The sequence below is a fragment of the Oryza glaberrima genome, chromosome 1 (genome assembly GCF_000147395.1).
Source record: "Oryza glaberrima chromosome 1, OglaRS2, whole genome shotgun sequence".
Taxonomy (NCBI): Eukaryota; Viridiplantae; Streptophyta; class Magnoliopsida; order Poales; family Poaceae; genus Oryza; species Oryza glaberrima.
This window is the reverse complement of record NC_068326.1, coordinates 13,831,506-13,975,684: the sequence shown is the minus strand read 5'-3', so window position 1 is coordinate 13,975,684 and position 144,179 is coordinate 13,831,506. Positions and strand designations below refer to the sequence as shown.

At 42.5% G+C, this 144,179-nt stretch overlaps 7 protein-coding genes, 1 long non-coding RNA gene, 1 other non-coding gene and 3 pseudogenes across 11 annotated transcripts; 8 read left to right on the top strand and 4 right to left on the bottom strand.

Moving 5' to 3' along the window:
• Positions 1-4,908: 4,908 nt before the first annotated feature.
• LOC127779751 (probable serine/threonine-protein kinase At1g54610) lies at positions 4,909-12,130 on the bottom strand. Of its 2 annotated transcripts, none has more exons than XM_052306658.1 (7): positions 11,674-12,130; positions 11,264-11,548; positions 10,860-11,177; positions 8,243-8,470; positions 7,268-7,368; positions 6,350-6,467; positions 4,909-5,566 (listed from the first exon to the last, which is right to left on the bottom strand). In XM_052306658.1, exons 1-7 carry the CDS (start codon positions 11,980-11,982, stop codon positions 5,255-5,257), a joined length of 1,671 nt encoding a protein of 556 aa, XP_052162618.1. In that variant the 5' UTR covers positions 11,983-12,130; the 3' UTR covers positions 4,909-5,254. The 2 variants fall into 2 exon arrangements, with proteins under 2 accessions (XP_052162618.1, XP_052162609.1); XM_052306649.1 differs by having other exon boundaries at positions 4,909-5,569; positions 11,674-12,127.
• Positions 12,131-28,430: 16,300 nt separating this feature from the next.
• LOC127763279 (uncharacterized) lies at positions 28,431-32,926 on the top strand (annotated as a pseudogene).
• A 4,631-nt stretch (positions 32,927-37,557) lies between these two features.
• Positions 37,558-43,807, top strand: LOC127769262 (uncharacterized). Of its 2 annotated transcripts, none has more exons than XM_052294807.1 (4): positions 37,558-37,936; positions 39,350-41,016; positions 41,193-41,408; positions 43,020-43,807. In XM_052294807.1, the coding sequence occupies exons 2-4, from the start codon at positions 39,350-39,352 to the stop codon at positions 43,156-43,158; spliced, it is 2,022 nt and encodes a 673-aa protein (XP_052150767.1). In that variant the 5' UTR covers positions 37,558-37,936; the 3' UTR covers positions 43,159-43,807. The 2 variants fall into 2 exon arrangements, with proteins under 2 accessions (XP_052150767.1, XP_052150761.1); XM_052294801.1 differs by having other exon boundaries at positions 37,560-37,936; positions 41,190-41,408.
• A 3,386-nt stretch (positions 43,808-47,193) lies between these two features.
• On the top strand, positions 47,194-52,035 carry LOC127769279 (uncharacterized). The gene is made up of 9 exons (XM_052294816.1): positions 47,194-47,466; positions 47,621-47,736; positions 48,007-48,179; positions 48,630-48,723; positions 48,928-49,036; positions 49,149-49,240; positions 51,340-51,425; positions 51,551-51,615; positions 51,705-52,035. The coding sequence occupies exons 1-9, from the start codon at positions 47,295-47,297 to the stop codon at positions 51,812-51,814; spliced, it is 1,017 nt and encodes a 338-aa protein (XP_052150776.1). The 5' UTR covers positions 47,194-47,294; the 3' UTR covers positions 51,815-52,035.
• Positions 52,036-64,896: 12,861 nt separating this feature from the next.
• Positions 64,897-76,306, top strand: LOC127759261 (wall-associated receptor kinase 3-like; annotated as a pseudogene).
• Positions 76,307-83,358: 7,052 nt separating this feature from the next.
• On the top strand, positions 83,359-87,583 carry LOC127772202 (uncharacterized; annotated as a pseudogene).
• Positions 87,584-99,899: 12,316 nt separating this feature from the next.
• LOC127784433 (uncharacterized) lies at positions 99,900-106,094 on the top strand. Its single transcript, XR_008019487.1, has 4 exons — positions 99,900-100,285; positions 100,387-100,517; positions 104,996-105,504; positions 105,612-106,094. It is a non-coding gene; the product is annotated as an uncharacterized LOC127784433 (long non-coding RNA).
• On the bottom strand, positions 100,762-106,307 carry LOC127784423 (putative wall-associated receptor kinase-like 16). The gene is made up of 4 exons (XM_052311731.1): positions 106,139-106,307; positions 103,140-103,992; positions 102,640-102,789; positions 100,762-102,041 (listed from the first exon to the last, which is right to left on the bottom strand). Exons 2-4 carry the CDS (start codon positions 103,981-103,983, stop codon positions 100,858-100,860), a joined length of 2,178 nt encoding a protein of 725 aa, XP_052167691.1. The 5' UTR covers positions 103,984-103,992; positions 106,139-106,307; the 3' UTR covers positions 100,762-100,857.
• A 717-nt stretch (positions 106,308-107,024) lies between these two features.
• On the bottom strand, positions 107,025-121,408 carry LOC127760290 (protein HASTY 1). The gene is made up of 22 exons (XM_052284530.1): positions 121,017-121,408; positions 120,200-120,301; positions 119,123-119,266; positions 118,937-119,017; positions 118,777-118,846; positions 118,587-118,657; positions 118,335-118,498; positions 118,185-118,256; positions 117,851-118,088; positions 117,412-117,474; positions 117,054-117,329; positions 116,001-116,114; positions 115,742-115,868; positions 115,484-115,653; positions 115,126-115,224; positions 110,177-110,280; positions 109,773-110,070; positions 109,415-109,647; positions 108,683-109,183; positions 108,313-108,607; positions 107,856-108,039; positions 107,025-107,449 (listed from the first exon to the last, which is right to left on the bottom strand). Exons 1-22 carry the CDS (start codon positions 121,122-121,124, stop codon positions 107,367-107,369), a joined length of 3,597 nt encoding a protein of 1,198 aa, XP_052140490.1. The 5' UTR covers positions 121,125-121,408; the 3' UTR covers positions 107,025-107,366.
• Positions 121,409-131,290: 9,882 nt separating this feature from the next.
• LOC127760291 (hydroxyethylthiazole kinase) lies at positions 131,291-133,105 on the top strand. The gene is made up of 2 exons (XM_052284532.1): positions 131,291-132,038; positions 132,557-133,105. Exons 1-2 carry the CDS (start codon positions 131,571-131,573, stop codon positions 132,956-132,958), a joined length of 870 nt encoding a protein of 289 aa, XP_052140492.1. The 5' UTR covers positions 131,291-131,570; the 3' UTR covers positions 132,959-133,105.
• A 138-nt stretch (positions 133,106-133,243) lies between these two features.
• LOC127760292 (CASP-like protein 1E1) lies at positions 133,244-137,941 on the bottom strand. The gene is made up of 2 exons (XM_052284533.1): positions 137,453-137,941; positions 133,244-134,235 (listed from the first exon to the last, which is right to left on the bottom strand). The coding sequence occupies exons 1-2, from the start codon at positions 137,767-137,769 to the stop codon at positions 133,905-133,907; spliced, it is 648 nt and encodes a 215-aa protein (XP_052140493.1). The 5' UTR covers positions 137,770-137,941; the 3' UTR covers positions 133,244-133,904.
• On the top strand, positions 133,407-133,487 carry TRNAL-AAG (transfer RNA leucine (anticodon AAG)). Its single transcript has one exon. It is a non-coding gene; the product is annotated as a tRNA-Leu (tRNA).
• Positions 137,942-144,179: the final 6,238 nt, after the last annotated feature.

Below are 144,179 nucleotides of genomic sequence, written 5' to 3'. Positions count from 1 at the left end.
CGCGCCCGATGATGAGGATGTTAGGTCCCGATCTTCTGATAGGTATTGATAAACAGTCGATTTGGGCGGAGTCGCGACACAACTCGATCCGGCTTCTGAACAAACACGCTATTGAGCCCCGCAACCGCAGCACCACATCTCCTCTGGTTATTAACCGTGCCGAAACCTGGTTGACCTCGCTGAGAAGGCTAATCCCTACATGCGAATCGAAGAACGCAAGCAAGAACAAGATAGATTGCAACACAATTGCATATGAATGATTAAGCACTCAAATTTGGGGTTTCACAAACCGATCTAGCGATGAAACTGTTCTTGGTAAATTAATCTATACAAAACCCCACTCTAAACGATATGGCTACTAAATAAATATGATTAAGTACGTCCTAGGGTTGCCCTAGGGCCCACGACACAATTAAAAGGCTCAAAACCCAAATCAGATTCGGACTGGATGAGATATGTGGCTTGTTTTGCAGATTCCCGGAAGCTCGGTAGGAATTTTGACATGGAACCAAAACCATCTAAGAGTAGACTTCATAAGCTTTCCAACTAGTACTCATGGGCCCTGAAATTCCTTCTAGATCAGCGGCTAGGTCCATTTGAAGTTGGTGCTGTCAGGAGGTTCAAATCCGAATCCAAAACATGTAGAACTTCATCTCTTGTGAGATAGAAGTAGACTTGGAGAAGGTCTTGGTTTGGTCCCCAATCAACTTCTTTGATCATCCATGCATTCGTTACGCTCGATCTCTTTTCCTTCGCCCAAGTAAGTACCTCTGCAAACAAAAACACACAAAACTCATTATGTAGCAACGTTTGTTCAAATATATAACATGTAAATCTAATAGAACATATGCACCTTTGTTTGATTAATACATAAGGCAGTCATGGTTATATCCGAGCTAGTTGTGTCCTCATCACCTGACCCATGCTTTTAAAAACAGAAGTATAAATGCAAAAGTTGCACAACAAAGCCACATGCACACAGAATTTCTCTGTTCAACATTTAAAAACATCCACATCATGACATCAACATAATCACTTAATTAGGGCAGCCATAAGTTGCACAACAAAGCCAACAATATCTCTGTTCAACACTTAAAACATAACCAGGGCAGCCATCTAGGCTCTAGCATCAACACAAGTCACAACTCACAAACACTCAAAGATTAGATACATATTACAGTGATCCAAACAAAAATAATTCATTACATTCAAGTGATTCAATATATCAAGCTTGTGAATATCAATTGGCCATCTTGTTGCAGTTCTCAAGCAAGCAACCTCTTTGCTAACCTCAAGCTTGAGTCACAGTTGATTCACAATTATCCTAAAAAGACAAGGAAAATTTTGGATCTAACATGCATCTAGAAATTTCAGATTAAAGCATCTAGAAATTGCAATACCGATTCATCTTCATTTTCAAGGACAGTCATCAAAGCATTGAGAGTGGTCACTGTAGGTCCTATTAGAACAAAATATCCAAAAGTTAGTGCTATGTAAGGAAGGAAAACATGTGCATTTAAATTCTAAACTACTTACCTAGCATATCAACTCTAGACCAACCTTGCATGCACATAAGTGCTTTTGCCATTTTTGGTGTAAGTCTACTACGATGTGGACTAATCGTCCTTCCACTAGTACTAAATGTTGACTTTGAAGCCACGGTTGTCACTAGAATTGTCATGATATCCCTTGCAATCTTTTGCATAGTTGGATACTTGATCCATGCAAATTTCCACCAATTGATAGTCCAATTCTTGTCTAGGAGGTAGGTTTGGCTCTTCCGTACAAATCCAATTCTGTGTGTACATGGGAAGATGAAACATTTCCAACTATGGCCATGTATTCATGTTCACCATAAATAGGTTTGTAAAGAGCATACAAGAACTAAAGCTTATATCTAGGATCCAAAACATCTGACCAATACTTTAAAACTTAGCCTTCATCTCCTCTGATATGTTTTCTACCAAGGGATCTTTAGTAGCTTTCCATTTTCTAATAGCCAAATAAATGCCACAGATTTTTAGAAAGAAAAGATTAGATGTGACATAATTTCTTCCAGATAGTAGCACTGTTATATCATAAAACATCTTTAACATATCACAAAGCTCTCTAGCAAACTTCTAATCTAATGCAGTAGGACACATATCTTCAAACAAGGGGTCACATCTAGAAAGAGTTTCAAAGACAAGTTCATACTCTTCTGCAACGGAAAGCATAAGGTAAGTGGAATTCTATCTAGTTTTACAATCAATAGCCATTCTTCTAACATATGGAATGTTCATGTTAGATGCATTTTTTTTTCAAATTTTCTCATGTCTTTTTGGTGTGGCTGTCCAAAACCCTACACTAGCACGAATTCTTTCAATGCCTTGCTCCATAACAGCCATGCCATCCTTAACAATCAAGTTTAAACTATATGTTGCACAACGCATATGAAGCAAAGAACCTTCCAACATAAGAAAGTTAAGAGGCAACTTTCCTTGTATTTTCTCCATCAAATTGTCATTGGTGGAGCAATTGTCAAGTGTGATAGTTGATAACTTCCTCTCAATGTGATATTCCAACAGAACTTCATGAAGTACCTCACTTATAGCAATACCGGCATGTGGGGCGGGCACATAAATGAACTTACAAAAGAGAAATGGACTCAGTCATCAGTTTGTCACTAGTAAATTACTCTATACAACAAAATAAGATTCAATACATCATTAGTTAGCTACCTCAAAAGAAAACTTTTTAGCTTCCAATCATCATCTATGTAGTGTGTCGTGACAGCCATATATCCCTTCTTTTGATGATCAGCTGTCCACATATCGGTTGTGATGGCAATTCGGACATGCGATTGTTGAAAATACTTGATCAATGCAAGCCTTTACACCTCATACATACCCAAAATATCCTTCCTAATAGTATTCCTTGACATTAACTTGAGCAACGGTTGCAATACATCACAGAACTTGTGAAATCCAGCATGATCAACAATGGAAAGTGGGTACTCATGAAGACATATCATCAGTGCAAGTTTTTTCCTCACAAGATTTTGATCAAAGACATATGTTTCCAGCCTAACTGAATCACCTGCTGAGTTATTTGTAAATGTGAGGATGGATTGTTTAAGGCCTTGTCTAGCTTGTCGAGACTGACAACTTTTGAGGTGATTTTTTAAGTGTGTTGTCCCATTTCTTTGTCTCACCAGAGAGCAATTTTTGCCACCAACTACATTTAGCTTTCCACACATTTCCGACCTATACTTGTCCAAATTCTTGCCAAACAACATATTTTAGTTTTCCTTTTGTTCCCTACTGCAACAGCATCATCTATCTCCATCACAGTAGTACCTTTAGAGTTAGTGTTGGGTGTTGTGACTGGTGCTAGGGAAGGAGAGGGTGAAGGAGTAGGAGAGGTCACAGCAATAGCACCTCCAGCAGTTGATGAGCTAGTTCCCCGTAAGAAATATGCATACACATACTAAGAACACCAATATTTCAGATCTAGCATAAGATCGACATGCTACAAGGATGGAGACACAGAGTGGATAGGCTTACACTTGCTGATCCGAGGACGTAGTGGGCGGGCTTGCTTTCCCATGCACCGGCGTGCTGCTGCCTATGCGCCGCCGCTCGTGGTCCCTGTACCTACTCCCTCTCTTGCGCGGCCGCATGTTCTCTCCCTTGCACTGCCGCGTCGTCGCCCGTTGTCCCTCCGTCTGCTTCCTCCCTCCCTTGCGCCGCTGCTTGTGAGCTGCCACCCGCGCTCCCTTCCGTGCGCCTCCACCGAGAGCCCAAGAGAGAGAGAGAGAGAGAGAGAGAGAGAGAGAGAGGTGGCGCGATGGCGCCACCCATGGTGGTGAGGAAGGATAGGGTTAAGCAGTCGGCTAGGGTTTGAGACTTTGAGATGTTAATATATATCGCCCCATATAAATGGGCTATTGGGCCATTAGGGGGGAGGTTAAACTATTGAAGGCCTGATGGATATATATGGGCTAAACGATATTCGGGTCGGGCATGGATTATCCGTAGGCAAAATATAAAACCTATCTGCGCCCACTAAGTTCGCTGGTATCTGATCAGGCGTGCCCACAGACCAAAAAAAGGTGCCCATGGCCATGCCCATCGGGTCGGATATCCGTGGATACCCGAACCCGTGGGCATTACTGCCAATCATAGGAGTTAGATGTGTTCTGACTAATATTTTGTCAGTATTGATCATAGCAATGTTGATATGACTAGTAAGGTAATATGGGGGCCTAGCCAAGAAATTGTAGTGTGGGGATTAGACTTTGATAGTGGCTCTGAATGGAAGGTAACCGGTAACTAAGAATTTGAGAAGTTGATTTAGTCTGGATGGAAAGAGAGGGTAGCACCGTTTAGGATGGGTGTACGATTTTTTTCACATAAATCAGACGTCCGATTCGTAGTTATCTCGAAAGAAGATTTAAGATTTGAAGTAGACCAAACACATCGCTCAACTCTCGTCTAACCAAACACCGGATAGTTCAACGCACAGTCGGACTGTGTAACACATGTTTTAATTAGACAATTCTTTCACTTGATGGTTTGACACAAAATCAAATTATCCAGCTCGTACACATGGTATTGTCAAAACGGACGAAAAAAAATTGTCCAACTCGAAGAAACATCGCTATTTTGCCACGTCAATAGCGTGGCAAAAAGTTTCACATGTAAGTTATCGGAGTGTTCTATCTTAAATTATTTGAAACGCAACTTTTTAAAAGAGATTGTATTGGAATTGATGGGCCAAATGAAGAGTGAGAAAATACAGATACGAAAAATGAAGATGGCTAGTGACTTCAATATCAATAACAATGGTACTAATCGCACCTCCCAAATCATATTAACCAGCGACATTCAAATAAGCAATATCACGCAACATACGGAACCAGTCCGATGCACCAAAAAGACAAGACAGTAATTCCACTGAGATGCATGAACCATCCGTTTATTTACAGAAGAAAGAATACTCCATATATACACAAGGGCAACCGAATTGTCACGTTGAGCTCAAATACCTTTGGTTCCGGACACCAATTTGTTCAGAAGCACCTGAGATGAACAGAAAACACTACCACATATACATAAGCTGGATGAATTTCTTCCTACTAAAGCACTACCGCTTTCTTTCCGCACGAAAGGAACAAAACAGAAGGAAATAATTCATCTACAGACTGACCATTCTAAAAACTTCCCCTTAAACTCGATGAAAAACATGTAAAAGAAACTGTATTGAGTTCCTCTTATCGTGCTCTTGTTCCGCCCTTGTCCTTCTGGAGCTGCTTTGAATAAGCTGCAGCCTTCGCATCTAGGGCAGTTTGCTTCTTCCGCCTCGATTGCCCTAGAGCTGCTGGATCAACCAATGGTCCAGACCATGTTTGTGAGGACCCCTTCTGGATGGGGACTACTGTGCTGAAGGAAGCATCCTGGTGCTCATACATAGGCTCCATATGACGACTGGATCCCAATGGGTTACCCATAGCTCCATCCTGATGAGGTGGGGGGAACTTCTCACTTTTGCTCTTGGCATTGGCATGCGTTATCATGCGTCGCCTCTGCTGTTAATGAAAATTTGAAAAGTTCAACGTACATGTTTGTCTTGAATGGTTAAAGATAGTGAAGTGAGATCAGAGAGAACACAGAACAACGCTAGTTTACTTCTACTGCATTATCTTCTGCAATCCCTACCAATTCCATGGACGCAAATTAATAGTTCTACAGTGAAGTCTACTTTTATTTCCACACCCACAGAAATATTGTGTAAGAATTTTGTATACAAAGGACTTTTGTAAACATGCTTGAAATTGAAAGACCTTGTAATAAATGAGGATTATGGAGCGCGACTGATTCTATTGATGTCAGAGGTGCTACAATTCTGGCCCAAAAATCAGAGGGAAACAAGGTTTCCACAAAAAAGTCAACCAGGTTTTCTAGTTCTTTTTATATAATTTTCAAATTTAAAGCAGTATAAATTAGATGCAATTTTTAAAGGCTGATAAATTGAATTTAATAATAGGGGTTTGGGAGCTTAGTACGTTGAACCAGCTGAACTCCAAAATCCAAAATCTGACCAGTGGGTATTGTTGTTTTTGCAGAAAACTAACTGACATTATTAGGTTTATCACATGATACCACGTTAGCACACATTACCATCAGAAAAATAATGATTGTTTTAATTGGACTTATATTTCTTCCCAAAGAAATACAAATGGTTTGGGATATATCATTAGTACTAAATATCACTCGTAGCCAACCCAGTTGGTGTATGTGTAACAAATCTACAGTGGATAAGGCAGCAAATTAAACAGGAAATCTTCAAATATAAATAGCTGGCTTACATCTAGGTTTGCTTGAAGCTCTGCATTAGCCTCTGGAGCTGGTCCTGCCCTTTGAGATCGATCCCGCGTTCGAGTCCTTTTTACCCCCTCTCCTTTGGCCTTTGCAGCTGCTCGTAGCCTGGAATAAGAGTATACAGCAAAGGCATATGACACCATGTATGATACAGTAGAAACAATTAGACAGATTAGTGAAAGACAGTTCGGGCTCATTTGGATGGGTTGGGCTTTGGCCCATCCAAAGTGGGCTTTAGAAAAGTGAGAAAATCAGCTACATATTGCATGTGCCCGTGAGGTAGAATGGATGGACAGTTGGACACATGCCAATGGATGTAGCGAAAGAATTCCAAACTTTCTAGCTAGCATTCTTAGCAAAAGAAGATTACTGTCCCTGAACGTAGTCCCAAATAAAGAATGGCAGTAGAGAATATCAATATAGTATTAGTTTGCCTTTAAAACACTCTGACTTAAACACTCCTCCTTTTTTTCAATAAAAGAACTACAGAACGATTCATCATTACTTAGGCTGCGTTCGGTATAGGAAGTTCCCAACCCCTCAGCCTCGTTTTCTGCGTGCACGCTTTTCAAACTACTAAACGGTATTTTTTTGCAAAAAGTTTCTATACGAAAGTTGCTTAAAAAATCATATTGATCCATTTTTGAAAAAAAAATAGCTAATACTTAATTAATCACGTGTTAAACGCTGCTCCGTTTTGCGTGCCAGGGAGTGAGGGTTCCCAACCCTCACTCCCGAACACAGCCTTAGTTTAGAGAGAAAGAGATGCAAAAACTAAAGTGGAGTTCAAATGCACAGTGAACCATTCATTACTTAGTCTAGATGGCCCAAGTTGATAATCAATGCAAAACAAATGTAAAAGGATCATAACATGATTTATATAATTATGTGTAAGCCCAACAAACCTTCTAGCTTCCTCATCTCTCATCTTAGCATCCATCTCCTTACTTGGTGGATATGTCGGCAAGCTTGATGGATCACATGCATAAGGCTCAGTTGCAAAGAACTGCAATACTCACAGCATAAAACCTTACTACATAGTGATAGCCTGATAGCTCTTGTCAAAATAAAAAAAAAAACACTGAAAGACATATGGGACTGTATACCAAGGGTGGAGCTATATTATTAATTAAATAAATAAGAGATTTCCTATGTACTGAACATTAGGGAGAGTCATACCAAGCGCAGCACTAAATATTGAAGCAGAAAACATAATGTAACCCATTAAATCATGTGGTCTAGAAAATTGCAATGGTGCTAATAAGTGGGCATAGATCTCCAGATATCACATGTGCATGAAATGCAGATATTAAATCAACAATTCTAAAACAGAAAACCTTTTGGAACCTATACTGGAAGTCAAAGTAGCCATTTAGACCTTCATAAAGATGAGGTCCTTGGTACAAACCAAATCTAAAGATTTAAAAACATAGCAGATCTTTTCCATTTATAGTTACAGTACATTACACATCTGAATACCATCCATTTCTTGGTATTTGAGTGTGCAAAACGTCATTTTATTGGTGTTGCTCCTTGCATTTTATGTCATAGCACTACTCATGTAGGATATCTATGCTCAGATTATTAGGAGAAAAGGAACTAGATTAATCTAAAGATGCCACATTGTCAAACCAGCAGTTTAGTATCTATAAAAGCTTCTGAAAGACTGAAACAATAACAAAGATGGGTTGTTGTTTAAAAAGATTCTTGAACACTTGCTCATACTGCAGGATTTTTTTCTCTTCTGTTCTCAAGAGTATAGAAGTGATTCCACATAGAGGTGATATGTATCAAAGGACCACATAAATCACAGGTCAATTATGTTACTTCACACTAACATTCTCTGTTACAATGCTAAGGAGGAAAAGATATGGACATACTTCACTTTGCAAGGCAGATGTAGCAGTTTGGCGCTCAGCTGGATCAATTGCAAGCAGAGTTTCAACCAATGGCAAGGAAGACGGAGGAAAATCTTTAAATGCTTCTCTGATACAACGCTTATAGGGCTGCTGAGGTTTGAATATTGTAGCATGTGGCAGCTTGGACTTTTTCCAATACTCCTCTGAGGGGGAGCCACATAGCTTGAAAATCTTGTGCAACTGTTCTACCTGATCAGTTCATATTGCACATATTAAAATTAGAAAATGGCAATCAATTTTATGTAAGCAACTAAAGCATATATAGCAACACAAGATAAAAACAATAAATTAATGAACATCACGAGTTCACCCTAGATGCATGGATTCAACCAGATAGATTAGAAGAACTGAATATTTATGGTGGTTTGATCACCTGATGAAACAAAATCCTACTCGTTGTGTCACGATCAAAAAGATATATAAGAAGTTAACAAATGTACGAATTCCAAATAATCCTCATCAAGCAGGTCCATATTCATGTTATCTTAAAGAAACTTCAAATGATTAAATTCAGGTTTGTCTATCCCATTAATAGCATATATTGCTGGCAAACAGCACAGAGTTTTGCTCAGATTGAGTGGTTTGTGGTAGTATAGGAGTTTTAATCATAGACCATGCCTAAATATTTAGCTTAGCGATCATTTCATTTTCTGGACATATTTAATAAGCCTATGTGTACCTTCCAGTGAAAATATCATGGCAGGACAAGTTATACATAGCCTATATGTTTGAAAGTTTTGAAAGGCCTTATAAATTGGCTTTTGCATTTTATGAGCTATAAGCAGAACCAATCAGCTTATGAATCACTGCTAAATAAGGTTCAGCTAATCACTCTATATTGCCAGTGGCAGCGTCGATCTGAAATACAGGACTTCTCTTTTCACAGAACCAGAACAAGATGATTATGTTTTACATTTGCAGAATTCCAAATTTACTAATATATGGCGATGCCTGAAATGCTCTCGAGAAAAGGAAAACCATCCACCAATTATATATAAATTGGTACATCGACCACTTGTTACTTACATAGCAGTATGATTTTATAAGATGTAAACTGTTATACATAATGTAACCACCAATAAAACAGAGATACTAATCAAAGTGGCAGCTTATCTGATTTCCAACAGGAGTTTGCCCTGCATATGCACAGAGCAAAGGAAACCGACAAACCTCTATGGCAATCATGGATTGACAACTTTCTTTAATTTTCTCCTGTATTTATTTGTAACTATTGTAAACTATATATTTATATATTAATATATCGCAGTAGGAGCCTCTCCTGCTGTTTTCCGTCAAAAAAAAAGTGGCAGCTTATATTTGTCTTGTGTTTACTCCCGACAAGTATGGACTTTAACCTTCATGAAATTGGGTTTGGTTTCAGCTGCACCTCAGTCCTCTACAACACGTTTTTCAGGTTGGTGGAGCAAAGTTGTTAAGGGTGTTCCCAAAGAGCCACGGAAGGGATTGAATTCTTTGATTATTTAGTAACTTGGGAGATTTGGAAACACTGAAACAATTGTGTTTCCAATGGACTAATCCTAATGTGGTGGTGGTGTTGCAAGCTGTGGCTAATTAGGGTTGGTGTTTAGTGGGAGCCCATGAGCTCCATGAGTTTCTTTGTAAGTTGCTTACCCCGGCAGTGAGTTAGTCTCAGTGGGTTTGTTGGTTGGGCCTCACTTATGTGCGAGGCTTGTTGGGACGTGTTCTTGGTGGGAGGTGTTCCTTGACCCTTCCTTTGTACTCCTAAATATTTCTCTCTTCTTAACAAAATGAAGTTCTCTTGCGTTTTCAAGAAAAAAATTGGAAATGGAGAAAGTGATACTTATGTGACTAAGAACATCTACTACCTCAGTTCACAAACATATGCTGTTTTGGATATCCATGCAGCCAAACTTTCAACATATGTGTACATTGAATACATGAAAAATCATACGTGCAGAGTTGCCTACGAAAACTACTTCCATAATAAAGGATTTTTTTTCGTGTTTAATAAATTAATTGCAATAAAAATTAAGTGGCAGATAAGTGTTTGGAGGTCTGCATTGAGGTCCAAAAGACCAAAACAACATGTATTAATGACAGTTAAGAGTACTATACTGACGAATTTTAAATAACAGGAATAATGGCATGGACAACATATTTTAATTCCAAAAGACATGTATGCTTTTCAAGGAAGCTTCAACTGAAGCCATGTGGGTAACCAGTTAACCACTGATGGCAGTACCCTATACAAAAATAATAGTCATGACATATACAACGAAGTCAGCATATCATTCAACCCCTTCAATAAATGACAATGGCGTGGCCATCAATCACTATCACCAAAACATTAAAAAAAGAACAAAGTAGAAGATTAATCAACCTAGAGATACTACAATCCATTGGAGCAAACCTAGTATAAAAAGTCAACATTTTCAATACACAACAGCCACCATGGAGTTTTTTTTATATAAATAGTACAAGTTGACTTTTGGTACCAAATGAGATTTCGATATTGGATTGATAGAACAAGTATGGTCCCCAGGATTACCAAAGGAATAGCATATAATGAAGAGTCAGAAATTGTCCTATGACTCACCTCAGTACGCCCAGGCATGATGGGCTTCCCATGCAAGAGCTCTGCCAGAATGCACCCGGCACTCCACAAATCCACACCAACACCATAGTCTGTCGCCCCCAACAACAATTCAGGTGGTCGGTACCACAACGTGACCACGCGGCTCGTCATTGGTCGTTTATGTCGTGGGTCAAAGAATGTTGCCAGGCCAAAGTCGGCGATCTTAAGAATCCCATTGTTATCCAACAATAAGTTAGATCCCTTGATATCCCGATGCAATACATTATTATTGTGGCAATGCTCAAGCCCTGACAATAGCTGCTGCACATAGCATTTTATCTGCGAGAAGTACATCATCATCAAATTTAACATATTCCCAGCAAGTATTCGCCTATAAAACGAGATAGCACGGGATCCTTAAACACCTGCGGCAGAGTAAACTTGACGTCCGGGCTCGCTGCCAGGCCAGCAAGGTCATGCTCCATATACTCGAACACCAGGTACAGGCTGCATGACATCCTCGACGTGACCAACCCCTCCAGCTTGATAACATTGGGATGGTCGAGTTTCCTCAGGATCAGGATCTCCCTGGCCATGAACTTGACGCTCTCGGGCTCGAGATTGTCGAACCGGACCTTCTTCAGCGCCACGATGCGGCCGGAGACGGTGTCCCTCGCGCGGTACACGTTGCTATAGGTGCCCGACCCTATCTACGAGTCAATTGCCGGACAGGGAAGGCCACCACCACGAAACGGCAAAATCAGTACCCGTATGGTAGGTAACAAGTGGCGGATCGAAATTTGCGGATTTCGGGGGGGTGCTTTCCGCATAATACCTTGTTGAGCTTCTCGAAGGTGTCGGCGCGGCGGGGCGTCCACCCGCGGAGGGCCTCCCCGGCGACGGCGACGAGCCACGGCGGCCACCCCGCGGCGAGCTGCTCGGCGGCGGCCGGCGCGGGGACGCACCCCTGCCTGGGCCCCGGCTTGCGCCCCAGCCTCCGGCGCGGCCTCCCCCTCCCCGGGGACTGGTCCGCCGCGGGAGAGTCCGTGGAGGGCGCCGGCAGCGGGGACGACCTCTTCTTCCTCCTCCCCTTCCTCGCCGCCGCCGGTGGCGACGACGACGGGCGCCCGAAGACGCACCCCATATCCTCCCCTCTACTCTACCAACCCACCTACTACTGCAACCCTACAAGCAGCACCCGTCGGCGGCGGGCGGCGGCGGCGAGGGGGGAGTGAGGCGAGGCGAGGGAATCGGACTAGCGAGAAGGGGGGGAAGCAAAGCAATCAATGAATCGGCTGCGGCGGAGGCGGATGAGCATTGAATACCTCACCGCCCCCTCGTCATCACGTGGCGGTGAGGGGGAGGTGGCTGACAGGTGGGGCCCAACAGCTTGGCTGGCGACGCATACTGTACCGTAGGCCGTAGCAGCTCGGTGGGGGCGGAATTATTAGCGTGGGTGGGGCCCACCGGTCATGGAGCGAGGACCACGGTGGATTGGGTAAAGGTGGTTTTTAGTCGTCTTGCGGTTTGGCTCTGGGGGCTCGTCGCGTCGCGATGCCCGAGCCGAGCCGTAAAGGTAGAGAGAGCCAGAGAGGCGTATCCGGTCCGGCACCGCTGTTGCTGCCTGTGTTGGCTGGGTCGGTCCGTCCGCGGGGTTGGTTGGTCCTTGGTTGGACAGGTGGGATTTGGTGGTGCACCGTAAGGCACGGCGAGGCACGCTGGACTGCTGGTGGTAACGTGGCGTGGAGGAGGAAGGAAGGAGTATCTTTTCATGCTCGTATTTACCGGTTACCACATCTATGGTAAAAGAGAGAATTAGATCTGTAGCACAGTAAAAAAAAACCGATATAAAAAACAGCACACAAATTCATCTCTTTTAGCAAGAAGCGCATGCCACTATTTTTTTTCTTCGATCTCACTACTAGAAAAACGATGTTTAGCAACATTGGCTTTTTATTTTTTCAAGCGGATATGACCCTCAGAGTCAAATGTCCGCCTAAAAAATATTAATCGGGTGGATTTTCGTCATCCACCTGAAAAATCAATTTAATCATTTTTTTCAGGCGAACCACTTCGCCTGAAAAAATATGATTTTTCCAGGAGGATACTTATATAGTCCGCCTACAAAAACATCTAAAAAAATATTCATCTTATCTCTCCTACACCTCATCCTTATCTTCTCATCCACCCCTCCCCACCACTCATTTCCCCATCTCCTCACTCTCCCTCTCCTCTCTCTCTCTCACGCGCGGGTGAGCAGCGGCCGGCGTCGGCGCCGAGTAGGAGTGGCAGCGTAGGGCGGCCATGGTGGCCGCTCCACTCCTCGTCGCCTTCGAGCGGCGGCGGCGGCTCCGACGAGCTAGCGGCGACACCGGCGGCTCCCCTCCTCGGGCACCGGATCCGCCGCCGGCTCCCCTCCTCGCCTCCTCGGGCGCCGGATCCACCGCTGGCTCCCCTCCTCGCTGCCGGCTGCCAGCAACTAGCAATGACGGGTAAATGGGCGAAGCGGGCATGGGTAGTGACTACCCATGCCCGTGCCCATTTACCCATCGGGCACAATGGTTGACCCAGCTAGATACCCATGGGTATAAAAGTAGAAACATACCCAACCCTAATAGAGTTTTTACCCACGGGTAAACGGGCAATCGGGCACAATCGGGCTGACAGGAAATTTTTTTTTGGTGCTGTGAATATTTTCGCAGGCGGGGCTACTGTAGCGCCTGGAAAGATCTCAACCGCCGCCTACAAAAACGATTTTCACACGCGGTGCTTTGGTCAGCCGGTAAAAATTATGGATTTTTACAGTCGTTTAGGTATACGCGGAACGCTAGCCCGCCCGGGAAGACATTTTTGGCCCGCCTGCAAATACCTTTTTTCTAAGTAGTGTCTGTACCACTCATGTCGATTGTTTAGCCATAATTATGAGGCGTGAAATAACAATTTTTGCTCTTCTTTTTTACCAAACATGAACTTGAAGTACTCGCCTATTTGGCTCAGCTCAATCCCGATGGATGGCGAGAGTTAGAGGGTGTGGGTGCAGTGACCAAGTGGGGACTAGCTGGCGTTGGCGACAAATAGAGGTCGTGCTCCGAAAGAAAGAGCAATAACGATGGTTGCTTTACGTGACCATCAAGTATATGCATACAACCAAGCATGAGAAATATAAGACATTGTCAAAAAATACATCGGATGAATGGAGGAACTACAAGATATTAAAGTCTAATAAATTTTGGAATCCAGTTCGGTCTCTGGAGATAGCACTGACTTCAAACGGATCTAGCTCCTGCCAACTTCGATTTGAGTGATCTTGGACTTGGTGGAAAGCTTATCTCGCTACCTTTCAAACGCATCAGGTCTTATATCCAAATTCATTCAGAGTCAATGGAAATTGTCAAAACAAGATAATGTTGTTGTTGAAACAGAACTTGGGTCTTAGGGCCTTGTAATAGACTAGGTGTTGATGTGAAAACACGAGGCCTGAGATATCTGCTTAACTCCAGTGCAGGTCCAAAAGCTTGCCTTTAGGTGTATGAGCGTGCCAGTTGATTTGATCCTACAATCAACAAGAACAAAGACAAAGAAACTGCGGTTAAATCCATAAACGATAGCCGATCGGCTAATTGCCGATGACATATCATTTATCTTTAAGCCGATGTCATATTTGCATCGATCGGCAATCATTCAGAAGTAAGAAAGAACTAAATCTACTCGATCGGCTGTAGATATTAACAACATATAATCCTTATATCGATATGTACTTAAATCAAGTGATTGGGATAGATAGGTCGCCATACCGAGACAGTATAAATCACTTAGATCTAAATATATACTAATAATGAGACTATATGTGTTCATAGCATAGCCGATCAGATAGATCTAGCATGTATCGGCTAATACTCCGATACCACTCTATATTAAGATATTAAAGCAAGTAGAATATACCAAACAAAAAGCTTAATATACTTAGATGCAACAAGATCTTGATATAAAGGGCAGATTTAACGTGTCAATCGAGCATATAAGATAAATATAGTTAAATCAGGTAAGATCAGCTGAAACCCCGATACTACCCTAATCGGCAACCAAAGACAGGCTAGAGATTGATATTCTAATCACGACTCATAAGATCAAACTCAACTGATGTAACTATAAGTATGAAAAAGAAGGGCAATATCTAGACAATCAAGCCGTTGGATGTGTCATAGAGTGGTAGATATCCTATATAATCTAAGTCAACATTGGTATTTAACCTAATCGGTTGCCTTCTAGTAACAAATGTTAGCCGATTAATTGTAGGTTAGATAGCGATATTGCCGGAGATTATATAAGATATATGATAACTCAACAAATTACATAAACAAGATTAGAGTGTCATGAAGATGGAAGCACTAATCCCGAGAACGCAAGCCGTCATAACAAGTTTTACCTCTTGTTGAAGATCAAAACCGATGTAGCTCAACCCGAAAGCAAGAACTCATCAAAACAAAACGAAAGTAAAAAGGGTGGCGATGCGCCGAGATTGTATTGAACGTGTGTTCCTTTGATTACATGGGGTTCGGGTCTATTTATACCCGAGAATTACAAAATATGTCCATATCGGATACGACTCTTATCTCTAACAAACTCTAAGATATCAGAAGTCTTTGCGGCAGACTTTTACCCAAACATATCTCTAAGGAAATTACATAAAATATCCTAATTAATAGATATAATTGTCTTCTCAGGACTCTATCCACGCATGGCAATCATCATGAAGCACGTCAACCTAACCCGACAACATATGCCATGTCATATTGTCGAATCCGGCTCAATCGGCTAACCCTATCCGACTCGAACTCTGCCAATCTTAGTCGTAGCCGATTCGGACTTCAGCCGATCCTCACTCTGTTTCCGGGACAATCTCTATCTCGAACTCTGTCTCGATTCCTCCTTCACATCCGATCCTTGGATTACCAAATTTGGTCGTTAACACTAGGCCTATCTCGGAAGTGTCTCCCTCTGCCTCCACGAATTTTCACTTAACCCTAGATCTATTTTGCTCTATAAATGTCTATGTACATCCTCTAGAACAATTGGGTTTTGTTTAGTTGAATTTTACCAAGTGCCATTCACCTTGTCTCTAGTCCTCACTCGATTAGTCGATGACTATAGATTCAGAGCCCCAATAGTTGGTGTGTTGATTTGCTGGGTCGATTAGATCTACTACTTCAATCGCAACTTTTCCTTTGTGCTTTATCAGCTATTTGCAATATTTAGATTGCATCTTATCTTGTTCTTGCAGTGTTCTCTCGTTTGCATTGCAGGGATCATCAACCGCGCGTCACGGTTGGTACGACATCGTTTGTGGTGTAGTAATTGCACGGCGTCCTGGACTTGTTCTAGTTGGTAGCCACATCATAAACGTCGCACTCGATCAAAGCAAGAGTTATCCCCTCACCAGAAGATCAGGCAATGAGACAGAGCATCATCACTGCTTCCGAGGCACAAGTCACACACCACGGAAAAGGGCAACAATGGTGACTACTTGTGAGGCATGGTAGGGCGACGACAGTGGCTGCTTGTGGGTTGTTCGATCACGCGCGGGGTTGCGAGGTGCAATGAATTTTTGACGACGCCCGGGCCGGTGTATGATAGAGATCGACCTTAACGGATGAGGTGTGCACCGATGAACTAGCCGGAGCCACCATGGCCAACAAAGGCACGTCGTGAACGAGTGCTAGGGTTTAGGGAAGTGAATGCGAGATGTGGAACGGGAAAGAACGAAGAGGCGACCTATTCATGTACGTGGAAAACAAAGGGTAAATTAGTCAAAGGAAAACAAAGGGTAAATTAGTCAAAGGATAAATTTATCTGCTCCAAACTAATATCGCTTTACTTAGAATGCGATGGAAGTGGTACATATCAAAGAAAAATCAGCAGCATGTGCTTATGGTCATAGAGGAAAAAATGCTTTTTTTTTACCGGGTTATTTCTACACTATGGATCGAATTTTCTCTATAACAAACGTTGGCTGAAAGTGTACAGTGGTAAGCCCGCGCTTAAATGAGTGCACGTGGCTTATACTCACGTCTCACTCACATCGTTTGTTTTTTCACTAGTAGGTTGACGCTAAAATTTAAATTTTTAAACTTAATTTTGAAGGTGATTTTTGAGTTTTTTCATCGTAATTTATTTTTTACATTGATTTTTAAATCGCTAAGGACACAAGTTTTATACACAATATATTAATTATAGTTGTAAATAAATTGTACGATTTGTAATCAGCGTTAGGCCAACCAATGGCTCAGTTTGATTTATGCAGAGCCTCCGACAGTATATAGTCAAGAAAGTGATAGTTTCTCCACTTGGTCAATTGAGCGGCAGACGTATAGAAATAGGATAACGTAATGGCGAGGATTTATATAGTTTGTTATGCTTCCAAGCTTTTTCTAATTAAGGAGAATGAGCTGATGTGATAATCAACAATATTACAATCTTAAGCAATAACTGCTTAACATCCAGGGGAATTTCTGCTATATCAAAGCAATCTTCTCGCCTTCTTTTTCTTTTCAAAATAAAAAAAACATTAAGAGAACTTAGGGCCTGTTCACTTTGCTAACATTTTCAACCTTACCAAGTTTTGGCATTACCAAATTTTAGTAAGGTTGTCAAAATTTTGGCAAGGTTGCCAAATTTTGGCAAGATTTTATATGTGCTTACTAAATTTTGGCAACAAACTAAATGTAGCCATTTTTTGGTAACTTTGCCAAAACTTGATAAGGTTGAAAATGGTAGCAAACTGAACCAGCCCTTAATTTGTTCCGCCAAACGACAAAATGTTTTAGCTAACTAATGGGCAACACAATGTGCTCCCTTTTAACCTTTCGAAAATGAATTTGGGGACGTAGCAGTTTACTTTTCCCTCAATAATGAAGCAAATTCTGGAGTGATTTTGTAGTAATATGTATAAGTTGATGCTAGGGACTAGGGAGTTTACCATTATTGACAATCTAACTGAAGAATCGAGCGCTGGCATATCCAGTCCATAGCAAGCAAAAGACCTCCCTACATGCCAAAGCCTCAATCTCCATGAGCCTCAACAACACTCCAGATAAGGGTCTCTTCTATTTCAAAACATAACAAGTTTTAGGCTTTAGAATTGATATCAAAATATATCAACTTCTTCGTCAACATTCTCTTCAGAACTAATCATAATCTTCTACCATTTAATTTTGTTTCCACTTACCTTCACTTCTCATTCAATCACAACCTTTTCCTATTTAATTTTAACTATTTTTTAATTACTGTGTCCACCCCTAAAATTTATTATATTCTCGGATATAGTTAGTAGAAAATAGCCATGATGATAGTTGGTATAATTCCAGCTTCGCCGTGCACCACAATGCATATACTAAAATGTGGCGTACAAAAAAAATATGTGTTTAAGGATTTAAGCATATAAACAGTAGACAATAAGAAAGAACTTGGTGTCAAATAATGGAAAAGAAAGAACGAGTACACGATCATGGGATTAAAACCATATACCTATACCACTACACTAGCAAGCATGTCTCATAATTCAAAGAAAATTCGATTCTTAAATCACTGGAATTTGTCTCTCTACATATCCAGCTTGGACAACGACTATTCCCTCCATCTCAAAATAAACCAACCTCGTACGTATCCAGATTCATCGTACTAGAGTATAGTGGTGTTTGAATCTCCTGAAGATAGAGATGAAGATAAAGATTAAGTGTTTCACGCGAAACGAGGTGGTAATAATGTGTGATTAATTGAGTTTTAATTATTACAAACTTAAAAAATGGATTAATCTTATATTTTAGAAAATTTTCGCACGAAACACACTGTTTAACAGTTTGAAAAACGTACCATGAGTATCTAAAAGTTTATCCAACTTTTGTTGGAGAAAAGAACATGGCCATATGTCACATCGGGTATGATGTTGGTTTATTTTGGGACAGAGGGAGTAGATTTGAGCGCTGATGTGGAAGTAATGCTCACCAGTACTTCTTCCTGCAAGGAAGTAGCCATGCCCGAATGTAAGCATGATCAAATGGACAATGGAATTTGGGGGACCCGGAATTTTAATCAAGTATTCATACTACTATGACATGAAAGCCTATGGATTGGCAATGATAACCCTTGAAAATGATGTTTTGGAGAAAATTAATTATGAAGCCATATGTATACTCCCTTCGATTCAATAATTCATGATATTTTGGATGATGCTGAGATCAACAGTTAAAACTTTGACTATCAATAACTTTATATTTAATTTGAATATGCTAGAACACAATGTATAGATTAACTTTACAAGTAATTTAATAATTTTAAATATTTCTTTATTTTTTTATATATTGTAATAGAAAATGTTTTGGAGATCATGTCATTATTCAAAATATCAAGAATTATGGAACAAGGGAGAGTATTGTATAAGAATTCATTTCAAGTGATATTAGGCGGATAACACTTTCGAATATAAATTAAGAAGATACCAACAAAGTGTTTCCGGACTCTACTATTTCAGCATGAATACCTAATGTACTAGTAATGCATAGTACAAATGTTTCAGGAATGTAATTAAAGAAAATGTTTTGGTCATTTGAATTTTCAAATATAGGGTGTTATTTGTGTTTAACAGTGGGGCTGTGTTTAGTTCCACACTAAAATTAGAAGTTCGAAGAAATTGGAACGATATGACGGAAAAATTGGAAGTTTGTATGTGTAGAAAAGTTCGATGTGACGAAAAAGTTAAAAGTTTGAAGAAAAAAGTTAGAATCTAGGCATGGGCCTATAATTATGTTGTACGGCTCTGAAAGTAGGGAAGGTCCATATAGGTACTTAGATTAGGTAGAAGGCAGGGTCAACCGCACCCTACCCTCCTAGCCAAGGAACTGCATTTGTTGTGTACTATCAAATCCCCTTGCTTTGAGGCCTTGAGACAAGCTGCCCAATCAATCCCAAGCATTATAGCAGATGGCACTATCACTGAGCTCTCTCATAATTAACCCATCCATGCCAACCACCAAGCCCCCACCAAGCAAATTAAGGGGAAATTTATTCTTGAGTCATATTTGTACAGTACTACAAAGGAATGTGTTGACTACTCCGGCAAGCACGCAGGTGACGGCCGGCTGCAACCAAGAGCTAGGTCTCCATCAGCTCTAATTGGAGATTGGGATGTCATTGTCCATATGAGCATCAAGCAAGCATGAACATAGGTTCGTGTGTCGAGCTGAACTCTAATGAAAATCGGTGTGGATTTTCATGATTTTATTGGAACAGAAATATGAGTTCCTGTGTTACAATATGGCTAAATAATAGAAATATATTTATTAACCATAAGGAACTCCTATGGTGGAAGAAGATCAGTTAGTGTGGTGAACATGTTATATTTGCTTTCACTACAAAAATGATTTTTCCAAACGTTACGATTTTATTTTTCTAGGTGGATTATAAAACCACCGTTTGTAAAAATAGCTCAAGAAAGCAGGACTTTAAGTCCACCGCTTGCAAAAATCCACCACCCACGCCCTACCCACTCTTCCTTCACCCACTAAGTCCTCACCCATCCACTCATTCCCCTACCTCTCCCTTCACTCCCTCACCTTCCTCCCTTCCCCTCCCCTCGACCCCTCCCCCTTTACTCCCTTACCCCTCCCTCCTAGATCCAGCCGGCGGCACGGAAGGCAGAGGTGGTGGCCACAACAACCGGTGGCACGGAGGCGCGCGGTGACCAGGAGAAGAGCTGGCAACGCGGAGGATGGCACAGCAGCCGGTGGCGCGGAGGACGGCACAGCAGCCAACGGCGCTCTCCTCCCCTCCCTCCCATATCCGGCCGAAGGAGGGGAGACAGCGGTGGGCGGAGGAGGAGCCCCCTAGATCTGGCGGTCCCGAGCACCGCCGTTGTCTGATCTAGAGGTCTTGAGTCCTACCGCCGGTCGTCTTCCCGCTCCAGCTCATCTTCGAGCCGTCCACCGTCTCCGGCCAGTTAGATCGACCAGCGGAGAGCCCGGGGTCACTAGATTCAGCCGATGGCCTCGGGCTCGCCGTTGGCCGATGCGGCGGTGGTCCTCAATGACGACAACTTGGTCGTGGAGGGAGGCGATGACAATGGTACCGGAGAGAGGGCTGAAGAGAATGGCGGTGATTAAGGGAGAAGAAGAGATAGCGTGGGGGCAGGGTGGGGAGAAGAAGTGAGGTGGGGACTGGAGATTTCAGGAGTCATCAATGGGCAGTGCCTTTTAATATGGCGGATTCTTCTTTACACTAGCGGTCGCTTAAGAGGTCCGCCGGCAAAAATAGGGTTATTTTTGCAAGCGTACTTCCTACGCAACCGCAAGCAAAAATGGATTTTTCACTGGCTGTCAGGGTTATGAATACCACATACCTAATAGTAGTTGACTAAACTCGGCAGGGCCCACCACATACCATGTCTTATACGGAAACAAACCTCGTATATAGAAGGAGTTCTGGATAAGGAAGGATAAATAGAGTTCTATATGGAAACGACAAGGACTACTCATATTGTATCCATATTTATCTCCCTAGTCTTACTTGGACAAGGGGGCAACTATGGATATAAATACAAGCCCCCCTAGGAGGAGAGGGGACACGCCACAAAGCCACAAGACACAACATACACATAAGCCAATACGCCGTCAGATCTCGATATCAGAGATTAGCCTAGCCATACCTCATCCGGTGCCTATGGAGGCCGGTAAGAGGGATCTAGCGCCATCTCTGATCTCGACAAGTTCATATTCGAGGAGGAAGACTGCCCTGTCGTCGACTACGAGTTGGTTATCTAGCCGCCAAGACGACGACAGCTAGATAGGTTATCCCAAATATTGTATTTGTGTGATTCAGATGAATAAAGGAGCAACACCGGCTTCAACCAACAGGATGTAGGGCTATTACCTGTCAGATAAGGGGCCCGAACCTGTATAAAAATCCTTGTCTCCATCTCTTTTATCTCAATCTCGCATATACCCTGGTACCAATGATCCCCATATCATCCAAATACTGTAGTCACGATACCAAACGTCGATAGTGGCGCACCAGGTAGGCGATTTTTGGTGCTTTAAGGTTTCGACGAGATGGGTTCATGAGATAGATTCTCCAACAAAAAGCTACTCAACGATTTCGGCTATGGGGAGATCTAACCCGACCGGAGTATGTCCCTCGACGAGATCGAAACATCGTTGTCAACAGTTTGAGTTATCAGGATCTACTTCTTGCTCGTCAAAGATGTCGAGCAGCCGAATACTACTCGGCATGCCCCAGTACATCGCGAGTGTAAAAAATTATTCGGATCGGAGTACGCGAGGCTTCTCAGGATTGACTACATACAGACGCTGGGAGCCGGGATCGTTTCAATCTCGTATTCCCTGGTTGATTACCCTCCAGTCAAGAGTGCCCCCCTTCAACTCCGATTTGGGGTACACGTGCTCTGGCAGAGGGTCCCACCAAGCTTCTTCCCAGCCAGTGCACCATGCAAGGATATATTACTACTACGGCCCTGTTTAGTTCACACCAAACTTCCCCCAAACTCCTAACTTTCCATCATATCACATCACATCCAAAACTTTCCTACTCACATAAACTCCCAACTTTTTTTTCCAAACTACCAACTTTCCCCAAACTTCTCCCTAATTTCAGGAACTAAACACAGCCTACATACGTGTAGCTGTACAAGGTAATATGTGTTGACTATTCAAAAGTCAACAAAGGTAATTGGTAGATTGATTATTAAAACTAATCTACTAATTTCGTAGATACATCCGGCATGTATCCACAAAGGTACTGTTAACAGTGAAATTTGGTAAGCCCAAAGTTACCATCGGCTTAAAGTCAGTATCGGCTTCAAAGTTCTAGAATCAGCCGATGGGAGTCAAGTCGTCACGATGTCGTGTTCTTGGTGGAGTCGAATCAATCAAAGGAAGCTTATCTAGAAGAGTCCGAGTTCAAGAAGGATGCGACATGACAGTTTATCTATTAATTAGGCATAGTTTATTAGTTTCCTTTTATCTTTAGGAAAGTGTGTTTAGTGTTCCGATAAGGACTTTATCTTTTCCTTTTTAGTTTCTTTCTTATCCAACAAAGACTAGTATCTCCCTATGGGTATAAATATGTACACCCGGGGTCATTGTAATCTATCAATCTATCGATCAACAATACTCTCGGCGCATCGCCACCCTCTTTACCGACGTTTTTACTTATCATCCGATGGAACTTGGCACCTGACGCGGGGCTGCATCGGCTTTCGATCTCCGGCGAAGGGGTAAGTCCTACGTTCCGCCGGCCCTGGTAAATCTATCGGCTACGTTGGTGTTGTTCAAGGCTGCATCGCTTCGATCTCTTGGATCGCTCTGGTTTGGTTGATATATTTGCCTATCTGATATCTCAATTCTATCTCTAATTGCATTGTGTTTAGAGACGCATCGGTTTAGTTGGAACTATCTCGGTTAGGTCTGATCTTCTATCTTAGCCGATATATCTCTATAATCGCAATGCTATTATAAATAGATTTGTTATATCCATCACATTAGACAGATCTATCAGCTCATCGAGTATTAGATTATCATATACAATCTCGTGCTGCATCGGTTAGGTTCGACCTACTAGATTGTTGTTGATAATATAAGTCTTGTGAAGCCGATAGGTTCATGCTAATGTTTTATCCGGGTGCTAGCCGATAAGTTATCTGGACGTTGCATCGGCTCATAAGGATTACATATATATATACAAGTTGGATTTAGCCGATGACAACAAAGGTTTCACTATTTAATCTAATATGTGAATTTTATGGCATCGGACCTCCAGCCGATGTATGCTTTAACCTTCAGATCAGTGCTTATTCTATCATATCATTGCTAGCTGATTGGTTTCTATTAGATTATATTGTTATTTTATTACACCATCATCAGCCGATTGCCTTTATACCATTATTTACATCAAGTATCAGAATCTACATTGGACATATAGCCGATAGCTCAAAACCCTATCGCTATCGGCTGGTATCGGCATCGGCTGAGATTGCTCCATCGGTTTTTTAGCCGATCGGCTGTTTTATCTACTGTTTACATATCTTGTCAGTTGCAGGATCAAACTGACTGGCACGCTTGCATCTCACCAACCTTTGGACCTACACTGGAGCTAAGCAGATCTCCCAGGCCGGTGTGTTTGATTTTTTCGTCAACAGGTACGCAATATTTTATATACAATTTACTGTACCTATTTTCAAATCATACAATATTGTTAGATCAATAATTTATTATGTCTACCTAGAGTATGTTTTTTATACAATATATATTGTGCAAGTGTTTCCGATGTTAGGCCGACTACGTTTCAATGCTGGGGGCTCGTTTTATTTTCTTATGTATAAATCATGTTGTTTATGGTTTACATAATGCATGTTATTTAAATCTGCTCGTTATATCCTGATAATACTAGAAGATTTACGCAGTTTTTGAGTAAATACTCGATATTCTCTGCTATACATCTTGTCTTCTAGAAAATATTTTTCAGGGACAATTGAGCACTCGAGTAGGATGTGGTCGAGTACACCCTATTGTCGAGAACATTCTCGATAAAGGCTGAGTTGTCGCACCCAACCTACCAACAAAGACCCGACATGATTGCAAACAGACATCGGGATATGCTATATGTTGGGTATGTGAGTCATGCTGGCCACATGAGATGCACATGTAATCACCAACTCTAGTGTCCCTCCAGGTGATCGAGATACGCCTACACCTGGTACTCGACCAGTAGATTGTAGCGATCTCTCACCACCTAAAAATTCATCTTCAGATGATCGAGATACGCCTACACCTAGTCCTCAACCAGTAGATCGTAGCGATCTCTCACCACCTAAAAATTCGTTCGAGATATGCCTACACCTGGTCCTCGACCAGTAGATTGTAGCGATCTCTCACCACCTAAAAATTCATCTTCGGGTGATCGAGATACGTCTACACCTGGTTCTCGACCAGTAGATTGTAGCGATCTCTCATCATCTAAAAATTCGCCTTCAGGTGATCGAGATACGCCTACTCCTGGTCCTCGACCAGTCGGTTAATCTCTCGACATCTAATGCGACAATCAACATTGTCGTGATAGCAACAACCAAGACCGACTAGATCGCCGTTGTCACCAGGACAACAACGTTCAGGACTAATGACATCAGGACGACAACGGACATGGTTAACTACATCACGACATCACACGACGACGATGAAACTTGAGATCCCCAGACTTCAAGAGGGCCCGAGGATGAGGTAGTAGGTATAGGAGCCGAACCTCCGACTACGATAATTCCTCATTGTCTTCGTCTTCATCAGGAGGTTGTTCTCGCAGGTCACGAGAATGTCGTCCATATATTACTCTGGATTCCCTACAAATGGTCGAGGTACGACTACGACTGGTCTTCGATCAGCAACGTAGCGATCCTCGCACCACAACTTTCACTGGTCGATGTACGACTACGACTGGCTTTCAGCCAGCAACGTAGTGATCCTCGCACCATGACTTCTAATGGTCGAGGTACGACTGGTTTTCCACCAGCAGCATAGCGGTCCTCGTACCACGACTTTCAAAGGTCGAGTTACGACTACGACTGGTCCTCGACCAGTAGCGTAGCAGTCCTCGCACCTCAATTTCAAACGGTTGAGAGACTCCTACTCCTGGTTCTCGAACCAGTAGGTCGTAGTGATCTCTCATACCTCTACTTCAAGTGGTCGAGTTATGACTACAACTGGTCTTCTGCCAGCGATGTAGCGATTCTCCCACTACCTATGTGATTTGTTGGGCACAACTATACACCTGGTCTTTGCCCAGTGTGGTGGTCGTCTCATCACCTACGTCAATTTCTGTAAGTGCTTGTATGTGCAATATTTGTCCAGAGATCCCTTACCACGATAACACCTACTCTTGAAATTGAACCTATTGACCCTTTACGCCGTTCCGACAAGCCTCCGAGAGACCTACGGGAATTTCGGCTAGGGACGCCCAGAGCGGATAAGGTCGTGTCAGACTCTAAGAGCCGAACGACCATGTAAGACCTGGTCATGTAAGAGTGTTCAAAAGGTGTATTAACTAAGCCGTGTAATCGAAAATTGATTTTTCCAACTTCACGACTGGGGGCTAGGTAAATCGCATTTCTAGATAGGCAAGTTATGGGTCATTGAGCCTTCTCCTCCGTGAACGGGCTTCTCCGAGGACAAGGCTGGGGGCTAGGAGGAGTACCGAACTCCGATTGCTGAGGGCAACTCTAGCGAGCGTACTCTTTATTGTCACACGCAGATTCAATTTATTTTCAATTTTTCCATACATATTATAGCATGTTACCCTTGAGCGTTTGCTCGGGGGCTATTTGTATCTAATAATCTATTATGAGTATTGATTTCAGGAAAGTCATATTTCAAGGCTTTGTCGCAGACTTTGCACCTTCTCGATTATCCGAAAACGGCTGCTGGAGTTCAACAAGGAATATGGAATGAAACGATGGTATACCCGCCGAGATGGAATTTCTTGACTTCAATCTAAATTCTCAATTACAGCAAGACGGGAGACTTAGTCGCATGCTCCGTATCTTCTCGGTCGAACATCGGAGATTAACCTAGACAAACCTAATATAGTGCCTACAAAGGCCAAATATTGTATTTGTGTGATTCAGATGAATAAAAGAGCAACATCGGCTTCGGCCAACAGGATGTAGGGCTATTACCTGTCAGATAAGGGGCCCGAACCTGTATAAAAATCCCTGTCTCCATCTCTTTTATCTCAATCTCGCATATACCCTGGTACCAACGATCCCATACCATCCAAATACCGTAGTCGCGATACCAAACGTTGACACTGGCGGTCCTAAACCCTTTACCCCTCGTTACAGTTTCGCACGCGGAGCTCTCATATAACCGCCATAAAAAAAATAGGGTACCGCCATGAAAAATCCTTTTTCTAGTAGTGAAGCCACATACCTCATGCAGTCTAAATTTGATTTGGGCCTTGTAATTGTGTCGTGGGCTAAGCCCAATGGGTGGACGCGCTAGGGCTAACCCTATTATGTCCATAATCATATTTATTCAGTAGCTATCATAGTTTATAGTCAGGTTTTGCTTAGATTAATCTGCACCATGCATTTTCGACGCTAGTCGATTTGTGAAACACTAGCTTCGAGTGCTTAATCATTCATCTGTAATTTTAATTGCAATTTACGTTGTTCTTTCTTGTGTTTTTTATTCACATGCAGGGATTAGCCTTCTCGGCGAGGTTAACCGGGTTTCGACACAGTTAATAACTAGATAAAGCGGGGCGATGCGATTGTATGTTTCAAATCATGTTGATCGGAAACCAAATCATGTGTATAAGTTTCCGCCAAATCGATAGTTATCTTGACGACTGATAGAGGGCCCCGTTGCCATCAGCGGCTGTACAACGCAGCTGCGGCAGTAGCTCTACAACAGCAGCTGCAACAATAATCTCAATCAAACAAGCCCACTAACTAGAATTAGATTTAGAGTAAACTTTTTTAGCCGGACATATGTAACGAGTCAATTGTGGAATCCAATGAAAAATGCTACTCCCTCCGTCTCCTAATATAAGGGATTTTGACATTTTGTTTGTATTGTTTGACCATTTGTCTTATTTAAAAAAAAATAAAATTATTAGTTATTTTATTTGTGACTTACTTTATTATCCAAAGTACTTTAAGCAAAACTTTTCGTTTTTTATATTTGCACAAATTTTTTAATAAGACAAGTGGTCAAATAGTGTAAGCAAATTGTTAAAATCCCTTTTATTAGGGGATGGAGGAGTATCAAACTTAGAGCATGTGTTTGCAATTTGGATCTTGATCATCTACTTGCAGTCACTATTGTGACTGACAGTAGTCGGTAGCAGCTCTCACCATCAGATGCAAATCGAATGGTCCAAGTTAACACAGAACACTGTTCATGGTACCTTAGCAAATATAATGTAGCGTGGGATATTGCTCATGATGTTATTGTAGCAGTGGATCTGAACATCACAAAAAATGGACAGCTCAAAATGCATGCAGTCCTTAACATGTTAACATGCTGTGACTGCACTTTAATCCTTACCATTTGAGTTCTATAGGTCCTTCCATATGGACGGTTAAAAAATGGGATGCTGCTGGCATAATTGGAGTACATGCTCAATTATATAGTCCCCCCATTCTCAAAATCATCATCATATATATTTGTGCACTAAGACTAAGAATAATTTAAATCACATCAATTAAGACAATATGCACATATTTTTTAACAATGCTGTATCGATTAAAACAACATATCAATTACAACTTAGCATGCACACATTCTCTCATGCTGCATTAATTGTATTATGATAAAATTCGTGTTCACACGGTTATATGATGGTTAATTTAAAAAAATTTAAATTCTACTATACGATGATTAATTTGGAAAGGATGGAGTACTACTTTTTCTCATCACGCATATTGGCATTTGGCAAGCCCACAGGATGATCATTTGACTTGGCCGCCAGTTGATCCCAAGCCAAATGTGCCCTTTCAGTTTCCCATACGGCATATACGTACGTACGTCGCCTTTGGAATGTACGAGTGCGACGCGCTGCCTTTGCATGCCGCAGGGCGCACCCCCACCACGTTATCCTCATGTCCTGTTCCTTCCGCTTCCACTCCTCCGCCCTACCCGCAGCCGCTGCACAGCTCCGCCTCTCCCGCGGACTCCGGCCGCCACCGTCACGCCGTCGCCTGCACAACACATTCTCACCCACCCTTTCCATCTCCCCGCCCTCCCGTCCCGCCGCCATCGCCATCGCTTCTCCCCTCGGTACGTACGTGCCCAGTCTTGATGGAGAGCGGGTTAATTTAGTTTTGTATATCTTGGTTGCGGATTGCTCTTTCGATTGGTTCTGCTTCTACCTCGATTTTCGCTGATCTCGATCGGCGAGCCGCGAGGGACGTATAGGATAGGGATCCATGAGGGAGGGGGCAAGACTGCGATGGTTAATTGCTAGTTTGGTCCTATCCGACTGAAACTGACTGCTGTGGTTGTTCGCTTCCTCTTCGTTCCGGGATTGCAGGCGCATCTCAGGAGGCATCGGCGATGGCGGTGTCCGCGTCGGAGGGCGGTGGTCAGTATGATCTGCTGATTGTTGGGCCTGGCGTGCTTGGCCGGATTGTGGCCGAGAGATGGCAGCAGGTTAATTATTGCTTTTTGTACCCTTTTTCTTAAGCATTGGTACCCTTTACCCTGCTTCTCTGCTGTTTCTGAATATCAAGAATTTCATTGTACATTGCCGACTTGATGATTAACATGGTTGAAACACATAAAGATAATGAAATGAAATCTTCAGTGGTGTAGTGAACCACCAACTAGTAGGATTATGGTTATCTTTTCCTTGCTTAACGATGGTTTCTGAATGGAATTCCTTTTTTTGTTTCTAATGTGAGGGATGGTATATATGCTGAATTGCTGATAATATTTTCTGCCTTCCTTTTCTGCTAGTGAAGATGTAAAAATATGTCTGATAGCTTTGCATATTTTACAGGAGCATCCAGGTTGCAAAATTTTTGGTCATACTGCAACCACAGATCATCACAGTGAATTGACTCAACTTGGGATCATTCCCTCCTTGAAAGGATCAGCTGTTCAGAAAGTTCCATACGTTATTTTCTGCGCTCCTCCTTATCGGACAGATGATTACCCAGGAGATCTGAGGTAACAAAACTGTAGTACTGAAACGATGATTCCTCGTGTGTAGCATTCCGTTGCTTCTGAGAAAAAAAATCACAAGTTCTTTCAGTAATTATGCAAAAGTGCATGGCTAGGAATTACAGGGCATCACTTCTGGGATTTTCAGACTTTTATCTTTCAACCATCTAGAATAGACTAATTGAGATATTATGCTACCTACCATGTCTTGAAAACGAAATAGATCAATGAATGCTATGTTAATATTTACTGATAGCAGTCATATATTTGTTGAGAAGTAGCTGAGCGGTTTAAAAGCTGACACATACTTGTAATTTGGTCTTGTGCTAATATTGGAACCGGATGTCTGCATCTGTTTGGGGAGTGGACTCATCAGTTTCTTGATAGGCTTGGGAACCACATAAAAATATTCCCATTAAAACAAGTAATGCCATTTGTCCTATTGCCAAACCTTAGTAAATGCTGGCCCCCATCTTCTCAATATTGTAAGTTGAGAGCTTTGACTCGGGAGAGTATATAATATGCTACATGCATGGCCAGAACTCAGAACTAGTGGCGAGTGGCGTTGAGTGCATGGAGATGCCTTGTACTACGTTGTTTATTTCAAATGTATGCGTGCACGCATTTCTTATCTAGTGATAGTGTACATTTGGGAATTTTATATGATACTGATGTGGAATTTTCAATTTGTGTAATCCTTCTCAGAAGACATAACTTAGGGACAAATGTGCAAACTTGGGTAGCTGGAGCATCATGTTTAGAGACTAGATAATTACTTATATTAATATGAATGTGGGAAATGTTAGAATGACTTACATTGTGAAACGGATTGAGTAGTAGAAAGGCAACAACTGTAAACTGTCTTGTTGGCCCCTTGGCATTTTCTTTGTAATTTTGGAATCTTTACCTTCTCGCTAATTTAATCAAATGCCAATCCTCCTGCCGTTTCATTAAGAAAAATAACTTGGGGACCAACATTTTAAGGAGCTGACAGCAACGGTTTGAACGGCAGTTAGAGGATTAGGCTTGGGTGGGGTATACAGAAACCAGGCTATTTCGTTTGGTGTCAATGGTAGCATACCTCATTATACTGAAGTGCTGATACTGATAGACAAACAAGTAGATTACTTGCATACCTAAAAGAAGATATCGATACCAATGACACAAGTGTCTGCCATCAATTTTCATGTAGCTATTTTATACTCTAAGCAAGTATAGTATATCAAGGACATGAACATTCTTATTCGATAAAACATGTGCAGAGTGGCAGCATCAAACTGGAATGGACAAGGCTCTTTCCTGTTTACATGGAGCACTGCTGTGTATGACTGCAGTGACAATGGATTGTGTAGTGAGGTATAGTTAACCTAAACCGCACAATACACAGGATCAAAGTTGTGTCTACCGCTTCATTCTTCTCTATTTTGTAAGAAAATATACCAGCTTATGCAGGAAAAAAAATTAAGAAATTTTTTTGGTGGTTCGAAAAAGCTCTTGCTTTGTGGCAGTGCGAGTCTCACATCCAACTTTCTTGATTTTATTTAACCTTAGTATTCCTTTTCTGTTGTGTAGGATTCTCCTTGTGTGCCAATTGGTAGGAGCCCTCGTACTGATGTGCTCCTAAAAGCTGAAAATGCCGTCCTTGGGGCAGGAGGAAGTGTTCTCCGGCTTGTAGGACTTTATATATCCTTACTAAGAGGCGACTTTGTTTCAAAACTTAATGCAAAAATATTATTAAATATACCTGTGCCCCCATACACTTCTGTAATAGAATGGACATAACTGTTATATCTCCTTGACATACCACACAAGAGTGATAAAGGTCCTCACATTTTTTGGTTATCGAAGGGAACTCTTGATTCACGTCCAGATCACATACTCAATCTGATACACTATGAAGTAAGACCTGATACTTATCTATGTTTGGATAATAACATAAATGAGTCACAAAAGAATGTCATTTTGTAATTTGTGCAGTCCACACAAGCTAACTTGTTCATAATATAGGTCTTTTGATATATGAAAAATGACATAGCAAAGTTTGTTATAGCCAAAGCTTTTACAATATTACACTTACGCAACTATTTTAGATTTATGCAGAAGAATTAAGTGGTAAAAGTTAATGTTTATTGACTTGAAAAGTTTAAAATGACCTCTGTGACCAGAGGGAGTAGTTTAGAATTCATTTAGATTTTGTGGAGTCAAAAGAAGGTTTCACTACCTGGTTAGAACTAAGCCACTTGTTGCAGTATTTCTCTCTCCATAATATATGATACAAATAACAGAGAATCTGAAGTTTGATTGAACAGTAAATACAAAAAAGCATCAAGCAATATTAAGAGCGGTCCAATTTAATAAAACTGGGAGAATTAACAAGGAAAATATTTTAGAGATCCATTTTATAATTCTTACATAGGCAGGCAATTAAGATTGCTGCATGCATGCGGTCTACATATTCCAAGTATTTGTAAGTATGTGCTTTTCAATTGTTATTATTTGTAGGATGCTGCTTCTCTTGCAATTGCCATTATGAAAAGGAGACTACGTGCTCGTGTTTTTTGTTGGTTGTGACAATCAGCCTCTATCTAGGTAACTACAAACTTCATCTTGTCGAGCCGACCTTCTATTCATCGAAGGACAATTTTGTTATGCATACTCCCTCCAGTTTTATTTTAATGACACGGTCTACAAGATATATCTTTGACCTTATTTTTCTATTATAATATAAACAATAAATAAATGCATGTTTACTTTTATTATAGTGCTTTGAAAGACAATTGACGTTTTGGGCAATGACACGGTCTACAAGATATATCTTTGACCTTATTTTTCTATTATAATATAAAGAATAAATAAATGCATGTTTATTTTTATTATAGTGCTTTGAAAGACAAATACATATATGTTGTTCTAGTTTCTTTAAACTAAATATTTTTAAAGTTATTATGGTCAAAGTTATAAAAGTTTGATCTCAACCTTGTTCAAAACATCAATTTATATAGAACCGGAGGGAGTAACTACTATATTGATATGATTTTGGGCTTTGCAGGCAAGAAATAATGGACCTTGTTAATAGAAGTGGGAAATTTGATACGAAGTTTCAAGGCTTCACAGGTAGTCCCTGCAGCTACTGTTATGATTTATTGTGCAAATATTTGCCTATCCTAAATGGTCGTCATCTGCCTGTAAATGCAGGGACTGATGGTCCTTTAGGGAAGAGGATGGAGAATTCCAAAACTCGTGCTGAGATTGGGTGGCAACCGAAGTATCCAAGCTTCACAGAATTCCTTGGTTTGAGCAATTAGTATCCACATGTATATCACAACATTTTACGGTTTCAATTCAATATTAATACATTGATGTGAATATGATTCCTCTGGCAGTTGTTTCTTCTTTAGTTATTCTCAGTATGTGAGAGCATATGTGTTGATTTGATTTGTAATGTATGATAATTCATTATTACATAATCGACTGTACCATACCAAGAAGAACCTTTCGTGTCCCTAAAAAAGCACAAACACCACATAAATCAAACAATGAAACCACGAGCTGTATGTCTTTTGATCAGGAAGAAGAACAATTGTATCCTAGGTTCCTACCAGTGTGATGAGATACAGGTGCAAGCATGCATCTGAAGTGGTTGGTGGGATGTGTACCTGTGCACTTGTGCAACGTGAATCTTGAGTTGCGCCGGAAGAGGAAAGTTTGGTGAATTGATTATATCTTGCCACATCAGATGTTTCATTTTGTTTTTTTTTTGTTGTTAATGCATTCCTCTACTTTGCGTCCTTGCCTCGGAGGAGAGGACAGGATTGCGTCAATTCACTGCAATTGTGCAAATGTGGAAATAACCTCTTCACACATCCAGCCTCAGATTCGTAGGGATGGAGTTGTGTTTGACCTATTCACATGGATGAGAACGTATTGGAAACTAACTTACCATATTCGTTATTTTTTGAAATCGGAATAAAAAACCTCAATATAAAAATAAATCGAATATTATTGAATACAAATACAGAGCGAATATAAAACAAAATGAAATATACAAATGAATATTTGCAGGAATATAAAAACATCTCAAATTGAGCTTCCCGAATCAACAAAGCAATTTTATATTGTCAATTTACATAGATGGTTCCACAACTATGAAAATCAATTTTCACAAACAGTTTTGGAACCGCCTATGAAAATTGATGATATAAAATTTAGAAATGTTCAAGGCTTATTATTTTTCTAAAATAATAGGTAAACATGTCCAAATTTTCAATTTTCACAGGCTAAATTTTGATACGAAATTTGATACATGATGGAATGAGCAAAACTCAAGGATATAGAAGGGATTAGGTAAAATTTTAGAGGTTTCATAGGGGATTTTTTTTCAAAGGTCATAAACTATAGAGCACATGCCCATAGGATATTATTTGAACCATATGTTTGAGATTTTGTAAAACGAATATTTAGAGCCCTAAATAATCTCAAATGATAAATTTATCAACAGTAAAATTGTAGATCTAATTGAGCTCCACAATTTTGATATAAAGTTTGTCTTCATAAAGTATATATACATGTTTTTTTTTCTGAAAATTGATATCTACCTACTGATATCTCTACTATTACAAAAATTGAAGATGTTTTTGCCGGTACTTTGGTACGTCATCCGTGTTTGAATCGGTTTTAATTTTATGTTTTAGTTTTAATCTCTATCTCTATCTCTACTTAAAAAGAACAAGAAATTTCCATAGTCGGTAAAAGAGAAAAGAAGTCCGACTAAAAAGGTAAAAAAAAGGAAAAAAGTCTGACCAAAAAAGGATAAAAAAAAAAAGCTTCTGCATCAGTAAAACAATCGACTAAAAGGGTAAAAAAAAGAAAAAAAAAGTCCGACTCAAAAAAGGATTAAAAAAACTTCTGTCGTGAAAAAAATCGTCCGACTCCGGTGAAAAAAAAGAAAAAAAAAGTCTTGCCAGTAAAAAAAATGTCCTTTTTTTACGTGAAAGAGTTTTTTCTACTCACGCGCTATTGGTTTTTTCGTCCGGCTTTTAAATCTAATATGTTCACAGCGCGCCTCCCGGGCGCTTTTGGTTTTTTCGTCAATTTTTTTGTCACCGGTTTTTTATCCCATGCGTTTTTGTTTTTCTTGTCCGGTTTTTTAATCCGATCTATTAGTGGCACGTCTACCGAGTTGAACCCTAGCACCGCACCGGCGCCATATCAATCGTGCGTTTTCACGCCAATTTGATTAAAAAAGAAATCGATTCCAACTCCTCCCTCATCATTTTCTCCATGATTTTCCGGGATTTATTTCACCGGATTTAATCTAACAGTCGCCAATGATGACGGCGATACCCGATTGTTTTTATCCCGAGTTTTACGCTCTAATTTTGGGTAAAAAGGAAAGAAGCGAGTGGATAAAAAACCCTCAACCAATTTTGGGTGATCGAGAAAGATTCGGCCGGATTTGATAGGTCGAAGGAAACAGGCCAAACGGAGGGAGGTGGCGGACCGGCCTAGGGCTGAAAACGGCTTCACTCGTGGCTGGGTCGAAGCAAGCAGGCCAAACAGAGAGAGGTAGCGAACTGGACTAGGCTGAAAAGTAAGGAAGGCTTTTAGCCCAAACCCAACAAATATTTTCATTAACTTTTTTTAATTATAATCTATGGCGATCCTAATATTAGGATTTTCATAAACTTTTCCAATTATAATATATAGCGATCCCAATATTTCAATTTATTGCTCATCTCTTAATATATCATTGAAAATACGTCTTTATCCGTTGCAACGCACGGGCATTTTTTCTAGTCCAGGAAAAACTCTGAATAATTTCTGACCGTATCTGATTTCCGCTTGATACTAATCTTACCATATTTGTTTATGTTCCAGAAAAAAAATATCCGTAATCATCTCCATATATGGTACTATCTGAAAATTATCCATCCAAGACTATCCAATGCGTCCAGATAACGCAAACTATCTGAATCGATTTCATTCCTAGCCACACAGAACATTAGACCAATAATGTGTTTTGTTTGCCATGATATCTTTTTGTGGTACCGTTGTCTATTTAGCCGGACACCATAATCAATGTGTTTTTAGGACTTAATCCTTTTCAAATGATATTATATTAATAAATCACGTTGAGTTATTTTCTGATATGGAACTTTTGGCCATACCATTTGTGTTAATTGTTGAATGAGAATTGAATAATGTTTTTTTTTCTTAAAAAAGTATTGAGTATTATCATGCCATTAATTTGTGGCATAATATATGAAAAGAGAAATTTTATGGTCCATAAGAAAGTACTTGGAGATACTAAGTTTTACACTAAAAACACTAAAAAAAATATGGTATCTCCCGATCTTAAGGATGGTGAAATTATCCTAAAAAAAGGTTAGTGATGTTGCAGTGTTTAGGTGGATATAGAGGCATGGACATGCAACTTCTTCTGCTCTACACTTTTGTTATCCACACGCTCCAATGTTCTTTTAATAAAGTATGGCAAATTGGCAAGATTCCCAGGGTATGCACATTAGTAACATGCAATAGCTGCCAATAGAAATACATCAATGTGCTTTCCTCTTCCAGTGGGCTGGCTGAATTCCAATGTTTTGAGTTGAGGTTAATCCATCATAGCATTACCATTTGAATTGCTAAGGCGACAGACAAATTTCTGGTACATCAAACAAAAAAAACTCGCCATAGTATTTTCACTTGCTCTATGGCGTTTACTCTTTAAATTTGGGTGTTTACCATTGAATTAACTGAAAAAAAATCACCTATTATTCTCGCTCATGCTATCGACATGCCACATAAACGTACCTATACAAAAGTCAACTATACCATATTTATTTTCTTCGATAAAATAAACTATGAAAAACATTTTGTGCAACCTTAGAAGGTACTTGTGTAGATGTGTACATCAGTTGCTCTTATCTAGTTGATGGTATGCATGGTAACTAACTAACTAAGTACAAATTATTTTAATTTACACGTGTGCTATTAGATTTATATTGGCCTTGTTTTCTAGATGCCTTTATATGGAATTTAATGAACATAGGTCAACTAACATTAGTGGTATAAGAGACATAAAAAACAAATATAGTCATAAAATAAATGCACCGATTTATGGTTGCAGAGTGACGATCTTCTTTAAAATAATACAATGCTGGCCTAGTGTTGTTGCCTTCTTCGCATGCCTAAATGATGAATGGATATCAGACGGATAAATGCTAAAATAAATTGTTTTATATAAGGATTAAAAGGAACAAAATCCAACAGAAAAACTCCTCTTAGGTTGTGTACTAATGTACTATTTCTCTTTTATATTTTAGGTACTGAATTATCACGGACATGCTTCCATGCCACCAAAATAGTGCGATTTTTAAAGACAAGAAGTTCCGTTAAAATTCAAATAAATCATTTTCTTTAATAATCTCTCCGTTTCATATTATAAGATTTTTTAGAATTGCCAACATTTATATGGATGTTAATGAATGTAGGTATTTATTATATGAAACGGAGGAAGTATTTAATTAATAATGTAATAATTATTTAGTTAATCTGATTAACCACGTGCTGGTTGATAAGCCCCTTAGGTACATTAAAAACAAAGCCTAAGTAAGCTCTCATCAAGGACGAAGATTGGTTAACACTTTTAAAACTTCAAGCACCCAAAATATCTCAAATATAGGTTTAAAAACGAAAACAAGGTATAATTTGCTTTAACAATTATTATCACAATATCATATAATAAGTTCATTACATTTTATAAACTAGCTAGAGATGAAAGTCTAGAAAGTTTGACCAAATTTTAACCTATACCCCAAAATATTTACTATGACACGGGCCTTTCGAACATGAATATTGGGGGTGAGAAAAGCCGATATTTTCAAAAGATATTTTTTAGGATTTCTCACGATAATAACAAAAAAACAGAAACAAAAAGAAAAGAAAAATAGGGCTAAGCTCCGCCCCCTTTGGTGCCCTGGATCTGTGCCGAACAGAAGAGAACAGCTGAGCCTCAGAAACAAAGAACCCGTCATCCCCACGGCCGCTTCTCTCGATTTTGCGGGCCTCCCGGCTTCCTGCTCCTGCTCCTGCTCCTGCCACCCAGAACGTCCCAGCGGCGACACCCCCTACCCTTGCCATGGGCGACTAGGGTTTCCTTCCACCCCCCCTCCTTCTCCCCACCCCCCGCGGGACCCGCTCTCCCCTCCTCCCCCCCTGCCGCCGCCGCCGCCGCCCCCGCCCTCCCCGAGCCGGCAGGGACGGCGCCGGCCCAGATCCGGGCGCCGCCGGACCCGCCCCCAGATCCAGTCGCCGCCCCGCCGGAGGAACGCTGCCGCGGCCACCCCGACCTGGGTTCGCTTCAGTTGAGTAGAGGTAAAATCACGCTGGCGTGTTTCCTCCCGCTCTCTGGATCTGGAATTTGGAGGGGTTAATTCTGTTTATGCGGCTGTGCTCTTGATTTGGGGACGTTTTGCTGTGGCATTCAATCTGCTCGTCGCGGTAATCCCAATTCAGTAGTGAGCATTGGGCGCGTGGAATCCATATTTTTTTTTTGGGTAATAATTTCCAAGTTGCACAATTAAAGGGGAGGTAAATGGCAATGATTTTGTTCGTACAGTTGCCAGAGATCTACCCGGGAGAATTTGTCAGTTTAATGAAGCTGTAGTAAAAAATGACAATGTGTCTTATGTACTGAAATTGGTGATTTCAATACGAAGATTTGCAATGCTCGAAACTGTTCTTCATTGAATCGCTTTTATTCCAACTTCATGTGTAAGGACTAAGGATGCATGTCGCTTTGGATTAAGTGTATTCAAACTGTTTATAAATTGACTATTCACATAGGCAAATGTACCAACATTTGGATCATGTATTGTTGCATGCAGCCTTAGCAACTAAATAAAAAACTAAAACTAAACAAGAAAAAAACAAAGGGCTAAAACTAAACAAAAGAAAAAAAAAACAAAGGGAATATTAGATATCTAAATTTAACATACAACCTATGGCTGTACATCCAATACCAGCTCTCTACTCAACTTAATCACATGATGCATTCTCTAGCATGACCAATGTGATGGACACTGCCAGAGCGATCCATGGTTTTTCTGTTTTGCTGTTTTCACTCAGTTAGCAAATTTTCCTGAAAATACAATAGGCTCACTTTTTTGTATTAGGCACATATCTTGGATGTAATTTTACCACATGGTTTACTTAGCTGTTGTTGATGTTTCCTCCAATGCTTTATGATGCACCCAAAAGGCTGGGTCTGACCACCATCCTTTTTAGTATTTCATTTAAGTCCTGCCCTTTTCTTCTAATTTAATGCAAGTCACAAGTCTGTGTTCCTGGAGCTGAAAGAAAACTTCCTTTCGAGGCAGTAGATTTCAGGGAGTGTCTTATGGAATTGATAGCACAAGCATATCCAACTGATATTCTGTTGATGTTTCCTGCGCAACACTTTCTAATGGTTCAGTAACTTGACCACTCTCCTTTATTGATAGTGTAATGTAATGTTGTCATTACTTGAGTTGTTATTTCTTATTTTCATTTTTTTTTCAAGAGAAACTCGGAAAGCAATCCTTAGTTTGGTTATCTTTGTAGATATGAGGTTATTCTGCATAAGTCTTAACTTTTTTATCATCTACTATCTTGTCTTGCTAATTATGGTTTTATCAGTGTCTCAGCTGTATATTGTGGAAACAGATTACCTATTACTCTGTTCTATCATGTGCTATTAGTTTTTATTTATTACCTGCTCTTATACTATTTTTATCTCTTACTATTCAGATGGATTACATATCCCCTGATAGAAGTCTGGAAGGGGCTTGTGGAGATCCCGGACCTTTATTTGGAGATCATGATGGGAGCTTGTTAGAGCACATGGGTTTTCATGGGGATCCACAACATGTATCTCCACAGCTAAATGAAGGGCTTTTAGTTGATTCAACTGACCAAATTTCATATTTGGCTGCTGATTCTCCGTCCTTCATGAATGATCAAATCCCATGCAATACAATGAAGTCTGCCTCAACTAGTCCAGCATCTCCCCTGAAGCAAGCAGATGACCATCATGTGCATATAGATTCTGATATGGAAAATGATGCAGCTGAACAAAATCTTCACGATAGTTACTCTGAAGCACAGACTACTTCTCTGGGTTACGGCATACATCGGAGAACAGAAGTGGCTGATGCTGCGCAGCCCACAGAGCTTCATGAAAGTAATGGTAATAATGATACATCGAACTTTCAAGAAGAAACCACACAATCTGACACCTATCTTGGCGATGCTATGCTAAATGAAAATGGCAGTAGGGATTACCAACTTAACAATAGTGGTGCTGATGATGATGAAATTCCAAACTCTCCAGCGCTTCAGATGGAAGATGTCGACACCAGAGCGTTACATGAGACTTCTCACGATGAAAAGTATGAGGCAGAGGATGATCAAATGAATGGTAGGAATTCCAGTCCTTGTGATGAACATGATGAGGACAACTGCAACTCTGTGATTGAGCCATCTTATTTAGATGTGATGGAGCATGAAAATCCTGGTACCAAAAATGGCATGTTGACACCAAGCAATCAATGGGATTCTCCTCCTGAAAGTTCTGCAAGATTGGAAAAAGGGACACCATCACCAGACAGGATGGTCTCACTTCCAGTTGGAAGGTCTCCTCGTACTCATTCACCTAAGGAACTGGATTCACCACGTCCTGAAAATGAGGTTGGTAAATTAGCCACTTCTCAAAACTCACCTGTTAGACGTCGGTCCCGGTCTCCTGGAAAGCATGAGACTAACCGCAGAAGGGCTTCTTCACGTGAGTTATCTCCGCATGGTCGACAGAACTCTCCATCTCCTCCAGAAAAGAAAGCACGAAGGGAGCATCGACATGGAGATGGGTCACCACGACGAAGATCTGTGTCCCCTAGAAGAAGGGCTTTGCCCAAGAGGAGAGACTCACCAAGGAGAGACTCTCCATCAAGGAGAAGGGACTCACCAAGGAGGGACTCCCCATCAAGGAGAAGAGACTCACCAAGGAAGGACTCTCCATCAAGGAGAAGAGACTCACCAAGGAGGGACTCCCCATCAAGGAGAAGGGACTCACCAAGGAGGGACTCCCCATCAAGGAGAAGGGACTCACCAAGGAGGGACTCCCCATTAAGGAGAAGGGACTCACCAAGGAGGGCATCCCCATCAAGGAGAAGAGATTCACCAAGGAGGGACTCCCCATCAAGGAGAAGGGACTCACCAAGGAGGTCCTCCCCATCAAGGAGAAGGGACTCACCAAGAAGGGACTCCCCATCAAGGAGGAGGGACTCCCCACGAAGGAGGCACAGGTCAAAATCAAGGTCACCTTCAAGGAAAACTGATGGCTCTAGACATAGAAGGGAACATGGTAGATCTCGGTCAAGGTCTCCTCACTCAAGGAGTCACCATAGGCGATCTCCAAGGTAATTTTGCCTTAACATTAGTAACTTCCAAGACCAAGCTTTTCAAAGGACATGTATGTTTAGTAGTAATTTTGTCTGCTGATGCAGCTTTCAATAGGCTTATTTTTCTTCCATGGATATTCATTTCAACTATGCACTGCTACTTTATGCTTCTGTTCGTTTTGACATTGTAGAAGGCATTCACCACGGCGCAGATCATCTCCTTCCAGTCATCGTCATCATTCACCTAGAAGGCCGTGGTCACCACCTGCCAACAGGAAGACTGGATTGGGTAAGCCTGGACGGAATCTGTTTGTTGCAGGTTTTAGTTATGCCACCACTGAGCGAGATTTGGAAAAGAAATTCTCTAAGTATGGGCGTGTGACAAGTGCACGTGTTGTTCGGGATAAAAGGTAATTACTTCCAGATGCAGTTCATACCTCAGTTGTTTTTACCCCAAATGCATATAAATATCTTTTGGCACTACTTTTTGGTTTCAGCGCATCTTTATTTTCTTTAAAGGTAATCCATGCCCCAACTACAAAATATCTTGTGTGTAGATATATGTTGACGTGTGTTTGCAAGATCTTTTTGAAAATGTTTTCCATCCTTGGACATATGTAGATGTTTGTAAGTATTAAATTTGAGGGTAATTGTTCTTGTTTAATTTAAATTTGAATCTTATACCCCCTCTGGTTCCAAATATAAATCATTTTAGACTTGTGCACAAGACTTAATAAAATAGCTTAAATGACCTTGTTGCGCTTCATTTGTACTGCATTGCAAAAGATAATAATTTATTTGCGGAAGGGGCAGCATTTGTTTAGCAATGGCAAACTGGAAATAAAAGATGTAAAGGTGGCTAGAAGTTCCTAAATGGCTTGCATCTAGGAATGAGTTGAGAATGCTAAATCGACGTACACTTCGAATTTGTGGGGGTAATATATATATTTGACAAATGACACAATGTTAGATTAAATTACTTCTCTTCCATATTAGCTTGCTGGATGATACATTTCTCTGTTGCAACTACAACTGCATGTTGTTCCGTATCAATTTTCTTTTGCAACTTGTTCAAGCCAAGTAGGGATAGTCGGATAGCGCTATGCTAGGAGAATACTGTGAGTTGGGAAGCTATGGCCATGTTTTTTTTAATTGTTTGTTTTTGTACATTATGTTCCTCTAGTTTTAGTTCGGTCCATGTTGTATTCAGAGGAGTCTGTTGTTGAACTGGTTGACATTTGCTTAATATTCAGCTGGTTAACATTTAAACGTGAAGCTTAATGGGAGCAAATTTATTTTTCTGAATATATAGCTTAACAGTTAAACACACGGTTCATGGCATCATATTTATGTTACTGTATTTAGGATAGTATATGTGTGAATGCAATATTCATGTAATTTGAAATTATAACAGAGGGAGCAATTTGGCTAACGTATACATACTCAAGCTTTGCTTTCGTGATTATTGTGTATCTCAGCATGAAAGAACTATTTCATCCTGCCAAGTTAACTACTCCCTCCAGTTTTTAATGTATCAGACTGTTGACTTTTAAACATACGTTTGACCATTCATCTTATTCAAATAATTAAGTAATTACCATTTACTTTGTTGTGATTTGTTTTATCATTAAAGGTACTTTAAGCATGACCTATATTTTTACATATTTGCACAAATTTGTTTGAATAAGACGAATGGTCAAAAGAATGTTCAAAAGTCAATGGTGACATTGAAGTCAATTTTTGAATTTTGGAACAGTATGCCTTTCTACTGATTAACCATGAGAACTCTTCTAGCATTAATGAGGCTTCTGTGGATTTTACTTTCTACTATGATAAAAGCTTCTCTTGAGTACTTTTTGCTGGGCAGTTCTCTTGAGTACTTACTGTTGATATGTTCCAGACATGTGATAGAACCAGTTAGTGAGCAATATGAAAGCAGCTCATTTTAATTTGTACTCCACTTTATTTGATTATTTTGCAATATGAAATATTACTTAAAACTCATTTTATATTCTCTATAGATCTGGGGATTCTCGAGGCTTTGGTTTCTTATCTTTGGAGAAGGATGAGGATGCTGATGCAGCGATTCGTGCTTGTGATGAGACTGAGTGGAACGGTAGGATCATTCTTGTGGAGAAGTCAAAGGCACCTACATGGTGAATCTTACACCTTGGAGATCAGCACACCATGAGCCGACAACATTGCTTCAGCTTGCACAGCTTTTATTGCACCAAAGATTTCCTATTGACTATAACATAAATTATCATTAAATATGGCAAACTCACCAGCTATTGATGGTATATTAGGAGTAAGAGTCATAATGCACTTCCTATGGCTACCTTGCTGACAATTACAACGAATAAGATGTTATGTCACACCTTAGCTTGTTTCAGGGCCCTGCTGCTGATAAGAGGGAATTAATACCTTTTAATGTCTGCAACCTCTGCGCACAAGATGTTATGCCCTGCCAGATACGCACGAGGCGTTCATCCTCTTCCTCATGGTCACCAGCTGACCTGGCCAAGTGGTTAAGCTCCACTGCATTAAGGGGCATGAATGGAATTCAGATCTGTGAGGCTCTGATACTAAACCGTCTAGTTGACCTTCCAATAATTTATAGCAATGTAGGTTCCAATCATCATGTTTATATTTGCACCTTTGTGAGGTAAAAGATGGCATCTTTCTTTCTTCACTGTAGTTTGTGGTTTTGGATTCTAGTTACTCCGTGCTTGATAATGGATATAGCCAACTTGTATTTTCTTTTTGCTCGTTATGTTATCCTGTATGTTACCTTCCATTAAAATCAAAACTATCTATGCTCGACAACCTTTTAGCTTCGCTGCTGGGCTCTCTTCTGGCATGGCATCGTTGGCCACCTGAGACCTGGGACCTGAACGCATGCTGGGTGTTTGGGTAATAGTGTTGAATCATGGCTTGGCAGGTGCCGGTACGTGATCTGTTCATTGCCTTAGACGCATGTTTTCAACGACATTGCAACTTTGGGTTTAGTTTTATTACGCTAAAATTTGATTTAGTTTTATTTCTGATGGAAAAGCTTGGTTTAGTTTCGCCACTACCAAGTTTTTTTTGGTCGTGTAGAGTTAAAATATCGGTGTGTTTTATGCAAAATTACATAAGGGATCAAACCCTTGGAAAATGTTTCTTATGAGACACTTAGAAATAAAATAATATGATGTCAAAATTCTTATGGATTGACTTCATATACCTATATTCCATAAGAAAACAAGCGAAACTCATACCTCTTGTTTTTTTATTTTTTGAGAAGTCTAATGCACTCTATGTCTCTCACACACCATTTGCTTGTTATCCGCTATAGCTAAAATTTAAATTTTGAAACTTAATTTTAAAGGATTGGTTTTGAGTTTTTATCATAAAGCCTTCGTCGATTAAACTACGTATAATTCAAATATAAAAGGCTTAGCTTATTTATTTTTGTTTTGCTATATATGTGTCGACATTCTTTTTTTTTGCCAAAAACTGTCGAATTTTCAGCCTATGATTTTGCGTGGAGATCGGTGATCATGCGTGTGATTGATTTGCTTGGAGATCAGTGATTTTGTACTGGATTTTTTTTTTCTTGCTAGCTGCTGTATGCAGTTTCTCGTTGTTCTTAAGTGTAAATTTATTAGATTTTGCACGTGGATTTGATCCGTATCACTCACATCACATGCACACGCCTCTCCCACTAAATTACATGTGTTTTTATGTATTTATTTACATAAGAAGACTTACATACTAATTAATTTGAAGCTTACATTATGAATACACTAAAATTACATATATAATTTATGAATTATACACTAACTATTTTTCATGAAAAATATGACAATATAAATATAGATAATCCTTTATTTTTTATTACTCAGTTCATTTTCTACTGCTTATAACAAACTTATATACTTGCTTCCGTAGAATATGATTCGACATTTTTAGAATCTTACATTTTAAAAGAGCTGTCAAATATTTTAGTAGGGTACAATTTTACAAGTTCTTGGTTTGCTATCGAACCAGACTTTTTGACGACATCAAAATTTGGTAATGACGACACGAACCACTCATGAAACATGGAGCTGTCAACCCTTGTATCTCCGATGGCCCTACGTCTTACTCCTGGGCCCATCAGGCCGTGACCTATCTCGGTAAGGCTCCTACGGCTGAGTTCTTTTTGTTCACTTTTCAACTCACCACCATCGTTTTTCACGCGCTTTTCAAACTATTAAATGGTATGTTTTTTAAAATCTTTTTCCTAAGTTGCTTTTAAAAAATCATACTAATCCATTTTCAAGTTATTTTAGCTAATAATTAATTAATTATATATATTAATAAACCACCATGTTTCCGTGCAGGGAGATGAAGTCTCCACCTCCCTAACACAACCTACGTGTAGAAAGAATACGAGCTACAACAAACAGATAACATGCGATGCAACATTAAATAAGGTAGGATGGTAATCTTCCCGCAAAATGAGGAAGAAACTTAGTGATGCTAAGAATTTAGTGGCCTCCATTTATTTAAACGTGCGTTAGAAGGCACATTTAGGAACGTGAGTATGATGTGCATGCTTAGCGGCTCCGTGTAATAGTTTTTCTTACAAACTCATACTAAAAGCATCTTTGGTTTAATATGAAAATAAATTATACTGGGACATAAACCACATAAATAATGTAGACAAATATTTTATGTCATAGATTTGGACTGACATGTCCTTGCAACAAATCGTAAGACCTACTGTAACTAAGATATCAAGCTGGTCTGACTCGTTAAGATAACGAGTTAGATTTTCTGCTTGGCTCGGCTTAGCTCGACCGGCAATTCGAGCCAGCTTGTTTAGCTCGCGAGCCAACACATTCCTCCTCCATGGTAAACAAGGATGTGCTGTTGCCCATGCATGAGGCATTGGACGCGACCTCACCGATACTAACAGCGACGGGTGGGTTAGGATAAGGTTGTGCGACTATGAGGGCGTTAGGATGCACTATCTTGAAGGACTTGCAAGCCTAGGACCTAGGAGCCGGATGGACGATGGTGACACGAGATAGAGGGTGCACGAGAACGAGCATGAGCTGGAGGCGCAATATGGCCAATGGCTAGGGTTATGTTCTCTGCCTTCATGGAGAATAGCGTTTGAGGGATGAGGGAGACTGGGAGGATAATATGATCGCGATTAGGTATTTGGATCATTGGGTGTCTGACTAGGCTTTGTTGTTTTGGAGTGCTTTATGTGTAATTGAAGATCGGAGTGTTGTATTTGAGCTGGCAAGTTTGCCCATGGGTTGTTGAAATGTTGATAGTTGTCATATGCACTCCTTGTTAAGCTCGTTATTGAGCTGAAACAACAGCTTGGCTCATTAGGAAAACACAATAAGCTGAGTCAGATTAGCAAGGTAACAATCTAAATACATCTCAAATCCTCTACCATATTTTATCAAGTCGAAATTTGGTATTTTTCTACAAACTTCATGACATATTGCTATAAAAAAAATATTTGGAATTGTTGCAAACCAAACAACACCAAACAACAGCCACACACTTCTATCCTACCAAAATCAAAAATTTTGAATGGTTAATTTTGTCATCAAAGTGAACAAACCCAAAACCATAAAATCGAAGTTACTAAACTAATTTTTTTTTGAGAGAGTACAATCCAGGACGCACACGAACACACACCACACTTACACATGCACGTCCCTAACACATGCTAGGATTGTAGCATCAGTGCACGGGAAACGTGCAGTACAACGTGCACACGTATGTCGGTATGTGTACCCCTTATACCTAACTGGGACCAACCGAAGTGTGTCCAGGGAAAGAGGAAAAAAAACCCTCGGTTGAGCACAAACGTATCGTTCGACGCTCGCGGGCAACATGCCCACCGGTGACACTAACCACATGAACAAACGCTTGGTCTCACCAAACTAAGGGCCTGTTTGGGGAAGTTTATAGCAGCTGCAACTTATCCCAGAATCTATCACCTCAACAGTCCAGATTGTCACTTAGATTATGAGAATTTATGAGTGTAGAATCCAGAAAATGTGGTTTAGTAGCTTCTCCATATTCGTAGAAGCTGGTTGCCAACCAGCGGATTCTCAGATAGGGCTAAGTAGTACTAGTAATCTTATTATCAGGTCCTGGCCAGTGTTGGGCTCTTGGCCCACTCAACTGTGCAAGCCGGGCCTTCTGTCTCTGCTCCAATCCACTCTCCTCCGTTTGCCTGATCCAATCCCCACCTCCACCCCCGTCCCTGCTTCCTCCCGGCGACCACCGCCCGCCGCGCGATGGGCGGCGCCGCCGTCTCCAGCCTGCTTGCCACCCCAACACCGACCTCTCGACCTCGATCCGTCTCCACCACCACCGTCCCCTTCTCCGTCAACCTTTCCACCGCAGCTGCCCGCGCACCTCGCCTCCTCCTCCTCTCGCGCCGCCCTCGCCCCGCCGCCGCGGCTCTCGGTAACCACATCTCTCTCTTTCTCTCTCCACCTCGGATTATCTTGTTCTCCTATGTTTGCGGTACCATGTACCATGGTGAGGGTGAGGGTGCAGGGGAACGAGATGGGCAATTGGATGACTCTTTGTTACTTGGGTTTTGGTGCTTCCAATCCAGGGGTGTCTGATGATACAGGGGTCAAGATGGCTGGCTCCGACATTGTTGGCAATAACGATTTGCTGATTGTTGGCCCTGGAGTGCTTGGTCGACTGGTAGCTGAGAAATGGCAGGAGGTATTATTATCAGATTGCCCGATTGTTATACTCTATCTCAGTTATTTACCTTGTGTCCCCTATTGGTTTAAACTTCGAAAACCATATTCCTCTTTCATCGTGTGGAGCATAATATTTTTTTTTGGTTCAAAATGGCGTATCTACTTTTGTTGCTTCTGTAATACTAGGATTTTTAATATTTAATCTTCTGATTAACATAAAAAAATGATGCCGCACTGTTAATTCGTTTAATTGAGTACAATAATAATGTACACTGTCCATACTCTGTAGGAACATCCAGGATGCAAAGTTTTTGGCCAGACCGCAAGCACAGATCACCACAACGAATTGTCGAATATTGGCATCATTCCCTCCTTGAAGGGATCCACTTTTCCTCAGAAGGTTCCATATGTTATTTTCTGTGCTCCCCCATCTCGTTCGGATGATTACCCTGGGGATGTGAGGTAAATGAGTACGATTATAATGATGAATCCATGATTATATTACTGTTAACAGTATCATCCTATCTTCTGGTATCATGTGAGTTCCTAATGGCTAAGGTCCATTGGTTACTCCTAAACATTTATTTTCTTTTTAACACATAAACTATCCAAATTTGTGTTTATAGTGTATAGTGGTATTTTGCTAATGAATATGCCTCTGGCAACATTTGCTTGTGGGTGTAAGTTTCTTTTTTGAGAGGAGGGGTTTGAATTCTTTTCCTTGAAGGCCAGAACCATGATACGCAAATCTCTTGCGTATTCAAGAAAAAAAGAACCATTCCAGAACAAAATATTATTGAATCATTGTTGTAATAGTTCCATTCCAATGATATGAACCATTCATCTATCTTGCACTAATCGAAACGCATACATGGACATGTGATGTATTCTTATTTCAGAAAATGCGTGCAGAGTAGCTGCCTCAAATTGGACTGGTGAAGGCTCTTTCGTTTTTACATCAAGTACTGCTCTGTACGATTGTAGTGACAACGAATTGTGCAATGAGGTATCCCCACAAGCCTGCAGATTGTAGCTGTGAAGTCTTCCATACTTTTCTTTTTGGCTCTTTTCATTTATAGAAGTTCTAGTGACATTAAAAAAAAAACAATGTATCCACAAGCCATATTATGCAACTCTAAATATTTTTTCTTGACGGTTGAAAAACTTTATTGTTTTTGTTTTAACCATAATTATTCCTCCCATTATGTAGGATTGCCCATCTGTGCCAATTGGCAGAAGCCCTCGTACTGATGTCCTTCTAAAAGCAGAGAATGTTGTTCTTGAGGCAGGAGGCTGTGTCCTCAGGCTAGCAGGACTCTATATATCCTCAATTGATGACTATTTGTTGTTCTAAAGTGCAAGCAATATTAACGCAAGTTCTTTTACATTGGTATGAAGAGAACTGGTACAACGTTTCCTTGACTTGGACACACAAAATAGATAGAGGTGCTCATTTTTTTTGGTTGAGGAAAGGAACTTTGGACACACGACCAGATCATATTATCAATCAAATTCATTATGAGGTAATGAGCTGCAAGTTTATCTCAGTTATATGTCTTTTTATGCTGTTCTTTCTTTATCTGTTGTATCATTTGCATTGTGATCACAACTGTGGAACTTGGGTTTACTTACCATACATAGTTGGTACTTTTTATAATTTAGATCTAACTTGTTTGATTGTATAAAAGCATATGCAATTCCATTTTATAATTTATAGTGCGTTGAGATACATTCGACAGTCTAAATTAAGTTGCAATATATCTTATTATTGTAATCTAGGAAAGAACTTTTCAACCTACTATTCTATATCTTATGTTTTGGTTGCTTTCTATTGTATATTTCGATCTCTGGTTTTATGAACTCATGAGGGGTTTCCATGACCTTATATATACTCCTAAATATGTAGTTATCACTACATTATCCTAATACAAATAGCTGTAAACTACCCAAAATATCGAAGAAAAGAAATACTGTTCTCACATAACATTTTAGATTATACTCCCTCCATTTCTAAATATTTGACGCCGTTGACTTTTTTAAATATGTTTGACTGTTCGTCTTATGCAAAAAATTTAAGTAATTATTAATTCTTTTCCTATCATTTGATTCATTGTTAAATATACTTTTATGTATACATATAGTTTTACATATTTCACAAAAGTTTTTGAATAAGACGAACGGTCAAATATGTGCTAAAAAGTCAACGGTGTCAAGAAACGGAGGGAGTATATAGTAATTGGATATCTCCCAAGAGTCACTTGCTTGGTCCTGGAAACAAGCTAGGCAAAGAGTCCTACATTAATCAGAAATAATCATTATCCCACATTAATAAAAAAAATGGGAACATCGTGATATTGATAGTCCATTTTTTAGATTGCACATGTGACTTGGAGGAAGGTTAGTTTATTCTAGGGAGCAAAACAACAGAGCTGGTGTGGCATTTCAGCTATATTTCAAGCAAAAGAGTCAATATGTCCAATATAATTTAGTTAGAAATATCTATTGAGCATTTGGGTTAACGTGAAAAATAACAAAATGTATTTTTACAAAACAGTTTCCAGCCCATGGTCATTGAATTAAAGACACAACTTGTTATCTTTTCAGTAGCAGTTTTCTTTTCTTTTTTTAAGAAAAAACTGGAATGACGCAAAACTGTAAGCAATATTTCTCTGCAGGAAACAACAGTTTTGCACTTGTTTTGGGAGAGAGAAAATTTCAAAATTCGAAGGTCTGATGTTTATGGCATATCTAAAGGGCCTAGGGATCTGTTTGACCAATTGTCTTCTTTGGCCCCGTTTGGTAGAGCTCCAAACTCCAACTCCAGTAGGAGCTAGCTCCTATAGGAGCTAAGGTGGGTGTGAAAGTGTTTGGCTAGACTTGTTAGCTTCACACCACCACGTCTCTTGTAGTCATTTCGTCGAACACTTGGTTGGCGTCGCCCCACCGTCAGCTTGTGCACCGCCACCGCTGACGCCCGCCGCCGGCACCGCCACTGGTCACCCCGTGCGCTGCCACCACCCAGCCCATGCTGCTGCTGCCCGCCGCTCGTGTCCACCGCCGTCGACGCCGCCAGCCCGCGCGCCATCGCCCGGCACCCAGCCCCCGCGCCGTCGGCCAGCCCTCGCGCCGCCGCCGAGGCCGCGTGCTGCCGCTAGCCCGCGCGCCGCCATCGAGGCCGTGCGCCACCTCCGCCAGCCTGCCCGCTGCCGGTTGCTGCCGGATGTCGCTAGAGATGATGGGAGGATGGGAGGAGAGAGAATGTGAGGAGGAGTTTAGGGGTAGTTTAGTGGCATTTTTTTGTAAATACATCAAAAAATTTAAAGGGTAGTGGGTCTTTTGGGGTGGAATGGAGCTGTGGAGAAGCAAAAACCCAGCCCCACCCCCGTATTACAAATTTGTGGAGCAGCCTTGCTAACTCTGCTCCAAAAAAAAGAGAATCTGTACTTTAGCACAGCTCTAGCTCTAGGTAAGTTGGAGTTGGGAGCTGGAGCTGTGCCATACGGGGTCTTTATATCATCGTGTTTCCCCATGGGCTTTTTCATGTTCATTTCATGGGGTGGCTATGATGGCTGTTTAATTAGCTGTTAGTATTGGTGTAATTCTTTGTGGTAATTATTTGCAGGATGCTGCTTCCCTTGCAATTGCCATAATGAAAAAGGGACACAGGGGTCGAATCTTTTTGGGCTGTGACAATAAGCCTCTTTCCAGGTCAGTGCTAGGCTACTTGTTTTGACTAATTATTTGTTTCCTACGTCCACTTAGCTGTGTATCATGACTGCACTAATAGCTGAACGGGTCTGTCAACTGAAACAAAATTTACTTCAACTTTTCAGGCAAGAAATAATGGACTCTGTTAACAGAAGTGGAAAATTTGACACGAAGTTCCAAGGTTTTACTGGTTAGTATTCTACATGTTCATTTATGCTTATATTTTACTCCACAGTCATTCGCATCTATTGCATAATCTTCATTCTGCCTTAACTGCAGGTACAGATGGTCCACTGGGTAAGAAGATGGAGAATTCGAGAACTCGTTCTGAGATTGGTTGGGAGCCCAAGTATCCAAGCTTCACAGAATTCCTTGGTCTTGACAGTTGACATGCTTGTGTATGCTTGCAAAAATCTTCAACTCTAAATGAACAGCAACACGTTGTGAACCAGTTATTTTGTTTTGTTTCCATTGCGTTTTTTTTAAAAGACGTAAATACTGTATATCTTGTTCTGCTATGTGCTTATATCAGTTAGCGTTCTAAGTCTGACCGTTGTACAATGGTTTCGGCCAGAGAAATATTTCCACCCGTGTCGTGTTGGCCTCGTTCTGGTCCGTCCAACATCTGTTATGAAAACTTGGTTTCCTTTCATATTCCGCGTACATCATAATCTTCAAATACTCTATAAATGCTGCAGGTTTATTTTATAGTTCTAATACTGTTATTATCAGACTTCTTAGTCGCAATGGTTGTAGGGACCGAAGGATTGGTTTTCAGCATTTGGTCCACAGCCTGTGTCATACAACAAAATTATGATATCTCAACTGCAACTTGGTCGCATCAACTAGAAACTGGAAACCTACCCAATAGCAAGAAAATCGAACGGCTATAAAACAATCAAATATTGCGGTTTCTTAGAACTGGTTTAATGCTATGTTCACATGCACAAAATTCTTTTGACTAATTCACTATTTCGGTCAAACTCCTACCGCTAGATATACGAAACGCAGCAAGTGTCAACTGACTAGTACTTTGAACAGAGTCATCTGTGAAGTTGGGGCCAAAACCATACCCATCATCTTCACCTGGAATTCCAATTACCACTAACTGAAAACGACAACACAACTACTACTAACCTATGGAAGCTATGAAAAAAAACAAGAGTGAGAAAATTCTACCATTGCAACGAGAAGATTTTAGAAAGAATTTTTTATGACCTCTCTATCCTCTAGTAGTCTGTAGCACACCTCCTGACATGTGGGTCCCATCTTTGACACGGTCAATGCCGTCTCTGCCCCACCGGCATCTTGATCGATCCTGGACCCCTAGTAATAAACAAACAAAAAAAATTCTCAATCTCAAAGCAAGAAAAAGAAAAAAAAAAACTGCATATACTCTTCTCCTTTTTGTTGGTCTCCTAAGCAAAGCCACAGCCACCATTTCGCCTCTCCTTTCTCCGCAGGCGAAGCAACACGCCGTACACTCATATCAAAAGATTCATCGGAAGCAAATTAGACTTGGGCTCTTCTTCTTCTTCTCCGTCTCCGGGGAGCACCAAGCAACCATGGGGTCCTGCTGCTGCATGGGGTGCAACGACGACGACGGCGGCAGCGGCGGCGGCGGCGACGGCGGTCTGGACCCGAAAGGGTTCTTGCTGGCCCTGATGATCGCGCTGGTGCTCTTCATGATCTGCCACCGGCCGCAGCCGCGCCGGAACAACTACGTCGTCTACCGGTGCTACTGATCGATCGCCGCTGGTGGATCGTCGCCGGCCGGCGAACAGCCGGCCAGCATGCCATGTTTGACCGTGGACCGTCGTGTGTGGAGTGGATGATGCAAACATGAAGGTCGCCTTCCTTTCCTCCTCTCTGGATTCATCCATCCTTTTGTAGTAGCAATCTTGCTGGGTTTTTCCAGGGTTTGATCATATGATATATAGAGTTGGTAGATGATCTTTTATTCTTCCAGAAAAAAAAAGAGAGAGATGGTAATCTTGGTATAGGAGAAATGGGTGAGTAAAAAAGTGGGGTTTACTGTTTGATTTCCGATGTACCCAACTAATCAATCAGTGAATACTGAAAGAGGGATTATACTAGTACATATCTGGTCTTGTTTGGCTCTGTTATATTTGCATTTGCATCTCTCTCTGTTTCCTGAGGGATTTTGCTCGTTCTTGTCACTGCAAATATTTTGGGTGTTATTTTCCAAGAACAAGAGGCCATTATACAGGGGCATTTTTTTTTCTGAAACAAATTATACAGAGGCATTATAAATGGAGGCATATTCTGAATCATTTTATCCATTGACATGCTTTGTTTCAGTTTACCAAAATATTCCCAAGTTTTGGCAAGTTGAACTATTGAGAGCAGCCAAATTTGAGACGAAACTAACAATGGGCGAATGGACCAATGAACAGACTTTACAAGTAACACATGACATCGACCGATTTTGGCCGATGGTTTGTCGTTGTGATGATGTTGTTTTGGTGGCGGTTGAATTCTGCGACATAATAATAATTATTTTCTGATCATATGAAAAAATGTTAGACCATTATTGTAGGGGATATTTACTATTACTAATATTAGTTAGTTTTACTAATACGAAACAATATACTATAATCTAGGTTAATCCTAAATAAAAATAAAATACAATTAAAAAATACACCAAATTTGTGCTGCAGGTTGACTAACTGCAGGTTTTTACGTTGTGCAAATTTAGGTTATTTATTGTGAAAAGTTTAGTTGACTAACTGTTAAAAAAGTCAAACGTGGACAAATAGCAAATTAGTTTGACAATACACTTTTGTGTGGACTAATGGTTAAGAAAATTGTCAGACGACCAACGGACGAATTGCAAAATTAGAGTTCAACTAATGTTTTTTTTATTCTTCGGGTTGTGCAAAGTTTAGGCTATTCGTGCAAGTTTTTGCGTCAATTGATATTTAAGAGAAAAATCAGAGGACGGCAAAAGCTACAGTAACAAGGAACTAGGTTAAATAAGAAATAACGTAATATGTCGATACACTTGAGCGAATTATTGCCGGATATTAACCATTAACGGATAATATTAACTAGTGCAACGAATGGTAATGATCTATCGTATCATATGTTGTTTATTATAGCACGGATAGATAGGGTACGCCTGTAACATTAGTCTCTCCAACAATAATGTACGCCGCTCTCATCGCCTAATGAATACTCTTAAAATCGTAAAGTCGCAAAGTTGCGAAGTTGGTTGTTTATTGAGAGGGTCGTCGAGATGATGGCCGACATATCAGCCGTCCTTTCTGACATTTGCTGATAGATCACTGTTTTTCCCTTTATTTTTTATGAAGGCAGCTAAATATAGGAGTCCATTATCAAAAAAAATTCTAATCAATTACTCCCCCAAATTATAAACAATTAAGTGTGAGCCGGATGACTAGGACCAAAAAGTCGATCGCAACTGTTTCTTCTCCCTTTTCTTGGCCGATATGTAAGCAGGGTTTACCGATCTGTTTTGGTGATTAAGGGCCATGATTAATTGCTTGTAAACAGTGTAAATAGGATCCGAGCTAAATAAAGGTCGGGAAAAATGCGTTGGACCCAGCCAATAAATCTACATCCAATGCAAAAAGGGAGGAGATCCATTCCAACTTCTCTTCGTCATCGTGCCAAGGTTCATTATCTCACCCTCTAATTTATTTGCCAATTATAACGCGTCATAAGTTGTTGCTGCACTATGAATATAGTACTACTTTCATATCCATTTTCCCCTCTTTATCCAATCCTGAGTGACGTCGTCCAGAAGATGTTGCTTAGCTAGCGAGGCTCTCAATGCAAAACCCTTTGTGCCGACATGCCGTGCTTGCCGACTCCCGCGACCATTTTTTTTTTCAGCCTAGCTATGTTGCCCCCTTATTTTATAGCAATATATATATATATGTCTATGTGCCTGTTTGTAACAGTTTTTGGTCTGATGTAAATATATGATCAGTGGCTTTTCCCCTTTAATGTAACGGGGAAAAAAAAATTATACGCTAGCGCGTGGAATAATACCAAGAAGCCTAGAATCATCTCATCTCACCCGGCATGCTAATGCAAGTGGAGCAGCGTTGTGACTTGCATAATTAAGTGGCATGAAGAAGGGCTCACAAATCGATCGTGCGCCGCTCCTGTAAACTGCTGAGAGGGTACGGATTGCTGCAAACACCGATCATGTTTCTACCGGCTCTTTTCTAATTAATGTTTATATATTTTTTTGAATTTTGTTAACACTTTTCTTAAATTACTAAACGGTACATTATGTGTGAAAACTTTCAACATAAAAGCTGCTCAAAAATATTAAATATATTCATTTATCCAGTTTATAATAATTAAACTTAATTAATTATATACTACTCCATTCCATAATATAAGACGCAATTACTTTCGAAAGCATACATGTATGTATACCATTAACTAACACCTTTTCTCCATTAAAATAATATTTTTTAAATTCTCAACCATCAAGATCTCTATTTTATTGGGTGCATGCATTATATTTATTAGGTTAATCCAAACTATGAGATGATAATAATTATTTCTTAATCTTTGAGTTAAGGGTGGTTGTGCCTTATATTTTGGAATGGAGGGAGTAATAGTTTTGTTATTTTACGCACAATAACTTAGGGCCTCTTTAGATCAATTTGCTGTTGCAAATTTTTTTGGCAAAAGTTTTGGTGCAAAAGATTTGGCATTGAAGTTTTGCTAGTTGGTGTTTAGATGCATGGTAAAGTTTTGCCATTTTACTAGTAAAGACAAAGAGAGCATGACTCCCAACACACTTTTAGTAAAATTTGATAGTCTAGACTCTCAAATAACAAATGCTGAATTGCCAACTTTTGCTACTAGTGTTTAGATCTATTTTGATAAAAAAATGCTTAAAACAGCAAAATTTTTGTTATTTTGAATGAACTACATGCACACCTCGTGAAGCCCGTTGCGAAGATCTCTCCCACACGGTGTCTATCCACCATGTGCCATCTCGTATCCAACTTCGTCACCCGGTATCCTTGACCGTCTGGACCTCAACTCCTCCCTGAGTCTAGTCCCGATCCCCACCGTTGACCGAAGTTGACCTTCAAGAACCTTGACTCTAGTCACCTTCTCGTATGGTATCCTGACCGCACTAGACCTCTGCTCCTCCCTGAGCATAGTACCGGTCCTCACCATTGACCAAGGCTGACCTCAAAGTCACCTATACACAATCAGACAAAACAACCGTATCTAGGCACAGATATCACCACCTGACCCACATTAGTCACACGCACTCACACCAACATCCACACATCTTTTCAAACCAATTCACTGATTAAATCATTTGTAAAGCCAATTGTTCATCACAAATATTAATCATGACAATGATTTCACAATCTCCCCCTTGATGAACACATTGGCAACATCATCAGAATGCAAATTTGTGTTTTTGAAAAATAAAAACAAAAATCACAAAAGTAAAAAAGAAAAACTCTCCCCCTTTTTAAAAGAAAGAATTTCTCCCATCAATTTGCAATCAAAGCACAAAATCGACTATTTTTAAAATCGAAACAAAGTTCAATTCTCCCTCTTTCAAGAAGCACATGCATTTTGTATATTTCTCCCTCTTTGATAATGATTTCATCAAGAATGCAAAAGAGAAATAATAACAATAAAGCACAAATGCAATGATGTCATGATCTCCACTTGGAATAACCAAATTTTATTTTATATTTTCTGAATTTATTTTTATGAGCTTTGAAATGCACCAAAAGCAATTCAACGTCATGTTTTGCAAGACAAGGGAGATAAATTCATCAGCTAGTTAGCAAGCACGCATCATAGTATAAACATGAATCAAAGATATTACAATTAAGCTCAAATCAACAATAAGGATTCATGATTTCAAATGATTTATAATGCAATATATTCACAAGCACATAGGTTGAAAAATAAACACTATACATATATACCTATTGCATTTATCACTCTTTCTCAAATTAGCTTTAGCACAAAACAATCAAGAGAATTTTTAACTTTTGTTTGAGCATTTTTGCTCACTTTTTTTCTCTCAATTATTCTGGGTACATCCTTGTCGTCAAGACTGTTTCCAAGGATTCGGTATTCATTTTTTTCTCATAGATATTTTTTATTCTCTTGCACGATGAGCAATTACAAAGCTATTGGAGGAATAACAATTCAATAAAGCATATATATATAAAGTATTTATAAATCAAACCATATGCTAGCATCAATATTGCATATTTTCTTAATTCAAGTAAAAGATTTAGTGTCATGCATCATCTCACTTAAAAGCAATATCTAAGCCTCATATAAAGACTAAAATGCATACAAGCTAACATAGCAACAAACATACCTCAATTATTTTGCTAGCATGCACAAGAATATACTAGACGTATAAAACAAAGCTCTTCTTTTTCTTATTTTTATTTATTTTCAGACTTAGAGCAAATGCATAAAAATAAACATGAATGCATGAAAAAGCACAAACTCCCCCTCAAATTAACCTCCAATTCTCCCTGAAGAAAAATCAAGAAGAAATCAAAGATTTTGAAAAAGACATCCAATTGCCAACGATATCATCAAAGTTCTCATGAATTGATATACATCCACTTGTATTAACCAAAACTGCTACCTCAAACACTAACACTTGAAAAGCTAAGAAATGCACACCTATATTTACGAACTTATGTCAAACACTACTCATGTCTGCTTCCCATTGGGGTAGTTGTACATGAGTGAATGGAGCACATTTTTTGTCACAAAAGCTAACGATGAAATTTCAAGGTATAAAGCTAAACAAGTAAATTTTGGTGGTAAAAAAACAACTTTTATCCAAACCAAGTGTTTTGTACAACGATAGTTTTTTAGATAATGAAATAGTCATCCCGGCCTTTGCTCAAAGAGAGTTACAGCCCATTATTACAATCTAGCACTCTAAAACATGTGTAGTTCAGAAATGATAGAAGAAATGACCACACAAAGGAAAATTTAACCAAAACAAGATTAGGAGAACACATTATTGAAGTCTATTTGTGAATCTCTATCCATAATTGGCAAAAAACTGCATAACCGTCGTCTCAAGCTTACGACATGCAGCTTTTAAAAGCTCACCGTCTTCATCATACCTTTGTAGTTGTGCCCAAAACCGGAGCCAATAGGTTGCCCTGAAAATTACCTGCATATATGTAACAGATGGTGATTTGTCAAAAACCATATCATTCCTACACAACCACAGAGCCCAACAAATTGCAGAAGCTCCCACCAATATTAATTTACTCCTTTTCTTGTCCACCCCCAACAGCCACCCTTCAAAAATATGAGATATGTTAATAGGGGGGTATAGACCAAAAGAGAACCGCACAGCTCTCCATAAAAACTTTGCATAATGACAATCCAATAAAAAGATGTTGTATTGATTCATTCTTCATACAGAAACAACATCTTAAACTACCATTCCAATTCCGTCTTGCTAAATTATCCTTAGTCAACACCACCCCTTTAAGCAGGTACCACATAAAAACCTTAATCTTAAGCATCATCTTAAGCTTCCAAATTATCTTATTTCTTTGAATATAATCATTATTAATCAAAGCTAGATACATTGATCTTACAGAGAACCGTTCATTCTGATTAAAGTTCCATGAAAAACAATTAGATGATTGATTCAATTGAATATGAACAATAGAAGCACACAAAACATACCAAGATACAAGGTTCTAACCAACCAAAGCTCTCCTGAAAGATACATTAAGCGGAACAGAACCTATAACACTAGCAATTGAAGAGTTCTTCCTTCTAACAATAGCATATAAAGATGGATACTTATCTTTAAAAGCCATATTACCTAGCCATTTATCTTCCCAAAATCTTGTTTGTTCCCCATTATTCACAACCCAAGAACCCATATTCAAGAAAATACTAAACAACAATAGATATTCATATATTGGTAGTCGGGCACAAAATGATATTCCCTCCATTCCTAACGCTGTGTTCTTATCTCTTATCACATTTTTCCCAACTCATCTCCCTCGTTTTTTACACGCATGATTTTCGAACTACTAAATGGTGCGTTTTTTGGAAAAAGTTTCTATACGAAAGTTATTTAAAAAAATCATATTGATACATTTTTTTAAAAAAATAGCTAATACTTAATTAATCACGTGCGAACACACTAAATATAAAGTGTAACTATATTTTATCCAAATTCCAGAATATAAGGCAGCATCTCCTTGCCTCCTGTTTGATGTCCATGCAAGCATCGAAGATTATCACCTCGGCTGGCTATTCCTAGCATGCATAAGATATCGGGTCCAGAAAGGTGGCCGCTGCACAGAAGCAACGTTGGAAGCGATCGAAGCGTCAGTGCATCACACGTTGAAAGGAGACAAATTAATGGGTTAATTGGATCCATGCCATTATAAATTTTATGGTTTAGAAAAATACCATTACTATTCACCTATTTGATACCATGCCATTACAATTTCTTAAGTATTGGCAATATACTACTACATATCTTTTCACAACATTTTTTTGTTTTTTAAGACCAAATTACCCCCCCTCCTCCCCCCCTCTTTTTCCTTCTTCCTTTACCTCTCTCCTCTATTCCTTCCAGCCGACAAACTCATATGAGCTCATCACCTCATGCCGATGGAAGAGCCGCCGCGCAGGACACCGCTGCCGATGGAGCTGGAGGAGTGTCATACAGTTGTGAGAGCTTGCTTGCACTCATTTAAGCTAGGATTCAGTAATGTCGTGCAGAAACGTACAACATCCGTTGGCCTATGTGGTGTGTCATTGTGTATATGCAGAGACACACGGACATGCATTTGCTGCATGTATTCAGTCAGTGACTGAACCATGCCAGATAGGAGTGCATGTGTATACAGGCTAGTTCGTATATGCTGTGTCATCTGGTAGGGTACAACCGCACAACACCTCAACCGGCCCACACTTCCAACAATGTGGCAAACGCTCTTGCCGTCCACAACATCCTTCCAGCACACCTTCGTCGACGTGAACGGACCAACCGCTGCCGGCGGCCTCTCTGAACTCTGCCGAGACTGCAGTCCTCGCCGTGCAGTCCAACGCCGCGGCCGGCTACACAATTTCGTCGGAGTTTGTCAAGCTGGAGAACAGGAGATTGGGGGAAAAGAAGTAGATGAAGGTAGAAGAAAGGGATAATTTGGTCCTAAAAACCTAAAAAATGCTGTGAAAGGGTATATAGTGGCATATATCCAACACTTGTAAAATTGCAGTCGCAACACTAGTAAAATTGCAGTGGCATGATTTCAAATAAATAAATAGTAATGATATATTTCTAAACTGCAAAATTTACAGTGGCATAGATCCAATTTACCCAAAATTAATCGGTGTAACTGGTATTTGTACGATTCTTTGGTCTTTCTGTTGCGAACAGTTACCCGGCCCTTCTGTTTAGGAATGGAGTACTACATATTGTAATATTTTATTCAGCAACTTTAAAGACAAGCACAATGCAAGCACAGATCAGCCACAACTCGACAAGTGATACTCCGGCTGATCCAACTGCATGCGAAAAAATAGTGACGGCCAGATCCAAGTGTTATGGTTGAATATAATGATAGCACCTACATCTACCTACGGCTTTTTTTAAGGCTTTTACGGTACATTCTACTTTAAGTATATATTTACAGTATATGAAAAGGTAGATTTGGTATTGGTTAAAAAACTGAAAAGAGCTGTTAAGTCATTTTTAATTGAGATTTTTTTCCATCAGGATTTATTTTCCATCGGTGGTATTTTTTCGGATCTCATCATCCATACCAATCCAGTCTACCTTGTCGCCGGCAGCCGCCTTCACGTTGTCTCGCGTGTGGCTCCCACAAGCGCCGCCCAGCCGCTGCCGTACGCAACGACGCCGTCGCCGCCGGAGCCGGAAGCGACACAGCCTCCGCCGGGAGCAAAGCTACCGTACTGCCATTGTCGTGCGCAGCACTATCGCCGCCGTCGGGCCCAGCAGCAGCTGTCCGCTTCTATGAACTTTGTTTCCGTCAGTCTCTAGCATGTGACCACTGCCCATACAGCCCGTGACAAGATATAACTACTGCATATCTGCATCAGACTTGTTTGATGATTTAGGCTTCATCCACTTCAATGACAATGGATACAAGCAATAATTAAACCTATCTAGCTCTATCTAATTAGTTCAACTCGAAGTAATTAAGTTAACAAGTCTAATTCTCTACAAACACTTGTGAATTGGTTTATTTGTGAACTTTTGTGGTGGTCAATGTCGGACAAGAGTCTTGTCTAGTAGAACTATTAATTTGTGATTTGTTCATTACTTATAGTCTAGTCTTTGTAACCACTTGATTTATGCGAAGAGTTGCAAATTTTTATAGATTTTTGTAAGTGTTGTATGAAACTCAAGATGTTAATTTTATTTTAACTAGAAAAAATTGCCCGCGTGTTGCAACAGGTAAATGCTATTTTAATCTTATTATTGTTATACGGTTTAGCTAGGATGAAATTCACTGTGAGAATTCGCTTGGATATTTTTTTTAGAAAATTATGAGCTGTAATTAGGAGTCCGACTTTTGTCATAAGTTAGCATGCGAGTTTTTTTAAAAAGAGATTTCTTATACGACTCTATCTGTATTTTCAAAAGCCAACGAACTTAAAAACCGACCCACATACGAATACGTATATCCAAAAGCGAATGAAACGAAAAAATCGACTCATATACAGATGACGTACTAAAGTACAGGCAAAAACATCTTTAATTTTTATAATAGTACAGATGATATGGTTCTGCTCTCTATCTATTATTACTGTGTATTAACAGTGACACATAATGGCTGAGAACGAAGTTAGCTTGGAGGAGATGGAGTATAACATGGTTTCTAGTAATCTTTTCGGAAGCGAGGAAGATGGTTACAAGTCTTATAATGAATATGTAAGGTGTTAAGGTTTTAGCATTAGAAGGGACAAAGTGAAGCGATTTAGTGGTACCGAGCTTATCTTCTAGAGGCGATTTTATTGCTCATGTGAAGGCTACATGACATTGAAAAACTTTGATAGAACCAATAGGAAAGGGGAGCCACGGGCCTTGACCTGTCGTGGATGTAAGGGTACGCTTGAAATTGAGCTGAATGGACAGACCGGAATGTGGTTAATTTGTATTATGTTTTGAAGCTAGACAAGAACAAGACCCAAATTTTTTTTCTTTAGATGCAGCATAGCCAAACGGCTTTTCGGTCGATCGCACATATATTAAAGTAGAACGGTTTCTTTTGGGCAAAGAAAAAATAAATATCCCGTTTCCATCCCCTATTATTCCATTTTCTGGTCGAGCTAACACGTGGTTTTCCGATAGAGCTAACATAAATCAAATAACTATTATTCTAGGAAAAAAAAACTACGTCCTTATTTCGTCTTGTCTATCCGGACCGGAACGACAACGAAAAAACATGTGGTTTTCCGGTCAAGCTAGCATAATTGAAAGAAATATTATTCTAGGACAAAAAAAAATTACGTCCAGATTTCATCCGGTCTGTCCGGACCGGGACGAGAATGGAAAAACACATGGTTTTCCAGTTGAGCTAAGGCCCGGTTTAGTTCCCAAAAAATTTTGTTTTGGGTATCATATCAGATATACGGACACACATTTGAAGTATTAAACGTTGTCTGAAAATAAAACAAATTACAGATTCCGCCAAGAAACTACGAGACAAATTTATTATACCTAATTAATACGTCATTAGCAAATATTTACTGTAGCACCACATTGTCAAATCATGGCGCAATTAGGCTTAAAAGATTCGTATCGTAATTTACACGCAAACTGTGTAATTATTTTTTTTTTCACGTTTAATACTCCATGAATGTGTCAAACATTCGATGTGATGAGTGAAAAGTTTTTGTTTTGGGAACTAAACAAGGCCTAACATAATTAAATAACTATTATTCTGGAAAAAAAATTATGTCCCTTCTGTTCAGTCCGGGACCAAAAAAACACTTGGTTTTCCGGTCGGAACAAATTTCCTTTTTAATCGATATATGTAAGTGCACGATTTTTCAGTTTAATGGATGATGTTACAAATTGTATGTCGATCCATAAGTGATCGTAACTTTCAGTTTTCATGTGCGTGATTGATAGATTGAAACTGCGAGATAGAATCGGTACATATTTTTTTTAATTCTTTTTTAGTTTCTTAAAATTGCTGCTGCCGCATGCCGCCTTACTGCTTCCACCTGTCGCCGCCCAGTTGCCCTTGCCGCAGCTGCGGGCCTATGGCACGGTCCCCCAGCGGCGGCTTTGACTTGGCGCCTATCGACCGGATCTAAGTGAGGAAATACGAATTTACAAAATTACTCCACACAAATAGATGAAAAGATAAATACATCCTATTTAATTTATACTGCAGAATAATTAGGAGAAAAATCAGATTAATTTACACCGTTAGATCAAATATACTGGTAGTAGTATTATGTACCGTAAAAATACTGTTTTTTTCTGTGGGCTTTTGGTCTAGTGGAATTCTATCTTTGGGTTCCATGGATGCATGGGCAGAATCTCTGGTAATTTAAGCCCAAACATGTAGACCGGTTGCATTAATTGCATCTCATGGACTTGCTAGGCAGGATATATAACACTTGATTGGGCAGGAGAAGACGTTTACATGCTGATGATCATCGCCGTAATTACCACGGCTAATAACGACATTGCTATCGAAATAATTGCTGACTCCTTGTACAATGTATATGGCACTGCAAAAGTATATAACCGGTCGCATTGCCACAACTTTTGGCGTAGACAATTTAACTTTTGGCGTAGACAATTTTGAAGGTACTTTCTCTGTTTCATAATGTAAGTTATTCTAACATTTTTCATATTCATATTAATATTAATGAACATCAATATAAATATAGGAAATGCTAGAATGACTTACATTGTGAAACGGAGGGAGTAGAGAATACTCCCTTTGATCTCTTCCAGATGTCGTCCTCGTACAGAAGTGTAAATGGATTATATGTCAAAAAATCTGTCATATGTGTGTGCCTGCAGAGCCCTAGTTTGCACGTTGGACTGAGACAGATGCCCAAGTCACAGATCACAGTACATCGCCTTCACTTGACTGAGGTGACTGAACTTAATACTACATCCATCCCAAAATAAGTGCAGCCATGAGTTTCCGTGTCTAACTTTAGTCACCCGTTTTATTTTAATTTTTTTATAATTAGCATTTTTGTTGTTATAAGATGATAAAACATGAATAGTACTTTACTCGTGACTTATGTTTTTAATTTTTTTAAAAATTTTTTTAAATAAGACGGTTAAAGTTAGGCGCTGAAAACTATGGCTGTACTTTGGAGAGAGTATGACCCTCAGAGGAGGAGGGTCATGACTTATGAGTGATGCATATATATATATAACAAGCTGGAAGCCGTCTCCGGAAGAGTAAGAAAAATCTCTAGCTAACCTACACTGTTCTCCTGTTCGGTCTAGATGGGTGCAGCTGCTATGCTACTAGCCACCATGCGTCTTCTGATCATGTGCCTCACCACCTCTGTAGTCATCCTTGGGACATCAGGAGCTCCTCCCTCTGCTGAGGAGCTTGCTCACTGCCCCAAGGCCTGTGGGGACGTGAACATCTCCTATCCCTACGGAGTCGGGAACGGCTGCTTCCGACCAGGTGGTGGTTTCGAGCTTACATGCGACGATACAACCAAGCCTCCCAAGCTCTTCTTGGGTAACACAACGGAGATTCATGACATATATACAGACGGGTATGTTAATGCTTCCATCATCTTTAACATCGCCACCACGCCTGGTGTGCTGGGCACCTACAACAGGTCATGGGAAACTCCCGGGAGGAGCCTTTACATCCAAGAAGGTGAAACCAAGTTGCTGGTTATCGGTTGTGGAATCGAGGTGAATATGTTCCACGCTGATAGCGATGAATCCTTGGGCTATTGCTCGAGCACTTGTCGCGACATCGCGGTCATGCAGAAGGAGGCAGTGGGAATGAGCTGCAGCGGCATCGGTTGCTGCACCATCACCTTCCACACAACTATTTCAGCCTTCAGGTTTAGCGTTACCCAGGGAGAAGAAGCACAGCAGTTACCTTCTCTGTTTGCCAATGCTACTATCAAGGCATTCTTAGCGGACGCATATGATTACCCGCCGAACCAGTACAATTTTAGCATCACTGATCTCTTGGCAAGAAATATCGATGCAAGTACCATCGGTGCTTGGACCTATGTGCGTACTGTTATCGCAGATTATCCAAGTTGTGCAACGGCTCGGCTGGACGCGAAGAGCTATGCATGTGGCAATACCAGTTGCTTCGATGTGTCAAATGAAGGCTACCGTTGTGAATGCTCCAATAAATTAGTTGACGGCAATCCCTACGTCTTGGATGGCTGCGATGAAGGTATAAATATGACAGTGCCCCCTACAATATCTCACTCACGTACTGATGATGTAGTAGTTATATGTGGCCTTCTTTAAAAAATTACACTTTAATTTGGACCTATTCTTATTACGTAAGTTGCATATTAGACTAGGTGATAGCAAATCCGTTCACTTTATAGACCATATCTATTCCACTATATACTTAAAATCTATCAACCTATTTATTATATACTAAAAGTCCATTAAACTTCCTACAAATACTCTCAAGATGCCACGTGGCACCCCTACAAACGCTCATGTGATGCCACGTGGCAAACAAAACATCTAACCGTCGATTTTCATTTAATTTGGTGGACCCATCATTAGTTTTTATTTTTAGCCATTAGATCAATCCTTAAAAGGAAAAACAAATCCCACCTGCCTCCACAGTCACATACGTACGTACATACATCTCCAATCCGTCTCTCCCCTTCTTACATACTCCTATTTAAATAGCTAGCAATTCAATATAGATATTGCCTAAAAAATTCAACGAAAAATGTAACGAGTTAAATAACCATAATGTCTAAGCAATATTTCCAGGTTTAATTTATTGTAATTATATTGTTATTCAATTTATAATAAACCAATAATTTGATATCACTATTGCTTATATTTTGTTATATAAAAAATATGTGGTTCGGACATAGACCCTGTCCTTTTCACCACAACAAAATAATAATAAGAACACTATGAAAACTTGGTAACAAATAATATATCACTGTAAATAATATTATAAAACTAAACTGGATCGATAATATCAAAGCAATGAAAAATTATAAATTCAACCTATGGGTTCGTCTCGTCCGTAAGGAGGGAAGTGGATACGTGCGTTGTACATATGAACTCTGACGGTCTTATCGATTGATATTTTTTAAGATATAGATCTAATAGTTTAAAATAAGGTATATAGGTTTGGGTAAGATGATTTTTTTTTGAGAATCTCTTATATTTACTTTAGTTTATTACAGCATCATGTGGTGGCTTAGGAACGTTTGTAGAAAGCCACATGGCAGCTTGAGAGAGTTTATAGGACGTTTAATTGACTTTTAGTATATAATAATAGATAATTCATATCATGTTAATTAATATATCAATCAATAATTAAATAATTTGTATGTGTAGTACCAAGATAACTCTTTATGGGTTCGTCACTGAACAATTAAGTTGGTACAAAGTAATAAGTCCACCAATTTTATTTAAAAATAAGAACACTATGAAAACTTGGTAACAAATAATATATCATTGTAAATAATATTATAAAACTAAATTGGATCGATAATCTCAAAGCAATGAAAAATTATAAATTCAACCGTGAACAAATTCAACATAAAAGAATAATTTATTTACACACCATACTCCTATGTTTTCATGGTGTCTGAATTTTCACAAAAAGTATGGGACATAATTTCAAATTAATAGGCTTTAAACATGTTAAAATAATTTCACATTATATCACCGATCAAATAAACACGCTAATTTAAACTTCCTACAAACGCTCCTACGTCGCCACGTAACACTCCTACAAACGCTCATATACTGCCACGTGGCACTTTCATTTAAACCGGTGGACCCAATATATATTTATAACCTATTAAATTATTAATTTAATTTTACCACTAAATCTTATATTCAAGAAAAAAAATATGTATGTTCCCCTCTCCGTTCACACGTTCAAAAAGAAAAAAAAATATCTATGCACATGTCTGTACGTACTCCCTCCGTCCCCTTCCATCTCTCCTATTTCTTTCCTATTTTCTAGCTAACAACCAATACATACTATAAAAATTTAATTAGATAGCTATAAATATTTTCTTAGTATTTATGCTTCTATATAAAAAATTATAATATGTCACTTGGATGTATATATCCTTAATTTTCAGCGGGAACTCAGAAAAAAAATTATTGGGACATCAATTGGATATATACCCTTCCTTTTGAGTGGCGAAGCCATAAAAAATTATCTGGGCACTACACCTATAAATTATTTAATTATAGATTGATATATTAACTAACATGACATGAATTATCTATTATTATTTACTAAAAGTCCATTAAACGTCATACTAATGCTCTCAAGCTGCCACGTGGCTTTCTATAAATGTTCCTAAGCCACCACATAATGCTCTAATAAATTAAAGCCAAACCGTCTTACCCAAACCGATGTACCTTATTTTATACTATTAGATCTATATCTTAACAAAAAAAAAACCTACCGATCAATAAGATCGCCAAAAGTCCCTATATACAACGCACATATTCACTTCTCTCCTCATGGACGAGATGAACCCACAGGCCGTCGCCTCTTTTTTTGCCCCATACGGCAATTTAGTTAATCACTGAAAAAAGAAAATCCTAAAAAATACCGCTGAAAAATATAACCACCTTATTTTTAAATAAAAATTGGTGGACTTATTACTTTGTACCAACTTAATTGTTCAGTGACGAACCCATAAAGAGTTATCTTGGCACTACACATACAAATTATTTAATTATTGATTGATATATTAATTAACATGATATGAATTATCTATTATTATATACTAAAAGTCAATTAAACGTCATATAAACTCTCTCAAGCTACCATGTGGCTTTCTACAAATGTTCCTAAGCCACCACATGATGCTGTAATAAACTAAAGTAAATATAAGAGATTCTCAGAAAAAAAAAATCATCTTACCCAAACCTGTGTACCTTATTTTAAACTATTAGATCTATATCTTAAAAAATATCGATTGATAAGACCGCCAGAGTTCATATGTACAACGCATGTATCCACTTCCCTCCTCACGGACGAGACGAACCCTTAGGTTGTTGCCTCTTTTTTTTTCCATACGGCAATTAAGTTAACCACTGAATGAAAATTCTAAAAATTACCGCTGACAAAATAACCACCTTATTTTTTTTAAAATACAACTGGTGGATACATTACTTTGTACCACTAAACATGTAACAACTTTCTACCAACTTAATTATATCTCTCATCATGTATATGAGGTTTATTTACCTATATAAATACGTAAAGCTAAATCAATCCACAAAGGTACAAATAAATCCATTTACGAATTAAGCTCTTTTTAATTACTATCTTCTGCCTATAATGGATCATATAATTTTATAGGAAATAAGGAGGAATGAAAAAAAATAAGATACCTAATAAGGGGTATTTTTCCCTCATTAAATAAGTTTCATTAAATAGGGGTAGGTGGAGAATTATAAGGTGGTTAAAGTAATATTGGATAAAAATTAAATGAAAGATGGTTGGATGGTACGAGTAGTATTTGTAATCCCTTATAATCTACCATAAAATTTAAATCCTTCGATTTATGGATGGAGGTAGGAGAAGCAAACAGGAGTATGTGGGTATGTCTTACTTTAATTAGATAAAGAAATCATATTACCACATTTTTTAATAAAAAATTTCTTAAACTAATATATCCTAAAATCTACAAAGACATATTTAGTATAAAATTTATTACTGTTTAAATTAAGATGATAAATATTTTTAAAAAAATCCAAAAGTACCCAAAATACCCTTAGAGATATAGAAAATTAACAATTGATTTATCTCATTATAAGTTTCAAAAAAAATATGAAAACTTTTGTGTGGCCTCCTTACACAACATGGAAGTTTGTGTATAAGTCTCAAACTTTGTTTTAGTATATTTAGTTTTTAGAAAAAATATTTTTATGCGGTATATGAGTGAGAATTTGCTTATACAAGAGATAATAGCACAAAACTATCTTATGTAGTGTATGAAAGATGATATATATTAAAAACAACAATAAAAAGTATTTATATAGCATATAACAGATAAATTATATTTTCTTTTTTAAAAATAGACATGTAAAAAACTTAAAACTTGTATACAAATTTCCATGTTATGTAAGGAGGCCACATAAAAGTTTTCATATTTTCTTGACACTTCTAATGAGATAAATCAATTGTTAACCTTGTATGTCCATAAGGGTATTTTGGGTATTTTTTAAAAGAATGTCCAGTCCAATAACGTATTGTAGAACAATTGATAAAGTCGACGGTATATTATAGAAAGCGATAATGTCGATGGTAAATCGTTGAACCCGAACAAACTCAGTGGTATAGAATAAATTCTCTCTATAAAATGATAGTTTCATATGAACCAGCTCCATTCTTGCGACATATTATGACATGATTCAAGTAATTTTAGTTTACAATTTGTAACAACCTATCCTCTAGAACAACGCAGCCTACCTCATCCAACTGGTACGCCAACTTTCAAATATCACTCTGTTACACTTTCGTTCTCACTTCGTGTAAAATAGTTAGCCCGCAAATGATATGATTGGAGGGACAATGACTTACAAGTTGGTTGTACTCAAGCGCACACAATGTTTATGAGCAACATAGGTCACATCCTATAAAAAAATAACATAGGCCACATCCTAAGTGAAGTAGGATGTCACAGACAACCCTCAAATGTCCTGACATCCCCATCAGTCCAACTTACCCGCATAGCTACGCATGCATGTATACAAATGTCTAAGAACATGCCCCCTCTTAGTGCATGTCTGTATGTCCAATGAACGAAACCAACTTTTTAAAACAATCCCTAACAAATTATTGATAAATACAACTTTTTAAAAGTAAAAAATATTTTTTTAAAGAAAAGAACCTATATATAAACATCATAACAAAATTTCAAACACCACTAAGTAAAGGTGCCCGCGCATATGCGCGGGCTACCTTCCTAGTATATACTTAAAAGTCCATTAAACTTCTTACAAACACTCTCAAGCCACTACGTGACAGTGTCTAATCTCACCGTTGATTTTTACTTAAATTGGTGGACCCGATAATTTAGACCATTAGATTAGATTAGATGAATTTTATTTAAAGGAAACGAATACTACGCTGTTGGCAAAAAAAACAAAAATATAAGTACTCCATAAATACGTACGTACGACTGAAAAACAATCAAGCTTACGTCACTCCCAAGCCGCCAGGTGGGACTCCTTAAAAACGCTCCTACGTTATAATAAATTAAGAAAACTATTAATTTTTCATTAAATCGGTGGACCCATTAATTTTAACCATCAGACCTCTCTAAAATTGAAAATCCGGTAGCCTTCACCCTCCACTATACGTCCGCAAGTACGTACTCCCTCCCTCTGTCCACCCTCCAACTCTCCCCTTCTCTCTTATTTTTAGCTAACTTTCTTATTATTTAGCTAACATAGATCTATATTAAGATTTTCAAATCACGTTCATCTAAAAAAAATCATACGTAGAAAATGTCATATATCTCTTCATGTGGACGTGCACGTACATATGTACGTACCCTTTTGTTCTTTCTTTTTTTTCTTTTCTCCCCTTCTTGGTTAGATGAGATAGAAAATCAATATTCATATTAAGTATATTTTAAGTTGCAAAAGTACAGTCTAAAAAAATCTAGAAAATGTGAGAAAAACTAAAATATCTAGCCATTAATTTTTATTTAAATTGATGGAGCCATTATCTCGGACCATTAGATTAAATCTATTAATAATATCTCTCCTAAATCTCCCTTAGCGTACCGACTCGACTAGAGAAAGGTACGTACGTACAACTTATAAAAAAACCGAAAATACATATACAACTGTAACGTACAGTTTAAAAAGATAAAGTGGAAAAAACATTAAAAAAATCAATTACTTATATCATTAAAACGTACATTTGCTTCCTTCTTCTCCCCTCTCTTAGATGAAATCGTAATTATTATTAGTGATAATAAATTTTAAGAAATTATAACTTTATAAACATAAATTATACATATCATCATATATATGTCTAAATTTACTCCACAATGTTTGGAAATAAACTTTATAAAACTATATTATTTTACCCATGATATTAACAATATAATATTTTTTTGTTTACTTTAAACCGTTGTAACTATTATATCAAACCATTATTTTGTATCAAAATTTTTAAAAACACGCTGTTTAAAATAAATGTTATGCAATTATGTTTTGTACCATTAAATTACCAATTTATGATCTATATTAACTAATTTTAATTTAATTAGTGAACCCTGTATTTTATACTATTTTTAATAAAAATATTTTGCCAACGGTTTTCACTTAACCTATTAACTAGACCGCCATATCTATGTTTTGTGAAAATAGGAAAAAAAAAAGTTTCTAAAGACCTCGCAGGTGTGCGTATTTGCCTTCTGCACGTATGACGAAGCATCGTACCTGAGACAGCTAAGGTGATTTGCCAAGGTGAACATGATTGCTGAGAAACACTATACCAACCAATTAAATTTATGTAATTCTGCTCTTACTTCAAACAAATATTGTTTCGAAGAAAACAATCAAACATGCAAAAAGGAAAAAAATAATAGCTTCAAACAATTGCTGATATTCTGCACTACCCAACGAAGCAATTGTGCAAGTGATTTGTGTCCTAACATAAATTCTTTAAAACTTTGGAAAAGAACATGATAATTTTGAACTTCTATGAAGGGAAAAAAATCCAACCGTTATCCTTAATTTGGTTGTCACTAAATCATGCATCTTCACGAGACGATTCGATCATAAAATTTGAGTTTCTTGCTATCGCAATTTTTACTTGTAAGCACTATTGTACATTATGTATTCAAATGGTCTTCATGGTATTTACTCACTCGATCCAAAAATCAATTCAAAAGTTATATGACCCTAATCTATCTTCTAACTCAATGAATGGTTTTTGAGATATGCCCAACCTATAGTTTAGCCTTATAAGATATAATTTCAAAAGAAACTACAATATTACATTACGATAGTATGCGCCACCTTTCTAGTTTTGTTAAAGGCTTTGCACCTTGGACTGCTGGGTCTACACCCCGGTGACAAATTAAGAGCTTCCTTCTCACCGCGTAAGCAGAGAGTCGGTGTGGATAATGAGATTGAGTTCGATTTGTCCTGTGTCATGGTCACCCTAGCTATACTCAGATCTGGCTGGCTCTTGAAGAAGAAAGAGAGAGGAAAGCTGGAGAAGAACCGGTCTAAATTAAAGTGAAAATTCAAGTTTAATCATAGTCGTCCAACATGCAACCTTACTAATAAAAACTGGTCTAACATACAACTCACTCTCTCTTTTTCTTTTTACAAAATGAATCCATAAGCCTTACAGTATTCCTATGGTATTCCTACGGGAGCCCTCTTATGTGGATGTGATTGTGGCATGGGGACCAAGATTTCAAACCCTGACTGTTAGACTCATATTCCAGCTGTGGTCAGTCCACAGAGTTTGCTTCTAATAAGGAAGTTGTTTTGGACAGCGATACGGTCTTCAAAATATAATTTTGTCTTCTTGTTTCTATAAAAATATTTATTGAAAAGTGATATATGTATACTTTTATAAAAGTATTTTTCAAGACAAATCTATTCATATAATTTTTACATTTTCAAACTCAACAACTTAAGAATAAGTTATTCATAATTTATATTCCCAAAATTTGACTTAAATATTATCCTAAACGACTCGGAGGAAGTACGTTTTTATTAATAGAGCGACAATACTTCAATACTTCAGAAAAGTACATAGTACGTAACATTTGGGGAGAAGAAAATGATTTGTACTAACACTGTTCATCCAAAACCTGCATTTAAAATACCACAAATGGCCTTGTTGTTAGATTATGGAAGCATAAATCCTCGCTTGTACACCCTAATATATGGACACGTCTATATTATTATGCCCTTCGGTCAACAATATTGGACATTTTGGATATGATCCGGTCCAACTTTTGGTGCCTTGCCCATCAATAATTTTCAAATACTTATAGTTTCATTTATTACCATTATATCTTATATTATCTCAGCTATAGTTGTAGTCTTGTAGATGTAATAGATGGACGCTTAAGGTTTTTTTTTAATTTTCTATTAAAGTGGAAATTTCTAGAGTTTTCTCTAATTAATGTGGGAACCTTTAGCTTTTGTGTTCTTGAAAACTGATGTTGGGGATTCTTATACAAGCATTTATGAAAATCTATCAAAGCTTTCTAACTAGTTCAAGCAAATTTCAATTGAATGTGAAACTATAAATTATTTTTTAGTGATCGATCGTTTGATTGTAGGTATTTGTCATGCTAATCTTTCATCCTCTAGTAATGTGATTAAAACTTCAAAGATCTTTGAATTTGAGTTATTTTCTCTAAAGTTATGTGTATCATTTGAAAAATTACTAAGACATTATCTGTTTTCAAAAAAGGCTCAAATTTAATCTAAATGTGAGTATTTGAATCCTTCAGGCCCCATTGTATATCTAGTATTTTATATATATATATCTTTGTTACTGCTTGGCCAGAATATAAATGTTAAATAATATATATTTTTAAAAAAATGGAACAGGGTATGAACCCACTCGAAACAGGCAGAATTGTTCTAGGTCATGTGGCGATATGACTATTCCTTTCCCCTTCGGGCTCCAACAAGAATGCTCCGCAAATAGAAAATTCCTTCTGAATTGTACTTCCAAGCAGGCATTTATTGGAGGATCATACACGCAATATCAAGTGACGAATATTTCACTAGATCAAGGGCTTCTGTTTGTCAACTTTTCTCAGCACGAAGAGGCCTACTCAGAATTGGTAGAAATAAGCAGAGATAACATCTCACAGTGGGTGGAGTCCTGGATTGACGAATTCAACGATTTTGACGTCTCTCAGCATTACGGTATTTGGAAGTGGTTTGTGACCAACATGACTTGTGAAAAGGCTAAAAAATCATCTGCTTATGCCTGCATTAGCGCCAACGGTGAGTGTACTGGTGTCACGCATGGACATGTGCATTTGGGTTATCGTTGCAACTGCTCTACTGGCTACGAAGGAAATCCGTACGTACATAACGGTTGCATAGGTAAGAAACCAGTTTGTTGCCAATATCGACAAAAATCGTTATTATGAACTTCAATTAGTAGCCATTGTATATTTGTTTTGCAGATATTGACGAGTGTTCAATACCCAATGATTGTAAGGGAATGTGCCAAAACCAAGCAGGAGGCTACAGTTGCACTCGTTGCCCTCATGGCACATCTTTCGATCCAGCCGAAAGGAAATGCACTTCCACCAAGCAACATAATATTGTCTTGGGTATTTCTCACTTTAACGGATCACTTTTCAATAAGATCACAGTCAAGTACGAAGCATAACCATATTAATTACCTATGTATGTAGGAATTGCCAGTGGACTTAGCTGTGGCTTTGGAGTGTTAATTCTTACCTTAAGTGTGACAATGTTATTTCGGAGGTGGAAGAGAGGCATTCAAAAGAAAATTAGAAGGGATTACTTCCATATAAATAAAGGGTTACTATTGGAACAATTGATTTCTTGTGATGACAGTGTTGCACATAAGACAAAGATATTTTCTTTAGGTGAATTAGAGAAGGCAACAAACAATTTTGACTCAACACGGATTCTCGGTAGTGGAGGCCATGGCACTGTTTACTAGGGCATTTTATCTGACCAACGCGTAGTAGCAATAAAAAAATCCAAAATTGTGGAGCAGAGTGAGATTGATCAGTTTGTCAATGAAGTTGCTATGTTATCTCAAATCATCCATCGTAATGTGGTTAAGCTTTTTGGCTGTTGCTTAGAATCCGAGGTTCCTCTACTTGTTTATGAGTTCATATCAAATGGGACATTATATGATCTTCTCCATGGTAATTTGCAAAGCAAATGTCTATTAACATGGTGGAATCGCATCAGAATTGCCCTTGAGGCTGCAAGCGCCCTTGCCTATCTCCATTGTGCTGCCTCGGTACCAATATTTCATAGAGATGTGAAATCTGCCAATATACTTCTCGATGACAATTTCACTACAAAAGATTCAGATTTCGGTGCTTCAAGATCTGTTTCTATTGATGAAACTCACGTGGTCACAATAGTGCAAGGTACATTTGGATACTTGGATCCTGAATATTATCATACAGGGCAATTAAATGAGAAGAGTGACGTTTATAGTTTTGGTGTAATACTTATTGAGCTTCTAACAAGGAAAAGGCCAATCTTCCTCAATTCAATTGGAGAAAAGCAGAACCTGTGTCATCACTTTCTTCAAAGACAGCAAAACAATACCACATCAGAAATAGTAGATGTACAGGTTTTGGAAGAAGCAGACCAGTGGGAAATTGATGAGATTGCTTCGCTTGCAGAGATATGCTTGAGGCTTAGAGGAGAAGAGAGACCAACAATGAAAGAAGTGGAGCTAAGGCTGCAACTTCTGAGGAGTAAAGTAGCAAAGAAGAAGAATAGAGTAGAAGTAAGCAGGGAAAATGAAATTGATCCATTACTGCTTTATACGCCCAGCTCTAGTTCCGTGAACCCAAGGGATTTTAATTCGGCAAGTCACAATGATGCCACTCGATGCTACACCATGGAGCAAGAATTGGTTTCTTGGACCAATTTACCTCGCTAAATATAACAGTATTTTTTAAGTAACTCGGTATTTTTGTATTAGCTAAACATACAATTCAACACCTACCTTAAATAATACTTAAAATGAAACATTAGATTACTCCCTAAAATTTGAAAACACTATTGTGGTGTTTGTTTATTGTATCAGCCTATTGGATAAGACAAAACTATCATTTTTTTTATTATTCTATATATATGCTTAATTCCATTGGTTTGTGAAATATATCTTCGGACTTGGGAATAATGGATTTGGTTAGTGTTGGGACTAATGCATGTGCTCACATATATAACTTGACTGCATCAACTCAGCAATAATTTATCTGCATGAGATAGAGAATGGTTTGTTGACATTGATTGATTTTACTTGTAGTATCACTCACAGACCCTCAGTCTCATAATATAAGCGATTATGCCTTCTTTTTTACAAAATTAAAGAAATATCAAAAGAATTTATGATGATATAAAAGGTGATGTCGGTGATATGGGCCCGGGGGTATGCGAAGTATGGAGAAGTCTCCTTCCCGTCCAGCCACGTGGCCCTACAGCCTGGCTCTCCCCCCACACCTCGGATGACGCAGAGGCAGCCAGGGGGCCTCGGGGTGCCACGTCACACCCCTCGGGTCCTCGCGCCGCCTCGCCTCGAGGCCCTCGCCTGACCGCCACGTGGAGAGGGGAGTGAGTGGGGCGGAGACCCAGGCTGAACCGCCATCAATGCGAGGGCGGACGTGCGGCGCTGCCCAATTGACCCACGTCAATCGGGCGTGACCGGATTGTGACCGGCCTGTCGCCGGTCACGTCCGATCGGACGGGCGGAGGTGCCCCCACGTCCCACCCTATGCTCGGCGGAGTGGGGGCAGGTATGCCCCGTCCCATCAAAGCATCATTTGGAGCCCCCTCCACGTGAGATGAACCGCCGAAAGTCTCCATTCATTTAAAGGGGAATGACAAGGGTGTCCCCCGTGTCAGGCGGGGGGCGGCGCTGGGCCCCACTCGACGACGGACGGCTGCTTAGCTTCCGAGCGAAGGCACGAACGGTGGTCCGATCCAGGCGGTGTGGGCCCCCCCTCCCGTGAAAGAGTAGGTAGAGGCGGTGCATGTGGTATCCCCTTGAACTATAAAAGAAGGACCTTACCCACCGAAAAAGGGGACGACTCTCAGTTAGCCTAAACCCCAGGGGAAGAAGAGCGAGAGTGCTCCCTGGAGTTTAGGAACCTTTGTAACACTCAACCTTAAAATCCCACGCACAGGAGTAGGGTATTACGCTCCATAGCGGCCCGAATCTGTATAATCCTGGCTCTCGCGCGCGGTCTCGGAAGATTCTAGGCGGACACACGTTCTCGATCAACGCGCCCTTTCCCCCAGCCGAACTCACAAAAGGGGGGTCTCTCGATCTCCTGCTAGAGAGGATCATTCCTCGACAGGTGATATGTGAGGGAATAAAGTAGTATAAAAGGTATGCTGGTGGTAGGTCATCAGGCACTACAGGATGAGGATATCTAACTTTGCTAACCTTGATCATTAGCAATTGGTTTGTGATAATTATTCAATTTTGTTGTTAATTACTGTTAAAATTATAAGCACATAATGATTTAATTTATTCCATAAATAAATCATGACATTGCAGATGTAAACTAGATTGAACGCATCATTAGATCTACACATGTAAACTAAGCAGTAAAACATGAACAGATCAAATATGCGCAACATGTCGAACACGTACCGAGGTGGCGGAAAGACCGGTTGCTCCGTAGGAACTACTCGCGGTTGCAAGCGTTGACGAAGTCGCGAAGCATGCGAGCGGAGAGGAAGGCGAGCCGTCGCGGACGAACAGGGAGCAGTCGCGCGAAGCGCTTCCCAAAAACCTTATTGCCGCCTTCTCCCAGTGCAGGACGTCGAAGGCAGAGGTTCCGGAGACCTGCTCTCCCGATCGTCGGTGCACGCCGGCGAGCGGGATGGAGTAGCCTACGAGCGACGGCGCAGTACAGAGTAGGAGGCAAACCCTAAATTGATTTCGCGTGTGTTGCGTGAAGGCGGCGAATCGGTTTATATAGAGATAGATCGCCTAATCAGGGCGCCCGCGTAAACCGAACCGGATAAGTCGCGCGTAACCTATCCGGACTCCATGTCGTTTTCACGCACCGGATTTTTCGGAATGTTTCCAAAACAAAACAAATCCGAATCCCGCAGCAAAACAAAACTGCAAAAGGAGGCTGCATCTGAGCAAGGGTGAGGAGCCAATTTTCCGGACCATTCGACGCGTACGTCGTGCACGCGCGCCGCCTGCCCTGCCAGGCCAGGGAGCGTGCACATGTGTTTCCCCTCTTCTCTCTACCACACATGCTTCAAGTGGCTAGGAGGGCATCCTCCCTTTTAAGGAGGTCCCCCTCTCCTAGTATAAGTAAGGTGGTACTAAACTCCACATGCATGCCATCCCATGAGGTGGGCTTTTGTGATTTTCCAAAGAATTAATCTTCGAATGGGCTAAGGCCCATCCATTAATTCCAACAATTACTCCCTCCGTCTCATAATATAAGGGATTTTGAATTTTTGCTTGCAACGTTTGACCAATCGTCTTATTCAAATTTTTTTGAAATTATTATTTATTTTATTTGTGACTTACTTTATTATCTACAGTACTTTAAGTACAACTTTTCGTTTTTTATATTTGTAAAAAAAAATTGAATAAGATGAGTGGTTAAACGTTGCAATCAAAAACTCAAAATCCCTTATATCGTGGGACGGAGGGAGTAGTAATTAAATTGTCAATGTTGACTAGATATAGTTAGTCTATTTTATTGTTAATTAGTACAATTTATGATAAGATTAATGATAATTAACGTATGTTATTATTAGTTAATAGTTTATTGTTTTCATTCATTTAATCATCATCCATCTAACCAAACAAGACTCTGCTCCTGAGTTTTACCCTTTTTATAACTGAAACACCCTTGTTGTGGAGAGAGAGGGGAGCGTGGAAGAGGGCCGAGCTGGATGGCAACAGAGCCTATTCCTCGGCAGCAGCTGTGCTAGAGATGGCGAGCACGCGGGCGAGCGAGCAAGCGGCGGTGCTAGAGATGGCGAGCACGCGGCGCTGGAGGCAGCGAGCAGCGAGTAGGCAGGTGTCACACCCTGAAGTTCTTCTCTCAAGCCAAAATTAAATTTATAATTTGTCTCGAGAAAATACCGGTGTAAAAGCAAGAGTGAAACCCTAAATAAATTAATGCAAATAATAATCGGAATTGGCATGTGGAATTTTTCTTGAGTTCTACATATCGAAATGTGCTAACAAGACTTTTAGTGGAATTTTCAGAGCTCCAGAAATAATTTTAACCAATTAAAATTGAGCACAAGCAATATTTAATCCCTGGAAATTCATTTCTTTCTTTTTCTTTTTCTTTTTGAATGGGCCGCCGGCCCATTCTCCTCCCCCTCCCCTCCCCGCTGGGCCGGCCGAAGGCCACGGCCCAGCTGAGCCGGCCGCCTCCCTCCTCCCTTCGGATCGCCGACAGGTGGGGCCCACCTGTCGGGCCCGTCTCCCACCTCCAGCCGACGCCGCCGCATCCCGCAACCGCCGCCCCGCTCGCTCCCGCGTCTCCCGGGCCACGTCGCCCACGTCGTCGCCCGCTCCCACTCCCTCTCTCTCCAGCCCGCGCCCGCGCTCGAGATGGCCGGGATTCAATTTTTGAATCCCGCCTCTCTCTCCTCCCCACCTCTCCCCACTCCGCCGCCGAAATCGCGGCCATCCCGGCCACGATCGACCCCCGCGGGCCTATATAAAGGTTCCCCGCCACCCCCTCTCTCTTTTTCGTTTTGCACCATCCGTTCCCGTGCCCTCCATCGCCCTAGCACCGTCGCCCTCCTTTTCGGCGCCGCCACCACCGCTCCGGCCGCCGCTAGCCGCTGCGCCGAGCGTGCCGTCGACGCCGTCGCGTTCGCCGTCATGCGGGTCACCCCGTCCACCCCTCTCCCATCGGATTCCGCCGCCGAAACCCACTCCGCGCTGTACGCCGATGAGCACCGCCATGGCCGCCGCCTTCGGCCGGCGTTCTCGCCCTATTCCATCTTCCTCTCCCTCTCTCTAACCCCTTTCATCGTGTTTGCTATGTGGTTCCGGAGCTCGTCCCGTTGCCGTCATCGCCCTCCGTCGCTCGCCGTAGTCAATCGCCGTCGGTGAGACACCTCCTCCCCTTCCTCTCTCTCTCTCTCTCTCTCTCCCGCGCCGCTTAGTCGCCGCGCCGCCGCCTAGCCGCTTAGCCGCCGCTCGTCGCGCCGCCGCCACTCGCCGTCAGTCACCGCCGTCTGCCGCCGCCGCCCCGCGGTAGCGCCGCCGTGCGCCATGGCCGCCGCCTAGCCCCTTAGCCGCTGCTAGCGTCGCCCGCGCCATTGCGCCGCCACCGCTCGCCGTCGGTCGCCGCCGTCTGCCGCCACCGCCCCGCGGTAGCGCCGCCGTGCGCCATGGCCGCCGGGCCAGCTTGAGCCGCCCGTGCGCGCCAGCCGCGCGCTTCGCCGCCGCCGTCCGATCTACCCTCGGGTAGATCGGGGCCGTCGGTTCGGCTGCCCACATGGTGTGCCATGTGGCCGCCACGTGTGTGCCACGTCGGCGCCACGTCAGCTCCACGTGGTGCACCGCCTCCTTCCCCGGTCCGTGGACCCGGTCCACCGCGGACCGCCACCCGAGTCACTGCCATGTGGGGCCCGCATGTCGGCGCTGCCCCCCCCCCTTGATGACGTCTGCCCTAGGATATATTGCGCAATAAATCAATTATGGATTTTTCTGTTTATAGTAAAAACACAGTGAATCTTCTAAAATTCATATCTAATTCATCCAAGCTCCGTTTAAGCCCATTCAAGTCTCAGTAAATCAAGAAAAATGCATAGAATCCATTAAAAATGCTTTTGTTCTCTGTTTCAGTAGTCTTATAGCCTGTTTGTATTGTTTGCTTTGTATGTCGCTTAGATTCCGGCTTTCCTGACGCTCCGGTGTACTTTGAAATAGTCGCCGAGGTTCCTCCAGCAGCTGAGCAAGGCAAGTCATGCTTGTCTCTTGAACATGTTGATCCTATATTGCAAATGCTCTATCGTTTTCCTTTAAATACTGCATCGTTTTATAATGTTACTATGGGATGTTTACCTACTGTTACAGCCATGCTATTGCTGTACCATGCTCCTTTGTTAGCTTGGGGATATAACATGACTAGATATTGGACTAGGGATTGCTTAGCCATGCTTAGTTCAACTAGTACACAATGGGGGAAATACATTAATGCATAGATATCAGATTCTAGTAATGATGTTGGTTAATGCCACCGCTCCGGTGTTGGTTAATTAAAATATATTAAATGGTGGGCTGTGGGTGCATGGTTTTGATGGTCGCGCCCAGGGCATTCAAGGACCGGTTCGCGGGATGCCCTGGAAGAACTTATCGTACTTACCACAAGCCAGCGTGGGCAACGGCTGGGCTTGTAGTGTAGCTTTCCTCTAGTTGACGCATCCAGGCAAGGGTGGGCGTGATGGAGCGGGGCGGGCCCTGCGACGGCCTCTGTCGCTTCCGGATTCACCTAGGCACGAGAGGGGACTGTCCGTTGCCCGCTGGGGACGGGGGTGAAACCTGAGGTATGGTGTGCTTGGCTAGAGGGGGTTACGCGAAGGGTCCTGTCACGGCTTCTTTCCGGTATGTTGTGGTGGCATGTCGGCGCACGGTAACGTGTCGTGGGGCTGTGTCTTGTGGGTACAGTTGTACACCTCTGATCAGAGTAAAACTATTCGAATAGCCGTGCCCGCAGTTACAGGCGGTCAACCAGATTCACCCTAATTAGTCTCACCCTAGCTTAGTCTAATGGAATTGATTAGTCCAGGTGGATGGGTGGGCCTGTTGCAATGTGGTGTAGCGTTGGACAGTGGATGGTTAATATTAACTAATTATTACAACTGTTTTACTGCTTTCAACTACCGTCTTTAAATGCTCGCTTTATGCAAATGAACCGTTCTAGCCATACTTTGATTATACCCTGCATCATACCCCCTATTCCGGTATGACTTGCTGAGTACGGTGGTTGTACTCAGTCTTGCTCTATTTTTCCCCAAAACCCCAGAGTTTGAGTACGTGTCAGATGGTGGCTTCTCCGAGGAGTAGGCTTCGTCCGTGCCGTCGAGGATGCCTGTGGAGTGGCGTTCCCGCTGCAGATCAAGTCAAGGCTTAGCTCCATTTATCTTTTAATTTTCCGCTGCATTTATGTAAGACTTTTCTAATGTTTGTAAGACGTGGATCTGTATGTCAACTTTGTCGTTTGTGTACCCCGGCCGGTCCTGGACGGGGGTTTTAATGCACATTCTGCTTGGAATTCTATTCGGGAATTTCTGGGCGTGACAAGTTGGTATCAGAGCCGACCTTGACTGAAAGACAAGCCAAATGGAAAACCTAAGAGCCCTCTAAATCCTTTTCATTGCATATGTTCTTTGCAATTGGATTTGTTCCGGGAAAATTGGGATCTGTTCTTGTGGTTCAAGGGAAAAAATCTTGGTCGCTCGTTTAAGTAAGATTTGTCAAATTAGGTCAGTCTAGGGTTTTAGTAAAATTATTTGAGATTTATTCGACAGTCAGTCGGGATTTGATGGGAGGAATGCATTAGGTCCTAACTCAGGAATATGGGTTGCAAGTTATTTATGCTCTTATTTTTATTATTAGTATGTATCTAATTTCTCATTATTTTATCGCTATGTAAGTCCGTCTTATTTATTCGCTCTCATGCAAAAATGATCTATGCACAAAATTCTGCTCTCATTTGTTCATTTTAATTAAGTCCTTTACTGCTTTATTTAAATTGGATTTGAGCATGTATTGATCCTACCCCTTTGTCTTCTCTAGATGGCCGACCACCCACCCAACCACCGCGGAGAAGGCATGGATGATTTTGTGGCTGAGTTAGCTCGCATGACCTTGGTGGTGGGCTACCCCAACGCGCCGGAGTACTCGACCACTCCGCCGCTCAGTGGCGAGCTTCCCCACCTTGTTTGTCTGGAGATCATGGCTATGTGGGCACCTGTCTCGCTAACATGGTGGTTGAGGCATCTGGAGGCACCGCAGATCACGCCTATCGGGAGGCAGCATACCTAATGATGGCCAGGCTTCGTGATCGCCACAGCTACATCTTCTGCAACACGGCGTACCGTTTCCACCCTTGCCGAGCAAGTGGCGACGACATCAGCACCTTCCGCCCGACAGCCGGCGAGAACGACACCACCTTCGACCACATGTGCGCCGTGATGAGGGGAATGGACAGGATGCACTCTGACCTGCACAAGGCATCCAAGGCCTTGAATGATGGGAAGGTCGTGAGGATCATAGCTCTGAAGGATGAGATAGCGCGCTTGAAGAAGGAGAACGCTCAGCTGAAGGGTCTCCCTGCTCCCGGAGGAGTCCGGATCCGCACCACGCCCCGCAAGTCGACGACTGCACCCGTGCGCATTCAGCTTGCGCCCAGGGACCCACCTCCTCCCGCAGCTCCTCCAGCACCTCCCGCAGTTCCCGCAGCGCCCGTAGCTCTAGCTCCAGTCCCAACTCCCGTTCCAGTGTCAGCTCCGGCGTCCGCTCTCTCCTTCGCTCCAGCATCAGTCGCCAGGGGTCCAGCCAGTGGCAACGGAGGTTGGTTGCCTGCTACTCCTAGTGGCAGCCGCAACCACAGCAGCAGCAGTTCCAGTGGCTCAGAGCCGGGCAGCGGCGAGACGTATCTGCCAGACTCCAGGAGTCACTCAGAGGGACCTGGCAACGAGCAGGAGGACGCCTTTGACTCCACCGATCGCAGGAGCCGTTCCGAGCATTAGGCTCGTTTTCCCTTAGTTTATCGATTGTTTAGTAATTGCATGTTAGTTTGTGTGTTTAGGTTTGTTCGCTTGTGGGTCAGTCGATGGTCGACATCATGTGCCTATGATGTGGCTGTCTCAATAAGGATTTGTTTGTTGTTTTAAGTGTTTTAATTCAGATCAGAACAATTGCAGTTTAAATTCCTATATAATAAAGCTTAGTTCCTGAGCATCTATTTTCCTTCTTTTCCACCCCCTCCGTCTGCTCTTCCTTCAGATGGTCAACATCAGGAATGGCAGCTGCGCAGCCAGTGAGGGCAGCAACGGCGAAGAACGCACCGACGGTGGATACCCCAACAACGCCTCTGGCAACGGTCCGCCACCGCTCCCAGAGAACCCGACGCTTGCACAAGTGATGGCCCATCAGACTCAGATGATGGCGGCCATCATGCAGCAGATGCAGCAGCAGCACCAGCAGATGCACCAGAGGATGCAGCAGCAAGCCGAGCAGCAGCAGCAGCAGTTTGGTCCCCCTCCCCCTCAGTCCAAGCTGCCGGAGTTTCTACGCGTCAGGCCACCCACCTTCTCTAGCACCACCAACCCCATGGTGGCAAATGACTGGCTCCATGCCATAGAGAAGAAGCTCAATCTTCTGCAGTGTAATGATTAGGAGAAGGTCGCCTTCGCCACACACCAGCTCCAGGGTCCCGCGTCAGCTTGGTGGGACAATCACATGGTTACCCATCCGCCAGGTACGGAGGTCACTTGGGCGGAGTTCTATCGCAGCTTCAGGAAGGCACAGGTGCCAGACGGGGTCGTGGCACAAAAGAAGAGAGAATTCTGGGCACTCCACCAGGGCAACAGGACAGTAACTGAGTACCTCCATGAGTTCAATCGCCTAGCACGATATGCACCGGAGGATGTCTGCACTGACGCAGAGAAGCAGGAGAAGTTCCTAGCAGGCCTGGATGACGAGCTGACCAACCAGTTGATCTCCGGGGATTACGCTGACTTCGAGAAGCTGGTAGACAAGGCAATCCGCCAGGAGGACCAGCGCAACAAAATGGACAGGAAGAGAAAGGCAACGTAGTTCCGGTCCAACCAAGGAAGTGACCAGCGACCGCGCTTCACTCCCGGACAGCAGGGTGGACCTACCACCATGATTGTCTGCCAGCATCGCCCTTTCAACTCAGGCAGCTTCCACCAGGGCACCAGTGGCAGCCAGAACCACCCGGGAGGTCAGCCCAACCGTAGTGCAGCTCCGCGCCCACCAATGGCCACAGCACAGGCAGCTCCATCATTCCAAGCCAAGAAGGAGACTGGAGCAAAGCCAGGGTCCTGCTTCAACTATGGCGAGCATGGCCACTTTGCTGACAAGTGCCCGAAGCCAAGGCATGCCGGGCCAAGGTTTGCCCAAGCTCGTGTCAACCACGCGTCCGCGGAAGAGGCGCAAGCAGCACCAGAGGTCGTACTGGGTACATTTCCTGTCAACTCAATTTCTGCAACAGTACTTTTCGATTCTGGTGCAATGCATTCATTCATTTCAAAGAAGTTTGTTGGGGTAAATGGGCTAATAAGAGAAGAACTTAATACACCAATGCGGGTTCATACCCCCGGGAATAGTTCCACCTCGGTTCAATTCAGCCCTTCTGTAACAATAGAAATCCAGAGATCACCATTTCTAGCCAACCTCATCCTTCTCGAATCCAAAGACCTAGATGTCATTCTTGGGATGGATTGGCTGACCAAGTTCAAGGGTGTCATTGATTATGCGAATCGCACGGTCACCTTGACCAATGAGAAAGGGGAAACAGTGGTGTACAAGTCACCAGTCGCACTGAAGTAGGGAATCTCCTTAAATCAGATTGAGGTGGAGAATTCGGTGGTCACCGAGGAGAAGAGTTGGAGGAAATTGGAAGATATCCCCATAGTCTGCGAGTATCCAGAGGTGTTCCCTGAGGACCTCACTACTATGCCACCCAAGAGAGAGATTGAATTACGGATTGATTTGGCACCGGGAACCGCCCCAATTTACAAGAGGCCGTACAGAATGGCAGCCAACGAGCTAGCAGAGGTCAAGAAACAAGTTGATGAGTAGCTGCAGAAAGGGTACATTCGACCGAGTACTTCACCTTGGGGTGCTCCGGTCATTTTTGTGGAGAAGAAGGACAAGACGAAGAGAATGTGCATCGATTATCGCGCACTCAATGAGGTCACCATCAAGAACAAATACCCTTTGCCGCAGATTGATGATCTGTTTGATCAGCTGAAAGGAGCCAAGGTGTTTTCCAAAATAGACCTGCGATCAGGCTACCACCAGTTAAGGATTCAGGAAGAGGATATTCCCAAGACAGCCTTCACCACTCGGTATGGGTTGTATGAGTGCACGGTTATGTCTTTTAGACTTACCAATGCACCTACATTCTTCATGAACCTGATGAACAAAGTGTTCATGGAATTTCTGGATAAGTTTGTTGTGGTATTTATTGATGAAATTCTAATCTATTCCAAGTCGGAAGAAGAGCATGAGCAACATCTTTCTCTGGTACTCGAGAAGTTGCAGGAGCACCAGCTTTATGCCAAGTTTAGCAAATGCGACTTTTGGTTATCAGAGGTCAAATTCTTAGGTCACGTCATTACAGCTCAGGGCGTGGTAGTCGATCCATCGAATGTGGAGTCAGTTACCAAGTGGAGCCCACCTAAGACAGTGTCACAGATTCGGAGTTTCCTTGGACTTGCGGGTTATTACCGTCGGTTCATTGAAAATTTCTCTAGGATTGCCAGACCTATGACTCAGTTGCTTAAGAAAGACGAGAAATTCAAGTGGATAGCCGAGTGTGACAAGAGTTTTGGGGAGCTCAAGAAGAAATTGGTGTCTGCTCCAATTCTGATTCTGCCCGACCCAACGAAAGACTTCCAAGTCTATTGCGACGCGTCCCGTCACGGGCTTGGATGTGTTCTAATGCAAGAGGGCAGAGTGGTCGCTTACGCCTCGCGGCAGTTGCGTCCACATGAAGGAAACTATCCAACACATGACCTAGAATTGGCAGCGGTGGTTCACGCCTTGAAAATCTGGAGGCATTACCTGATTGGCAACTGCTGTGAAGTATATACGGATCACAAGAGTTTGAAATATATCTTCACCCAACCTGACCTGAATCTCCGACAACGAAGATGGTTGGAGTTAATCAAAGATTATGACATGAGTATTCACTACCATCCAGGCAAAGCCAATGTCGTGGCAGATGCATTGAGCAGGAAGAGCTACTGCAATGCTTTGTGCACCGAAGGCATGTGTAAGGAATTGCAGCAGGAGCTTGAACATCTCAACTTGGGAATCGTAGAACACGGGTTTGTGGCTACTCTAGAGGCACGGCCTACGCTCGTGGATCAAGTCAGAGCAGCTCAAGTAAATGATCCTGAGATAGCTGAACTAAAAAAAGAATATGAGGGTCAGAAAAGCCCAGGATTTCCTTGAGGATGAACATGGCACAATCTGGATAGGAGAAAGATTGTGCATACCTGACGACAAAGAGCTGAAAGATCTGATACTCACTGAGGCTCACCAGACTCAGTACTCCATTCATCCAGACAGTACCAAGATGTACCAAGATCTCAAAGAAAAATTTTGGTGGGCCAGCATGAGAAGGGAAATAGCTGAATTCGTCGCGCTCTGCGATGTTTGTCAGCGAGTTAAAGCAGAACACCAGAGGCCCGCAGGATTGTTACAACCTCTTCAGATCCTGAAATGGAAATGGTAAGAAATTGGAATGGATTTCATAACAGGTCTGCCCAGGACATCATCGGGCCATGATTCAATCTGGGTAGTCGTGGATCAACTTACCAAAGTTGCTCATTTCATTCCAGTGCATACTACTTATACAGGCAAAAGGTTGGCAGAGCTCTATCTCTCAAGAATCATGTGTTTGCATGGAGTACCCAAAAAGATAGTATCTGATCGAGGGAGCCAATTCACTTCAAAGTTTTGGCAGAAATTGCAAGAGGAATTGGGAACCCGTCTGAACTTCAGCACAGCCTACCATCTGCAGACCGATGGTCAGACCGAGCGGGTCAATCAAATATTGGAGGATATGTTAAAGGCTTGTGCACTTGATTTTGGTGGAGCATGGGACAAAAGATTGCCGTATGCGGAGTTCTCCTACAACAACAGTTACCAGGCTAGTCTGCAAATGGCACCGTTCGAAGCGTTGTATGGCCGGAAGTGCCGCACACCTCTCTTCTGGGATCAAACCGGCGAACGTCAACTGTTCGGAACAGAAGTGCTAACTGAAGCAGAGGAGAAAGTCAGAACCGTCAAAGAGATGCTGAGAATTGCACAGTCTCGACAGAAAAGCTACGCAGACAACCGCTGAAGAGAGCTCACTTTTGAAGCAGGGGATTATGTGTACCTCCGCATCACTCTGCTCTGGGGAGTACACCGCTTCCAGACGAAAGGCAAGTTGGCACCACGCTTCGTGGGACCATACAAAATCTTGGAACAAAGAGAAGAAGTTGCATATCAGCTAGAACTTCCATCCAACATGATCGGTATCCATGACGTGTTCCACGTGTCCCAGTTAAAGAAGTGTTTGAGGGTACCCGAAGAACAATCCGATTCAGAACACATTGACATTCAAGAAGATCTGACTTATGTGGAAAAACCAGTTCGCATTCTTGAGACCAGTGAAAGGAGGACTAGAAACAAGGTCACCAGGTTCTGCAGGGATCAGTGGAGCCACCACTCAGAAGAAGAAGCAACCTGGGAAAGGAAAGATGAGTTGAAGGCCGCCCATCCGCACCTCTTCGCCAGCTCTTCCGAATCTCGGGGTCGAGATTCCGTTTAAGGGGGGTAGGTTTGTCACACTCTAAAGTTCTTCTCCCAAGCCAAAATTGAATTTATAATTGGTCTCGAGAAAATACCGGTGTAAAAGCAAGAGTGAAACCCTAAATAAATTAATGCAAATAATAATCGGAATTGGCATGTGGAATTTTTCTTGAGTTCTACATGTCGAAATGTGCTAATAAGATTTTTAGTGGAATTTTCAGAGCTCTAGAAATAATTTTAACCAATTAAAATTGAGCACAAGAAATATTTAATCCCTGGAAATTCATTTCTTTCTTTTTCTTTTTCTTTTTCTTTTTCTTTTTCTTTTTCTTTTTCTTTTTCCCCCTTTTCTTTTTGAATGGGTCGCCGGCCCATTCTCCTCCCCCTCCCCTCCCCGCTGGGCCGGCCGAAGGCCACGGCCCAGCTGAGCCGGCTGCCTCCCTCCTCCCTTCGGGTTGCCGATAGGTGGGGCCCACCTGTCGGGCCCCTCTCCCACCTCCAGCCGGCGCCGCCGCATCCCGCAACCGCCGCCCCGCTCGCTCCCGCGTCTCCCGGGCCAAGTCGCCCACGTCGCCGCCCGCGCCCGCCTTCCCCGCGCCCACTCCCTCTCTCTCCCGCCCGCGCCCGCGCTCGAGACGGCCGGGATTCAATTTTTGAATCCCGCCTCTCTCTCCTCCCCACCTCTCCCCACTCCGCCGGCGAAATCGCGGCCATCCCGGCCACGATCGACCCCCGCGGGTCTATATAAAGGTTCCCCGCCTCCCCCTCTCTCTTTTTCGTTTTGCACCATCCGTTCCCGTGCCCTCCATCGCCCTAGCACCGTCGCCCTCCTTTCCGCCGCCGCCGCCACCGCTAGCCGCTGCGCCGAGCCGCGTCGCGTTCGCCGTCGTGCGGGTCACCCCGTCCACCCCTCTCCCGTCGGATTCCGCCGCCGGAACCCACTCCGCATCGTGCGCCGGTGAGCACCGCCATGGCCGTTGCCTTCGGCCGGCGTCCTCGCCCTCTTCCATCTTCCTCTCTCTCTAACCCCTTTCATCGTGTTCACTAGGTGGTTCCGGAGCTTGTCCCTAGTCCAATATCTAGTCATGTTATATCCCCAAGCTAACAAAGGAGCATGGTACAACAATAGCATGGCTGTAACAGTAGGTAAACATCCCATAGTAACATTATAAAACAATGTAGTATTTAAAGGAAAACGATAGAGCATTTGCAATATAGGATCAACATGTTCAAGTGACAAGCATGACTTGCCTTGCTCTGCTGCTGGAGGAACCTCGGTGACTATTTCAAAGTACACCGGAGCGTCAGCAGAGCCGAAATCTAAGCGATATACAAAGCAAACAATACAAACAGGCTATAAGACTACTGAAACAAAGAACAAAAGCATTTTTAATGGATTCTATGCATTTTTCTTGATTTACTGAGACTTGAATGGGCTTAAACGGAGCTCAGATGAATTAGATATGAATTTTAGAAAATTCACTGTGTTTTTACTATAAACAGAAAAATCCTTAATTGATTTATTGCGCAATATATCCCAGGGCTGACGTCATCAGGGGGGCGCCGACATGCGGGCCCCACATGGCAGTGACTCGGGTGGCGGTCCGTGGTGGACCGGGTCCACGGACCGGGGAAGGAGGCGGCGCACCACGTGGCGCTGACGTGGCGCCGACGTGGCGCACACATAGCGGCACATCCCGGCCTAGGGCTTAATAGGATTAATAGAATACTCATATCAACAAGTTGCAACTTCTTTTTCGGAAGCCGATCTCCAGAACTCCAAGGTTAAGTGTGCTTGGCCTGGAGCAATTTGGGATGGCTGACCGACTGGGAAATTCTTCTCCGGTGCGCATGAGTGAGGACAAAGTGTGCAGAAAAGACTTGTGTTGGTCTATGAGGGCAGTCTATGACCTATGAAGCTGCCAGATATAAGCGGGCCCGGCCTGGGAGAGACGGGACGTTAAAAAATGGTATCTGTGAGGGTAGTCTATGACCTATAAAAGCTGCCAGATGTAAGCGGGCCCGGCCTGGGAGAGGCGGACGTTACAAAATGGTATCAGAGCCGACTCTCGCGGTTTCGGGGGCGCGTGTGTTGCAGTTGCGCAGTCATAGTGCGCATGGCTGGTGTGGACCTAGAGTGGTCACACAGCATGGCACATGCGCTGGCACTGGACACACGGACGTGGCCAAGAGGGGACGTTCCTAGCCTGCGGTTGATCGACGGGGGCGTCGATCTCTCTTAAGGGGTGAGGATGTGACATCCAGGCCAAAATACTCATATCAACAAGTTGCAACTTCTTTTTCGAAAGCCGATCTCCAAAAAACTCCAGGGTTAAGCGTGCTTGGCCTGGAGCAATTTGGGATGGGTGATCGACCGGGAAATTCTTCCCCGGTGCGCACGAGTGAGGACAAAGTGTGCAGAAAAGACTTGTGTTGGTCTGTAAGGGCAGTCTATGACCTATGAAAGCTGCCAGATGTAAGCGTAAATACTTACAGAAGAGGCACTTAGTCCTCACACTGAAACGAAAGCAGCAACAGCGGAAAAAGGCAATCCTAGCGGGGCTTCAGCTCCACTCCACAGGCAAAACTCAACTGGGGTCTGAGCCTTGGTCTTTTAACTTCGTCTTCAGCTCAAAAGCACTATACTTCTGAAAAGGGGGAAATAACAGCAAGGCTGAGTACAACCACCATACTCAGCAAGCCACACCAATGATGCAGACGTGCAAGGGGAACACAAGGACGGTTTGTGGCTATTTGCATAAAGGCGGTTGTAAAACATTTTATTGAGCCAAAAAGTAAAACTGTTGAGTAATTAAAGTAACATTAAATCTCCACTAATCAACGCTACACCACTTTGAACAGGCCCAACTAACCCACCTGAACTACAGTGCATTGAGTCGATTTATTAAGGTGGGACTAATCACGGTGAATCTAGTCGACCGCCCATAACCACGGGCACGGCTATTCGAATAGTTTTACTCTGGCCAGAGGTGTATAACTGTACCCACAAGACAGCCCCACGACATGTTTCCGTGCGCCGACATGCCACCACGACATACCGGAAAGAGGCCGTGACAGGACCCTTCGCATAACCCCCTCTAACCAAGCACACCACACCTCAGGTTTCACCCCCACTCCTCGCAAGGCAGCGGGCAGTCCCCTCTCGTGCCTAGGTGAATCCAGAAGCCGCATAAGCCGTCGCAGGGCCCATCCAAACTCCATCACGCCCACCCTTGCCTAGATGCGTCAGCTAGAGGAAAGCTACACTACAAGCCCAGCCATTGCCCACGCTGGCTTGTGATAAGTACGATAAGTTCTGCTAGGGCATCCCGCGAACCGGTCCTTAATTGCCATGGGTGCGACTAGCAAAACCATGCACCCACAGCCTACCATTCAGTCGCATTTTAGTTGGATAATTACGGCCACTAAAACATGGCCGGGTGTCTTGAGCATGCAGCTCGTTCTGATGCTAAAAAGGTCTAATACTGCCATTATCCCATCAACTGAGTTAGTGGTAATTAAGCATGGCTAAGCATATAGTTCTAGCTAGGTCACATAAGTAACATGAGCTAGTCGATTTATTACCCAATGTTGACAAAGGACAGATATCAAGTAAACATGGCACAAGCAAGCAGATAGGTAATACCCGGATCCCATGTAATTAGCAAGACATGCATGTTTATTTGCAAACGGTAAAACATTTATAAATTGGGATCAACATGCTCAAGGGGAATGTGTGACTTGCCTTGCTTCTTCACTTTGATCTTCCGAACTCTTTTCCTCGCAACCGCGGACTTCCGAAACAACGGATTCTACACGCTAGCACGCAAAACGAGGAAAAACTCTAATAAAAACCAATGAAACAATACATAAAAACTAAACAAACATGTAGATCTCAATTTTAGATTAATTTTGCAAGTTGAATGGCCCAATTTGGAGTTTGAATGAATTAGATATGAATTTTAGAAGTTTTGAGCCATTTAAATGAATTTCTAGACTTATTAACGAATTATTGCGCAACTATTAATTATTTTCCAAAGGAAAAGGCATAGCCGCTGACGTCATCAAAAGAGGGCCGGCGCCGACAGGCGGGCCCCACCCATCAGCGGCACAAGGGGAGGGCGCAAGGTAGACTCGGTCCACCGCGGCCTGGCGGCACCGTGGACCCAGACCACGGGAGTGGTCCACAGGCGGCCAAAGTACAGGCGCGGCCGAGCGGCGGCGAACGACGGCGGCGGCGCGCGGCCGGACGGCGACCACCGGCGACGACACCGGTGGCGCAGGTCGGCACGCGGAGAGCGGCAGAAAGAGCGGAGGAGAGGGGATGCTCACCAAGCGGCACGGCACCAAAGGGAGGCGAGATGGCGGCGGCGCTCCTCGGGGTGGCACGGCAACGGCAGTCCGACGGTGTTCCACGAGCGGGAACCGGTGGACGGCGGCCGGAAGGATCTGGGGAACAAGGAGGGAAAGTTAGGGAATAGGGAGGAGGCGCAAGACGGCGAGAAAACTCGGCCGGAAGCCGGCGACGAGGGAAGGAGCTCACCACTCATAGCGGGGAATGGATTTCCGGCGACGAAGAGCTTGGATGAGGGGATGTCGGGCTCCCTATCGTTGTTGCGAAGCCGACGAAGGAGAGCGTGAGGTCGGAGGTCGCTCGCGGCGGTGGCGAGGTGGTGGCGGCTCGGGTTGACAGACGAGATGGAGTTCCGGCGATGGAACGGGGAAACGGAGCGGAGACCGAGCTTGCCCGCACGGCGGCGAAGCCGGCAGTGGAGGCGGCGCAGCACAGCAGCGGCGGGAGCGGCGGTGGCACGTGGCTGGAGGCGACGGCGGCGGCGGAGAGAGGTGGTGCGCGAGGCGGCGATGTTCCGGAGGCGGAGAGGGGAAATGGAGTAGGGGTCGGGCTGTAGCACGGCGCCGCGAAGCCGACGGTGGTGGCGGATTGGTGCGGCGGGTGGAGCAGCGGTGGCGGGCGGCCGGAGCTCGCCGGAAAGCGGCGGTGCACGGGAGCGCCGTGGGGAGAGTGCCGGGCTCGGGAAAAATGGGGAAATGGACGAGGGGAGCACGGGGATCGTTTATATGGGCGCAGGGGAGGGAGATCGTGGCCGGGATGGGCGGCAACGGGGCGGCAACGGCCGGCGAGATGGAGTGGCGACGTGGGCACGTGGCGGGGGCAAACCGGCGCCGATTTTCGCGGGGAGAGTGGGGGAAAAGGTGGAGAAGGAGTGGGTGGCGACCACGTCCGCACGGTCAGACGTGCGCGTGGGAGGCGGGAGGCGGCGGTTTTAGCGGCGGGGTGGGGCGGCAATGGCAGCAGTTGCCGGTCCCTGGCGATGGGGTGGCTGAAGGTAGGGGAAGGGGATGACAGGTGGGGCTGCGGGTCCCACCTGTCAGCCAATGGAAGAGAGAGGGGAAGCCAGGTAGGGGTTTTCTGGACTTTGGGGGGAGAGGGGAGCCGAGCTGGGCCGAGTGGCCCAAAGAGGAGAGGGGAGGGAGGCGGGCCCGGAGGGGAAGGGGGAAGGAATTTGGGCCGAGCCCGAAAGGGAGGAAGAGGAAGATTATTTTCTTTTCTTTTTATTTAAATTGATTAAATGAACTTTGTATTATTATAATTATTTCTTGATCTCCGAAAATTCACGGAAAATTCCGGAGAGTACATTAGGGTACAAAGAATATTACAAAATATTCCCGGCCATGATTTTTTTAAAGGAAATTTTTAATTCCCTCAAATATTTCACTTGATTAAATAGCTTTAACTTTTATTTAATTTCTAGAAAATGCATTATTAAATGATTTTTAATCCCGAACGAAAATCAGGGCGTTACAATTGAGTTCTACATGCCAATTCCGATTATTATTTGCATTAATTTATTTAGGGTTTCACTCTTGCTTTTACACCGGTATTTTCTCGAGACTAATTATAAATTCAATTTTGGCTTAGGAGAATAACTTTCAGGGTGTGACAGCATGCAAGGGCAGGCGATGTTAGAGACGCGAGAATGTGGGCGAGCGGTCGTGCAGTGCCGGAGAAGGTGTCTGCACGCTCACTATCTCCAGCACCACATGCCCGCCCGCTGCTCGCTGCCTCCAGTGTCGCCCACTCACAGCACACCACCTCTAGCATCGGCTGCCCACTCGTTGTTTGCCATCACCCGTCTGCTTGCTACTCGCTGCCTCTAGCGTATCCCGACGCAAGGGAGCTAGCCCAGGAGCATGGCCACGGTCCAGCTCGGCCCTCCCCACACTCCGCTCTCCCTCGCTATCTCCACAAGTAGGGATGAAAACGGATCAGAAATAGACGGAAACCAGCTTTATCATATTCGTTTTTATTTTTTTTTGGAATCGGAATCGAAAACTTGGATACGAAAATGAAAACAAATATTATCGAATACAGATACGGAGCGAATATAAGACAGAACGAATACGGTAGAGAATATTTACCGGTATATAAAAAAAACCCTCAAATTAAGTTTCTTGATCAAGGAAGAGATATTGCTTATTATTTTAGTTCAACATCTCCAACATTTATATCGTCAATTTTGTAGACGGTCCCACAACCGTATGTGAAAATCGATTTTCATGGTTGTTCCTCTAAGAGATCCATATGCAAATATGATTATCATTTTCTATTCCCAAAACCTTTTACTAGATGTATAACTTACTTACCATTGTATAAATTGGAGATGTTATTTATTTTATTTCACATCTTCGAAACTTGCAATATTTGTTTTATACTTTAAATTTTTTTTAAATATAAATGTTATAAACTATAAAGTGGTAGATCCCGTTGAGCTCTACAACTTTGATATGGAACACATCTCTATCAGATGTCATTTGAATTGTAGATCTGACATTTTTTTAAAAATAATACGGTATATTATAATGAATATTTAGACCTTTAAATGATCTCAAATAATAAAAATAGTCAGTAAGAAAGTTATAGATCTCATCGAGCTCTACAATATTGATATAAAGTTTGTCTTCATCTGATTCTGTATGAAAAAGTTATGTATATATACGTGTTTTTTCTAAAATTTACTCAATGTCTACGGATATCCGAAAAATCCGGATAGTTTCCGAACGTTTTCCGATTCCAACGGATAGTACCCTTACTATATTCTTTTTCTTTTCCGAGAAAAACTATCCGAATTCATTTCCGAATCCAAGAATTTCCGGATAGTTCTGACCAAAACTATCTGAATCTGAAAAATGGTCCGGACGGACGGAAACTATCCGAACCAGTTTCAACCCTAACAACAAGGGGTATTTTGCTGATAAAATGGCTAAAACTCTCTGAAATGGCACTATAATCTACATCTAGAAGGCATCGTACTTAGTATTATTTATCTGGTGCATCCTAGTGAGTGGCATTCACCACTAAAAAAGGATTTTTTTTCTGGATAGCCAAAAGAGATTTTCGCACGCGGGCCTTAGGCCCGTCCGCACCAAGGTGTCTGCGAAAATCGTCATTTTTTCTATGCGGGTAGCGCAACTGCATGCGAAAACCGAATTTTCGCATGCGGTCACCAAAGCCAATCGCATGCAAAAAATGATTTCGGCAAAAAGAATAAAAATAAAAAAAAGAAAAATAGCCTGAAACCCTAGCCGTCGGACCAGCCCCTACCGCCGGTCCGAGGGCAGGGGCGGTGGATCTGCCCACCGGCCACTCGCTTCCACCACCATCACCGCCAGTCATCATCATCGCGGAGGTCATTGTCATCGTGGGGGAGGGCGGCCGCCGTCGGATCCGTGTGGGGAGAGGGTGTTTAAGAAACATGGAATGGATTCGGGATGAACCTAAGCTAATTGCCTTGATTACTTATCAAATCAAATTCACATTCTTAAATCACTTTACATCTGCATGATTTGGTTTCCATCTCGTGAGATCAGTTTGTTAAGTGAAATCTGCAAGGTTACGAGCGGAACAGCATATATATATATATATATATACACCCCAGACTATCTATTGGGGTGTGTTTGACTTTGCAGCTAATCATTGTCTGTCGGTGTGCTGTAATAGATCATTGCTTAGTGATTTTTAAAAACAAGGCATATAGAATTTTTTTATACCAAATTTTACATTCCTAATAAAACATAAAAAATTAATTATAATAGTATATATATATATATTTTCTAATAAATTTTATTTAAGCATGGCTGTGTGAATATGCATGGGTTAACACAACCGTCACGCGCCTCCTCCACCAGCCTCAGCAAGGGGGAGGGCCACTGTCGTCGTCGCGTGTCTCCTCCTCTGGTCTCCGCGAGGGGGAAGGCCGCTTCCGCCGCCATTGACGCGCACCTCCTCCACTAGTCTCCGTGTGGGGGAAGGCTGCCGCCGCCGTTGACACGCACCTCCTCCGCTAGTCTCCATGCAGGTGAGGGCCGTCTTTGCCCCGCCGTAGTCCGCGTTGCTCCTGCCACAGTGGGGAGAGGAGAAGACAGGATAAGGGAGGAGTGGGGAGAGAATGAGCGGAGGAAATTAAATTTCTAAGGTGATGGCAGAGGTTGGTGGCAGGGGGTATTTTGCATACGGACCATTTAAAAGAGGCTTATGCATCGCATGCGGGCCAGTTAAGATGCCAGCCTGTGATAATTGATTTTTACATGCGAGTCTCTTAAGGAGTTGTATGAAAAAAGCAGATCAATTTTTGCAGAGGTGACCAATTATGGTCCGCCTATAAACTATATGGGTCATCATACAGAAAAATCATTTATGTAGTAGTGATTTCATTGAAACCACATAAATGGAGTGGCATAATATCCCAAAAAAATCATTTTTTAGTAGTGATTTCATCGAAACCACACGGATGAAGTGGCATGATATCCATTTTGTCGGCTTCCAGCAACAAAGAAAGAAATAAAAAAAACAGAGAATTTGAGGGCACTGTGTCCACCATCGCGTCCAGAATGAGAGTAGTGGCTTCACCTCTTATAAACTAGCACACATGAGAGGCAGTGGTGTAGTATAGTCAGGAAATTGTCGTTGGGTAGTCTTATTTTAGAAGTTCAAATCATATAAAAAATTTCAAACCCCACAAATCCCATATGCTAATACAAATCTATTATATTATTGAGACAGCTTCGAAAGGAAGCACCACGTTTGCTGTGGATGCTAGAAATTCCCACATTATAATCAGAGAGAAAAAAAGAGAGTCCAAATAGAAATACAATTTTAAAATAACTGAAATTCAGAATTAAAAATAAGCAATATTAAAAAAAATAGTACACATAAGAACCAAATACGAGATTAATTAAAATTCAAAATAAAAAATATAATAAATTCCGAAATTGTAAGAAAAATAAAAAAGAGAGTTCAAAGAGGAATACAATTTTGAAACAACTAAAATTGAAAATAAAAAAGAAATATTGAAATAATAGCCCATATGAAACATAATACGAGATTAATTAAAATTTAACATAAAAAATAAAATAAATTCAGGAATTAGAAAAAAATAAGAGTTCAACTACTAATACACTTTATAAATAACTAAAATTTGTAATAAAAATAAAATTTGTAATAAAAATAAAGACTCTTGATAGAAGAGTTCATCTAGAACACATGACGAGACTAATTAAAATTCGAAATAACAAATAAAATAAATTCTGAAAATAGAAAAATAAAAATAAAAGTCCAAGTAGGAATACAATTTATAAAAAAAATATCAAAGCGAAAAATATGGAATTTCAAAAAAAAAGTGCATCTAGAACACAACCATGATAAATGAGGGGAGAAGCAATAGGGCTATAAAGGAGTAGAGTGGTGGCGGTTTATGTGACATCTAAAAACTATAAGCAAAACCTCAAATAGAATCTCAATGAGGAGGGACGATGGGCAGGCCATTAAGCAGCACAGTCATGACGGTTGGCAGGACTTATAGAAAGTAAAAATTAAACCCCAATGATAATTGTCAGGGTCATGGATACCACATACCCAATATTAATCGACTAAGTTCGGCGGGGCCCACCACGCACCATGCCTTGTATGGAAACAAACCTCGTATATAGGAGTTCCGGATAAGGAAGGACCAGAAGAGTTCTGCATGGAAACGACAAGGATTACTCAGATCGTATCCATATTTATCTCTCTAGTTCTACTTGGATAAGGGGGCACTTATGGGTATAAATACAAGCCCCCCTAGGAGGAGAGAGGACACACCTACCACAATCTACAAAGCCACAGGACCAACAAGACATAACATATGCACACGCCGCTAGATCTCGACATCAGAGATTAGCCTAGACGTACCCCATCCGGTACCTGCGGGGGCCAGCAAGAGGGATACGCCATCTATGATCTCGACGAATTCGTACTTGAGGAGGAAGACTACCCTGTCATCGACTACGAGTCGGTTATCTAGCCGCCAAGTCGACACAACTAGGTAGGTTATCCCAAATATTGTATTTGTGTGATCCAGATGAATAAAGAGCAACACCGGTTTTGGCCAACAGGATGTAGGGCTATTACCTATCAGATAAGGGGTTCGAACCTATATAAAAATTCTTGTCTCCATTTCTTTTACCTCAATCTCGCATATACCCTGATACCGACGGTCCCCATACCATCCAAATACCATAGTCGCAATATCAAACGTCGACAATAATCATGTTCAATTTTTAAAATTTCAATGAGCCGGGCCGTAGAAAAGTATAGTGGCGAAGCCACTAACAGTTTGACGGAACTTCTAGAAAATAAAAAATGAACCTAAATGATAATTATATTTGATTTTTAAAACCCTAATTACAATAAAAAGAGGAGGCAGCAAGTGGGCTGCAGAGGAGTATAGTGGCAGCGGTTAACGGAACTTTTAAAAATTATAAAAATGAAAATTAAAGAGACAATGAACTCGTTAAACTTTTAAAGATTATAAAAATGAAAATCAAAGAGACAATGAACTCTTATAGTACGGTTCAAGTTTTAAAAGTTTTAAGGAGGATGAATAGAACCAAATAATGGGGTGACAAAGTAACAAGGGTACACTTGAATCAACCAGGTTTGGGGCAGCTGAGTAGCCGGGTAGGGGCAGGGCGGAAATCAACCAGGCACGGCGCCGCGGGAGGACACGGTCGCCGGTCGGGGCCTCGGCGCCTGCCTCGCGGTGGTCTACGCCTCCATCCTCCGCGGATTGACCCGGGCAGACAACGACGACGGCTCGGCGTCCGATGGCCGACGGGGAGAGGCGGAGGCTGCGAGGCGAGGAACGGACGAACGGCGGCGGCGCGGTCACGTTTCCTTCCTGCATTCAGAGGATGCATGCATCCTCTTGGCACCTAATCCTCTTGGCTCTGATGCCTCTGAACCGATTTCAGTCCCGATCCCATCCAGCCGGTGCAAATCGATTCCGACCATTCCAGGTATCCGTCCTTCAAATTTCGTCAACATCGATTGAACGAATCCGTGAGAGCGGCCCTTTTTTGTGTATCGGGTTTGGTTTACAGTTTTTTCTTCCGAGCAGGAGGGGACAGACGAATTGATTTGTTTTTTTGCACAACCAGAGGATATGCCACATCTGAAGACATCGCTTGCTAATTGGTGGAAAGGATAGAGAATGCCTTTCAAGGACTGGGAACACCCCAAACTCCCCAAGTAAGTTCCTTGTCATTTTTGTGATTAAATTCATGTCGCATTTGTGAAATAAAGGGAAACATAAACTTCAGCAGACACCAAGTTCTGCAATGTTTTGAGAGCTTTATAAGACTTCCGTTGAATATTTAAACAACATTACCTGAGGAGATATGGTTTGGCCACTATAATAGAATACGTTTAATAATGGTAAATGATAAAAATGTTGTGGGCATATACAACGACAAATTATTATACCAACAGAAAGTATTGCGCAGTTGCAATATAGAACCACCAGTGAATTGGAAAGAATAATGTTAAGAATCAATAAGGAAAACAGGAAAGCTCTTGTAACAGATTGTTATCACCGGATAAAATACGAAGTGCTTGGGTTTATGGGCATTTGTTCGTCCTTCCTTGTGTACTCAGTGCTTTGCTCAATTTCGAAGTTACTGGTTGATGGTCCACTGAGATAGCCCTCTGTCTCACTATCACGCTGTATCCAAGGATGTTTCGAAAGTTTTCTTAGTCTGCTAAGCTCCTCAGCTACGTCTTTCATTGATGGCCTATTCTCACTGCACATGTCCAAGCATTGCTTCGCTAGCTCAGCAAGTCCACTGAGCAGTTCCATGCTCTCATGACCTTTAATTTGGCTATCTAGCATGGCCTCAAGATTATTCTCCTTCATTGCCAATAGGAAGCTTGATGACAAGCTTTTCTGTAGCTCAGAACCTTCAAGTTTCAATGGCATCTGCCCAGTAAGGATCTCCAAGATGACCACACCAAAGCTATACACATCACTCTTCTCTGTCAACTGGCATGTTTGTAGATATTCAGGATCCAGATATCCACATGTTCCTTGAACCATTGTCACGAACTGCGCTTCATCATTTGGTGCTAATATGGAGGCGCCAAAATCTGATACCTTTGCCATGTAATTCTCATCAAGAAGGATATTGGATGTTTTCACGTCACCATGCAAAATTGGTGGATTTGCGTAGGAATGTAAAAATGCAAGCCCTTCAGCTGCCTCATTGACAATTCTTAGGAGAGAACTGAAAGGGGTATGAAGAGTACGGTTCTTGCCATGAATAAGATCAAATAATGTTCCATTTGGAATGAACTCATACACTAGCATCGGGACATCCACCTCAAGACAGCAACCCAGTAGCTTAACAATGTTCTTGTGGTTAATCTGTGAAAGTATTAACATTTCTTTACCGAATTCCTTCTTATGTCTATCATCAATTAGTGCACATTTTTTAATTGCCACTGTAATGTTATCCTTAGTTATTCCCTTGTACACTGTGCCATGTCCTCCATGTCCAAGAATCTGGCTTTTCTCAAACTTGTTTGTTGCTTGCTCTAGTTCTGCTTGAGTGAACACCTTAAATGCAAGTCCCTGGTCTGATTTCATCTTCTCAAATAATAGCAGCCCTCCATGTTCCTGGATGTATTTTTTCTTGACATCTGTAAGCTTTCTTCTCTCAAAAATTATACGCACGAAGAAAATGATAATCACTAGAACAATGGAGCCAATGCTGACACCTGCTTCAAAGAGTATAAAAAGGCTTGTTACATTATCATCATGTATTTGCATGTAATACAATAAAAGCATGTCAAACTGACTCGCTGTGGTGGACTGAAAGGTGATGTTAGTATATTACAACATAATGATTCTACCTATAATCACTTATGTCTTCTTTGGATTTAATTTAATTTCTTTTGTCGATTATATTGGTTTGATAGTTTCTCATATTTTTCTAAATTATTCCTAAAAAGGAGAGGACGCGAATATAAACAAAAGCTAAGACGATCATAAAAATTGAGGGATATTTTATGACTAAGGATCAAGTAGAGGAAGACGTCATTCTTTCGATGTAGATGATCCTTACACCAGTCACATGCCCATGCTGCTATATGCTTTCCAGCTCTATTCATTCACCGATTTATTTGTCAATTCTATGATACTGTGCAAATGGAAAATATGTACATGTTAAATAAGGGGCCCTTTACATAATGCTGAAATTCTGACAGCTAAACTTATGCATTATAGCTTCCTGTAATAGAATAGAGTTGGGTGTAGGGTTGCAGCTTATCTAGTTTTAAGAAGGGTAAATCAGGCTCCTAACTTTTAGGTCTTTACCTATGATCAAGCTGATGTCTGGGTTGCAAGTGTTTGTTTCCTTTGCCAACTTTCTTCCCACAGGGCAAGAACAATGGTACCATCCTTCTGTATTGCGACAAGTTGCACCTTTTGGGCATGGGCTTTGATTTTGCTCACATTCATTGACATCTACATTACAAAAAATGAACAGATCATTTGGGCCCATGCAAATAAGACTGCAAATTAGTCTATCAAACGAATATGGATATTACAACTATGAGATGACCTGAGCTGCAATGTTGTTGAAAGATATGAAACAACCCTTTAAAAACTAGTAGAAAAATATATATGTGCCTACCAACATTTTGAGTTAAAAATAGAAAAAGAAATAAAGTGCTGAATATATGAGCGTTATAGAGCAAAAAAAAAAAACAAACAAGGATAGACTGTAAATTGTTGTTTCTATTTTTTTTCATATTTTTTGTCACTCATGATTTTGATGAACTAAAGAGACATTCATAGGAAATAGGAAAACAGACCTATGCATCCATCAGTGATGTATGGATTTCCATGATACCCAAGAGTGCAGTTACATAGATACCCAGGTCCATTGATCGAATCTACACACTCGCTATGTTTGCTACGGCATGCGTAAGAAGTCATGTTTGCCTCCTTGCATCCAACCTTCCCAATTGCCCAGTCTAGTACCACCGGCTGCTGTCCATTGTATGTCTCATTGAACTTCATAGTAGTTACGTACTCAGTTTTGAACCTAAACGTGTCTGTTTCCACCAGTGCTGCGTAGCTACATGGGTTAGACTGCAAATTCGACGAATCATTGTACACAGTGAAGAACGTGACGTTATAACTATTTAATCCCTTGGCTATGTTATTTTGGCAGCAGCCAACACCATCGCATGAGTCATTTGTAGGGGCTTTTGCGCAGACTGATGCACATGCTGTCGTATACTCTCCATTGTAGATGTATGAAAGAGTGTTGCAACCAATGACTACAAACTTATTGTGCAGATTAGAGAACCGGTATGGCCATGTTGAAAAGTCAAGTGACCATCGGCTAGATTCCATTGACTTTGTTACATCATTGTAGCAATATGTCGACAGGGTATTTAGTGCCCTAGTTTGACCATGGAGCAACGAAATATTTAGGACCTCAACATTAATAAGGAATGGTTTCATAGATCCATCAGCAGTCTTGTTGCAATAGATTACGAAGCCCGGTTCGATAGCACACTCTGTGCCAATGCCAAATGGGTATGGGATTTCCATATCACCGCAATGGGACTGGCATCCAGGAGCCGGCTGAGCTGATATAGATGATAGTTGTGCCATGATTGCAATACTGAGCAGTATCGCTGATGCCATATCAACTCTCTGAAAATGATGTTTGTAGAGAAATTTATTTATAAGTGGCGCTTAAAGGCAAGAAAATGAAACAGAGCAAACAAACTTAATGGCTTGTTAGTTCCAAAACTTCCAAAGCAGCATGTTGCCTATTAACCTTACAACTCACCAGTTCTTTTTACTTGGCGTTAATGCCATTGATGCAATCTTCAATGCTCATGTTTGATCATTGATTTTTTTTCTCATTAAAATCATTAAGAATATAGCTACGCAAAAGTATTTTCATGATGAATAATAACATTTTTGCACATACTAGTGAGATAACTTTTAATATTTGACTGCAAGAATGTTATAAGGGAAAGCCATTTCTACCGAGAGCATTAGGTTCAGAATCTAGAGTAACGTGGCTTCAATGGTGATGAAGAGCTGCAACAACATCAAGTACAACAACATGACCAGAAATTTTTCATGGTGTTTTCTCTAAAGCTAAACGAGTAAACTTTCAGTGGTATCAAACTATCTTTTACCAACTGTGGCATTTATTCCGAAAACCATGTGTTATGTACAACCATAGTTAGTTCATTTTGCATATAAGGCCAAACAACAATAGATATTCATATCTTGGTTGTCTGTCAGAAAAAGAAAATACAATAGTGAACAAATGTTTGCTTACTTTCATATTGTCTGTACTGAATCGTAGTTGTATGTCTTTTTTTTGGCAATTAATTACGGTCAAGGGCCGCAAAATGGCTCTTACTGCAAATATCAATTCAAATTTAAATAATAACTGTTGTACAGGATTAATTATGGTGCACTAAGTTATTATTAAACAAAATTAACTGACAGTGAAACATTTATCCAATTTAATTGCTCTATTTTTTTTCTGATCCTTATCAAGTACTAGCATTGACAGTGAGTTGAATTAAGCAATCCTCTGTCTCTGCCTCAACTGCTATGGGATTAGGACAGTACTTGCCAAGTTTTGGCCATATACCATCAGTTTTCTTGGGTGCTACCTTTTGTTTTGTGGCAGGCTTAGCGCTACTTGGCAGTGTTCTAAAAATCACCATTAGAGGCGGCACCTCGGTGCCAAGCACCAGCTCAGCGCTGCGAATAGCACATTGGTCCACGTCAGCGCGATGGTCAACATCGGTCCACGTTGGCGCCTAGGTGCAGCAGCGATTAGTCAACTAGGCGGCTGACTGGTGGTGGTGGTGGTCTGGTTCTGGCGGCTGCTTGGATAGTTGGATGCATGTTGCTGCTGTGGTGTAAGTTGCCGATTTCAGCCTTTGGCATGTTGGCAACTATCAAACAAATGGTAGAATCAAATATTCAAATCCTAAACACATGTATTTTCTACAAGTTGGATGTTGGCATGCTGCAATTTGTTATGTTGTATACTTAACTCACTATCTAGGACCTGGTCAATTCTCCCTCCCAAGTTGGCTCTAGGCGCTACGCATCACCCTGGTGCCAGACTAGCGCCTAGCACCTTCTTGAACACTGCTACTTGGTCATGGTTTCATGGTCAGAGATGATCAGGTAATACGTTTCTTGTTTGTATAACTTGTATAGGAGTAATGTCACCTCCTGGGTTATCTTACAATGAACCTCATGGTTTAAGCGAACATTGTGGTTGTTCCTTGCAGGTACAGTAAAAAAAAACTGGCAAGAATCTGTGGGATCTGGCTAAGGCGAAGACCAGGGATATTGGAAGTGTACAAATGGTCAGCGAGTTTCTTCTCTCTTTTTTTTTTTTTTTGTGGTGATCTCGTCAAGTAGATATTGAGTTGCAAATACCTAGTACTAGTATCTGGGCTGTCTGAACACAACAATGTTGAACGATGATCACATGATATATTTCAGCTGATGTATAAATCAAGAGAATTATTCATGTATTCCGAACAAGGTCATATCAATACTATATTACAGTACGATCCGACGGCTCTAGCCAGCGTCTCTGACATTTCCCTAACCAATCCTTTAATGACAAAATGTCTTCGTCAGATAATGCAAAATGATTTCAAAGGATTGGATCGATCTAATAGGACGCAAAAAGAGGTTGTAAGCATCTCAGCGGGATGCGTAATGTATCGAATTACCTACGCAGACTGTAAGGGAGGAGGAAAGAACGACGGATTCAAATCCAAAATGGATAAATTTCGAACAAAATTACCTTGGGTGACGGGCAGGGCAGAGATTCGATTTCGATGTTCCAATTCCTGTCACCTTATCCTCTTCCTCTCTTCCAGTTGTGTTCTGCAAAGACAGAGCAAGAGATGGTTGGCTGGGAGCAATGGCTGGCGGTAGCTAGAGAGGGCCAGCGAGTGTAGGGGTCTCCTACAAGTAATTCTCGGCCGCAGCTAGCGTATATGCCCGTGGTCTACGTACTGCTTCGGTCAAGTCTCCTTCCGCACGATAGGAAGAAGAATCTTTGGACCTTTTCAACCTCGCGAGCTACTGTTTTCATTTACGACTCAGTGATCACTCAGTAGAGTTGTTCAAGTCCTGAGATTTGAGTCAAATCAACCCATGGAACGTCGCAGAACAAGGCCCCACAGGACACTAGCTAGAATCCTGATTTTAACTTGGGAAGTAACATGAAGCCTCGCAACAAATCATCGCCAATATTATTAGTCATTTGCAGCCAGTAACAATTTTCCTTGACGGGCGAGCAGTAGTGGTAACCTTTACACGCATGAACTCGCTGGTGTAAACTATATAAATCCAGCACATACTCGCTGGTCAGCTGGTGTAACTATATAAATCCGGTCATGCATGCCACAAAACTCTACGCCGTCCACAAAACTGAGCATTGCTTTTGATGCCAACTTAATTCGTGCATGCTGACCTCCTTAGAAACAAATGGGTGATTTCAAATAACTTACGGGACACATGCATCGTCTCATGTGGCCACCGGGCAACAGGCAGTAATGTATCAGAGCTGGCAGTATGGTACTAACCGCTAGCATATTATACTCAAGAACTGCCTAGAGCTAGGGGGTAAAAAAAAGGTCAGTCAAACAAATTTGTACTCGAATATGATTGGTATTGGAAATCAATTTAAAGGATCAAATCTAAATTGAGGCAATTCCTTCTTTAAACCACGGCAAAACGTGGTCGGTAGGAGCAAATCAGTAATACATGTACATTCCACTGTTCTGCACATACTGCATAGAAGCGCTATGCACAAGGGCATATACAATGTTATGGGGAAAGAAGCCGTAATCAAGTTTTTTTTTTCTTTTGCTCATGATGGCACCTTGTGTATAAACTCAACCATGCATACGTTCCTATTTGACAATGCAGAAAGGATATGATATTCGCCTTTCAATTTGCCACCACATTACCAATCTATAGGGTCATTACCCTTCTGTACAGAAAACAACTTTAGCTGGTCAGTTCTATGATGATAGTGCAGCTAATCCAATGTGGTCATCTTCCTCAGCGCTAAGTCCATGGCGTGCAGCAGAGCTCCGGTTTCGAGCTGGACATCAGAGAAAGCAACGTTTGTTAACAGAGTAGAATAATCCATATTCAAAACTAGCTCTGAGTATATGATAACTAAACAAGTGCTCAATCTGCATGGTATAACAAAAGGCTGGCAATGGAATTATCAAAAGTTAGAAAGGAGGGCTCAAAAGTATTCAGTCAGTTAATAGAAGAATCTAGTTGGTAGAAGAATGAAAACAGTACAAGCAGGATGATCTCCACTTTACTCGGTTTAAAAATCCTTTAGTGGCAGACTATGAAACAAACGCAACGACAAGAAAAATGATTCAATTTGTCACCTAATGTACTTATTTCCGTTTATTAAAACAACGTTGTGTTCATCCATTACGCAATAATAGAATAAACATATTAACATAAAAGAAATGCAAGTCAGTTCTCACTTGTAACGTTGGTAATAACATTAGTAGCCTTTTGACCAACAAGAGCTCTCAATTTGTTCCCTGAAGCAAGCAAAAGTAAGCTTCGCATAAGTAGCTTTTGATCTTTTGGACTTGCAGTTTTGCTCAAAGACTCATCAAAGGCTAGCAAATCTTCCTGCTTCATGTGTGGGAGGGACAGAAGAACCTACAAGCAAAGCACTTCCTGTTAGTCCCAGTGCTCAAAATTTCTATGCAAGCCACTGCTATAAGTGGTGTAATTATTTTATTGTATAAGCAAAGCAGCTGTAGATTTCAAATTGTGATAATACATGTTTCTGTAAAAACATATGCATAGCTTCAAATTCAAAAAGGGAACAGCACAACTGTTGCAGAGAAAGCCAATTATGTGAAATCAAGATATTTCAATCGCATTTTCATTCAGTAGTTACTTTTGCCCAATTATATATCTCAAAAATACCTGTCTAGGTGCAGGATCTCTATCTGAGAGATAGACATATATTTCTCGACAAAGTCCAACAAGTTCTGAACTCGTAATGGAATTCAACTCAACAGATAAGCCCTGTAATATAGAAGAAAATAGATCTTTCGCAACAAACTGACTCAACTCAGCCCGATTTGTTGCAACAGCAAGGTGAATCAATGCACCACAAAAAGGAATAATTTTTGTGACTGCTTCACTATCTGTCCAACTGAACACTTCAACAGTTATCCTCAATGCAGGAACAGCAGTGGAGACATTAAGCATAAGAAATCTGCAAAAGGATAGCAAATTAGTCTTTTGTTGAGGTGAGAGGTAGCACACAGCTGGCTAGAAATTTTTGTATTACCCAGTGATAGAGCTGGAAGCAAACGACTCCAGATCCTTAAGAGAAGAATTAATCCGGTTGGCAGGTCCAAGTTGTTCTAAGGATGGAAGACCACTATTCAAGCCTGGTGATGCTAAAACCCAAAGAATGGAACATACTTCGCGAGTCAAGTCTCTAAGCAATTTCTCTTCCATTACCTCTACCTTCAGATCTGACCCAGAAAGATTACCAAAATTATCAGGAACCTTAGCCCGGCCCTCATGAAGAAGACTGGACCAAGAAAAATCAAGAGCTTGCTGACAATGGACAAATAATGGCTGTAAAAGGTTCGATATCCACATCTGCCACAGTTCAGGAGGGCAATATTTAACCAAAGGAATAATAACAAGGTGGATAAGTTGGCGCAAATGCCGAAATTCCATAGCTTGCACGTTCTCCATAAGAGCAGGGGTGATGGAGGAACCCTCTATGCATCGGAAAAATGGATCCCCAAGACTAGCCGATAGTCCTATAACATTGTACCTGCAGTATGATATGTTCAGATGGGTCAAAGACAAATTTCAGGACAAATGGGTCTTAGCGTAAGATGCAAATTTTCCAGATAAATGTAGCTCAACCATTCTCATATTTTAAGGCAGAAATGTTAATCCCATGAATTCACCTGGGCTATTTGATATTATAGCCAGTATAACTATCAATAGGAATTAGAAATTTGATCATATGAAAGACCAGATGCTTAGGTTAAATTTTTACCCACTGTCACGGATCCCGCGTAACCAGTTCCTTATGGTGTTTTCCTTAGACTCTCCCTCCCTTTGAACATCCAACAATCCATCAGCAGATGTAACCTGGCCTTTGGTGAGTTTATTTGTCTCCCCAAGAAGGCTGGTCTGCTCTGCCACAGTCATGCTTTTTGCCGCTTTGACTTCTCCTGCCAGAGACTGAGAAAAGGGCTCGGCCCAAAGCGTATGTATGCATCGCAACAGCTGAAGATCAGGGAGAAGGGAAAAATAGTGATGTCAAAACTATAGTTAGCTATCAGCTTAGCCAATACATAGTAATTACATCAAAAAAAGAATGATGTCTTGGCAAGAAAGAAGTGCCAAATTACCCTTAACAGAGGGGGCAGAATCCATGGTAGATGTGAACACATTGGATGCAGATTACCAGTTACCACTGTTGTGGCCAGTGCTTGTGGAGCTGCTGCAGATTTTTTGGACCCACCCCTCTTGAGTGCCTTCTCAAATAATGTGATGTTGTGATAAATTGACCACATAAATTGGCTGTCAGCAAACATGTGTGTCAAGCCAGATGGGTCAGACAAGTATGCATTTTGCCATTCCACTTGCGTCCACATTTTGTTAATAGGTTCTAGTAACCAAGCCAGGACTTCCTGTTGCTGTTGAATCCTACAAATAAGGTAGAAGATCCAAACATATGACGGAACCCACATTGACAATGTCACAATAACATAATGTTAGACATAAATCTGAAAAGGTGCAGAAACCAAAATACCCTGCAGAGGATGCCATGACAAGAAACGCTTCACAGAGGTGGTTATGCTCAGCACGTAGTAAGCGACCCTCTCCTTGAAGATAAGCCATTGTATCAGCAATGTTCTGCATAATTGGTAATCATTGTCAGCGACCACAAGAGAATAGATGCTATGGTGACTTGGTGAGCAAGACTATAGAATGCAAAAATATGCAGGCAAAAATAAATTAAGACAATCTTGATATCACACTGCATTTCTTACTTTGTTCATGTACATATTTGCTACCCTACATTGAAGACTGGCCACAATGATTTCCTTAGTTCATCGACACACATTTCTTACCTTGTTAACAGAAATTGTAGAATTGTAGCAATAAATCTTTGCAACGACTATTTTTAAAAAGGGACAATTGCTTATTTGACCCCATTTCAGAGTCTAACTACTGATTTGGCCCTATTTTTTCGAGTTTGCTTATTTGACCCCGCTTTTCAAAAATGAAGTTACCATCTGACCCTCTTTTCATCACACCGTTAAGGTTTCATTTTAGAAAAATAAAAAAATCAAATTATTATTTAACTTGACCAAAATACCCTTGAGGACCCTATCCATCCACTCCAAACCATATCCATTCACCCCAATCTCATCTCTCTCGGCGGCTGGCACAAGGTGAGATGGTGGCGGTGGCGATGGGCTGCGAAGGAGGGGCGGACGGCGTCGGCGTGCGGAGGGGCAGCGGCGCCGGTGCTCGGAGAAGTTGCCGGTTGCTGCCGGGCGAAGGGAGTGGTAGCGCCAGCGTGTGGTGGGGCGGTGGCACCGGTGCTTGGTGGAGAAGTGGCGCCGGCTGTGGCCCCGCAGAGGGAGGGAGGAAGGGGCGGCGCCGACGCGTGGAGGGGCGGCATCAATGGCTTCTACGCGGCGGCGCTGGACCAGCTGCCGGTGGAGGCGATGCCGGCGGTGGTCCCGCGCCTCCTCAAGGCCGGCCTGTGCGTCGACTTCCTGGACCCCATCTCCAACATCGTGGATCCGACGACGAGGAGTGCATCCGGTGGGGGAAGGGCAACGGTGGCTCGGCGACGACGAGGAGCGTCGGCGGTCCAGGCGGTGGAGCTCGAGCTGCGGTCGGCAGATCCGGCGGCGGCGCTCGGGCTGCAGCGGGCGGATTCGGCAGCGGCGCTCGGGCTGTGGCGGGCCGTTCCGGCGACAGCACCGATGCGCGGAGGGAGGTGGCGCCGGCGCTGCACGAGCCACGGGGGAGGGGGAAGGTGTGGCATCGGCGCGGAGAGAGGGAGGCACCGCCGGCGCCGGCAAGGAGGAAGTAGAGGGAGGGGGCGGTGTGGGCCAAACTTGTGTCAGATAAGCAAGGGTAAAATGGACTATTTGTTGCTTAGTTCACACCGTTAACTCACCTTAACGGAATAGGGTCAGCCTTCATCTTCAATTTCGAAAAACAGGGTCAAATAAGCAAAGTAGAAAAAGTAGGGTCAAATTGTTAGTTTGGCTTCGAAACAGGGTCAAATGCGCAATTGCCCCTTTTAAAAATGTTATGTAGTTCAGTGGGATCGTAATTGGATAAACTACTGCCACATGTACATGCTATAGCTGGCAGCCAGCAATAGACAAGCATTCCATTAGGGCCAAGATGGCACACTAGGGTTGCAACAAGCTAGAGAAGATAGGATCTACTCCCTCCGTTTCACAATGTAAGTCATTTTAGCATTTCCTACATTCATATTGATGCTAATGAATCTAGACATATATATCTATTTAGATTCGTTAGCATCAATATGAATGTGGAAAATGCTAGAATGACTTACATTGTGAAACGGAGGAAGTATCAGCTAATGTCTAGCTGCAGATTAAGCTATCAAGTACAGTCAACACATTGATTTGATAGGATCAATGTTCTAAAGGGCGCACCACCTAACGTCGTCTAGGCCTCCTAAACACTGATTAGATTATAGCTGCTGGTCTGCATATGATTTGTGCCTAAAGCCTTGATAAACATTGGACTTTGGATAGGATCTTATTTATACAAAGTGTTACCATGATTAATTTGAAACATTAGATTAGGTTCTCAGGGACTAGCCGGCATCATCTGTCACAAATCCCTCGAGCCTCGAGTTGCTATCTTTAGGCTAGTTTACCTTGACACAGCCCTAGTAAGAAAAATCAGACAGCCTCAAACAGAAACCTCAAACAGCTCAATTTGCTTCAAAGACATGCCGCTAGTAAAAAACAATTGAACTGGCCAATTCCACAAGAAAACCAGTTAACCAGGAAATTCTCAGCAAGCAGCTCAAGCACAGGAGTGGAACACATGAGCCACTAAAGGACCGCATAGTCAAACCATTAATTAAATGGTCATGCAGGGGGTTCAATCTCTAATCAGCAGAGCACAATCTCTGCCTCGGGTACCACCTAGCTAGCTCGGCTTGTTATATTTACATACGAATACTAAATCAGAACTCAGAAATACTAGCACATATCAAACTATCAACACAGGACAGGTCTACACCATATAATCCATAAATCTCCCTCCCTCTCTTTATCTCCCTTTTGAGTTTTTTTTTTCTTGAATACGCATGAACGCTGTGTATCATTTCATTAAGAGAGAAGAAAACACACAAGGGAAGCTGAAACACCCCCACTCACCCCAAACATACAAGTCTTACACTTAAAAAAAAATTAACTCAATATGAACTTATGCAACCAGAGTGAGAGACCTACTAAGAAACTCACTGAACTCAGAAGCTCCAGCCAAGCACCAAAAACAACACACAACACTAGGATTAACCCCATTAAACACACAATCATTTCTATGCTTCCATATTTCCCAAGCAACAAGAATAATGAGTGAATTAAGCAGTTTATTTGATTCCTTATCAACAGCTCTTACTGCCTTGGACCACCAACTAGAGAAACAGTTAGTATCTTCACTTGGAGAAATCGAGATCAGAGAGAAACCGTGAGACACAAGCATCTTTCTATGGCACCATCAGCACAGGGGGGAGAGGAACGCAGCTTGCTGCCGGTGCTTGTGCGACGCTCGTGCAGGGCGGCATGCACCATGCATGGAAGCAGGGCGGTGGCCGGTGGAACAAGGGCACACGACAACCATCAGTGTGGCCAGATGGAGATTCAGAGTGTGGCAAAGTGAGTGGCCACTAGCCAAACAGCATGCTGAAGGAGCGTCAGGGTACCATGCCGAATTTTTTTCCCCTCTTTTTCCCTTTTCAATTTGAAGCACCTGGTAATACTCGTTCATAGGCGATACATCAATGATACTAAATGATACCTCCATGCAGTATAGATGATACCTCATGGTACCTTGAGGTTTCACCAAGTTTCATGAGGGTATCGTGAATTCATAATACCTTGAAGGTAACACTGAGGTTTCTGAGGTTTTATGGTGACACTATGAATGTATCACCGAGATATCATGAAGCTCCTCTCACCCCTCCATTGTCAGTCCACTGGTGCATCCCAGCCAGCCATGCAGCTAGATATGGCCCAAAGCAGCAGGTACAGGCGTACAGCCCACCCAGCCACCTGAAGTGCCAGCCAGGCCAACGCATGTGGCAGCCATACGCATGCTCATGCATGAGGCGTGTGGGGACATATATCGTGAAAACGGTGTACGGTAGGCTAGTTACTCTCATACACAAATATATTTAAAGCTTGTACGAAACACGGTTTAACTAGTGATCCACTAGTCAGACCGGTGACAGTCCAGCCTGTTCAACAACTGGTCTGACTATTTTTTACTATGAACCTAACAGGCACCAAACAGAGGCCTCCTCATGTGTTCCCATCTGGAGTATGTGGATCTTCTTTTCTGCTCCATAGCCATCAAACAACTCGTGGAGTAGCTCTTCATCCACCGGATACACCAGATGGCTCACCATGACACAAAGAACTCACTCGGTATCGGAAGCCATGGTGAGTGGCTCTGATACCAAGTTGTCACAACCTGAGGCCACGATCGGATAATCACCGCCAGGATGATAGCCAGGCAGCGTCGGCTGCTAAGGAAGGTATGTACACTTAGGTTGGTGAGAAGAACATTTGGGGAGAGATTAGACTAATTCTGATTCATTGCTTAATGATAATAGACACAATCCCATCCTTGTATAGATGGAATAACTTGGCCCCTAAGTAAGGACTCGATCTAATCTTATGTTTAACTCACCTGGTACTGAGCTGCTAATGGCTCAGTCTCTCGGCCCAATGCCCATGACACTGCCTCAAAGCACCATACTTCAAATTGTCACTATTGGTCTCTGCAGCATTTATCCCTGTTGCTCTAACTAATGTATTTTGATGTTAATGACCTGCTTGCACTTAAATGTCTTTACAATGGTCATAAAGAAATTCACACTGTTACACTACGCCAAAAGTGGAAATAGATAGTCACATCAACAAGATCACACTAAAATTTTAACAAAAGTAAATTAATCAAATCTTAGTATGGCACTGATGGATTGTTCTTCTACTTATCAATATTAAGTTATTAATCACTAGAAAAGAGTATCTTCTTTGATCCATAATAAATTCTTACTAGAATAATTAGTACAAGAAAAGTGGAAAATCATCCACGTACTACAGCTATTTGTATCCTAGGTGTCCGGGATTATGATGTATGATGCAAGACTTCACTTTGCAACACAGCATTGTACTCACAAACTGATTCTTTATCAAGTAACAATAACCATGTATTGATAAAACTTGAGAGCATGTACAACCCAAGACCGTAAATAAGAGCAATGTACTTCCCAGGTAAATTTCCATCATTTTGCAATTAAAATATCATGAAGACCCATTTTCTACTTGTAACTACTACATCATAATAGAAGTCCAAAAACACAAATGCGCTGGAAGAATGGCAAGTTGTCTACCATACAACTAAATGTAGCTCAAAGCAACTGCATGTGAGATCAAATGGGAAAACCAATTAGGGACAAATCCTAACCTTCATGTGAGGCAGAAGTGCTTTATCCGCAGCTCTTGATATACGAATGAATGATGAGCAAATCTGCAGTCTAGCTTGACGGAAATTATTTGAAGGATCCTATTGATACAGAAAATGACACAAAAATGTAAATACGTAACATGTAATATAATTACCAGGTAACTCAAAACATAGCAATTGACAAGCAACAGGAGAGAAATAAAATGCATGAAAAGTCCACATCTATATTCATTTCTGTGAAGTCTTCCATAGTATTGAATTGGAGTGAAGGATTCAAAGTCCCTGATTTGCCACATCGTAACATCAGGGTATTTAATGTGTAGTGCTTAGGTATTTTGCTGCAGCCTAGAAAATGTACCTGAATTGTGATAGGGAGAGATGTTAATATTTCAAAAAGCTTATTCACAATACAGGCAACTGCATCTGGATAATGTCTCAAGAAAGGACCCAAAGAATCCAAATAGTGACCATGAATAACAGCAAGATTTGGTTGTGACCACTTTAAAGAAAGAAGCTGCTGAAGTAAGCCTGGTCACAAAAAAAAATGAAAGTAAGAACATTGTATATCCAAGTATCCAACAGCAGACCTAAATTAAAGTTTAAAGGCAGCTGAAACCTTCAAAAATCCTGTGAATTTGGAATTTTGTGTCCTGGTCAATCTTTGAATAATCAGATGACCCATCGAATATAGCACTAACAACTGCTTCCAGCCCCAGCTGAGCACCTTCCATTGCATCAAGATCCTGGCATGGATATTTAACTCAAGTTACACAATAACAAAAAAAAAAAAAGAAGGTAAAACTTTCTTTCAGCAAAATTGCAAGACTTCATTAAATTGATGTCGCAAATATATGTAGGTAATGTAGGTATCCAACCTGGGATGATTTCGTTGCTTCATTAGCATCTCCAAATACAATGTTTATTCTCTGTACAATGCTTGTTGCTGTAATACCAGGCCTTTGAGAAGCAATGACTTTTATGAGATCCAGCTGCAGGAAGAATTCAAGGAACTTGTTAATTAAGTACAAAATTAATTGCATGGCAAATATCCTGCATTGCCACAAATCACATGTCCATATTGAAAATCTGCGAAAAAGAATGCATGTTGTCACAAAAGACAAATGGATACTTGTAGCATGAAATAGCATATGACAATATGTACTAGAGCACTGAACGTAAAAGAATAACAATCATGCTTTTATTCAGCTAGAATACCTAATAGGCATACCCATGAACTTATGTGGCTGCCTCGGTGAGCAGCACTGCTCCAGTGCCTCAAAAAATAACTTGCACTTAAAGTAAAATCAGATTCGACTGAGGAAAATTTGCACTTTGAACTAAAACAAATTGCAGCATAGAACTTGATGAATGCCAGAGAATTTGCTGCTCTACGTCAAAGAAAGAACATGCTGATTGCAATTGGTAACAAACTGACCAAGCAGATTGGCAGTTTGCTTGCTCTTGTTGATAAATAGTTTAAGAACCTAAACAAGCTCTATGATAACAGGCAAACTCTCCAAGTAGAAGGCAGGCAGGCACTCACGATGTCCCATGTCCCTTGGCTTTACCTAAACAGCTGAAATTATGTGGATGTTGATCAACAACATGTGTGTCTGAACTCTGGCAATATCCTCGGCTAACATACACATCAACCAAGGGACCAACCAAATGTAGAACACAACCCAAGGACTAGAGCTGTAGATGCCAGATGGTGTTTGCGAGGCTATTCCAGAAAAGTTGAGTGCAATTCGACTGATATTTGTGTTGTGATACATCAGGTTTGCATGCCAAAATAAGTGTCAGCAGTTTTTCTTAATTTTTTCCAAGGATATAACGACTGAATGAGTCAACTTCATGAAATTGTTGAATGTTAAGCAAGAGGCAACAGCAACTACAGTTTATACATGTCAGGAGAAAACAAGACCTACCAGCTTGGCACGGTAGTTGCAGAAGTCACTCTTCCCCTCTAGCTCTTCACTCCATAGTTCTAACAGGCCTGAAGATGCACTCGTACTTTTTTTAAGCATTCTTTTGAACGTAACATCCAAAATTGTACTGTACATTTCATCAGTGATTAATACTGACACCCCTTTCTTCTCCCTTTCAGTTGAACCACCACCAGTAGATGCAGAATTACCGGCAGCAGGGGTGTCACTAGAAACACGTGCAACAGACTTAGCTTTTGATGGTTCTCTCAAGACCACCTACACATAGCTCATGTTAACATTCTAAGTTAAAATGGTATGGCATTGATGTTAACTATGCAAGAAGAGACCAGAGGTATACCAGCCAAAATAATAAAGATTGGAAATGAAGCGTAATCTTGTAGTGTTGGTAATATTCCAGCATCTATGAGGAAACAAAATAAATTAACATTAGAATGATGCAATATGTGGACACGGCAAACTATGGTGTTGATGAAATTTTAGGCATGCACGCGTGAATAAGTTAATTCCTCCATTTCATATTATAAGATGATTTGGGTTTTGAATAGATCAGTGCATGGATCCATGTATGTGCTTCATATATGTGTCCAAATTCATATGTACTTTAGTGAATCTAGATGAGTGATGGAGAGGCCAAAATGTCTTATAATGTGGAATGGAGGTAGTAGTGACTAAACTTTATATTACTAAATAGTTAAGAGGAGAAGGTGCTGCACAGCAGCATTAAGCATTAATCTCGTGTAAGAAATATATGGAGAAGCGTATTTTGAACTGCACACCTGTTGTAGGAAGTGCAAAGTCCTAGCTACATCAGCTAGTATGCACTGCATATTAGAAGAACCGAGAGCAACCATTGTCTCACAAATACACATTGCAAACTCGTATTCATTATCATCAATAGCGTTGGGCTGCATCTTGGATCTCACTAAAAATTCTTGTGCAATGTTCATCAACAACTGGAAAATGTTGCTCATTGCTGCATCATACTCCACAATCGCGACATCCAAAGGCCGTTTCCTGAGCTAGGTTGCATTGGGCAAGCCAATAACATATCAGAAAAGGTGCCGACAGAATGAATTATAGGTTAAGGAAAATGCATCAGCCTCTCAGTACCTCTGGCATATAATTTTAAAGAACTCACAAGCATGGAGACGAAAATCACTGTAAGAAAACAAGGATCCGCATCTGCAAAATGGAATTGCTGGTAAAATAAAGGGGAAAGAAAGCCATCCAAGCATGGAAGAGAAATTCAAGCAAACAGACCCATGAATTAAACCATATTTGGCGAGATCTGTCACAGGAGCCCATTCAGCATACGCATTGGCAGCATTCAGCACAGCGGTTATTGTCCCAACATGTTGTTTAGCCAACTCCATTTGCTGATTCGTGTGCGCGCTCAAAGCAGCTACAAAGTGTTTCTCAAGTAGCTACAAAATGAGACATTACAAGATGCTTACATTAGTATGTTGTAAAATGACAAGCCTATGTTTTTCGACAAATAAAGGGAAAACTTACAGAATACAACAGCGGCAGGATTTGTGGCAACGACTCAGTAAGGCCACGCAACAATGCCCTACGTCTATCACCTGTTGCATGTAATTAACAATTTAACAGGAGAGGGACAAAGTTTCTATTTGGAGTTTGATACTTCAAGTGAATACAGTTTCAAGTGATCAGGACAGAGAAGTAAGCAAATAGAATTTACCTTCTAAATCCTCATTGTGAACAGTGATATCCTCTGGAAGCCACCTCAGAATCATGGCAACTAACTCAGCCTAACAGTATAGGAAAGGAAAATAAAATGCAATTTAATATATCGACTGGTAGAGGTACAGAAAAAAGCTGCAAAGCTGCAAGGAGCATACCTCGATAGGACCATTGTTTGACAACGAAACAATAGATGGGAGTAAAGTATTCCACAAAGCAACTCCCTCCCTTCTAACTACCTACAAGATAAGACGGTCAATAAAAAAGAATGTACCTAGAGAAACAAATATTGTCGTGGTACAAAGGTTTCAACAAAAGTATATGAGAATAGCCATGTAAGGGACCTCTGCTACTAATGCAGCCGTTTGACTCTTCAAAGCCCACTCCTCATGAGGACCAACAACCTCAGGTATCAAATTAACAGTCAAATTAGCAAATTCGTTTCGTTCTGCAACACTGAGTTCCTCCCATCTCAATCTCACCAAGTGCTATAAAAGTTACCAACAGAACCATTAGTTATGACCATACTAAAATACAAGAAGATAATAGCTCCTAATAGAGAAAAATATCTTTTCCTACACCGAAATAGCAGTAAATAATGCATCATGGCCACAGTCATCACAGGATATCAAGTTTAGAGCTCTAAGAGTATTACAATACAAGCATTGCTGAGGCAATGACTGTGAGATTGATAAAACGGTTCTAAATGGAAAACTCACGTCGTATGTAAGATTTTTTTTAACAGTGGAAAATCAAGTTGACCATACTAGTGGTTTTTTTCTTTTTATAGAAAATACTTTCTGAGATGCACTAACAATTGTAGATGTGTACTTCTGCGGAAATGAGGTGTCATGTTACAAGGGTAAATAATGACTGGCCCTTTTCTTTTGAGAACCCAAACACAGAAGACTGTAGTTAACAGAAGCTAGACTGGTCATTCATCCTAAAAAGGTCTTAGCCTGGAAGGATGTCCTAGTCACGTTCACCATGAAAATAGATCAACTGGTTAAAGGAAGGGGGTCAGATGGTGTCGGTCGAAGGTGGCTGAAATTGGTTAAAAGTTGAGTAGTAGAAGTGAGAAAGAGCACTAACACACCAATGGTAAAAATGAGCTGATGTAGATATTAGTAACAAAAGCGAGATGGAGCAATTTATTAGTGATAAGAAGAATCATGTTCCTACAAGGAAAAGTGCATACCAAATGTACATGATTTACTAGAAACAAGGAATTTAGACCGTATGGTCAATAATATGTTCGATTGGGCATGTGATTGATTCCAGTAAGGAAGTCAAAACAGCATGCTGATCACTAGAAAAAAAGAACTTCTGGATTTCAGATCATTGTTCAATTGCGTGTGTAGCTTTTGGCAATTAACTGGTATGCCGATACTGTTTGGCATAGCAGGATACAACAAGCGCACCTGCAACATTTTGAAACCATGCAGTCGGACCTCTGAAGACTGGTCCTTTCGGACCAATAGAAATGATGTGTTCGCCAATGCCCGGACATCTCCTGTCTTAACCTGCATTTCAAAAGTCTCATCGTCAAACAATGGCATTACATTTGGGACAAGGAGGCAACACAGGATTTTTCTTATACCAGCGAAAATGTGCAAAAACATTATCCATGAAATGAACTAACTAATCAGAGCAGTAACGGTTGCACACTATAACTGAAAGAGTAGAGATTAGAATATTGAGTTGAATGCACCAGTTAGTTCACCAAAGAGCTTAAGCTGATGGAGAAGGGTGAAGAATTCACTTATACATCTAACAATTGCCCTCACATAGAGGTTCCCTCAGACCTCAAATATGGAAAAGAAGTGAACTGCAACTTTTCATTTAATTTCGTCAGTCGGCATTCCAAGTTGAGACCTCTTGCATGCTTCAGTATTCTAAAACCATATTGAGTTGAATGCTTCAGCAAATGGAAAAGTGTGGGCAGTTCACTTGTAGACCAATCGTGTGCAAATTGACGAAGATAAACTCATGAGAGCTCGTGATTGTTGAATACACATGCAATTAACAAAAAAAATGGCCGTGTTGCATCAATATTCCCATCAACCCGTAAAATACAAATAGTAGCACACAAAATTAGGAAAAGCTAAACACCAAGCATCCTAGCGAAGCATCACCAAAGCGCTCACCACCCTACCACACTCGAGCATTTTAAAAAAAAAAAAGAGCATCCACAGCAGCGGAGACGGGAAAGGGAGGGGGGAGTGGCGGCACACGGACCGATTCGAGGTACGCGAAGGCGGCGGAGCGGGCGTCGGGGGAGGAGCGCCAGTCCATCACGGCGGAGATCGCCGCCACGGCGGACGCTGCGGCGGGGTCGGCCGCCATCTCCACCAGCGAAAGGGGAAGGGGCGGCGGCGGCGGGCGGGAGCGAGCGCTAGCGGAGGGAGTAAGCTAGGGTTCGGAGGCGGCGCATTGGCGTGCGGCGGAGGGCGCGGCGGCCGGGGGGAGACGGGATCGCGCTAGGGTTTGGGTTGGGCGGCGTCGCGCGCGGCCGGAGCGGCGTTGATGTGGGGGGGGCTTGCTGGATTGCGTTGGTGTGGGTGGGTTTAAGGGGGAAGGAAGAGGAGAGAAGAGGGGAGAGTGGGTGAGAGAGGAGAAGTAGGAGGCAAGCCAAGTAAAAGGAAGCGGAGTAGAAAAGGGGTGGAAGTGGTCGGTGGACTGGCCCGTGAGGCGGTTGTGTTTATTCCTGGCTGGCTGGCTGGCTCTGTCGCGTCGTTCTTTTTTTACGGGGTTTGTGTTTAATAACTTTTTTATTACTGTAGGGGAGAGTTTTTCCACCTAAATACTAAATATATTGCATCAAATGATTTTACACCGGGCAGGCTTTGCATACGCAAGCACATGTGCCTTGGAGGATAGAAACACAGAATACACGAGGAATACAGATGAGAGAATACAACACAGAGATAACCTTCCCAAACGAATAAAAAAATATGTTTGCCACCTACAAAATACCTAGCCAAAAACCTAAACAACCTAAAGCAAGCACACTAGCTCAACAACAACCAAATCCTCATGGAGACTTGCAACACCAGATTCATCACCGGAGGGCCAATCTGCCACGCTTAGGCCGGCTTGGATTGATGGCGATCGAAAGGTTGTGGAAGTAGAAGACCACCTGCATAAGCCCTCAAAAATCAAACTTAGTATTGTTGATGTTTGGATCAGCGCCCGTTGACGCCCTTCGGGGAAAGGAAGCCCCAGAGGGGGAAGGGGCACTGAAGGTTGCGGCCACAAAAGCCGCCCGCGTCAAATCTTCTTCAATTAGGCTTTAACAAATTGCTTACTAGTGCAACACTCTCCAACGCCCTTTGAAGGAAGGAAACCTCAAAGGTGGAAGGTTCGCTGGACAATGCAGTCAAGGACATCCCGAGAAAGAGGATGGAGACAAGCAAGGAGCTGGACAAAAGGGAAAAGGAAGAGGAGGGAGTCCCACAGGTGGAAGAACACCTACAATAGCAACCGGGGAGGGCACAAGCTGGCCGCTAGAAGAGCACAGACTCTAACAAACACCAAGGCCATCGATCAAGTAGCATGCCAATATTGAGATTCAGAGAGGGGATAAGACACTAGCAAACTCTAGGAACGAAGGATCGGTGCCGAAAGGTCATGGCAAGGCTAGCGACTAGCCACAAAACTCAAGGACACATGAACCGGAGGGAGGGAGAGGGCGCACGAAGAGGGGCAAGACACCATCTCCCTAACACAAGAAAGATGGTGGAGCTCCTGATGCCGACGAACAGATACCACCAAGGGGATGGGGGGACAAGGTAGTCGGCACTTGCTGTTGCTGGCGACGGCAGAGGGGATGGTGATCGATCCGGCCTTGAGGAAAGCGTATCCGATTGCCGTTAGCTAGGAGCGTTGGGCCCGGATACCACTGCCGGCCACCACACTCTGCCGTCACCAGCGTCTTCGCACTCGCTTGCCTGAAGCCTGCTGCAAGCGCACCTCAAGGTCACCGGATCTGGCCGCTGACCTTACTCCACCAGCTTGCGGCGAAACTCGTGCAGCGGCAAGCACCGTGGCTAGCTCCGATGACCCGTGGCCGGCTCCGGCGAGGGGAGAGAGGTAGGAGGGGTAGCCCAAATTTCCAGACTATTTTGTGTATTAAATCCCTGTCCAGGACCAGCCAGGGTACACAAAACGATAAATAAAGCGTAAAATACTTACAGAAGAGGCACTTAGTTCTCACACCAAAAGAGAACGACAGCAGCGGAAAAAGGCAATCCTAGCGGGGCTTCAGCTCCACTCCACAGGCAAAAACTCAACTAGGGTCTGAGCCTTGGTCCTCTAACTTCGTCTTCAGCTCAGAAGCACTACACTTCTGAAAATGGGGAATAATAGCAAGACTGAGTACAACCACCATACTCAGCAAGCCACACCAATAATGCAGACGTGCAAGGGCATACAAGGACGGTTTGTGGCTATTTGCATGAAGGCGGTTGTAAAACATTTTATTGAGCAAAACAGTAAAACTGTTGAGTAATTAAAGTAATATTAAATCTCCACTGATCAACGCTACACCACGTTGAACAGGCCCAACCAACCCACCTGAACTACAGTGCATTGGGTCGATTTATTAAGTGTGAGACTAATCACGGTGATTCTGGTCGATCGTCCATAACTGTGGGCATGGCTATTCGAATAGTTTTACTCTGGCCAGAGGTGCACAACTGTACCCACAAGACACAATCCACCGGCATGTCACCGTGCCCGGCCGGACACATCACCATGTCGAGTAATTGTGACAAGACCCTTCATATAACCCGCTCTGACCAAGCACACCACACCTCAGGTTTCACCCCCACCCCCAGCAGGCAGCGGGCAGTCCCCTCTCGTGCCTAGGTGAATCCGGAAGCGACAGAGGCCGTCACAGGGCCCGCCCCGCTCCATCACGCCCACCCTTACCTGGATGCGTCAGCCAAAGAAAAGCTATACTTCAAGTCAGGCAGTTACCCATTCCCGCTTGTGGCAAGCGTTGTATGTCTTCCAGTGCATCCCGCGAACCGGTCCTTATTTGCCATGGGTGCGACCAGCAAAACCATGCACCCATAGCCCACCATTCAGTCGTATTTTAGTTGGATAATTACGACCATGAAACATGGCCAGATGTCTCGAGCACGCAGCTCATCATGATACTAACATGTCTAATACTGCAATTATCCCATCAACTGAGCTAGTGGTAAATAAGCATGGCTAAGCATATAGTTCTAGCTAGGTCATCAAAGTAACACAAGCTAGTCGATTTATCACCCAAGGCTGACAAAGGACAGATATCAAGTACACATGACACAAGCGAGCAGATAGGTAAACCCTGATCCCATGTAATTAGCAAAACATGCATACTTATTTGCAAACGATAAAACATTTGTAAATTAGGATCAAAATGCTCAAGGGGAATGTGTGACTTGCCTTGCTTCTTCAAACATCTTCCGAACTCTTATCCTTGCGACCGCGATCTTCCGAAACAACGGATTCTACACGCTAGCACGCAAAACGAGGAAAAACTCTAATAAAAACCAAGGAAACAGTACATGGAAAGTAAACAAACATGTAGAGCTCAATTCTAGATGAATTTTGCAAGTTGAATGGCCCAATTCGGAGTTCGAATGAAATATATATGAATTTTAGAAGTTTTGAGCCATTTAAATGGATTTCTATAATTAAACTCGATTTATTGCGCAATTATTGGATATTTTTTCAAAGGAAATAGCATTCGCTGACGTCAGCAAGGGGCGCCGGCGCCGACAGGCAGGCCCAACGCGTTAGCGGGTCAAGAAGGTGTGGGCTTGGACCGGGTCCACCAAATGAGTGGGCCCCACGCGTCAGCGGGCAAAAGGATCTAGCCCACCGTGGACCGAGTCCATGGTGGAGGTGCAAGGCGGAGGGGAGGGTTGGCTCGCCGGCCAACCCGACCAGGCGGCGGCGGCGGCAGCGCGCGGCCGGACGGCCACCGGCGGCGACACTGGCGGCGGAGCGGCACGGCGCGGCACGGCGCGACGGCGAGCGGTGCTGAGGCACGGCGGCGACGCGCATGCGGTGCCCGGCGGGCAAAGAGAGAAAAAGAAAGGGAGGGGAGAAGGAGGGAGATGCTCACCGACGCGGGAAGGACGACGACGGCAATGGCGATGGCGGCGCCGGCCCGGCGAGCGAGGGGGCGGCCGGGGAGCGGCAAAAATGAGCGGAGGAGGCGAAGAGGGAGGCGGCGGAGCTCACTGAGGGGCACGGCGACGAAGGGGCGGTTGATGGGGCTCGAGCAGAGGGAGGCAGCGGCACTCCACGGGGCGAAGACGACGGCGGCGATTCGGTGGTCTCCAACGAAGGTGGAAGAGCGGCCGGGGTACAGGGGGGGCGCGGCGAACGCGGTAGAGGCGGTGGTGCGGCGCGAGGTGGCAGGGAACAGCGGTAAGAGGCGGCCGAAGGCGGCAAACGTGGCGACGTCCTCAGCTTCGCGGTGGAGATGGTGATGCGGCGGTGGAACGGGAAAACGAAGCAGAGGCTGGGGTACTACGCGATGCGGCGAAGCCGACGGTGGCGGGGGTGCGGCTTGGCGGTGGCTGGAGCGGCGAGGAGCGGCGGCCGGAGCTCATCGGTGAGTGGTGGAGAGAGGGAGCGCGGTGGGGAGGTGGTTCCGGCGATGAAATGGGGAAACGGAGCGGGGGCCGAGGTGCGGCAAGGCACGGCGAAGCCGGTGGTGGCGGCGGCACAGCACGGCGACGACTGTAGCGGCGGTGGCGAGCGGCGGCGATGGGAGCAGCGTGGGGAGAGCGGTACGTTGCGCGAGAAGCTCGGGAAAACTGGGGAAATGGAAGAGGAGGACTTGGAGAGCATTTTTATAGCGCGGGGAGCTCGAGATCGAGGCCGGTAGGGGCGGAATCGCCGGCCGGAGTGGGGGAGCGGCGTGGGGTCGTGGGGGCCAATCCGGCGCCGGTTTTGCGGGGAAAGGAATGGGGGAGGAGAGCAGGGACGTGGGCGGCGAGGTCCCACGGCCAGGCTGGAGCGCGCGGTGGAGGAGGTGGGTGGGGAAAGCGGCGACGTGGGCGGCTCGGGCGGCCATGGCAGTTGCCGGCCTGGGAGGCCGAAGGTTGGGGATGACAGGTGGGGCCCACGGGTCCCACCTGTCGGAGAGAGAGGGAGGAAACCACATGGGGAGGAAAATTAGACTTTCCGAGAGAGCTGAGCCGAGCGGGCCGACGGGCTGAGAAAGGGGAAGGGGAGGGCGGCCGGGCCCAAAAGGGAGGAGGGGAGTTTATATTTGTTTTTCTTTTTAATTAATTGATTAAATGATCTTGGTGCTATTAAAATTATTTCTTGAGCTCCAAAAATTCACGGGAATATTTCAGAGAATATTTTAGGGCACAAAGAATATTACAAAATATTCTCGGCCAAAGATTTTTCAGGGAAAATTTTAATTCTCCCATTAATTCACTTGAATAAATTGCTTAAATTTTTATTTAATTTCTAGAAAATGCATTATTAAATGATTTTTAATCCCGAACGAAAATCGGGGGAGTTACAGAGGAGGAGGGACGACGGAAGTGTGGTTGCCCGTCCAGATCTAAGGTGGGGAAAAACCGAGAGAAGAGAAGGAAAAATGGAGTTGGAGAGTGGAGGGGAAGGGGGTGGGGAGGAGGGCGCCGGCGGCGGCGTGGTGGTTGGCCGGGGTTTCTCGGGGGTTGGATTCGTCACCTCCCGGCCCGCCCGAGACGAGCGAGACAGGAGTCAGTTTGGGTCCGGTTCTTCTACCATGTGTTTAATAACCTGAAAAGAATTTATCTTTTCCATGGATATATTTTATTCTATTGGTTTTGTTTTGATCCTAAGTCTACCGCAGAAATTTTAAGATATTCCAAAGTATCAACCCTGCTTAGAAGTTATAGATCAAATGAACTATATAAGGCCATTAGCAATACAAGCTACTCATATGAGGAACCTAAGGGTGCTAAATAGGATGAAGCACATTGAAATCACGCTCTCCACGATGCAAGCAACCTGTTGTGGGATCTACATATACTTTTGCATTACAGTCTCTACTATCTTTAAATTTAAAGTAATCCAAAAGTTTACACTCAAAACCCTAAAATCTACACAATAATATAAAATCTAACCTCTCCCCACCTACCCTCTCCAATCATTTGATTCGCTCTCATCTCAACCCCCGCCGGCATCGGCGCCAACACCATCTCAGTGCGGAGAACCTTAGAAGGGCGGCAGGTCCGCGGTCGAGGAGCTCCCCCGGCTGCACAATGACGAGCGCCCTAGCGGCACCGGACAGATCGGGTCGTCGTCTCTCCGTTAGCCACTATTGCACTATTCGCATCATCAATGACGCCACCGCCATCAGCCACGACCGCACCTCCCTCCCCCCAACTCTGGGCGGAGAGGAAATCGACGCCTATGGCCACCACCGTCCCTCTCTCCCCCACTGCCTTTCCATCGCAGCGCAGATCGCTCGGAGGAAGCCGAGCTCGATGGGGCAGCGGTGTGGCCGCCTCAAGGTCGGCGGCACGGAACGGGAGACGGCGACGAGGTTGGCAGCCGGGAGCGGGGGACGAGGTCGGCGGGGCCGCCTTGAGGTGGGCGACACAAAGCGGGAGACGCCAACAAGCTCGGCGCGTGCGGAGCGGGAGAAGACAACGAGGTTGGCGGCAAGCTCGGCAGCGCAAATCTAGCAATGAGACAAGCTCAAACTGCTCTCCCTCTCCGGACGTCGGCTACGGCAACGCAGATCGGGCGCGCCGAGTGGCGACGCGGTAGATCAACTCCATCGTCGGCTCCTCCACTTCATTGCTGGCTTCCGTCGATTCGACATCGCACCTTCTCCGGTGGGTGGTGAGGGTATCTCCTCTCTTTTCTGGTTGAGGCAGCGAGGTCACAGGGGCAGCAGAACGGCGGCGTTCCTGCACATGCTCCGCTTATGCCTGGCACCAGTTATTTTACAGGTGAGGAACTCGGCTATTCCTTTGGACCTGAGAAACCTCAGAAAGCGATGGTCCCCCACCTTCTCTCTCTTCCACCACAACATCTATCCTACGTGGCACAATGAATCCACACGACACGGTGGCGCACCGTGAATGGCCTAAGAAACAACAATAGTAGTAGAGGAGGTTTTTTCTCTTTCATTCCTTTTATATATGTTTTATGTTAGGTAGCTTGGTCATTTTGGAGGTCCTTCTGTGTAGGTAAGGTATCTAACCATCACTAACTATCAATGCCAATTCCTTCCCCATCTCCACACACATTATCGTATATTTACTTCCTAACACTAATATTGCTTACATTCGATATGTACAATATTAGTATTATTGGGTTGGCTTTTGCCTTTAACTATGAATGAACAGAGTGTGCTTGTTTTTCTCTTCCTCGTAATATCAAGATGTTCATGGCAAGATACTAGGTCTAGAGTAACTCTTATGTCATGTGTCATTGAAGCAGTGGCGGAGCACACCTAAAAGTTTAGGTAGGTTAGACACGCAAGGCATTTATATTGAGATCACGTGAATTACGATAAGACATACACATCATAAGAAGAATAAATAGTAAATAAATAATGTTTGTAACATATATAACATTTATTCATCACATCAGAAATATTATGAGAAACTGAGAAGACATACAACATCAAAGCATAGAACACAAACACTTGGCGGCTTGAAAGCTAGTAGTTGTGGCCAGTGCCAGAGCTTGTGCGTTACCGCTAGGAGCTAAAAGCAAGTAGTGACCTCATTCTTATGGTGGTCCCATTCTCACCATGATAGAGTTGATCAAGAATTGAAGAGCAAATTGTTGTAAGTTTCAAATTTAACACGAGTTTCATTGCAATGCCATCATTTATTTTGGCTTCGCTAAATTGCCAATTTCAAACAAATGTTAGACGCTAGAATACCCTATGCTATATGAATGGACTGAAATGTCCCTCTCGTGCTCTCTTTCTCTTTCAATTCTAGTGGCCTCACATCACCGACTTGGACCATCGTCGTGTCATGTTGCCGGAGAGAGACACGGACAGGTACATCACGCCTAGCCAGCTCATCATTGGCACCCCGTCGTCGTGTCACCCAGCTGTATAAGCCGGCTCTTCTATCTTCCTCATTCCTCTTGCATCGCCGTGACTGTGAAGGGCGCCACAGCCTGTGGACCACCAAAGAGAGAGATGGATATGGAGGTCACGGGATGACGACGAATGTATGGTGGCGGTGGCTTTAATTAGGCGGCATAGCTAGGGTTTGGCAGGGGGAAGAGAAGCAGCAGTGGGTTGAGCTGGTGGCAGTGGAGCGCATGCTAGCGCCGGTGAGTCAGGATGGTGGCCATGGTGTTCGGTGGTCACAGGCAAGCACATTCGGCGTGGAGGGAGAAGAGGAATTGAAGGGCATTTTCATCTATGATAGTATCTAGCATACATGAATATCTTGAAAGTGGCAATTCAGTGAAGCCAAAATGCAGGATGGCATTCCGGCGAAACCCGTGTTTGAATATGGTCACAATAGCAATTTTCTCCTTTAGGTCAGGAGGTACGCCATTGGCAAGATGGGTCAGCTGACCCACCCTACTATATGGGGCCCTCGCATTGAAGTATACATGTATTTTGTTGTTATAGGTTGTACTAATAGAGAAAAAATTGCTTGGTTCTCAAGTTTGTTTAATATAAAATAGGATGCATCGTTGGGGAAAAAATGTATACCAAAATTCTAGTGAAGCATAGGCATTCTGTTTCCTTCATGTTAAAAGATCAGTACATTTGCTTATAAGCTTTTGTTTAATGTTGGAAGCGCCAATTTTTTTAAAAAAAACATGTGAATATATTGTTTTGATATGTAGCCAAATTCTCAGTGTTGTTGGTTTGAACAACAAACCAAACAGCCCATAGGTCCTTTAGATTAGCACAATCAACCGTTCAACATTATTACACCTATTTTTCATAGAACATGGAAAAAGGTACCCACGTAGGAGCAGGAGTCAAATGCTCATGTCAAACAAACAAGTAAGATGCTAAAGTAATGGATGTGGCGCTATATCACCATTCATTAGGTTATGAACTATATTTGGCAAGCTCCTAAGAAATTTATTCACCATGCTTTAAAATGTTTATTGTAATTTTACTTGAATTTTCGTAGCAAATTAACAATCTCAACAAACTGAAGAGTATATTTCGAATTTTGTACAAAGAAAAATAAAATAAAACACCTCCCTCGCTGGTTAGCCAAATTCGACCCACTCCCCTCTCTCTCTCTCCTCGCGATGGCTATGTGTGGGTCATTGGATTTTCTTCGTCCATTCAAGTCATGAGGTAAAAAGTCATCGATAGGTGAGCGCCCCCTCCTACCCGTCACCTCCAATAAAGATCCACTTCTAAATGCACCTTTAGTACGACTAAGTGACAATTTTCCTAACAATCCAAAAGAGAAATGATACACGGGGCAACACATCCGGGACTTTCACCTCGCGCAACGCATCATGACCACAGTACGATCTCGGCCTACGTTGTGACTCTAAATAGCACCCTCTTGACCTCCGCTCGATCCTCCTGCCCTCATTCACGGCCCCGAGTTATCTAGACACTACTTTCACCAAGTGACTCTAGTTGATGATTGTTCATGTCATGGACCCCTACTGCTTGTGACTAACATCACTATTAGTATCACTATGCTCTTTGCTCCCTTATTAGCTCATTCACTGGCACCACTACCGAAAACTGCTAGAGTCGCCATGTTGATGACAACTTGTAGGACCTCACCACCTTTTTGCCGCCATTGGCCACCATTCATCACTATTCGTTTTTGCACTCGTGCTGGTAAGATCCCCTCACCTCCTCCTCTTCTTTTTTCATAGCTCACTAGAGCTGGGCATATCGCTGTTACCAACCATCGGGTGAATATAAGGGATGAGAGAATAACATGTAGGGACCCATATTTTATTTTATTCTTTTAACATTTTTTGGATTTTATCAGTCATTTCGCTTATGTGAAGGGAGCGATTTTCGAATGCTCTTTTAAAAAAAGAACAGAAAAAAAAGTTGAACATAAGTGTTCCAGATATCATGAAGAGTAATGGTGGAAACTTAGGGTATCAAAGTGATCATTTTGATGGTATATATAAAAATAAAGGCTGTGTTTAGTTCCCTTCAAACTTCCAACTTTTCCGTCATATCAAATATTTGGACTAATACATATAGCATTAAATATGGACGAAAAAATACTAACTACATAGTTTGCATGTAAATTGCGAGATAAATCTTTTGAGCCTAGTTACGCCATGATTTGACAATGTGGTGCTACATTAAACATTGACGGATTAATTAGGCTTAATAGATTCATCTCGCAGTTTACAGACGGAATCTATAATTTGTTTTGTTATTAGTCTACGTTTAATATTTCAAATGTGTATCCGTATACGTTAATTTTTTTCCCAAAACAACTAAACACAGTCAAAGTCACGAAATTCATAGAAACTAATTTACCTTTCTTTATAAACCCTGACCTTTAGGCTGGCCGTCGGATTGGCAGCTGGGCACCCGGATTCGGACGCGTGGCTCTCTTGCATCCATCCATCCCCCACTTGAGCGCAAAAGAGGTCTCCCGATGCGCCGCGCCGCGAACACGACATACTCGACGGTTCTTCTTCCAGGCTTCCACCGTCCTCCCCTCTTCGACACCGCCGCCGCCCGCCGTCCGCCGCCGCCGCCGCGCCGAGTGCCCCTCCCACTTCGCCTCTTCTCCGCCATCGAATTCCTCAGAGACTCCCCACCTCCGGTCGCGCCGGATCGAGGACATGGACGAGGAGCGGACGGCGGCGTGGTGGGGACGGCGGGCGTGGGAGCTCCTCTCGGCGGTGCGGGCGCGAGCGCCGCTGGTGCACTGCGTCACCAATCTCGTCTCCATGGACGTCGCCGCCAACGCGCTCCTCGCCGCGGGGGCGTCGCCGGCCATGGTCCACTCCCTCCGCGAGGTCCCGGAGTTCACCCCGCGCTGCGACGCCGTGTGCGTCAACGTCGGCACGCTGTCCGAGGGCTGGCTCCCCTCCATGCGCGCCGCCGCCTCCGCGGGCCGCCCCTGGGTGCTCGACCCCGTCGCCGCCGGCGCCTCCGAGTTCCGGATGGAGGCCTGCCTCTCCCTCCTCGCCCTCCGCCCCGCCGTCGTCAGGGGGAACGCGTCGGAGATCCTCGCCCTCGCCTCTCGCTCGCTCGCCGCCGCCGCCTCCTCCTCCTCCTCCTCCTCCTCCTCCTCCTCCACATTCAAGGTACCATTTCTAGCTTTGCTCGCTTATTATTGCAACCATTTTGTCTTCGCTTTAATTTACCCATCCGAACAAGTTGTAGAAAATAAAAAATCTTGATTGATAAGATTGAGATGGATTGGTTTGATTGGTTTGATTGTGAACTGCCTCGTGCTATCTAATGCAAAGAAAAAAGAGTGCAGCGATTAACAATTTTCTGAACTTGATTGTGATTTCTTTTTTAGAAAATGGATTAAAAATGGATTGTGATGAGGAAAATAAATCCTCTCTGCTGTCCTCACAATCTGAATCCCAATCGATGCACCTGTTTTTGTTACTCCAGAGTTCAGACCGTTCCATGACTGATTATTATCCAAAGCGACTAACCTACTACTGATTATTATCCATGACTGGCTAATGTCAGATTGATCTTTCAATTCTTTCAAGAATCAAAACTGACTGTCTAACCAAAACAATTCACTAGTACATTGATACCAGTATAATGTATACAACGTTCCAATCAATTCCCATCGATTTTGCAGGGCGCGGACAGTACACATGATTCAGGGGACGCCCTTCAAGATGCAAAAGCACTGGCACGGTCCACCGGTGCCGTCATCGCGGTGTCCGGGGCCGTCGATTACGTCACCGACGGCGAGCGGGTGGTCGGAGTGAGCAACGGCGTGGCCATGATGCAGAAGATAACGGCGACGGGCTGCGCCGCGACGGCCCTCATCGCGGCCTTCCTCGCGGTGGTGGAGGAGCCTTCCGACGTCATGGCCGTGGCGGCGTGCGCCCTCGCTGTCTTTGGTCTGGCCGGGGAGATCGGGATGGAGTCTGGCGCCAAGGGACCTGCCTCTCTCAGGATGCATCTCATCGATGCCCTCTATTGCCTCGACGAGCAGACGGTGACCTCTCGAGTCAAGATCTCCCTGCATTCGTGATTCTGTTCGCTCCATGGCCTGCCGAATTTCAGGCCAAGTTCAGAGTTTGGAATAACGGTGAAGGTTTGACATAACATTTATCAAAAATCAGATTGATCGTTACTTGTCCATGTATACTGTATAATTATACCGGTGATCTTTCTGGACTGGACTGTACTGAGTATTCAGTTGTGATGCCAAAACAGAAAATGCTGAACAAAATACTAGGATTGCATAAAACATTGTCGGCAAGTTGAAAGAAAGACAATTGTATGGGTGGTGTATGTATCGCTGCTGATGTTTCTTGACCGAGTTAAAGATGACCGAATCAACGAATGTTCCAAACTTCCAATGTTTTGTTGGACAGGATCACGTTACGTATCGTGTTGCCGGTTGGTAAATTGAAAAAGATGCTGTGAATAATAGACATAGGGTATCTAAAGAACTTTTTGGATTTATAGACACAAAAGTTGAGATGGCCGAGTTGGTCTAAGGCGCCAGATTAAGGTTCTGGTCCGAAAGGGCGTGGGTTCAAATCCCACTCTCAACACATAATTCTTTTTTTTTAATTTTCCTCAAGCCAAATTCCTGCAGGGTAGTTTTAAGCCTACACCTCCTTCATAATCATCTCAAATTCACCCCAAGATAAATTAAGCCTCACTGCCTCAATTCAAATTCACCTTACAACATTGTAAATTTTGTATTATTTTCTTTTAAGCCATCAGTTCTTTTTATACTCATCTCAAATTCACCTTACAGCTAATAAATGAAGCCTCAATTACTACTTCAGTGAACATGTCAACGATTAAATTTAGACGGCAGGCAGGCATCATCTCACGGTGATCACTGACAGAGGTAACGACCACTGTTGCCTCTAATTGACTAATAATTTCAATATAATCATCAAATCAGTTAATCACACATGACATCCATATCGAAGACCCATGCAAAGCAAAATAGAGTATGGCTAGTAGTAGGAGGAGGCCTTGTGGATGGTGAGGATGGTGAGCATGAGGAGGACGAGGTCGGCGAAGGCGGCGATGAGGGAGACGACGACGGCGGCCATGGCGCGCTCGCAGAAGGGCCCGTACACGTCGCACACCTTGGCCCACCTCACGTGCGCGTTGCCGCGCTCGCCGAGGAGGCCGAACTGCGCCGCCGCCCCCACCGCCGAGAAGAGCAGCGCCATCGCCACCAGGTCCCCCACCATCACCGGCACCACCGCGCTCCGCCTCCGCACCGCCGCCAGCGCCGCCGCGCTGAACGCGAACACCATCGCGTTCGCCACCACGAAGTACCTGCATGCGTGAATTCGAGAAATTTGTTCATGTTTTCGGCCAAATTTTCGAAGAATCTTGCACGCTACGCAAGTCGAGCTCTCGGATACAGTTCGTCCGCTACAGGCCGGGGTTGGAATCCTGAATTCTGAAATCGACGGCCATTAGCGAGTGCGTGCCCTCTCGAATGTTCAGTGCATTCGTCGCATGAAGCCATCGTATACGGCCCCACCGTGTATTCGTGAAATAAGCCAAACAGAGCATATTTGTAAACAAAAAATAATCTATGAATAAAACTTTTATATATATATATATAGTGATATAAAAGTATTGACTTAAAAAATAAACTTCAATAAAAAAAACCAAAAATCAACTCAATTTAAAATTTAATTGATAAGTATGAGTATAAGTGAAAAGATGTGGCCGATAGATAACCGTCACAGTCACGCTTTATCGTTTATTCAACATCGTTCTTGGCGTGACGCTTTCGATGCAAAATCGAGACACCGCTCGCTCGTGCATGCACGTTTGATCTCTAGCTGCACAAGTAAAAGACTTTCTCGAAGAAACAGGGGATCAAAGGGAGTAGTACAGTTAGGTAGCTTTGCAAACTATGGGAAATTATAAACGGGTGGTTTATATTCGCTTTGTTAATTTTTGGTTTCCCAAATCAAGCAGCAAACACTGCTCCTACCATCCGAATTAACGTAGGCTACATTTGCACGCAACTCAACTGGCATGGCTTGCATGATTGATGGAAGATCAATTAAGATGAGGATCAATGGACGGACACCGTCGATCGGTCTCCTGTTCTCCAGTCCAGGCTCCATCTAATTTATGGATAAGATGCATCTTTCAGTAATGGCGATTGTTCGATGGCTACGACCACTACTACTACTCATTTGCAATGGCTGGGATTAAACTGTACTAAAGGATATATATTATATATATTCCGATATAGTAGAGCATTTTCTTTTCCTTGGATGGATGAATAAACGGTGTTACGGTGGTGATCTTGATAACGAAGAAAGCATCATATCCATTTTACCTTCTCCAAATCTCTATCCGTATCGATTTCTCTCGCCTTTCTGTAAAGGCCAAATCAACGGTCGTTAATTTGGGCCTCTCCTCATCAGGATCACCACGGGGGGCCCACGTTGCAATTGCGTTTTGGATTGGGCCCACTGGGCATGCAGATGGACATGGCATGGCCAGGTGCAACCCTCTCTTTTCTCTGCAGTAATGGTGCATGAGCCACGTGGTGCGCCGCAAACACCATTCGTTTTTCTTCCCCGGGAAATAATGCAAAAAAAGAGAGTAGAAAATCGTCGATTCCTTTTTGGTGTCGTGCAATGTGCAAATTTCCTTTTTGTTTTCTAAGCTGAAGGAAAGAAATTTTCTGTGGCTGCTGCTGCTATCAACAAACAATGTCACCCACAGTGCCACATGACCAACTCCCATAATTTTGCATAGATTGGCGATAAGCCATGGTTGTGTATCACTTTCAAAAATAGTAGGAACACTAACACCAAAAAATATTTGCGAAATCTCTTTGTCTATCCATGGATGAACACGTCAATGAAAAATAGGGTTTCAAGGTTTGCCACGATGCTAGCAATAATAGAACGTGATTTGTATGTGTAGGGTAAAGGTGGCAACAGGAGTTGAAGTGGATGGTACTAGTGGTAGGCTGCTGGTGGCAATGCTTGGGTTGTCCTTGTCTAATTCTGTCCTTGGTTTTCTTCAGCTTATCAGTGTGTCCACTACTATCAAATACTACCACTGGTGGATAAACCTTCTTCTGTCCCAGTTTGCAATCCTCTATAGTCCCGGGTTGTAAACTGGGACCCTGAATTCGGGACTAAATATGGTTATCTTTAGTTTTGAGCGAAATAATTAGAAAAAATGTGGTTTTCGGCCGACCCAGCAAAGATCAATTCTCCAGTAGTATACTACAAGAACCGTAATTTGCATAAATAATTTAATTATTTCAAGGAAACAACTTTGAAACCACACAGATATATATCAATCGTTAATTAATTAAACAAGCCATGCATGCATGCATTCTACTATATATATATTATTCCGATGCTGAAAAATTTCACCATCAGATTACTAATGAAACCGACAGGAGTACTACCAAGCATAAAAAAGAAAAAAGAAAGTAGAGCATCCTGAAAATCCCTAATTATATAGTAGTATCTGTTGTGGCATCCTTGTCTGTTGTAGCATATCATAAAAGTTCTTTCCATTAATTAGGTAGGAGAGAGAGAGAAACAGAAGGCGCCTTGTTTGGACGTGTGGAATTAAAGCAGAGGCCAGCGGCAGAGAATGGAATGTAGTAGTAGGAGTACTAGCAATTAGGACATGCATGCAAAGACATTTCTTCTTGCGTGTCATCGTCTTTCTCCTCAAAAAAACCATTCCGTTTCTTCCTTCCTTCCTCGGAATCGATCCCGGAAAGATCTACCGTACAGGCACATAATGACGCTAACACTTCACTAGAGGCTAAGAGCATGTACGAAACAAATATTGAAAAAATAAAAGAGAAAAAAATAGCGAGTTACAAATTTATAGTTAGCTGTAGCACGGTCTACGGACTGTAAGACGCAATATGTATATGACAAGTGAGACTAGTATATATTTATAAGTGACTATTGTATAAATTGACGAGTAAGTAGTTGGCTATACTATTAAACTTGCTCTAATAATAAAGATGCATGTGTGCTTAATTTGATTGTTTTCTATGCTGGAGAATGAGACTTAAATTATTCAAGAAAGAGCTTGTTTTGTTTTCGAATTGTGAGGGAGAAGTAGATCGGGATTTGGAAATTGGAATACAGGTCATGTGTAATTGGCAAGACATGCATGTGCCTGTTTGGACCCATTTTTTTTCAAACCTACATGACATATGTGTACTCCCTGTATACTTTGTCCTATGTAATGAGTGTGTCACTGGGGCTAGCTACTGTTGCATCACCAAAGTAGAGTAATCACACACGAGAGAAAGAACAGACAGAACAAAAGAGAACAAAAACACAAGAAGGATGTAGTAGAGAGAAGAGAGAAATGATCATGCTAGCTGCAACTGATATGGTGAATTAAGGAGTGGCTGCAGTTGATTAAAGAGCGGCAGTGTACTGGAATAATTGAGAAACTAATTTTGTAGGCGCATCATATATCAGTGTTCATGCACATGCTTGGATGGAAATCAATGGAGCAGTAGAGAGAGACTTACACGAAGGCGGAGGAGTAGGTCCACTTGGCCGTGACGGGCACCCGCAGCGGCGGCGCGAGCTCCTCCCCGGCGGCGATCTGGACGGTGGTGCTCTGCCGGTCGGCGGCCATCACCACAGCGGACGCCAGCGTCCCCAGCAGGACGAACACCCGCAGAGCCACGCAGCACGGGTCCACCGGCGGCGCCCTGGAACCAGCGGCCAACGGCGGCAGCGCCGCGCCGGCGCCCGTGTAGTAGCCCCGGCGGCTGCTGTAGTCGAAGGCGGCGGCGCCGCCGCCGCTGCCGTTCAGGCCGGGCTTCCCCCGCGACGACTCCATTGCTGGCGCGCGGTGCGGTCAGCGGTTGCCGCGCTCCGCTGTGCGGGAGGCGCTCTTCTCCTTGGAATCGTGGGTAGGCGAGCGGAGCAGAGCGCGTGTGTAACTACTGGCTGGCTACTACTGCTACCTGTGTGAGAGATGTAGGGTACGGTATTGTGGTGTAGATGTACACAAGATTTTGTTGTTGGGTGGGGTATTTATGGTACAGAGAGGTGGTATCACCTCCAAGGTATGGTTACCCTCACATGTGAGTACTATCATACCAATGCTCTTCTAGCGAGTATAATAAGCGATGGAAATGGATTTTCATCTCTCGAGGAGATGTCTCCTCGTTGTTTGTATGTCATCGAAATAGTTATAAAAAATTAAAAATTTAACAATATAGATTAATATAAAATATATCACTCCACAAACATGTAAGACCAAATTCAACTTTTGCGAGTTGCAACAAAAAGAACAAAATAAACTGAAAATAGTTATCGTACATTCGCAGATATATTTGTTATTTTTATTATAACTTGTAGAAGTAGAATTTTAACTTGCATATTTGTGGAGTGATATATTTTATATTAATATATCTTACCATTTTGTTTCAAATTTTTTTTATGACTATTTAGGTGACATGCACGAAATGAAGGATTTCCCCTCGAGGGATGAAATCACTTTCCCATAAGTGAAGTAATTAGCGAACTTTAAAAACTATATCCATCAGATCTATGTTTAGATACAGGATAGAGGAGGGGGAAAAAGAAAAGTAAACTACAGATTTATAGCCAACTACAGCATGGGTTCCAAGACATCATGCGTGTATGAGAGTTGTGCCAGGTATTAATCGTGTAGTATATATTTATATGCAAACTACTTAGTCCATAAGATTGGTTATTGGTTAAATCTTAGAGCTATTAATTGACTATACTATTTAACTTGCTCTTTCTTACCTTGGATGACTCCTGCGATCAAAGATGGTGTGGGATCTTGCGGCTGGCCAGGCTTGACGAGGGCGCTCATGCGGCGGCGGCGACCGGGGCTGGATGAGGACGTTTGTGCGGAGGACGTGAGAGACGGCGGCAGCCGAGCAGGATGAGGACAGGACTCCGGTGGTCGCAATTGTCGATGAACACTAGTGAGGGTGGCATCCATGGCGGATGCAGGAGGCAGCCGAGTTTCTTTTCCATCTATGCCCCCACAACCTTAGGATGCGCCATACAACCAGGCGATAAATTAGTCGTTGGCTTGTTCCATGTCATTACAAAATCCTATATGAAGTTGGTATCATCCATTATATATGTGCTCTAAGACGCTAACACCATTGGGTTTGGTTTGAACTGAAAGGTATGGGGTCTAAAATCAAACATGTTCATGCTCTGGCCAAGCCTAACCCAACCCATTGTTATCCCTGATGACTACTATAATTTAGATAACAAATCACCAACAAATTAAATTGTAATGGTGTTTAGCATTACATTTGTTTATATTTGGAGAAAAAATACATTTTTTTAGCAAAGCACTAAAGTGAATTACTCAAACTAACACAAACTAGATTCTGATTGGAGTGTTAAGTATGCATGTGATGTGTTGATTTAATGAGTTCGGGTGTCATGCCTAATAAGCGTGCACATGGTGTGGAGAATGAATGCAATTACCTTCATGCATAATTTGCGTGCAGCATGATTGGGATATCTTCATTATTATTAAAAAAATCCACAAATGAATCATAATTTGCTGGCATTATATATTTTTAGTTACTTCTATTAATTATGCTGTCATTGTGAACTAAATTCCACAAAAGATGTAGAGATTAAATCGATGTTACATAAAGCAAGCAAACATGCGTCCATGGAGGTTCTAGAGCCTAGATGCACCAACATGAAATAAATCTAAACCTGTCTTTTCGTGATCCTTCCGATATATACACTCCTTTGTCCCCCAGTTCCATGCCTTGCCGGCCTCCTCACACTTGATTGTGTGCCCCCGCTTTTAAAAAAACTCGTACAAATATAGTGCGACTCCTCTTTGTCTGTCCATGACGCTGAACCTTCTACTGATATGACGGTGTGGCTGATTGGATTGAATCCGTTCTGCTCCCGCACCACCCCCTCCTCTGTTTCGGCCATTTTCTAGTGCCACTTGGTAAGGAACTTGTATCATCTTCTGTTAGAAGTGATTATATTTTGGAATGGGGAAAATGATGATAAATCCTCTGTCCCACCACTTAGATGATTTGATGGCATGTTAATTGGAAGTATTTCATAAATATTTATTATTATTTTTGATAATGGAATAAAATGTATACTTATTATGCTTGATTATTAATTTATTATAGCGAGAAAAATAATAGAGATTAGTATATTTATGAATTATATATATATGCTTTCATTAAAATAAACCCGGTGATCATAAAGATTGCTGTAAGATCTTATACAACATGCTTTGCTTAACACACCCTCCTCTTTTATTCAATTCTGACAAGTACTCCATCCGTCCTAAAATATAACAATTTTTAGCACTCAGGATTTGTCCTAAAATATAACGATTTCTCCACCAACATTCCCTTCCCAACCAATCACAACTCTCTACCATTCACTTTTCCCACCTACATCCACTTTTCAACCAATCACAACCTCTTTCTATTCAATTATACCTACTTTCTTAATAACCGTATCCAACTCTAAACCTTCTTATACTATGGGACAGAGATAGTATGTAATTAACATAAAAGCATCTCCAAGGAAGTGGCTATTTTTGACTCTCCAAATGTCCTATTTGGCAACTTACCAAAAATTTAGAGAGCCAAGTACGTTTTACTCCAACAACATGTCCATTACACTCTCCAATTTAATAGTGGGTCCCATATGTCAGTCTCTGTGTTGTTCTTCACCCACCTCTCTCCTCCTCTCTTCTCTGCAGTGCGGCACAGCTATGGAGGTGGCGCCGGCAGGAGTGGCGCGAGCGGCGGAGGACGACGGGAGCTACACAGGTGGCGGAGGACAATGGGAGCGGCGCAGGCGGCGAAGGCCAGTGGGAGCGATGACTATGGCGACGTCGAATCCATGCGCGCGAGGCGACGACAATGGCGGATCCATTCCTTGCTAGCCTCATCTTCCTCGACAGCCATCCGCCGTATAGCCTCCCTCCTTCCCTTGCTACTTCCTCGCCGTCGCGCCCTCCCTCCCTCACCGTTGCGTCGCCGCCTCCGCTCCGCTCGTTGCACTGGTCGGCCGCGGCGGTTGACCCGCGGCGGTGGATAACGACGAGGCAGCGGATGGTGGAGGATGCGAGTGAGCAGCGATGGAGGCGCTTGACCCGGCGACGATGGCGAGCACGGGCAGAGGATGCAAGCGAGCGACGGCGGATAACGACAAGGCAGTGGACGGCGGCGGCCTCGGCAGTGGTCGACGGCGTGGCGGACAAGGGGCAGCGCCGACGTGGTCAATCTAGGAGGAGGGGGATAGTGCTCCCAGAGGGAGAGAGAATATGGGACGGGAGGAAAGAGGAAGAGGGGAAAAGGCGTGGGGCCCACGATTGGCCAGGCAATTTTAGCTAGCTAAAGTTGGCCAGCGCGAGGAGGAGTTTGGCCAGCCGGATAGCCATGCTAGTCTGCTGGAGTGTGTTTTTATCCGAAATTACTAAATTTTAATTTAGAGGAGATAGAGAGACGGTTGGAGATGCTCCGCTCTTCTCCTCCACCTCCTGATCTCCATTCTCCAGTGCCTCCGTCGCACATCGTCTCACATCTCTGCCCTTGTGTTTGATCGCGCCGTCGGTGTGCCACGTGGGAATCGAAGAAGGATAACACCATCGATCGGCGGGCGTCCAGTGTCGTGCCAAACGGCTGACGTGTGTAGCATTATCTTAACATACTTATTAATTTCAGGGTGCGACGATGAAGTACGGGACGTACGACGGCCGCGCGGCGCCGAACACGGACACACGCGTACGTACGTGCGTGCAACGTGCAACAACCACGCGATCAAACACGTACGCACGCGGCGGCGCGATAGGAAGCTCCTCGTATAACCTGCGGATGTGCAGATCGAGCCATCCAGCGCGGGGGTGACCAACTATCACCGCCCGCAAAACGGCGGGTCGGCATCGGCATGGGCAGCGTCCGGTGAGGCCCGTGCACATTACGAAAATATACCGTTAGGAATTACTTCATCTGTTTTATATTACATGAACTGAGTTCATAAACTTTTTAGTATTGTTCATATTTATATTGTTAATAAATCTAAACACACATATATATGTTTAAATTCATTAACATATATATGAATGTGGGTAATACTAGAAAGTCTTATAATATGAAACGGGAAAAATATATATGTGCAGTAAAAATCTAAAAATTATCGTTGTATTAAAAAAATGAACTTCTGATATTCGTCCTTGTTATCATGAGTAAAATTTTTACTCGTAAATTTACTCATGATAAAAATTTTACTTATGGTGACATGAACGAGTCTCTGACGTCTATTTTTCGATTTAAGGGTAGTTTTCAGGTTTAATATATATTTGCCCCACATATTTTCATGTGCACATAAGCACAAGGAAAAAGTACGAATGACCTTGTGCATGTAAACCCAAAAAAATCGCGGTCGATCGAATTAACCCCCCAAACTCGAAAAAAACCAAACATTTTAATTCTCAACTCTTCAATCTGGATGAATTACACCCTCGAGCACTATTTTGAATGGTTTTTGGCTAGGTTGCCTGATGTGGCATTTTGAACGTGGAAAAAAATATTTCTAAAATAATGGGTCCACCTATCAGTGCTCCATATCTCATGTGTTCTTCTCTTCTACCTCCTTCCCCTCTATCCCTAGCGTGGGCATCGACGCCACCGACAAGCCCTCTCGCCACCTCTGCCACCAGCCTCTCCATCGCCGGTGCTGGCAGCCGCATTAGCACCTCGACGCCCTCCTAGGAGCAGCACACACCAAGGACATTTAGGTACGTCTTCTTCCGCTTCCTCCCTCCGCCGCCGTCGCCTTTGTCCCCACACCTCTCTGACTTAGGCAGCGACAGCCTTGCCTCGAGCCCTTCCGCCTCATCCTTTCTAGCCATCGCCGATTCAAGAGAACCAAATGGGGATCAAGAAGAGGTGATCTGGATTTGCTGCAAGGAGGATGAGGACGCGGCGGTGTCGACGACAGCGACGATGGCACCAAAAGATTTGTGATTTTGTAATCGACGGGCAGCTAATCCGGCAAGGTTGTGTTTGTCAATGAGGATCTCGAGCTCTCTCAGGGTGGCGGCAGAGGTTCGAGACGTGCATCTAGTGGTGATGGGCGGACGCGGAGCTAGGGGTGCGATTGGTGGTGATGGGTGGACACAGAGCTCGAGGTGCTGGTGGTGGATCTAGCTGCAACAGAGGGAGAAGGGGCAGATCCCGTTGTCGGCGCCATGAGTCTCCAGCTTAACGGTAGCCGTTGTCGCTGTCGGTCATCAGCTTAGCTTGTAGGGTTGCCTCCAGCCGCCGACCCTGACGACTAGGATGACAGAGTGTTCGCCGCCTCCACCATGTCAGCAAGAAAAGCAGATAAGGGGAGGGAAAAATTGCAGCATTGACAACTGGGCTCCACTGATTTGTTTTTTGTTTTTGCTGACTAGGCTGCCATGTGTATTGTCTGCATTCCATCAATTTTGGTCTGAAGTTTATTTAAAGATTCAAATTTCAGTTTTCAAATTTGTGATCAAATAATTCTACCATCTTTGTTTATTTTGCAAATAAGTGTTTTTTTTTTTGCATTGAGAATTTTGTTGTCCCAAATAGGCTAGCATATAAGTATGAGATAAGGGCAACATAGGCTCAGTTTGAAAGTTCGTTTAGCTTTTGCAATTCTATCATTTGTCGTGATCTCATTTTCCAAATTGTTAAACGGTGTGTGTTTGCAAAACCTTTTTACATACAAGTTTATTTAAAACAATACTCATTTTTCAATTTTATATTTGTTAATATTTAATTAATCATTCACTAATAACCTCCTGTCTTGTTTCGCGTGGAACACATCAGTTTACCCCAAATATAGGTTGGAACGCAGCCATAATCATTTTGAAGGAAAATTACACGTCAATACAAGTCAACTCACGATCAAAACTATTTGGACGAGGCAAAATTCATGTGTATAGCAAGGTTTGAGGGAAAATTTATGGGCTAATGTTCTAAAAAAAGAACTAAGCCGAAGTTGCCTAACACGTTTGAAAACGATACTAGTGGTGATATCCGTACCACTAAAATATCTCTAACTACAAATCTTGATGAGCGCTTGTCTAAATTTAGAGTTAAAATATCTTTATATTTTATATTTCAAGATGAATGTAGCATTATTCTAGTACTCCATACAACATAACCTCTCCATCCCCTAAAAAACAAATTAAATTTAAAAATATACTGTTCATCCAAGTTTTTTTTA

What these genes read in the sequence shown, in the direction of transcription:
- LOC127760291 (XM_052284532.1), top strand. Translation starts at nt 131,571, where the DNA reads ATGGACGAGGAGCGGACGGCGGCGTGGTGGGGACGGCGGGCGTGGGAG. An exon ending in CCTCCTCCTCCACATTCAAG is followed by an intron (nt 132,039 to 132,556) that starts GTACCATTTCTA and finishes TCGATTTTGCAG; the next exon opens with GGCGCGGACAGTACACATGA.
- LOC127784423 (XM_052311731.1), bottom strand. Translation starts at nt 103,983, where the DNA reads ATGGCATCAGCGATACTGCTCAGTATTGCAATCATGGCACAACTATCA. An exon ending in CATCACTGATGGATGCATAG is followed by an intron (nt 102,790 to 103,139) that starts GTCTGTTTTCCT and finishes TTTGTAATGTAG; the next exon opens with ATGTCAATGAATGTGAGCAA. An exon ending in AGACATCAGCTTGATCATAG is followed by an intron (nt 102,042 to 102,639) that starts GTAAAGACCTAA and finishes TCTTTGAAGCAG; the next exon opens with GTGTCAGCATTGGCTCCATT.
- LOC127760292 (XM_052284533.1), bottom strand. Translation starts at nt 137,769, where the DNA reads ATGGAGTCGTCGCGGGGGAAGCCCGGCCTGAACGGCAGCGGCGGCGGC. An exon ending in ACCTACTCCTCCGCCTTCGT is followed by an intron (nt 134,236 to 137,452) that starts GTAAGTCTCTCT and finishes TCACGCATGCAG; the next exon opens with GTACTTCGTGGTGGCGAACG.
- LOC127779751 (XM_052306649.1), bottom strand. Translation starts at nt 11,982, where the DNA reads ATGGGGTGCGTCTTCGGGCGCCCGTCGTCGTCGCCACCGGCGGCGGCG. An exon ending in CCTTCGAGAAGCTCAACAAG is followed by an intron (nt 11,549 to 11,673) that starts GTATTATGCGGA and finishes ATTGACTCGTAG; the next exon opens with ATAGGGTCGGGCACCTATAG. An exon ending in CATCTGCCTTGCAAAGTGAA is followed by an intron (nt 7,369 to 8,242) that starts GTATGTCCATAT and finishes TGAGTATTGCAG; the next exon opens with TTCTTTGCAACTGAGCCTTA.
- LOC127769279 (XM_052294816.1), top strand. Translation starts at nt 47,295, where the DNA reads ATGGGCGGCGCCGCCGTCTCCAGCCTGCTTGCCACCCCAACACCGACC. An exon ending in TAGCTGAGAAATGGCAGGAG is followed by an intron (nt 47,737 to 48,006) that starts GTATTATTATCA and finishes CATACTCTGTAG; the next exon opens with GAACATCCAGGATGCAAAGT. An exon ending in GACAATAAGCCTCTTTCCAG is followed by an intron (nt 51,426 to 51,550) that starts GTCAGTGCTAGG and finishes TCAACTTTTCAG; the next exon opens with GCAAGAAATAATGGACTCTG.
- LOC127769262 (XM_052294801.1), top strand. Translation starts at nt 39,350, where the DNA reads ATGGATTACATATCCCCTGATAGAAGTCTGGAAGGGGCTTGTGGAGAT. An exon ending in CACCATAGGCGATCTCCAAG is followed by an intron (nt 41,017 to 41,189) that starts GTAATTTTGCCT and finishes TTGACATTGTAG; the next exon opens with AAGGCATTCACCACGGCGCA. An exon ending in CGTGTTGTTCGGGATAAAAG is followed by an intron (nt 41,409 to 43,019) that starts GTAATTACTTCC and finishes TATTCTCTATAG; the next exon opens with ATCTGGGGATTCTCGAGGCT.
- LOC127760290 (XM_052284530.1), bottom strand. Translation starts at nt 121,124, where the DNA reads ATGGCGGCCGACCCCGCCGCAGCGTCCGCCGTGGCGGCGATCTCCGCC. An exon ending in GTCATGGCATCCTCTGCAGG is followed by an intron (nt 110,071 to 110,176) that starts GTATTTTGGTTT and finishes CCTTATTTGTAG; the next exon opens with GATTCAACAGCAACAGGAAG. An exon ending in TTCTGCCCCCTCTGTTAAGG is followed by an intron (nt 109,648 to 109,772) that starts GTAATTTGGCAC and finishes CCTGATCTTCAG; the next exon opens with CTGTTGCGATGCATACATAC.